This window comes from Salvelinus fontinalis, chromosome 15, assembly GCF_029448725.1.
Source record: "Salvelinus fontinalis isolate EN_2023a chromosome 15, ASM2944872v1, whole genome shotgun sequence".
Lineage (NCBI taxonomy): Eukaryota > Metazoa > Chordata > Actinopteri > Salmoniformes > Salmonidae > Salvelinus > Salvelinus fontinalis.
The window spans coordinates 13018752-13162930 of NC_074679.1; the positions used below are offsets into that span (position 1 = coordinate 13018752).

Below are 144179 nucleotides of genomic sequence, written 5' to 3' on the forward strand. Positions count from 1 at the left end.
GTCACAACACAAAGGTTGTAATTTTTCCCTGGCTTGGCTTCCCCAGTGATTTTACCCACGCATCGCTACTGCTTCTTACACTGTCATGTGAGAAAGTAATGCAATTTCTAGTTCGGTATATAATTAGCATAATCTCCTGTGGTGGAAAATATGCAAATTAGCATTCAACAACATCATTTAGAGTGGTTTGCCAGATGAACAATTGACAAGCTACTCCATGGTGTTCTTGTCACCATATCCTTCAAAGACGTTGAGTTAGGCTACACAGGCGTACTGACAGGCCTCTATCCCTGACTGTCTATATTCAAAACATGGCAATGCTAGGGAATTCATTGGATAGGTTACTTGAAAATCATGGTTTATATTAAATATGGATATCAATCCCCCTGTTGTATTAAATCATAGGCAACTCAATAAAATGTAGCTTATAGTATATGGCATTGATATGGGGACACACTGCTTTTTGACAAACTACAAGAAAAGCCTAAACTACATGCAACAAACTCAGGAGATTACAGTGCAATCTATAGAATATGGAGTTGCACTGGCGTGCATCATTTCAATGTGGGGCAGATGTTTTGTTACTCACAAATTATGCAGCCACTGTCCAATTGATCCACAATAACCGTCCCTTATGCAGTCTATGGCTGCAAGTTCCTCGGCGTACACATCACCGACGATCTGAAATGGTCCACCCACTCAGACAGTGTGGTGAAGAAGGCGCAACAGCGTCTCTTCAACCTCAGGAGGCTGAAGAAATTTGGCTTGGCCACTAAGACCCTCACAAACTTTTACAGATGCACAATTGAGAACATCCTGTCTGGCTGTATCACTGCCTGGTACGGCAACCGCACTGCCCCCCACCGCAGGGCTCTCCAGAGGATAGTGAGGTCTGCCCAACCCATCACCGGGGACACACTGCCTGCCCTCCAGGACACCTACAGCACCCGTTGTCACAGGAAGGCCAAGAAGATCATCAACGACATCAACCACCTGAGCCATGGCCTGTTCACTCCGCTATCATCCAGAAGGCGAAGTCAGTACAGGTGCATCAAGCTGGGACCGAGAGACTGAAAAACAGCTTCTATCTCAAGGCCATCAGCCTGTTAAATAGCCATCACAAGCCGGCTACCACCCGGTTACTCAACCCTGCACCTTAGAGGCTGCTGCCCTATATACATAGACATGGAATCACTGGTCACTTTAATAATGGAACGCTAGTCACTTTAATAATGTTTACATACTGCTTTACTCATTTCATATGTATATACTGTATTCTATTCTACTGTATTTTAGTCAATGCCACTGACATTGCACGTCCTAATATTTGTATATTTCTTAACTCCATTCTTTTACTTTAGATTTGTGTGTATTGTTGTGAATTGTTAGATATTACCTCACTGTTGGAGCTAGGAACACAAGCATTTCACTACACCCGCAATAACATCTGTTAAAAATGTGTATGTGACTAATAAAATTTGATTTGATGTTAGAGAGAAAGGTGTGCTACAGTGCTATCTACTGGACAAGTATAACAATTGCAGTCTTCAGAGCCAAATTTCAGCATATGCTGTAGCGCAGCCTACATTCAGAAATGTATATACGGTAGAGGCACACACGTCAATGCAGTGTTTGCACGTTTAGATACAAATAATGAATTGATTGATTCGCTAATGTAAACGAGAAGCAAAAGACATGCACATTGTTTTATTCTACTTTGAGAAAACCATGGTCAGAGATCGTAGAACGGGTGCTTTGATACAAGTGCTTTTCTTTAGTTTTCCTGACAGGTTGGCGGGCCTATGTATGGAGAGAATTGGTTCCCTTGCTATTACTTGACTCTTTCAAAAATTATAATTATATTTAGTATAGTCCCAGATTACGGTAGGAGAAAAATATCTTAATCAACATGAACAGTGATGGAACTGAACCTCCATAATTTCGTGGGATCATTTTGACGTAAATAGTTTACCTGTCCTCCAACGTGGGAGCGTCATTTCATCTCATCACAAATATGCCAAAGTATTCATTAAATTAAAATGTAGTCATATCTCGTATGGGAACATCACGCGTATTAAATTATAATAGATCACAGCGATTGGTCAAATAAAGTACTTATTTACAATTACCACCCATTTTTTCTAAATGATATGTCACTATTGATTTGGAATTCAAACTGTCAAATTTTGGATAACGCAGCCAAAGTCAAACAATTCCCTGTAAATCTCAAAATCATTAGGACTTTTTGATGTGATTTATATATCTTGCTTGACCAAATTTCCCATTCCAATGTATATATATGTAACGGATGTGAAATGGCTATCTAGTTAGCGGTGGTGCAGTTAAACTGTTACATACACTGCTCAAAAAAATAAAGGGAACACTTAAACAACACAATGTAACTCCAAGTCAATCACACTTCTGTGAAATCAAACTGTCCACTTAGGAAGCAACACTGATTGACAATAAATTTCACATGCTGTTGTGCAAATGGAATTGACAAAAGGTGGAAATTATAGGCAATTAGCAAGACACCCCCAATAAAGGAGTGATTCTGCAGGTGGTGACCACAGACCACTTCTCAGTTCCTATGCTTCCTGGCTGATGTTTTGGTCACTTTTGAATGCTGGCGGTGCTCTCACTCTAGTGGTAGCATGAGACGGAGTCTACAACCCACACAAGTGGCTCAGGTAGTGCAGTTCATCCAGGATGGCACATCAATGCGAGCTGTGGCAAAAAGGTTTGCTGTGTCTGTCAGCGTAGTGTCCAGAGCATGGAGGCGCTACCAGGAGACAGGCCAGTACATCAGGAGACGTGGAGGAGTCCGTAGGAGGGCAACAACCCAGCAGCAGGACCGCTACCTCCGCCTTTGTGCAAGGAGGTGCACTGCCAGCGCCCTGCAAAATGACCTCCAGCAAGCCACAAATGTGCATGTGTCGGCTCAAACGGTCAGAAACAGACTCCATGAGGTTGGTATGAGGGCCCGACGTCCACAGGTGGGGTTTGTGCTTACAGCCCAACACCGTGCAGGACGTTTGGCATTTGCCAGAGAACACCAAGATTGGCAAATTCGCCACTGGCACCCTGTGCTCTTCACAGATGAAAGCAGGTTCACACTGAGCACATGAGCACATGTGACAGACGTGACAGAGTCTGGAGACGCTGTGGAGAACGTTCTGCTGCCTGCAACATCCTCCAGCATGACCGGTTTGGCGATGGGTCAGTCATGGTGTGGGGTGGCATTTATTTGTGGGGCCGCACAGCCCTCCATGTGCTCGCCAGAGGTAGCCTGACTGCCAATAGGTACCGAGATGAGATCCTCAGACCCCTTGTGAGACCATATGCTGACACATGCACGTGTGGCCTGCTGGAGGTCATTTTGCAGGGCTCTGGCAGTGCACCTCCTTGCACAAAGGCGGAGGTAGCGGTCCTGCTGCTGGGTTGTTTCCCTCCTACGGCCTCCTCCACGTCTCCTGATGTACTGGCCTGTCTCCTGGTAGCGCCTCCATGCTCTGGACACTACGCTGACAGACACAGCAAACCTTTTTGCCACAGCTCGCATTGATGTGCCATTCTGGATGAACTGCACTACCTGAGCCACTTGTGTGGGTTGTAGACTCCGTCTCATGCTACCACTAGAGTGAGAGCACCGCCAGCATTCAAAAGTGACCAAAACATCAACCAGGAAGCAGTTGAACTGAGAAGTGGTCTGTGGTCACCACCTGCAGAATCACTCCTTTTTTGGGGGTGTCTTGCTAATTGCCTATAATTTCCACCTTTTGTCTATTCCATTTGCACAACAGCATGTGAAATTTATTGTCAATCAGTGTTGCTTCCTAAGTGGACAGTTTGATTTCACAGAAGTGTGATTGACTTGGAGTTACATTGTGTTGTTTAAGTGTTCCCTTTATTTTTTTGAGCAGTGTATATCAAGCATATATCCTTGGTTTAGAATCATATTCTATGAACCTTAAATAAAAGATAAACAATTCGGATGCAATTTCACACATTTTATTTTTAAATCATTTTAAAATGTTTTTAAAATGCTTATTTTACCAAATGCACTAAAACTGTCCATAAAACAGAATCACAAAATCAGTAGACATAAAACAGTGTCCATAAATCAGTCTCCATAAACCGGGTCTTCAGGTGTTGAGCGGTTAATCAGGTATTAGTCGGAGCGGTCAGAGAAGCCCGGGACATCTCTGTACTTGTCAGCGGCCTCCTGTTTGCCATCGCCTCTGGATCTCCTCCTCCAAATGGATCTGAGGAAATCCTCCAGGGAAACCATACGCTGCTCCATGCCATCCATCTTGAGCAGAACCTGCTCCTGCAACTCAAATCCCTGGCGCAGCTTCTGCATGTTGCCTTCGCACTGGAGGAATCCTCCTTTGCCCTGACAGAAATGTTGGTAGACATACATTCAAAAAACAAAAATGTGTCCTTCAAAATACAGTAACATAGAAATACATAGAGAGCAGTATGATTTTAGGACTTTTCACCAACCTGTCCCAGCAGGCACTTTGTAAGCTATCTAAGCAACGTAGGCTAGCTATGTAGTGAAGTACACAGAGGTGCATATTTCCAATGTAGACCATATGTAAAACTAGGGCAGAGATTTTATTACCACCAAAAATGATGTAACTGGATTCACAAATTGACTAAGAATAACAATTCACCAACCTGTCCAGGGCTCTTCTTCCTGCTGATCCACAGGTAAATCATGGAGATGACCAGAACGGTCATGCAGAGAGCCAAGATCATGCAGCCGACGTTGTGCAGGGACATGTCCAAGAAGGAGGTGTCATACTCCTTGCTCTCCACTACCATTCTCAGTTCATCGGGTGTGATCTCCATCCCAACCCTTGACCAGGTTGGGTGTTTGCAGTGCTCCACGCCAATACCAACACAGACCATCTTCAGATAATGAAGTAGCTCAAAAAACAGCTCTGGGTTCTTATCTTTGGAGGCCAGAGATGTGTATCCAATCGTGTCTGAGTAACAAATGAGGACCTGAGCCAGTGCAACCTCAGAATAGCTCAGCAGCCCCATTATTACATAATCTGTGCCGTGATTGCATCATGACAGCCAAGTCACAACTATACCAACTTTGGAAATGAATCATTTGTGAAAATAGCACCCTGGTGTGCTCATCAAAACAAGTGTAACAAGCACAATGCATCTTAAATAATGAATTATACCATTTTCTAATTATTCTAACCATCTAATAGTTTTCTTAAAACAAACACAGTACAGAGAGAGGTGTATCAACACACAAGGCAACATTTTGTTCAGAACTGAGTTATATTTTAGGTTCAAGAACAGAACAGGCTCCAAGTCCTGTCTCGTTGTCAGCGCTCCCGAGTGCTGGTTGTCAGCGCTCCGCGGTTCTGGTTGTCAAAGCTCCTGATTGGTTGCCCTCGTCTTCACTCTCTCCTGATGAGCAGCAACATGAGGAAGACTCCACAGCGTCACAGCGGGTCAGTTTTCGGCCCCTGTTATTTCGAGGTGCTTTTCCCCATCTCCTACGTTCCTCATCCACCACCTGGAGCTTCTTCTCCAGGGCTAGCAGCCTCACCTCCACGCCCTTCAGCTGTTGGAGATGCTCTGACAGCATGGCAGACGTGTTAAGCATTTCCGACTTCTGCAGGAAAAACACATTTCAGAGATTCTCCCCTCCTGGATTCTTCTAACTTTTTTTTAACCAACATTTTGATAAGTTAAATCCTTAGTATTCCTCAATGTTTTGGGGCAGAAATGTCTGTTTACAACCAGCTTTTTTGAGACTTAACCTGGACAAGCACCAATATAGAAGAAGCAGATTTTACATATCTAGTGATGCTTCTCAAAAAATCTAAAACGTTGCCCTGATGTGAAAGTGGATGATAATGTTACTTACCAGTAATGTCTTGATCAGCTTCCTCTTGTATATTTTGTAAAGAATATTAAAGGCAAAAAATGGCAAGAAGATCACCAGCAGGTACGGGAGTACAGGTTCTATTGCACTGAAAACTTGGCTAATCCCACTGGCACTGGGTCGGAAAAATGCAGCAAGTTCCTCTGGAGTTATATCTATTCCAACCGTTGCCCAAGCCGGAAGACTGGGGAAAATTGAATTTTTGGGGGGTGGGGGACTGGAAAATGGCCATATAGAAAAGACCATCTTTACCAGATTAAACCATACACAGTGAAGCTGAGACAGGCATCAGACATGTATAATGTATCAAACTGAGCATAGAATCTTTGGCAACATTCCGCTCAGAGCTGTAATTGTGACAATGCCATGGAACTGTGAGAGATTTCTTTGACAATCATTGATGATGCAACCTTAATTCCATATCAACTCAACAAAGGGATGGCAGAGAGCTATCAGTTCATTCCTCAAGTTGTGCATTTATTATTTCAGAGAAAACAAATTAAAATTCACCAAGGAATTTTCTAAATTCCATTACAAGAAACATACTGCAATAAAAACGTAAAAAAAAAAGAAGAGAATGTTCAGTTATGTGCAGTATATACAACCCTGAGATATATTCCCATTAGAAAAGGTTACAGCAAAACATTTCAGATACATAAATTCTGAAATTTTATCCAATAACAAATGGCAATACAATTCTATGGCTTACATGTCCTGTCTAAAAATAACAATCCCTCCACGTTTGTAAATTATCCTCTAGTTTTCAGAAATCTATAACAAACAGTATGAACAGATTGGGCTTTTCTGACCAATGTTAAAAGCTGCAGTTACCAATGTGACGTAACGCAACAAAAATACGTTTTTATGAATGGCTTTTTCATCCTAAGTTCTTAAACTATACAAGATATTCAAATGCAGCTTTTCCCAGAGTATCAAATTACATAGCTTTTAAAACTTTAAAATGTCCAACTTGACCTCACCTCTTAACTAAAACCCTTAATGAACTATGTATGCAAAGAGCCCTCTATCAACTCTCCCAGTAAATCATAATTCTCTCAACGAGATTCAATATTGGACAGAAATGGCAGTATAATCAAGTAATTTAAAGTGATTACATTTACCCAGCTAATGACTGACCTCTAAAAGGTCAGGTCAGAAACTGGACTCGAAGAACACATCCATATAAGTAACCTTCCAACAACATCCGAAAATGGAGCCCGAACATTAATCCTCCTCAGGGAACTTGAACTTGGCGTACACAATGAGCATAACCATCGACATGACAACACACAAAGATCCAACCACCAGGTAAGCGATGCCCAGGAACTGGTTCTTTCCGCCCATCCAGGACACGTTGCTGAAGACAACCTTCTTCCTCCCACCAAAGCTCAACACGGGATAGTCTGGAGGAGGAGTGTGTTAAGGTCGAACAGGACATTTGAGAGTGACCATACAAATTAGACACCATTGGTAATATTTCTATAGAAAGATTGACTCTTTCCCTAGCATATGCTTTTTTCCAAGGCCCAAAAACGACCACGTCATGGTATTATTGTCTGCCATTTTCCTCTGTTTGAAAAGCACAGTCCCACCCAACTGGTAAGACCAGTTGAGCTGAAATGCAGGTGTAAACCATTGAGCAACAAACTGTTGTAACACGAGACACTAGCCCCATGGGAGCGAAATACAACTCACTCCGAGCGGAGTAACAAAACATATTATTATTACAGTTGCTTGCATTTAGCTGGAGTAATAGCATCAACATGCAGTTTATGTTCTCATTTCCACTCACTCTGATGAATGAGTGAGTGGAAATGCCAATTGTATTAGAATTAAATAAGCGCTCATCAATTTACAGGAGTGCTCATTGAATTACGTAATATGGCATTGTAATGTTTGAATCATCTGTCATTCCATATGTAATTACAGAACTGCTCAGTTCTTCTGTCTTCAGGCAAAACAAATGCTTCATAAGGACCTAAGACTGCACCCTTTCACACATGCCCACTGACTTAGACATTTCCATAGACCTATACATTTTATAGTGAAAGATACTGTAGGCGATTTCAAGGGAGTAGTTCCCTGCAGGTAGGCCACTGGCGTAGTCACCCTCTGTGATTCGTCGATACAGCTTCCTGAAGTCTGGCAGGGCAGCCCTTCTCATCCACACCAGGAAGTCCTGGTTCACGAAGCCGTTGTTGGATGGGTCAGAGGTGTCCAGCTCATAGGCCGGCTTGGACCAAAAGGATGGCTTCACAGTACCTACGTGAGGAAAGCAAATTAAAGCCAATGTAACGTCCAACTTCTAGATCAGTGTAGAAAAAAAATGCAGGAAGGGAAGCGTTGCTAAGGTACACAATAGTCGGTTTTTGTAGACAGAAGGTGCTAAGGTACACAATAGTCGGTTTTTGTAGACAGAAGGTGCTAAGGTACACAATAGTCGGTTTTTGTAGACAGAAGGTGCTAAGGTACACAATAGTCGGTTTTTGTAGACAGAAGGTGCTAAGGTACACAATAGTCGTTTTTTGTAGACAGAAGGTGCTAAGGTACACAATAGTCGGTTTTTGTAGACAGAAGGTGCTAAGGTACACAATAGTCGGTTTTTGTAGACAGAAGGTGCTAAGGTACACAATAGTCGGTTTTTGTAGACAGAAGGTGCTAAGGTACACAATAGTCGGTTTTTGTAGACAGAAGGTGCTAAGGTACACAATAGTCGGTTTTTGTAGACAGAAGGTGCTAAGGTACACAATAGTCGGTTTTTGTAGACAGAAGGTGCTAAGGTACACAATAGTCGGTTTTTGTAGACAGAAGGTGCTAAGGTACACAATAGTCGGTTTTTGTAGACAGAAGGTGCTAAGGTACACAATAGTCGGTTTTTGTAGACAGAAGGTGCTAAGGTACACAATAGTTGGTTTTTGTAGACAGAAGGTGCTAAGGTACACAATAGTCGGTTTTTGTAGACAGAAGGTGCTAAGGTACACAATAGTCGGTTTTTGTAGACAGAAGGTGCTAAGGTACACAATAGTCGGTTTTTGTAGACAGAAGGTGCTAAGGTACACAATAGTCGGTTTTTTGTAGAAAGAATGTGCTAAGGTACACAATAGTAGATTTTGGTAGACAGAAGGTGCTCTTTGGTAAAAGGGATAAATTGGTCATCAAAAAGAAAGGAGGACCGAGGCACTCTTCATAGAATGAATTATAAATGCCTTTATTTGTATCGCATGTTCAAAGGAAACAAAGTTTAAAAACTCCTAGGTCAGTGTGTTAAGACATGTGGATGTAGGGTATTATTGATCAGGCATCTCAAGTTAGGATGTCACTGTATACATTTATGTCATGGTCTCTGCATTGAGCTCATTACCATTGAATGCGCTCTTTAGAGGCGTAACAGAGGGGTTCCTGTATTTGATGTTGTAGTCAGTCCACCATGCTATTCCTTTTCCATCAAAGGGAACAAGCTTCTTGGTACCGTTCACGATCTGATAGAGCTTAAAGGTGTCTTTAAAAAAAACAATGCAGAGATTTAATTACTGGACAACGTTGAACAGAACATTTACTCCAAGTGCAGCGTGGTAATAAAACAGTCTACCAGAGTTCTGATTAATGAATTATGAGCTTGTACCATTGAACATGCTGTTTGCTAATGATCCACAGGGCACAATTGGCTTTTGGTTGGCATCATACTGATAGGGAGAGCATGCAGAAATAGGTGTCTGCAACAAAGAGGGGAAAACAGTTGGTGATAGGTCGTCAGTCACAACATTTGAGGCTGTTCATAGATCATTTGTCACACATTCACATCTCTTCCCACCTTAAAGTACTCCAGATCCCCTGAGAGCTGGTATTCATCTTTTGAAGCCCCATATGAGCGTTGGCTCTGAAAGTAGTTGGACAGACCATAGTAGAAAAACACAGGACCCTGAAGAACAAAAAGTAAGTTAGAACCAGCTCGGTACTACATGTAATGAGCAGACCTCACATTACTGTGATAACTTAAATAAGCGAAGGGGTACGAATGTCACGTTACCTCAAACAGAATGGAGAGGGAGAAATCCAGTTTGCACGTACAGTTCTTGTCGCTGGGGTTGGAGCACTTGTAGCAGTCTGAGGTGGTCTCTACTCCGGTGTAATCTTTCTGCGTTAACATATAGCATTGCATTAAATATTGATCAGCACCTATCAACATAAAACCACAACTCACACCTCCATTATGTTGTGTGCCAGAAACCATCATCTTCATCCTGCCAACACCGAATGAGCTAGTAAACAAGCTTGAACAGATCGCAAGAGTAACATTCAAGTAGAAGATGCACACAATTACCTAAAGAGTTACAGGCAATGTCTAATTTGAACTAGTAAAAATTGAGCTACTCTGATGAAGTTCATAACTAAATTGAGAACATACAACGGGCCAATATTACATTTTATGCAAATAGACAATAAAAAGGTATCAGAAATCCTGAAACTAGGAGTCACTTTTGACCAGTTATGCCCATGTCAGTCATACTCTTACCTCCAGCACTGTGATGTTCTGTGAGGCGATGAAGAGGGCAACACCTATGCCAATGAATGCCAGGCCAATGAGCACAAACCCAGGGATTACGATACTAGCCGACAGCATGGGCTGCCAAGCAGGGAGCCTCTGCTGTGTGAAGGCTGTGTTGTCTGGCCGGTTGGCCGTTTCTAGCTCTTCTTTCATCATGATTCTGTTAGTAAAAAACAATAGGGAGGGACTTTATATTTTTAATTCAGGGAGCTGTGAACCAGCAGATCAGGGCAGGGGTCAATTCGAATTGAAGGCAATAAATTCAGGAAGTGATTTAAGTGTAATATTCAAAAACGTTTGAAATAAATACTATAGCTTCTACTCAGTTTATTGAGAAGTCATTGAAAATAGATGCAGTTCACATTTTGAATTGTTTTTGAAGTTTACTTCCTGAATTGACTGCCTTCAATTTGAATTGACCTAGCCATGAAACGTGTATGTAGGCCTATCAGAGTTTTTCCATGCAGGAATTCCTAAGGAATTAAAAAAAAATAATACTATGCAGTTTCACTGACAGGATTAGGGCCCTGTGTTTCGCGCAATCATGTGACAGATTTTTACTTTACTTCATTTATCCAACTGTCCCAGCACCATTATAATCCAATTAAGATAAACCTAACCTTTGGCAAAATAAGTAAAACTGTAAAGTTAAAAAGGTAGACTCGGCAAAATGACATTGCCAGGAGCAGCACAGCAGAGGCGCATTTGAGTGGTAAACTTAAAGTAGTCGACTGTAGACGGAAGTCGACGAGTAAAGTCAGGGGAAGTTCATATTCACCGTCAGCAAGTTTTTAACTTCTGCCGTTTCTAGGAACCGCGACTATGGCAGACATTGTAGTCGCCTTTGTTATTGCCGATGAAGTGGATGCAACCGAAATTCCACTTCTCCAACACGAAGCCGAACATGATCAACATGGTCCAAGGAATGCATATTCTGATGAGGAAATTAGATACCAGCCCAAGCTCTAACATTCACAAGACTTGTTTTGTATTTTTGTGATGGTCTTCTCAAAATATAACCAGTTAGTGAGTGCATAGGCTACTAGAATGAGAACTTAAGTGTTTTTTCAGCGTATGCTCTGTTGTTGCCATTACGCCATGCCCTTGTACCTTATTATTATTTGTGATTGTGCAACATGGAATTGTAACAGATTGTGATTAAACGGAGTCCAAAGATTCTTACTGTGTGGTAATTGATTTCATGTCAGCTTCACTACAACCTCCAGTGTATTTCTTTAATTCTCAACCTTCATGTTGTTGTCAGTAACCAGAATTTGATTCAATCACATGAAGGACAACGCACTCACTGTACAGAAAAGGATTACATGCTGACCACACAGCTCGCGTGCGTGCGCCATCGCACGCATGTTGATTTTGTCCACCCACACCAGACGCGATCAGGACACACAGACTGAAATATCAAAATTAACTCTGAACCAATTATATTCATTTGGGGACCGGTCGAAAATCATGAAACATTTTTGGGCAATTTAGCCAGCAAGCTTGCTGTTATTAGGTAATTTGTCATGGGATATAAACATTGGGTTGTTATTTTACTTGAAATGCAAGTCCTTTACTCCGACAATTAAATAGACAGATAAAAGGGTCAACTGAGTTTGTTTCTAGTAATCTCTCCTCCTTCAGGCTTCTTCTGTGGGTTATATGGCGGACTACAACCCAAAAAAAGGTGTACTGCTGCCACCAACTGGACGGGTAAAAAACCCAAAACAAGGTGAAAAGAAAATCCATATGCGATAGGGAAACTAACGTGATCCACTCAAATAGGAATAGTACCTTGACAAAACAAAACTCCCAATTCTTCCTTCTTTCAAATTTCCATATCTCTCTTCTCAGACTCTAGGGCCTGAGGGTGGTACGGCTTGTGACAATATGTCCGAGAGCCATGTTTCAGATAAGGAGATAATATTGCAGTCGAGGGTGCCGTTGGTAGCGTGATCTTAATAGCAATGGATTGGTCAGCAGAATGGAGGGAAGAGGTGGCCCGGTAATGCCTTCGCCTTAATCTCACCAGGATCTCCCCCAACCCTTGCCTCTAATGCCTGCATTTCCTCTTGAGTAGCCCGAAAATTGGGTTGGAATTACACAAGGAGCCCAGGGCAGATGGGTCGAAGTTGAAGCTGGAATTAAGGCAAGTAACTGCTGATCTGATGTTCAAAAGTTATTGTAGGTTGTAAGAAATGGAAGCAGATACATTGTGAAAATAAAGTAAAAATACACTACAAAAGAACCACAAAAATAGTAACGTTGGGTTGGCGCTTGCAAAACGGTGGCCATCCAGTATGGCGCCATCTCTGCCTTTTGCTTCCCAAAAACCCAGAAGTTGGTCTCCCACAATGCTTTGGCTACGACTTCAAGTTGCAGTTGGTGAGGAGCAACTGCAGAAAACTCTAGTCGACTGCAGTTGAAAGTTCATGACCTTTGATCACATGGTTGTTGAGGTCATGCAGTTGCAAGTCGGACCATTTTTATACCCACAATGCAAAACAAAGGCGGTGACCAACGTCTTGACAAAAGTGATCAGCTGGAACGCTCCCATTGAGATGAGCGAGATGCAAGACTTCACTCTCACGGGTTCACTTCACGCTGGTAGCCAGGGCATCAAAACGTTGGAGAAGTTGAGCCTTGTGCTTCAATGCTGTAAAAGTTCAGCTTGCACCTAGCCAAACTCCGCTAGGCGAACCCAACGAGTGAGCTCACGTACTCCCTTAAAAAGACCTTCGCTTGAAAAATAAGAAAAAAAGTTGCAATAGTACTGTGTCCACCTTGAGATGTCGTAGTCACTTCATCAAAAGTCCAAATTAATCTAAGAATCACGTTTTTGCAGAGGAGATCTTAGTTGTGTAATGTTACATCTAACTAAGATGCATGGTGCAGTATTTCCCAAGTGAAAATTTGCATGAAACTAGTCATCCTCGTTGAATGACAAACACTTCATTGAAGCATCCCTACTGTTGACTAATAAAGGGGCGTAGACTTCAGCTACGAACTTCGGCTTGCCTCGAGAAAAAGTGTTGTGTGCACAAACAGCCCTCCCAAAAACGGCCAAAACTAACAAAAAAACTGTTCAGAACTGTTTCGGATTGGGATCCAGTGGCAGCCCGCCCATTACGGGCGGTGCCCCACTTGTGATTGGTTAAAAAAAAAAATTCCATACATACATACACAGTTGAAGTCGAAAGTTTACATACAACTTAGCCAAATACATTTAAACTCAGTTTTTCACAATTCCTGACATTTAATCTTTGTAAAAAATCCCTGTCTTAGGTTAGTTAGGATCACCACTATTTTAAGAATGTGAAATGTCAGAATAATAGTAGAGAAAATTATGTATTTATTATTTCTTTCATCACATTCCCAGTGGGGCAGAAGTTTACTTACACTCAATTAGTATTTGGTAGCATTGCCGTGAAATTGTTTAACTTGGGTCAAACATTTCGGGTAGCCTTCCACAAGCTTCCCACAATAAGTTGGGGGAATTTTGGCCCATTCCTCCTGACAGAGCTGGTGTAACTCAGGTTTAGGCCTCCTTGCAGAACATCTCGAAACTTCCGGGAATGCTTGCAAAACAGACCGGGGTTTGAGAAGTCAATGAGAGAAGTGAACAATTCTTCCTTATTTAAATTTTCTCTAAAATCTAAAAAGGCACAACCTAGATTCAAGCCAATGTCTTAAGTAGTTGAACATGTTATTACTTTAACGTTGTGAAAGTGACAAACTGACTGATTTGACCGCCTGCACATGCGCAGGTTTGGCGACCGCTAGACCCAATGACAATGTTTCTGCTAATGAGCTTAGCTAACCAACGTCGCCATGACATAACCTACAAGCGTGATCTGGGATTTCTATTGGAGAAGCAGTTTATGCCCATCTTCACACTGTACCATCTTTGGTATAATCTGATCTGTTCAAAACAGTGGCCGCATGTGCAGCAGTGGTGATTCGGTGTTTGACTTGCAAAAGTGAAATAGGTGTATTTATAATGGTTGTTTAAATACACAGATCGCTTTATACATTTTAAAAGAAACTACAGGTAGTTAGAAAAATGTGCGTCATAATTCGATCATGCTGCTCCAACCACCTCTCACCCAGTGTATTCAGCCAATCAGTGGCCACCACCGATGGGAAGCCTTTAGAAATTGATGGTGCTTACAAGACAACTGCGAACAAAAAAGAAAACGAGGTCAAATCATGACGTCAGTGATCTTGAAGTTGTTAAGTCAGAGCTCTAGAAAGAGGCCCAAGTTCCCGATATGGAATTCCAAGTTGGATGACCATAAAAAAAATATTTTTCCCATTTGGAGCTCGTTTTTCTCACCCCTCCCCATTCCAATTTGTCCTGAACACACTGAAGTTGGAAATTTAAGAGTTCCCAGTTGTTTTGAATGCGGCATGAACCACGATGTTGTTTACTTTGTCCATTACGTCATATCGCTGAGGCTACCTTTAATTACCAGTACAGCTTCTTTGATATTGAGTTTTATATAATCCCAAGTATGATGATTTGCCTCAAAACAGCTGCTAGAAATAATGAGCATTGTTATGTTAATGTAAACTGTATTTTTGTTTTACTTATAGTGTGGAGAAATGGTGTATGGACAACTGAATGATTGCATTCATGAATACTAGTTGTCTTTTCAAAAGGGACAATTGAGGTAAAATGAGAGCATTTCTTATTTTGTTAACTGAAATACAGGTTAGTATTCCGAGTGTGGTATCACATTAGTGACTAGCATTTGGCAAACATGGCATTCTACACTGGCAGAATTTAAAAATCTTTTTTTATATTTCCGCATGCCTGTCGCCTACGTTTGTTCAAGAGACAATGAACACCCCCATTCTTCACTCTGATAAGTTAGAAAGTAAATCATTGCAAACTAGCTTACTTACCCGTTTAAACGAAGAAGAAAATCTTTATCTTTCTTTTCAGATTCGTTTGCGGGATATCCAAAATAGGCAGCGTAAAGTAAATAGCCAAACAGGGCGCTGCCTACCGCTAACACCTTTACCTGACTGACTGTTCCTTCTTTTTTCCTTTCTCTTCCTGCCAATGGTGTTCCTCACAGTGACGTCATTTCAAATCAAATCAAATTTTATTGGTCACATACACATGGTTAGCAGATGTTAATGCGAGTGTAGCGAAATGCTTGTGCTTTTAGTTCCGACAGTGCAGTAATATCTAACAAGCAATCTAACAATTCCCCAACTGCCTAATACACACAAATCGAAAGGGGTGAATGAGAATGTGTACATATACATATATGGATGAGCAATGGCCGAGGTGCAATAGATGGTATAAAATACAGTATATACATGTGATATGAGTAATGTAAGATATGTAAACATTATTAAAGTGGCATTATTTAAAGTGGCATTTATTAAAGTGACCAGTGATTGGGTCTCAATGTAGGCATGCGCCTCTCTGAGTTAGTGATTGCTGTTTAGCAGTCTGATGGCCTTGAGATAGAAGCTGTTTTTCAGTCTCTCGGTCCAAGCTTTGATGCACCTGTACTGACCTAACCTTCTAGATGGTAGTGGTGTGAACAGGCAGTGGCTTGGGTGGTTGTTGTCCTTTATGATCTTTTTGGTCTTGCTGTGACATCGGGTTCTGTAGTTGTCATGGAGGGCAGGTAGTTTACCGCCGGTGATACGTTGTGCAGACCGCACCACCCTCTGGAGAGCCTTGCGGTTGAGGGCGGTGCAGTTGCCGTACCAGGCGGTGATACAGCCCGACAGGATGCCCTCGGCTCTAGCTTGAGTAATGATTTCATGGAATGCTTTTGCTTGAGCAGCATAGATCAAGTGATACTAAAAGGGATGCATTTGCTCCATTGTCTATTTTTTTGTTGGTGGCCTACCCTATATATAGTGTGGGTTTCTTTCTCTTTGGAATTTACAGGGACTTCAATTAATTCATTATTTTAATTAACTCTGAAAACAAATTCACGAGTAGCCTACAGAATATGCAATTAATGTTTGTTGTCAGCGTTATTGAAAAAAATCGCCTCTTCCTTGGTAATTGACAATGTCCAAAACCAATCATTGCGTTCACGAGCTTTTAGACATTCTCATCCTTAACCAATATGATGATAGTGAGGGGCGGGTCATATCATTCAACGAGAGGACGAGTTGTCTTTGTGTTGACAAATTGCGAAGATCTAGAGGTAAAATTATCATATAATGCATATAGCTAGTTATGTTTTACTGTTCATCTCACGGCCCAGTATTGCATGAATAGTGAAATGCGACATTATTTTATAGCGTAGCTAAGTTACTAACATGTAAATGGAGTGCAATGTTTTCACGGACACGGGTAACGTTAGCTAGTTGCTAACTAGCTCATACAGAGCCAGTTCATCTGTTGAGACTCATTGTTAGCCTGCTAACGTTAGCTAACTAGTTAGTTATCTACATACATTGATTCGTGTGTGAATCCGATGAGGGTAGTACAACATACAACACGCGGAATATCTACCTTGTTAAGTCAGAGAAGCTAACGAGGTAGTAATAATGTCAGACTGGGTTTTATAAGATGGCTAGCTTGCTAACGTTAGCCATACAGATGGCTTGCTAGCCAGCTCGAATGACTGACTGGCTGCTGCTGTACGTCGACATGTTTTTTTAGTTACGAAACCATCGAAAAAGGCGATTCGTACGAACCAAGTCATTTTAGATAGCTAGCTGGCCTAACTACTAGTACCAACGGTTGTTTTTCTCTGCATGTTTAAAATACAATTACAATACCTGAAGTAGTTAGCTACCTAAAAATAGCTAGCTAGATGCATGGCTAGCTAGCTAAATTGCTAACTCCTAGCTAGCTAATACAACTGGAGATATTAATTTATTAAGGCTAAGTTAATCGTTAGCTAGAACCTTCTAAGGATGAACTTAGCCTTAAGATGCTTTTGGGGAACCGAGCCCAGGACTGATTGGCTGGCTGCCTGGCTAGGTGGATTTAGCTAACAATTTCTCAGTTGCTGTTGTTCATGACCATATTTCTGATTCTGTTTTTATTTCTTAGTGTTTGAATGGATATTACCAGGTGCCCGGAGAAATGGTTAAAACAAGACAAGGTTATTGTGGCGTCCTCTTACATTTGTCATCATGCACATCTGTCAACGCATCTAGCTAGTAGTGCAGTTCTTAGGCACGCTAACGTTACAATTCCCGTGACTAGCAGGTGCATTTAAAGCCCCAACAATACAAATTATATAAATGTATTTAGCTAGCTGTTATGGAGTTGTTCAGAACACTTTTCCATATTTTTTTCATCATGATATGGATATTATCCATGTAGAAAGTAAGAATGTGAATGCATTTAATCAGACAAAGAAAGTTATGAAATCTGGAATAAAAATGTAACATTCAGTTAGACTGTGGAATGTTAGTTGAGCTGGTAAACTACACAATTATCAAATTAAAACATTTGTGAACAGCAATTCATAGTAATTTTCATTTGCGAAATGCAGAAATGTTGCTAATATGCAACTTCATAGCCGTTTATTATTTTTGATCACACCACAATGGATCAACATTGTAAAAAAACTAAAACACTGGCCATCCTAGAGCATCACATCACCAACTGTAACTCTAGAGCACCGAATGGATTTGTCTCATGCCTATTTTTGTGGTTCCACTTTCCAGGAGAGACCTCTGTCTTCCTCCATTATGCTGTCGAGTAAGAAGTCGGATGCAGGTACCTCTTCTTCCGCATCTTCCTCCTCCTCTGCGGCAGGGGGAGCTGAACGGGCCCCTGAAGCCCAGGCTACTGCCCAGGCTGGGGCCCCTGCTTCAGCACCAGGCCCCATGGAGATCAAGAAGAAAGAGCGGGCCTCCCCGAGCGGGGAGCCTGGCGGACCCCCGCTGCCCCACCCTCCCGGCCTCGGGGGCGTGGACCCGGACACGGCCGAGGGCCGCAGGACAAGCCGTCGCAAGCGATCAAAAGTAAAAAACCTATTACTCCTGTCCCCCCTATCTTAGAGAGAAATAGAATAAGTCACTACAAGCACGTGCCTAGACCAGGAGCACAATGAATGACTTGAGAATACAGCAATCTGTGTATGGCCATCTAATTAGTGGTGAACAACACCAGAGGAACACAGGGAGCTTGACCTTTGACCTCATCTCAGGTGAGCCGGAACATGGTTTTAATGGAGCGTTTATTGTGCCCATTGTTGCAGGTGGAGTACCGCGAGATGGACGAAAGCCTGGCCAATCTGTCTGAGGACGAATACTACTCGGAGGAGGAGCGCAACGCCAAGGCAGAAAAAGAGAGAAAGCAGGTGATCCCACCGCCGGCTCCGCCTGTGGAGGAGGAGCCGGACAGTGAGCCTGAGGAGCCTTCTGGTGAGTGTGAGTCGGACTGTGCGAACGTGTGTGTCTGCGAGCGTGAATGTCACATTGGGCAGCGAAAGGTGTGTGTGTATGTGTAAGGGCAGGTGGTGAGGGTGGTGCGTGTGTGTTTGTGGTTTTTCAGGCGTGGAGGGAGCTGCGTTCCAGAGCCGCCTCCCACACGACCGCATGACCTCCCAGGAGGCCGCCTGCTTCCCGGACATCATCAGCGGGCCCCAGCAGACGCAGAAGGTGTTTCTGTACATCCGCAACCGCACGGTGAGAATTTTATTTATTTTAATTTTATTTTACCTTTATTTAACTAGGCAAGTCAGTTAAAAACAAATTCTTATTTTCAACGATGGCCTAGGAACAGTGGGTTAACTGCCTTGTTCAGGGGCAGAGCGACAGATTTTCACCTCGTTAGCTCGGGGATTTGATCTTGCAACCTTTCGGGTTACTAGTCCAACGCTCTAACCACTAGGCTACCTGCCCCCCCATATGCACACGCTTACTGCATTAACACAACTTGCTTCATTCTGGAGAATATTGTACATTTTGGGCTTTGGTCTGAAGTAGTGGCGAATTCTCCATTCTAGCTCCAACTTTGGCTCGATAACCCGAAAATCCAGCTGACCTTCGAAGCCACAGCACAGCAACTTGAAGCGCCATACAACAGTGATACAGTGCTGGTGCACAGGATACACAGTTACCTGGAGAGACATGGCCTCATCAACTTTGGCATCTACAAGAGAGTCAAGCCTTTGCCAAGTGAGTATATTAGCTTTCCACTATCTGCGTGCTACATAAACTTTATGTACAATGCCTACACTCATTTAGATATGTGCATATTAAACACACCAGTAGTACTTATAGGTATTTAGGCATGCATATACAATGTTTTCCACAAGCACATGGAGTAGCCAGACAAAATAGAAAGTAGCCAGTCAGGCTCCCCGGGTTAAGACATTTTTGCTGAACAAGCTTTATTTTGGTGTCCTCTGGTACATCTTAATGCTAGATTGTATTTTCAATCATCAAATATCAAATGTTCATACTTTTACAGTGTTATTTTCATCAGCTGTTGCACAATATGATATAAAACAAGGGAAAACTTAATTTTGACTGCACTGGGCCTTTATATAATCTTTTAAGAGTCTGCTGACTTCCACAGGCTTCACTCTTCCTTTAAAAAGGCATTTTCTCAGCTATCTGCAATACAGGGATGATTAAAGAATGAAGCAGGTGTTTAACATAGGCTTTGCTACACAGAAAGCAGCAGTTGATTACTCCATTGTCAGCACTTTGATTAAATCAGCAGACCCTGCATCAATATCTGAAAATACCATGTATGTATCATTAGGTTTTAAAACAATTCAATCTGTTTTCTTTTATAATATTTTGGACCAGAGTGAGGCTCTTTCTCCACTAGCCTACCTATTGTTTCTGCAGTAAGGAGGATTCACCATCTGCATCTAATGTTTTCATCATTTATCTGTAGATAATTGCCAAAAAGCCTACCGGTATGCAAATGAGGGAGCCAAATGAACAGCTCTCTTACAGATTCAATTCAGTAGGCTACTGACTAGTCCCTCACTTTAACGTCACTGTCTGGCAAGTCCTGATGGACTTTATATCGAAAATACAAACAAGATCTTTAGTTGTCCCAATGCGATACCGTGGATATATAACTGCGTTGTAAGATTTATGAATGGGAAGGATGTGTGAGATCGACTTCAGTCAGTTCAACACTTTTTTAAATAAACGAGTCCAGCTTGCTGTTTGTCAATCGAAGCACAGTATATAGCCTTTACGCCACCACTTCATGGCTACATATGAAACATGCCAGAATCCAATGTTAACTTTTTTTCCCTCACTGGCCTGGTCGGTCCAGTTCTGCTGGCCCAAACAGAATTTCTACAGGCCCGGACATAGTGTAGTTCTTAAATGCATTGGGATCATGCAGGGCCTATAGGTTGGCATGTTTTCTCTCTATTCAGCTATTAATAGGCTACATTTGGTTATTATGAAATGTATTTAAAAGCTGTGTAATAATTTAGCAATGCAAGTCACTAGTCTATTCATTAGAATAGCATTGTATTAATTACCTTGTTTTTGTTTGTGAAGTATGTCATTTTGAGAAGATTTGAAAATAGGACGCTGCCCCTTTAAGACAGACGTTCCAAAAGAGATGTTGACATTGTTATTTAAAAAATAAATAAATAATAAATATATTTTTTTATTACAGAAAAAACAACATATGCTACGGGGTACAACAAATTACAGATTATACAAAGACACACATTGATTGTTTTAACAGCTTTCTTATTAGAAGATTGTAGAATGGTTTTAATGTACTACTCAAATTCCTTACAGAAAACACATAATCGTTTTTTTTTTTTTGTGATTTACATTTGTGAATATTTTTGTTTTATTTCACCTTTAGGTAGGCTAGTTGAGAACAAGTTCTCATTTACAACTGTGACCTGACCAAGATAAGGCAAAGCAGTGTGACACAGACAACAACACAGACAAATTTCCATTATTGCAATTAGATTTGAGGTAAAATTGTTTTTCTTTATCCCTATTATAGTAAAGGACACCGAGCAGCACGTTCTCCCATAACAAACAAAGTCATCAAGAATATTAACAATTATAAAACTATGAATGTCTTTCCATAATTTTTTTTACATGTAGACAATGCCAAAATAAATGCAAAACTGTTTCTGGATGGGTAATATTATGGATCATTCTGAAAGAGACCTCTTTGACCTTGTTAACAAGCAGGTATTTGTGTGGTAATAACCAGACTTTTTCCCAACAGATATTATTGACAAATGTATTCCAGTAAGTTGTGACGTAAGGAATGGATAAAATATCCCTTTGAAATAAAGCACGTATAGGTCTGTTGTTCTGAGGGAGCAAGGAGAAACCCAGTTTTCCTATTGGAGAGTCAACTGGATTAAGTGAGGGTAGGTCAAGAAGGTGAGGTCTGGTTACACATCTAAACAACATGAGAGTTCCAGATGGAATAGCATCAAAGAATATAGCGAAGTCTCTAGGTGTAACAGGGATATTGTAACGAGATAAAAATTCTTCAGACTTGAGTAACAATCCTTCTGCATTAAAAAGTTGACTTACCAACAGGATATGATTATTGAACCAGTTCTTTAAAAAATAAAGACTTTCTATACAAAATATCCTTATTGTTCCAAATGAAATACCTATGTGGAGAAAATTTATGTTTATATATTAACGACCAAGTTAAGAATACTTGTCTATGAAAAGCAGATCATTTTGTAGGAATCTTATCAATGTTATAGTTACAAAGTAACATAATTGAAGCCATCAAAACGGGAGAAGATATGAGAGATGAAATTCCAAATTGATGTTGGATTCTTTAAGAAATCTTTAGCTCAAATTTATCTTAAGTAGTTTTCAAAGTAGGATAATCTAAAACATTGAGACCACCATATTCATATGTGTTCATAACGACAGAATTCCTAATATAATTAGTACGATTTTTCCAGATAAAGTTGAAAAGCATCTGGTCAACCGTTTTACCTATTCTGTTATCAAGATGTAGGGACTAGGCTTCACAAGTAAGTCTGGAGATACCTTCAGCTTTAGAAAGCAATACTCGACCTCTCAAGCATAAATCCCTCTGCAACCAATGGTTATTGTCGCAGGTACAGACAGCTAGCGCTAGCTAACGCTACCTAGCAAAAAAAAAAAAAAATGATACTTGGAGCCAAAGTATCAATATAATATCGGTCAAAAATAAAATTGCGATATGCAACTATCGATATCATCCCACATCACTATGATGTGATTGTCAACCACTCTGGTTCTCTTGTGTCCCTGCAGCGAAGAAGACGGGGAAGGTAATCATCATCGGAGGGGGTGTGTCTGGGCTGGCGGCCGCGCGGCAGCTGCAGAGCTTCGGCATGGACGTGACCGTACTGGAGGCCAGGGTGTGTCAACAGCACATTGCATGTCAACAGAGCACAATAACCGTAGAAAAACAAATCATTATTATTGGACAAGCTCAGAAAGTTTGTTTGACTCCGCCTCTGATGGATTTCTTCTGTTTTGTGCTAAATGAACATGACCTACATCTACTGAACTGACCAGTAATATATTATTTTCAGCCTTGTGTCCTGCTTTGACCTGGTGTAACAGCTAATGGTTAAGGTGTTCCTCTTCACTATGGTAGTTGTGTAATATGGTTATTGTCTCCTCAGGACCGCGTTGGGGGGAGAGTGGCCACCTTCCGGAAGGGCAACTATGTGGCTGATCTGGGTGCCATGGTGGTGACAGGACTGGGTAAGGATTACAGTTGCAAAATTCTGTTAACTCCCCAAAATACCATGTTTTCCAGAAATCCAGATTGGAAGATCCCCAGAATCAGTGGGGAATAAGCAGGAAATCCGGGAATCCTCCAACTGGGATTTTTAGAAAAATCTCCCAGAATTTCACAGGTTAACGGAGTTTTGGAACCCTAGTAAGGATGAACAAGAGACGTGCAAACATTTATAGACACAAACAATTACATACACGTACAGGTGAGGATGTAGATGATTGAAACTCACTTTAAACAGTCATTTCCAATTCGCCTCAAATTCCTCACACCTATTATCAAGGAACAATTTACTTTGAATTATCTATTGACTTCATGATGCCTCTACTTTGAATTGGTCAGTGTTCCTGTTAGGACAGCTTCTCACCAGCAGATGGTGGTGTTGACCATTTCAATGTAGTCTAATCAAATGTAGTCTGAATAAATAGGACTGGACAGGCAAAACAATATTTGTTCACCACTTTTCTCCATAGTTTCTTAAAAATTATACAAAAATGACTATTGAATATGAGGACGATGAGATTCCTAAGATGTGTTTTAATAGATAACAAGTTTGTTCGTATTCAGCTTGTTGCGTGTTCATAATATGTACACAATAGTCATCATCAAGTGAACTGCCAGGCTAGTAAACAATGGCATGCCTTGTAGTTGAAATAGATGAAATAGAGGCTATGTGATGGTTCTATGGTTGTGTAGGCCTATATCCTGATGTTCGATCTGGTGTGTTCTAGGAGGGAATCCCATGGCAGTGGTCAGTAAGCAGGTCAACATGGAGCTGGCCAAGATTAAACAGAAGTGCCCTCTGTACGAAGCGAACGGTCAAGCTGTGAGTGCTGCATCGCTAATTAACTTACTTTGCATTTTGAGGTTTAGGCCACGCCCCCCGTTGATGCCAATGAACTGCAGTTGAGTGGAATGCCTGTATGTAGATAGAACATTATACAAAAATGAATTGTCATATTAGGCCTACATTGGCGTGTTGGTGTCTCGTGCAAACGTGCTCGATTTCAGCAGTAGAAATGTCTGCTTACTCCAGATGCAACTTTTTGACATTGGAACCTATTACCATTGGAACCTACTGCTATTGGAACCTACTGCTATTGTACACATTACTATTTGGGTACATCACTATTTGGGTACATCACTATTTGGTTCTCGTTCCCCTATGTTAACTTGCTCCATTTGTTATTTACCTCTTGTGCTGAAGATGTTAAGATTTTATTCAGGACACAACTATGTGCTGTGTTAGCTCTGTCATGCAGCGGTAGGATGTATGGGGTTATTTTCAGGCCAGGGTTGTATTCATTAGGGCAAAAATATTTTGCTACAGAGAATTGAAATAAGCCTTTCTTATTAGACAAGTTGAGGTAGTCCCTCCCTTTTTCAGGCCATTTCCTTCTGTTTTGTACCCAATGAATAGGACAAAGTTCAAAGGTGGTAGACACGCGTAAGGTTGCTTCCCACACCACGTGCAACTCTTTTCCTTTCCTGCAGGGGATGCTAATTGTCATTTTCAAGTGTATGTAAATCTGTTCAATGTTAAGTTTGTGTTTTTGTTTATCTAATTTGTTATTTCTTTGACCCCTGGCCTCAATCCCTCCCTCGTTCACCTCCTGGTTCATCTCCTGGTTGACTGCTAAAGGGCGAACGATGCACAAGTGTATGTATTGTTTTGGGATTGTTTTACTACATGATAACATTGTTCACCTATTGTTAATAATTAATGTTAAATCTGCTGTCAGTTCCCAACGAAGCAACTGTGTAGTAGACCGTAATAGAACTGGGTCTGTTCTTGAGTGTGTCTATGGTTCAATTGGCTGTAGTATGTTTGTAGTCAGCTATATTTCTTCCCTTCCAATCCGATACCTTAATGGTAAACAATACTTCCTTTAAGTCAATTTCTTTTTGTAGAAAAAATAAGGATTGCTTTCTAAATTGGATTGCCCTCCCTGCTGACTTCATGTTCACGATTGACATCAAATTGTTAGTATCAAATGCTGTGTTCCTATGCTTGATTCTTAACATGTCATTGTATGACTGACTGCTCCCCCAGGTGCCCAAGGAGAAGGATGAGATGGTGGAGCAGGAGTTCAACCGTCTGCTGGAGGCCACCTCCTACCTCAGCCACCAGCTGGACTTCAACTTCCTCAACAACAAGCCTGTGTCTCTGGGACAGGCCCTGGAGGTGGTCATTCAGTAAGTGTTTGGCCCTTTGGCCAGGTCATCTCAGTTAACCCAGAAATAAAATCTAGGGCAATTTGGTGAGCTGCGTGATTTAGTTCTGGGTCCATACGTGTTAGGAATTGGAAGTTCCCTTCACTAATTTCACCACACGTGGAAGCAGTTGAAGTTTAAGCACCGCTTTCACCCAATCCTGATATACCCAAATAATCGTAGGAAACCCCAAACCCTATCCTACGCATTCCATCCCGTAGTGACAGATTCTTCGGATTATGTGCTGAATCTGCCCACTAGAGATTAACGGCCGAGCAACTTGTACAAATTCTGTGATAGTGGTTGTATTTTGTTTTTCATTTAAAAAAAGTATCCCTCCTTCTCAATGGCACATTATTATCACTGATGTGTTCGTTTGTCTGGTAACGTCCAATAGGCTGCGGTGTTCGTTTGTCTGGTAACGTCCAATAGGCTGCGGTGTTCGTTTGTCTGGTAACGTCCCAATAGGCTGAGGTGTTCGTTTGTCTGGTAACGTCCAATAGGCTGAGGTGTTCGTTTGTCTGGTTACGTCCAATAGGCTGAGGTGTTCGTTTGTCTGGTAACGTCCAATAGGCCGAGGTGTTCGTTTGTCTGGTAACGTCCAATAGGCTGAGGTGTTCGTTTGTCTGGTAACGTCCCAATAGGCTGAGGTGTTCGTTTGTCTGGTAACGTCCCAATAGGCTGAGGTGTTCGTTTGTCTGGTAACGTCCAATAGGCTGAGGTGTTCGTTTGTCTGGTAACGTCCAATAGGCTGAGGTGTTCGTTTGTCTGGTAACGTCCAATAGGCTGAGGTGTTCGTTTGTCTGGTAACGTCCCAATAGGCTGAGGTGTTTGTTTGTCTGGTAACGTCCCAATAGGCTGAGGTGTTCGTTTGTCTGGTAACGTCCCAATAGGCTGAGGTGTTCGTTTGTCTGGTAACGTCCCAATAGGCTGAGGTGTTCGTTTGTCTGGTAACGTCCAATAGGCTGAGGTGTTCGTTTGTCTGGTATCGTCCAATAGGCTAAGGTGTTCTTTTGTCTGGTATCGTCCAATAGGTTGCAGGAGAAACATGTGAAAGATGAGCAGATAGAGCACTGGAAGAAGATAGTCAAGACCCAAGAGGATCTCAAGGAGCTGTTGAACAAGGTGACCATGAGAGCCACTATCTCAGGCCAAAATAACAACAATAGTAGCTTGCTTGTAGATGTACTTTATCCCTCCTTTTAATCTGTTTTCTCCTCTTTTGTATATCTACCTTTCTCGCTTTCCCTCATTCTCTCAGATGGTGGGTACCAAGGAGAGGGTCAAAGAGCTGCATCAGCAGCACAAGGAGGCTAGCGAGGTCAAGCCCCCCAGAGACATCACCGCTGAGTTCCTGGTCAAGAGCAAGCACCGCGACCTGACCGCACTCTGCAAGGTGAGACCACAAGTCAACCACTCACATTCTCAGTCACACCACCCTACAGTAGAGGCAGAGTAGAGGTACAGAGGAAGGATAGATGGAGGTATGGATAAAAATAGATTAAGGGATGATTGATAATGGTGGTTTTTGAAGTGGATAGGAACAAAATGCGATTGAAATCCTCATCACCTCAATTGACTTGTTCCATACAAATGACTTCAAGCTGCAAGCAGTTAATGCCACATTACTTTGATTCCTTTCCTGTTTACTTATTTGTTTTTCCAAAACAAGCTAATTCCATTCCTCGGAGGTATGGTACTTTCTCCAGACTCACACACCACGTGGATAAGCTATAAATCTAACAGCTGGAGTTGTTAGCAGGAGCAATCATCTATTTCTAGGCTCTAGACACAATTTGATTCAATTAAAGGCGTTATCAACGTATGTGTTTTGAATCGCACCAATTTTAAGCCACTTTCATGTGATTCTCAGAGTATGTTTTCTGTGGACTGGAACTCCCAATAGCAGCTTGACTAGCAGAATGGCCTGCAGCTACAGTAAAGGCCTAGTCCCTCTACCACTCACTCTTGAATTACTTTCCATCAACTCATGAAGACTTTCCATTGTCATTTTTGTGGTTGTTATATAGCAAGGATCTCCTCCATTCAAGTATTTTCTTCATTTGAGTAAACTAATTTGCAAGGAGAAATATAGAGACTAATGACTATAGCCTGCTGCCTGTCACACTATGGCTGCGTTTACACCGGCAGCCTAATTCAGATCGTTTGCCCAATAGACCAATTAGTGGGAAAATAATCTGAGTTGGGCTGCCTGTTTAAACGCAGCCTAAGAGCTTTAACAGAAATAATGTTAATGTAACAAATGGAGAGATTGGATTTGGGCCATTAAGCCAAGGACAAAGAAGTGTACTTGATACCTAACTTTCACCTAAGTCCAATTTTCACTCAGCCTCCTATTGACATCAACACATGACTAAGTGAGAATTTGACTTAAATAGAATGTTAGGATTTGCGCCATAGAGACGAAAAAATGCTATAAGTCGTGAAAATGGCATTAGCTCTGAGCAAAACAGACAGTTTCAGCAGCATGTGTTTGACTGGTCTAATGCCTTGCCTGGTGTGTGTCATTAAAGGCACGGATAAAGCTTCACCTCAGACGTGTACTTTCAGGAGGCAAGTTTAAACACAGCTGCTGTCTGAACTTGTCGACTGACTCGTCGACTGCCTCCTGAAAAAGCCACTTCTAAGGCGTGACTCAGGCTGGTCTGTCTGGTTTGAAATGGTCCACACACACACACACACTGAGAGCGTGTTTGATACACATACAGGCTAGGTCATGGTCGGGAAAGCCTTGGGCAGAAGGTTGTGGGGTTTTCATTTTAGTTGGACATATTTGTTAGGCCGTGTCAGCCGGCTGGTGGCTGCAGGGGTAAGTGGGGAAACTGGGACATTTGGATAGGGTGAGTCAGCCCATTTAACTGACTAAGCTACTGTCCTTCCTACTTGACTTAGAACCTCTTTGGTTCTAAGTCAAGTATGCAGCGCAGTACATACACCCCCCTGTTTCCCTTAAATATCACACACACACACACACCTCTGTATGTTCCACAGTGTTTATACATCGCTGTCCCCTGTCTCCTTTAGGAGTATGATGAGCTGGTGGAGTCGCAGGTCAAACTGGAGGAGAAGCTCCAGGAGCTAGAGGCCAACCCACCCAGGTAAACCTTTAACCCCTGAACTCCAGCGTAAAGGCCTGTTGTGGTCCTACTTCTTAACCCCTGAACTCCAGCGTAAAGGCCTGTTGTGGTCCTACTTCTTAACCCCTGAACTCCAGCGTAAAGGCCTGTTGTGGTCCTACTTCTTAACCCCTGAACTCCAGCGTAAAGGCCTGTTGTGGTCCTACTTCTTAACCCCTGAACTCCAGCGTATTCTTAAAACCTCTTAAGGATCGGACCCGTTTTCAATTTTTTTTTGTTCCATAATTTTTGAAACGCAGAAGGCCATAATATGATATTGCAGTTCCGGCTCAATTTAGCAGCATGTGCAAAGTTTCAGATTGATCCAGTGAAGCATGGCAATACTGGACAATCAATATTTTGTATCAAGTCTGCCCAAATGTGCCGAATTGGTCAATTGATACATTTAAGTACGTAACTATAGAGAACATACAAAAATGATATGGTAATACAACATTTAAGTTTACACTTTCCCTGGAATGTCATACATGATGGATCATTAGCTTATACATTAACTATCACACATCTAGATGGTCGGGCGGGGTGGGTGTGGAGCCAGAGACAGCAGGGGTTGAAACTGAAGAACCCAGTTCCTACATTTGAATATAAAGACAGATTTGATCAAACAAACCTGTCCTACATTTTATCTCTGGGACCCTCAGGATGACAAATCAGAGCAAGATTACTGAATGCAAGTACATTATTTACCTTCAGAGGTGAATGTATCAAACCAGTTGCTGTGATACGTTTTTTGTTGTTGTGCACTCGCCTCAAACAATAGCATGGTATTTTTTAACTGTAATAGCTACTGTTAATTGGACAGCGCAGTTAGATTAACAAAAATGTAAGCTTTCTGCCCATATAAGACATGTCTATGTCCTGGAAGGTTTGCTGTTACTTACAATGTCATGCTAATCACATTAGCGCATGTTAGCTCAACCGTCCCGGTATAGCGACACCTATCCCGTAGAGGTTTAAGCGTGGGTGTGCTCTAGCCTGGGTGCCAGGCTGTTTCTGCTCTCTTGCCAGCTCTTTATGGAATTGTCATGCCAATGTTTGGCTTTACAATGACATTGGAGTAGGCTAAAGTACAGACAGATCTGGGAGCAGGCTACAGATGGGTCTGGGAGCACGCTACAGATGGGTCTGGGTGCAGGCTACAGACGGGTCTGGGTGCAGGCTGCAGACGGGTCTGGGTGCAGGCTGCAGACGGGTCTGGGTGCAGGCTGCAGACGGGTCTGGGTGCAGGCTGCAGACGGGTCTGGGAGCAGGCTGCAGACGGGTCTGGGAGCAGGCTGCAGACGGGTCTGGGAGCAGGCTGCAGACGGGTCTGGGTGGAGGCTGCAGACGGGTCTGGGTGGAGGCTGCAGACGGGTCTGGGTGGAGGCTGCAGACGGGTCTGGGTGGAGGCTGCAGACGGGTCTGGGTGGAGGCTGCAGACGGGTCTGGGTGCAGGCTGCAGACGGGTCTGGGTGGAGGCTGCAGACGGGTCTGGGTGGAGGCTGCAGACGGGTCTGGGTGGAGGCTAGATGTGTTCGCATCCATCCTTTCTTTTTCTAACCCTCTGATAATCTCTCCACAGTGACGTGTACCTGTCGTCCCGGGACAGACAGATCCTCGACTGGCACTTTGCCAACTTGGAGTTTGCCAACGCCACACCCCTCTCCACCCTCTCGCTCAAGCACTGGGACCAGGTACACTCCCACTCATACTCACTCATTAAAGGTTGACTTAGCGAGATGAGTTGCATGCTAAAAGTAAACACAATATCGGGTGAATTTTGGCAACAGCTAAGAGCGTTGAAGCTCGAGGCTAAACTTGTGAGCTCTTTTGCTCCAGTAGCTACCAGGTTGTAGCAGCGTGAAGCGCAGATACTGTGTGACTGTGTGAGAGCAAAGGATTGAATCACGCGCTTCTCATTATCTACGGTGCTGCTCATTGCAACGTCATCTGGCTGAGTCTACCTTTAAGATTTCTTCTTGCCCTTCCACTAAACCAATATGTCTTGTCCTGGCACTTCTCTCTCCTAGTAAGCACATCCACACTAGATCAGATGATGACATCAGTATGCACTTACTATAAACTGCTATTAGACACCAGGTCCAGTTGAATCTAGGCCATTATAACCACCAGACTAGTCTCCATAAACCACACAGAACTGACATTGAGTCCATTTGAATGTTTTCTAGTCCCTGTAAACCATAAATAACCCACATTTAGTTTTTTCTCCCTCTCCTGTCCAGGACGATGACTTTGAGTTCACAGGCAGCCACCTGACAGTGAGGAACGGCTACTCCTGTGTCCCCGTGGCTCTGGCCGAGGGCCTGGACATCAAACTGAACACTGCAGTACGACAGGTCCGATACACAGCCTCTGGTAAGTTTACAGGATGTGTGTGAGTAGCTGTCTTTGTTTGTCAATCTGTCTCTTTTTGTTTATGTGTGTTAAACTAGACTAACCATGTGTATATCTCCAGGCTGTGAGGTGATAGCAGTCAACACGCGCTCCACCACCCAGACGTTCATATACAAGTGTGACGCGGTGCTGTGCACCCTACCCCTGGGTGTCATGAAACAACAGCCCCCCGCCGTGCAGTTTGTTCCCCCCCTGCCCGAGTGGAAGACCGCAGCTATCCAGAGGATGGGCTTTGGAAACCTCAACAAGGTACAGAACACCCCTACAATTGGTGTTGTAACACTTTGCGTCTCTGTTTGGTGTTTGTACTGAGGTGCAAGTCCTTTGGGAGTCTTGCTGCTAAAACAAGGTACTGAAAATCCCTCACTGGGGTGATGTGACATCTTGTGTCTCTGTTGTCTTGGTGTGTCTGTTATTTTTGGTGTTTCTACCCATCTGGACTGAGATGGATGGAAGACTCATTTTGGAGTCTTGCTGCTGTGTCCTTGAAGTAGGAACTTGACCTTCAGTCAGAAGCCTGCTGCTGTAAAAATGGATGTGTGTTCAGAAAAATAGCCTCTTGGCTCACTTGATACTAAACTATCAGGAAGTGAAGTAAAATTCAGATAATCTCTCCCGCTGTCAAGACATGTATTTCACTCATTCAGTCACCCTATCAATTTACATGAGCATCTTTATTACATTGTATCAAGCATTATTCAGCCCGGGTGTTTTGGACATACATAGTGCAGAGAACAAGTTTGTGTTTATTATTATGCCCCTGCACCACTCTCCCCTGGTTGGAGGACTTGTTGAAAAATGGAAATTAATTATATACAGTGCCTTGCATGAGTATTCACCCCACCTTGGTGTTTTTCCCTATTTTGTTGCATTACAACCTGTCATTTAAATAGATTTTTGAGAATTTACAATTACATTGTCGTGAAAATTCTACACAGGGACACTCAAAGTCAATCTTAAATGAATCATTCTTTATTAACAGCATGCTGGAGAGGTCACAGTCAAATTTAGATGCATAAAGTACCTGTCTGAAGTGAGCTCCGCCGGGGCAGTCCCGTTACTTGTCAGTGTAAGCAGTATATAAGACTAGTTATATTTGCATGATTTAGCTTATTCATTATTCATAATTAATTCATCATTAATGTTTGGTTCATGCATGTGACCGACCAATACCTCACAAGGCTTCTTCTCTCCAAGCTGAGAACTCGAAACTAAAATATCCCTTTCGTTCTCAAACAATGTTCTGGGCGTATTGCCAAATTGCAGATACTGATAGTGATAATTCCTCCAGCACGATCAATCAGTCACTTGCAAGAACAGAGTCGAATTGGTTATTAGAAAGGCACAAACATAAAATGTTCCATCACAGCATGCTCCCTCAACTTAACTTCTTACGGCTGAAATCCCGCTAACGGGATCGATATGACAACAGCCAGTGGAAGTGCAAGGCGCCAAATTCAAACAACAGAAATCTCATAATTAAAATTCCTCAAACATACAAGTATTTTACAGATAAACTTATTGTTAATCCCACCACAGTGTCCGATTTCAAAAAGGCTTTACGACGAAAGCACACCAAACGATTATGTTAGGTCAGCAACTAGTCACAGAAAAACACAGCCATTTTTCCAGCCAAAGGGAGGAGTCACAAAAAGCAGAAATAGAGATAAAATGAATCACTAACCTTTGATGATTTTCATCAGATGACATTCATAGGACTTCATGTTACACAATACATGTATGTTTTGTTCGATAAAGTTAATATCCAAAAATCTCAGTTTACATTGGCGCGTTATGTTCAGTAATGTTTTGCTTCCAAAACATCCAGTGATTTTGCAGAGAGCCACATCAATTTACATAAATACTCAAAATAAATGTTAATGAAAATACAAGTGTTATACATGGAATTATAGATCCACTTCTCCTTAATGCAACCGCTGTGTCAGATTTAAAAAAAAAACTTTACGGAAAAAGCACACCATGCAATAATCTGAGTACGGCGCTCAGACACTAAAAACAAGCCTTACAGGTACCCGCCATGTTGTGGAGTCAACAGAAGTCAGAAATAGCATTATAAATATTCACTTACCTTTGATGATCTTCATCAGAATGCACTCCCAGGAATCCCAGTTCCACAATAAATGTTTGTTTTGTTCGATAAAGTCCATCATTTATGTCCAAATACCTCCTTTTTGTTTGCGCGTTTAGGTCACAAATCCAAATTCATGCGGCACGAGCACTAGGTCCAGACGAGAAGTCAAAAAGTTCCGTTACAGTTCGTAGAAACATGTCAAACGAGTATAGAATCAATCTTTAGGATGTTTTTAACATAAATCTTCAATAATGTTTCAACCGGAGAATTCCTTTGTCTTTAGAAATGCAATGGAACGCAGCTAACTCTCACGAGACGCGCGAGACTGAGCTCATGGCACTCTGCCAGACCTCATTCCCTCCTCCTTCACAGTAGAAGCCTCAAACAAGGTTCTAAAGACATCTAGTGGAAGCCTTAGGAAGTGCAATCGGGCCAAATTTCCACTGTATCTTGGATAAGCAAAGAGTTGAAAAACTACAAACCTCAGATTTCTCACTTCCTGGTTGGATGTTTTCTCAGGTTTTTGCCTGCCATATGAGTTCTATTATACTCGCAGATATCATTCAAACAGTTTTAGAAACTTCAGGGTGTTTTCTATCTAAATCGACTAATAATATGCATATCTTAGCTTCTGGGCCTGAGTAGCAGGCAGTTTACTCTGGGCACCTTATTCATCCAAGCTACTCAATACTGCCCCCGAGACATAAGAAGTTAAGACTTCTGTGGTGTTGTGTGACAAAACTGGACATTTTACTAGTCTTTTAATGTCCCCAGCAGAAGGTGCACCTACATAATGATCATGCTGTTTAATCAGCTTCTAAATAAGCCACACCTGTCAGGTGTATGAATTATCTTGGCAAAGGAGAAATTATCACTAACAGGGATGTAAACAAATTTGTGCACAAAATTTGATAGAAATGTGCATATGGAAAATCTAGGATGTTTTATTTCAGCTCATTTAACATGGGACCAATACTTTACATGTTGTGTTTATATTTTTGTTCAGTGTTTGTTCAGTGTATCAAAAAAAAATGATGATCTTAACAAAATTCAATTTTGACATTATGGGGTATTCAGACTGTAACACAACAACATGTAGAACAAGTCAAGGGATGTGAATACTTTCTGAAGGCACTGTGTATATACAGAACCAGTCAAAAGTTTGGACACACCTACTCCAGGGTTGTTCTTTATTTCTACTATTTTCTACATTGTAGAATAATAGCAAAGACAACAAAATTATGAAATAACACATATGGAATCATGTAGTAACTAAAAAAGGGCTAAACAAATCAAAATATGTTATATTTGAGATTTTTCAAAGTAGCCACCCTTTGCCTTAATGACAGCTTAGTACACTCTTGTACTCCATCACTCACCTTCTTGGTCAAATAGCCCTTACACTAAGCATAAACCAGATGGGATGGTATATCGCTGTAGAATGCTGTGGTAGCCATGCTGGTTAAGTGTGCCAGACAATGTCACCAGCAAAGCACCATCACACCACCTCCTCCATGCTTCACGGTGGGAACCACATATGTGGAGATCATCCGTTCACCTACTCTGTGTCTCACAAAGACACGGCGGTTGGAACCAAAAGTCTCACATCTGGACCCAAGCAAGTCTCTTCTTCTTATTGGTGTCCTTTTAGTAGTGGTTTCTTTGCAGCAATTCGACCACGAAGGCCTGATTCACACAGTCTCCTCTGAACAGTTGATGTTGAGATGTGTCTGTTACTTGAAATCTGAAGCATTTATTTGAGCTGCAATTTCTGAGGCTGGTAACTCCTAATGAACTTATCCTCTGCAGCAGAGAACTCTGGGTCTTCCTTTCCTGTGACCGCCCTCGTGAGAGCCAGTCATTAGCGCTTTATGTTTTTTGCCACTGCACATGAAGAAACTTTAAAAGTTTTGAAATTTCCGGATTGACTGACCTTCATGTCTTAACATAAGGATGGACTGTTTCTCTTTGCTTATTTGAGCTGTTCTTGCCATAAAATGGACTTGGTCTTTTACCAAATAGGGCTATTTTCTGTATACCACACCAACCTCGTCACAACACAACTGATTGACTCAAACACGTTAAGGAAAGAAATTCCACAAATGTACTTTTAACAAGGCACACTTGCTAATTGAAATGCATTCCAGGTGACTACCTCATGAAGCTGGTTGAGAAAATGCCAAGTGTGTGCAAAGGGTGGCTACTTTGAAGAATCTCAAATGTTATTTCATAGTTTAGGGTTTCATTATTATTTATTATTATTCTACAATGTAGAAAATAGCTAAAAAAATAAAATAAAAAATAAAATAAAAACCTGGAATGAGTAGGTGTGTCCAATCTTTTGACTGGTTGTGTGTGTATAAATATATATACCGTTTTTTTTCTTAAGTGGACTGGACTCCAAGTGTATCGGCCAATCAATGAATCACTCCAGTCTTAATTCCAACCCGTAGATGTTCAGACTGACCCATTATTCCCAGTACATTACCGTTTTACTCTGTCCTTTTGTAACACATCCTTCTATTTTACTGATGTCTTACGAGGGTCTTGAACCTCTATTTGGACCATTTCTACAGAGATTGCCATAAAAATAAACACTTTACCTAAGAGTATAATCATCTTTCCCATTGATTGATTATAGTTTTCTGGATCTCCTAACAGTACTGTTTATAGGTCCATGTGAACACAGACATTATGACTTAACAACCACTCCTTGACCTGATGCCAAAAGCAGTACCAAAAGAGATGATCTATTGTTTCTGTTCCCTCATGGCAGTCTGCACAGGGCTGACTGTCCAAAGACCCATATATTAAGCATTCCTTTTGTGGCGAGAATTTTATATAATAGTTTAAATTGAAAAGAACGGCTCGATGCGTCACTTGTAAATCAGTTCATAAACCCGTTGCCATGGTATTGGGACCTTTAGACAACTGTCATGAATTTTATGCAGCATAGTTGTCAAACCTATCGACCTTAACTGGAACTGATACATTTTATGATTTATACTAGTCATTTTAAGCCATGGATGGTTTTTCATTGGAGGCAGACAAAACCAATTCATTACTTTGAGCAATTGCCTCTTCCATTTTTGTGCCAGAGCTGCGATGAATTGGTTATACACCTTGAATTGCTGGTGTAACAGTTTTACATGTCGTTTATAAACATGATACCTCCCTTATACATTTGTATTAGTACATTGGATTTTAGCCATATTATTTGCTCTTTTATTTGTTCTACCTTTTCTGAAGGATGCAATTTGAATTGTAACCAAATCTTTATGGCTTAATTTAAAAAAAAATAAAAAAACACAAGGTTACCTCTCCCCAACACAGCTATTTATCCTGCTTTATAGCAATCCCGGGAGGGAGGAATGTGTGCGGGTGAGTGAGTGTTTTGGAAATCTGTTAGTAATCAGATAAGAGTCCTCTCCCACTCTCTCCCGCTCCTCTTTTTTTTTTTTTCCTGAGCCCTGATGTGCATCATCTACTGCAGAGTTTCAATCTGCTAATTCGGCTGCAGCAGAAAATGCGGCATTATTATGCAATGAGACCTGTTTGTGGTACCTCGTGGCCACCAGAGGGAGCTCCGTCTCTGGATCACTTGAATGAAGCAATCTGCTTCTAATGACAGCGTTTGCATATGAAAAGATTATTGTGCATGAAATGGGTCTTAAACAACTTCTCACAAATATAGAACGGGCAGTTGGAACAATAGAGATTTATATAATTCATTTATTTAATTTGCGTTTAATACTGTGGGTCAGAACGATGTTGAAATGCAGCTGCTCAGACTTCACATTTGGTCCTGTTCCAGCTTTCCCTTTGGTGTCTCCTTTATAAAACAGTTCAATTCTGATTTCTGACACTTCTGGTTTCGTTCTGATCACTAGCGTCATCAGAAAGGCCTAGAGCACAGAATTTCCCTCAATCTCTGGCTCCCTGTGCAATTTATTGATTCATTGCTCAACTCCAAACTGTGTCTGGGAAACTGTCCTGACTAGACTGGTATCTGTGGGGTGTATTGAGTCACTCATGCTGATGTGTGTTCCTCCCGTCACCAGGTGGTGCTGTGTTTTGACCGTGTGTTCTGGGACCCCAGTGTGAACTTGTTTGGCCATGTGGGCAGCACTACAGCCAGCAGGGGAGAACTCTTCCTCTTCTGGAACCTTTACAAAGGTGAGTAGGGCTGGGTGATATGGACAAAATATCATATCATGGTCAAAAAATTGTTGTTTTTAATTGTTGTTTATTAATTGTTTATTAATTGTTGTTTATTATGTTTTTATTTATTATGTTTTTAATAATAAAAGTTCACAATTTCCTGCACTCATTTGAGATCATTTCCACACTGACACGTATTGCTGCTAGATATAGGCAAACAATCTAGGCCTTATTTTTTTACCGAACTGTTGGAATCATTGAAATTTAGTTCAAATTCAAAATTTAGAATATAATAGTGGGCACTTTGAATACAGTGTTTGACTTGACAACAAATTAAAATGCCAGGGAGGAGTTATTGTGGTAGGAACCGAAGTGTTGACAAGTGTTTCCTAGGGGACTCTAATCTTTGTCTACATTGAATGTTCTCTCTGAGCAACTTCATGTAGCTAACATTCTTGCTTGACATATTCCTCTTTGATTTAGAAGATACTGTTGCACAAAAACATGCACTGGTATTATCAGGCTGTATAGCTAGTTTTATGTTTGCTCTGACTCAGTACATTTATTAGCTACCTAGCGACTAACAAGGTTTAGGCCCAACTTACTAAGAAAAGACAAACTGATAGTGTAATTATAAAACGCTAGTGGATTAATATTAAGAAGCAAAGTGAAAACAGCATCGTTGCATGTGCTGCATTGACCCATGCAGACTGAACGCAAGTGTCTCGCGCTCAAGGAAAAACAAATGTGCTCCCTGACTGTCAGGGGGAGGGGCTAAATCTATGGAAAGCAGCGACTCCAGTAGCAAAGTAAACTATTAAAAACGGACATTACCCACGGCATATCACAGTTAACAAACCAAACATTCAAATAGCATTATAGAAGGTAAAGTAAAAACTCAAACCAGTCCATGTTGTTACAGTATACCACCCAGCCCTAAAGGTGCGCACATTGAACTAGTCTTTTCTCTGTGAACTGTGATGGGCCTAATTTGACTCTTTGTTTGGATCTCCTTCATTGCACTGATCAGGTGAAAGCCAGCCTGATTTGATGATAAGCTTCTTCCACCATGTGGTTTTCAATTGCCAAGTCTTCTCCTGTGGCAGATAAAGGAGAGGATAGATTTATAAGCAACTGAGTTAGAGACCTGTTGATATTTGGATGTAGTCACACATTTTGACTTGGGACAGAATTTCCTTCTCTAAATGAATATTACATTTTCAGTGGTGGGATAATTACTCAAGTATATCTTAATAGAAAATGACTCAAGTGAAAGTCACGCATTAAAATACTACTTGAGGTAAAGTCTAAAAGTATCTGGTTTTAAATGTACTTAAGTACAGTGGTGGGAAAATTACTTAAATGTCATACTTGAGCAAAAGTAAATGCCATCCATCATATTCCTAATATTAAGCAAACCACATGGCACACTTGTCTTGCTGCTTTTTATTTACGGACAGCCAGGGGCACAATAACACTCAGACATCATTTACCAACGCAGTATTTGTGTTTAGTAAGTCTGCCATAGCGATGACATAGCGTTATATTGATAGGTTTGTGAATTGGACCATATAGCTGTCCTGCCTGAGCATTTGAAATGTAACGAGTACTTTTGGGTGTCAGGGAAAATGTATAAAGTACAGATTTTCTTTAGGAATGTAGGGGAGTAAAAGTTGTGGCAGCACGTAGCCTAATGGTTAGTGTTGGGCCAGTAACTGAAAGGTTGCTAGATCGAATCCCTGAGCTGACAAGGTAAAAATCTGTCGTTCTGTCCCTGTACAAGGCAGTTAACCCACTGTTCCTAGGCTATCATTGTAAATAAGAATTTGTTCTTAACTGACTTGCCTAGTTAAACAGTACAGATACCCCACAAAATGACTTAAGTAGTACTTTAAAGTATTTTTACGTAGTTACTTTACACAACTGCATTTTCACATATGCCTTTTTGACAGTGTTACTGTGAAATTGACCCATGTGTTTCCCCCCCTCCTCCCAGCCCCCATACTGCTGGCGCTGATGGCCGGAGAGGCGGCCGGCATCATGGAGAACATCAGCGACGACGTCATTGTCGGACGCTGCCTCGCCATCCTCAAAGGTATTTTCGGAAGCAGCGCAGTACCTCAGGTATGTGTGAATTTGCTTGTTTTGTACAGAAAACTAGAATAACACTCAATATGACCGCCACCGGTCCTCCCACCACGTAACGTAAACTTGAATCATAATATCCATTTATCCTATAGTTTGAGTCCTTTCCAACCACCAGTCAAATACATAATGAAAAAATGGTTCATATGTAGTTATTCATGTTGGTTAGCGTTGGAACTGTTTAGTGTTTCCCAACCATGTTTACTGGAATCTAATATCGGCATGGAAACTCTTTTCTTTGTTGTCATGGCAGCCCAAGGAAACGGTGGTGACGCGTTGGCGTGCCGACCCCTGGGCGCGGGGCTCCTACTCGTACGTGGCGGCCGGTTCCTCCGGTAACGACTATGATCTCATGGCCCAGCCCATCACCCCCGGCCCCGCCATCCCCGGAGCGTCACAGGTAACACATGGGACTACAAACACATATGACCACAAAGAAATATGATACATTACGAAACAGTTTCCCAGATACAAATTAAGCCTAGTCCTGGGTCAATAAGTACACTCAGTGGAAAATCTCCATTCGAAGTGCTTTCAGGTCCAGGAATAGGCTAATTCTGTGTAGTACTCTGCTTTGTGATTAAGGCTGTGAACACTACATATATAAATATAGCTGCAAGCAGCAATGCCAGGGTTCAGCTATGTGCCCACTGTGCCACGATCAGTAAAAATGTCACTTTGCCCTTGGACGAGTTACTTATGTCATGTTTACCACGCTTGCAAAATATCAGAATTCAATTTTATGTATTTTTTATCATTTTCAATGAGGTTGACTACTGTAAAAGACTTCTTATTCAGAACCACTGGACCAATCGGCACCAAATTTGGTATATTACATCTATGGATGCACATCCTCAAATGCAAGATTCTGTTGCCAGAAGAGTAGCGTTTTTCTCAAAATGGCGGACCTGAGAAATAAGTATAATAATAATGAACCAGATCAAATACGATAAGGTGTCACCATCACTGCTGAACCCCTAATAACACACTCCACTACTTATTTCTGTACTGGCATCCCACTTTTGATTCGTATAGAGTGGCAAAGGCCTGAACCCGACATTATTTTCACACATGCATGTTGTCCTAATGAATAAAGAGTGTAAAGCCCAATCTATTACATCATCAGAACCTTCATCTCGCTCTAAGCCAATGAGAACACTGGACATTAGCGCACGTTTATATTTTAAAAACATACCCGGAACCACCAGAGCATTTTTGCAAAATCTCATCTTCCTTAGCCAACCCAAGTCGTTCTGACATGGGAACACTCATATTTCTGTGTTGGCTGATGTGTTTGTCATTTACCCCCCCCCCCCCCTTCGTTCGCAGCCCGTCCCACGTCTGTTCTTCGCCGGCGAGCACACGATCCGCAACTACCCGGCCACGGTGCACGGCGCTTTGCTCAGCGGCCTGCGAGAGGCGGGACGCATCGCCGACCAGTTCCTGGGTGCCATGTACACCCTCCCTCGACAAGCCACGCCCACTGCCGCCCCTCAGCCCTCCCCCAGTGTCTAGAACCCTGCCCCTTATACCAATGTCCTTCTATGTTCAAGTGATGTCGGTGACTTCTGCTAACTAAGATGTAAAAAAAAATGTGCCTGTCATTTTGTGTTAATGTTTAACCTCCAACGATGTTACTGGACAAACAAACTGCACATTCCCAAAGGACCGAGCAAGCACCAGTCATATCTCTTATCCTGCATCGTTCCCTCTCATCCACCTCCTCATAACTCGACAGTCAATGCAGTTAAGTGGAACCTCCAATGGAACTCTCAGCTGGTTTAGTGTCCCTTCCAGTGCCGCTAGTTAACCATAGTGCTGTTTGAGCAAGCTCATGCTAGGATCTGGTTGTTGAAGGTAACGAAAGCCTCTTTGGTAGGACAGATCTGGTTCCCACTTCCCAGTCTTATTCCAGTAGGAAGACACTACACTAGGTGTCATGCTAACCCCGGTCTACTTTATCGTGGCCCAGCCCGGGACTTGAACCAGCGACGTTCCTGTTACTGGTCCACCTCCCTAACATTAAATGGATGGAGGAGGATCAGCAGCCAATGGAATCCAGAAACACAGACAATAAGTCACAAAGGACAGCCAATCACACGCTGATCCATCCCTAGCTAGCATTAACACCGTAGCACTGTTTCACTCCCATTTTAAACCTGATGTATTTTCTATAAAAAATATTCTAGCTGCTACGATGTTGTAGCCTACAAGTGCATTGTATTGATTGTTTTAAGGCTAATGTTAGTTGTATGCCTCCTACTGAATAGGACCTGTACTGTGTAGGGTATGATGCATAGAGGAGTAGTGGGGGGAAAAAATTGCAGTTTGTATTGAAATGCAAATAGATAAATACTATGATTTATGTTGAGAGAAAAAAATCCAGTTGTGAATGTTTTTGTTACTTATTGTATTTAGCAGCTTGTCTTGGTGTATTTTATTGTCGGCGTTGCATACCTTTTTGATATGTTTTCAACATTTGGGTATACAAATCTAATAAATGCATGTGTGTCCCCAAAAAATGGTTTGTTATTGAATAGGTTCAGATAGTACCTCCCTGTTTAATTTCATGCCTAGTGAACACAACCCAGGCAATTATGAGTGTAGGAGATGGTCAATGACTTGCTTCCTGACCAGTGTCCACACACAGTGTGCTTCCCAATCATCTCCTGAAGTGTACACTCTTTCACTACTCTCAAAGATGATCTATTATATTGACAAGCTAGCCGAGGTGACTGCTCTAACCATGGAAATACATGTCAATGATTGAAGGAAGGCAAGAGCAGGTGGGACCATTCTAGCCAATGAGAGGGCAGATAGTTGTGCCTGTAGTTCACACATGTAAATTGTTTGTCTCAAAGTTTCCACTTGTAACAGCCTAAAAATTTGGAAACTTCTTTTCGATCAAATAAACCTCACGTAATTTGACACTGATAGACTTCCATACAAAAAAGGGCTTATCTCAGACATTTTGGGTGGAGTAAATGTTCTCGCTTGGCTACTTCAAACAAATCTAAAAGCATTGGTTTAGTGGAGGCATGGGCTAGTGGGAGTTTCCACCATATATCTTAGACAAGCTCTCTCACGTCAGAAATAGACGTTCATCCGTGTTTCCTACTTCCAACGATGCTCACTGTTGCCCCTAGTGGTTGGTTTCCCAGACTAGATGTAACGTAGTAAACATAAATCCAGGAAAAAAATGTGTATGATATGTTACATGAAATAGGTTACTGAAGGCAAAAACATAAAGGAGGGTGGTTGGTTGTATAATGCAAACATCTAGCAACCCAAAGGTTGTGTGTTTGAATCTCATCACGGACAATTCTAGCTAATGTTAGTTTTATCCACCTAGCTAACGTTTGCCACAAATTGGAATTTAACATTTTTAACTTTTTGCAAATCCGTAACGTTCTTTTACGTACAGTTGAAGTCGGAAGTTTACATACACCTTAGCCAAATACATTTAAACTGTTTTTCACAATTCCGGACATTTAATTATAAGTGTTATTAACAATTGTTGGAAAAATTACTTGTGTCATGCACAAAGTAGATGTCCTAACCGACTTGCCAAAACTAAGGTTTGTTAACAAGAAATTTGTGTTTGAAAATTAAATTGACTCCAACCTAAGTGTTTGTAAACTTCCGACTTCAACTGTACATTCACAAATAAATACATACCGTACAAAATGTAACATACTAAATGTAGTATCTCAGATTTACATACAGAATAATACGAAATGCTCTGAGAACACGTTGGGTTTCCATGTCATCTCCCAACATCCTCAGACATGGATGGATGTTGAATCCTGATTTTATAGCAGTCATTTCCTTTCAAATCAGTAAAGGGCAGTGAACAAGTGTACACTTTGGGGAGAAAGAGAGATAATTAGGATATAGCCACACATGTCTGACCTGGGTGGCCTCTTTAAGTAGCACTGATTCTCCCAGTCCTCTGACCCTTCTGACCATTGGCCTGCTCCCTGGAGCACGTGTGTGGTGGCCGGGCAAGGATTTGGCAACCAACGACATTGTAGGGGTCTGATGGACCAAAGGAGAAATTGCACTCGGCGGTTTGGGAACATAGTTTAGTACCAGTACCGCTATATCATTAGTGAGATTTCCCCTGGGCATGAGGGCCCCTCGACCACAGTAGGGAGGTTTGACTTAACTATAGTAACTTTGGTTGGGAAATATATTAAAATAGCTCTCATCAAGGTTGGCACTGTGTTATTTCCATGTGTTGTTCAACATGGGGCTCAGTGTAGACGTTGGTGGCTAGTGGGCTTTACGTTATTACACACACACACAACAGTTTCCATTGGAGTTCTCAAATACCACTTTGCTCTCCTACTGGCAGGTGTATGTCTCCCTGCTGGTCGAGGTTAGTTACACAGGCCTGTCTGAACGCATCTCCTCCAACAGCCTTGTGACTCACACTGCAGCCTGTACAGATGTCACAGGTGGGGTGAAAATGTGTACACACACATGCACACACAAAATAAAAAGCAGATGCCAGTCACAAGATGTGACAGCAGTTCCAAGAATCAACTCGTAGACGAGGTACTCAGACCAAAGTCAGGATGACAGTAGAATTAATGGAAAATAATCTATGGGCACAAAGTGTCAAAATGCAGGCCCTAACAGGTTGCGAGTCATGTAAGCTTGTGTTCCTTATTGTTCTAGAACCACTTTGAAACATAAATCTCATCCGTCTGTAAACAGGAAGTACTGCAGACATCCACATCCTGTTTTTTTCTTTGACATTTTTGACATTTTAGTCATTTAGCAGATGCTCTTATCCAGAGCGACTTACAGTAGTGAGTGCATACATTTTCATATTTGTTCGCTGTGGGAATCGAACCCACAACCCTGGCGCTGCAAGTTCCATGCTCTACCAATTGAGTAAATATTCCTAGGTTTTTATATTAAAAAGTTGGAAGTTGAAACAGTTCTTTCTCCACCATATGAACTTGCATAGATTACAATTTTGCATAGAGGATGATTCATTTGTATTCTTGACACACACAACATTTAGGTCACCCACTCCAGATGGGACCTGCGTACCATGCTCAGTGGTTCACAGTGAAGTCCCTATCCAGCAGACGACCTGGTGATTATGATCTGATTCAACCTCCACAGTGGTTCCCCAAACCTTTTCTGCATTGTGACCAAAAACTAAAGCCATGTAGCACATTTCCAGAATTCAATTAATGGGATAATTCACACTCAGTTTGTACAACTGATGTGCCGGGTGTCTTCTTGTAAAAAACTTGTAAAAAATATGCATGCCATCACAAATATGCATGCTATCAAATGCACTTAGTTGTACAACTTGTGAACTGGGCAACTGCTGTTACTAATCCAAGTCTCCAGAACAACTGCTGTTACTAATCCAAGTCTCCAGAACAACTGTTGTTACTAATCCAAGTCTCCAGAACAACTGCTGTTACTAATCCAAGTCTCCAGAACAACTGCTGTTACTAATCCAAGTCTCCAGAACAACTGCTGTTACTAATCCAAGTCTCCAGAACAACTGCTGTTACTAATCCAAGTCTCCAGAACAACTGCTGTTACTAATCCAAGTCTCCAGAACAACTGCTGTTACTAATCCAAGTCTCCAGAACAACTGCTGTTACTAATCCAAGTCTCCAGAACAACTCTATAACCCTTTTACTAGACCTGCTGGCCGTAAGACTGTCCGGGAACAAGCCTAGCCTTCTCACTACCTGGTGGAGCTGTTTAACAGACGGTGTGTGCTGACTAGGCATTCCACAAGTTTTCCCCCGATCACCTGATGTATTTGCCTAATTTGTCTGCTAGTTTGCTTATCTTGCACACAGTCAAAAGCCTCTCTCTAGAAAAGCCTCAATTGCAGGCAGCTCGTAGACGGTACGAGAAAAAAAAAGGACTGGTATAAAGCAATGGAAGTGTTGCTCTCACCCAAACGCGCGCGCGCACACACACACACTCTCACTCTGAGGTAAGGTGCTGTCAAATCATTAAACTAAAATGAGTCGGTTGGGTTTTCCACTTTCCCATAACACAAAGTGTAGTCAAGATGGACACAAAAACATGGTTACAAACAGGTAGTTTATTTTATTGGAATACATAATCCACTGTACAGTTGTCAGCTTCGAGAGCCCTACATGCAGAACGCGGTAAGGTTAAACATGCACAAACGTATATTACCCTTGGACAGAAAAAGCATCCTGCACAGTTTGCTGCGTATCACTGACACACAGAGAGAAGCTCAGAGCAGCGACATCCACAATAACCCTTTTGATCTGATTTCATAAATGTTTCTCTCTGGTTCCCTCCAGCCGCTTTAAGAGTCATTTCTATTCATTTATAAACACACTGCAATATAAAATAGATGATTTCCAACTTGATCGTACAGAACGAAATTCCTCTGTATGTCTATGTGGGAGTGTGAGTAGGTGTGTGTGGAGAATATCCAGTTGTTCATGTTGGAGTGTGTAGGTGTGTGTGTCTCGAGGCCTGAACATCTCTTTCTTTGGCAGGACTTACATACAGCACACAAGATGAATAAACCCTGAATGCATGAGAGAGAAAACAGAGAACCTGTTAGAATGACTGATTCCTGAACCGCTAATAACAGGACGCCACATGGAGAATGACTTTAGCCTGCGTGGACGGAGCAGACACGCTCTTGATAAAACGTACATTACTTTCAATAGTCTCTGTCGGCTTGCCATCTCATGTTATAGCTCGAGATCATGACATCTCTCACATTAAAAAAACAAAAACAGGAAGTACTCTCCAGGAGTGCATTAATGAGAAAGATGCATATCTAGCAACAACAAAATCCTACATATATTTCAATAAGGCCCACTTTACAAAATTACAAGATTTTCTTAAATAAAATCTATCCGATGCAGCTTCCAAAATAAAACATCTTTTGTTTTACAAAACAGAAACAAAAAAAACATGAGTTGAAAACAGAAGAAACCATCAAATTGAATATTTCCCCTTATTTCAGCACAAATAGTTGAAGAGACAGGGTCTCCATCTTGGAAAACACTGGCGCTGTCTCAGACTGTAAACTGGAAATACTATGGAATGATTATGGCACAATTTTAGAAGGCAGAGACACACATAAGTGCCATGACTAAGGAAATCAATTGAAAAAAGGACTTTATAATAATCTGTACAATAAACGTGACCGTCGACAACTCCTCACATTATCAGACGAGTTGTTTCGCAATTGCTCCAAGCAACTTTTTCAATTTGGCCGGTGCAAAAACACACATTTAATATATATATATATATCTTTGATGACCATACATTCAGCGAAGAAAATAAATCACAAAGAGTGGAATACATTTCTCGGGGATAAACGCAAATGGAACTTTTGACAAAAGGGCGGCTAAAAGGGGGCTTACTTATGTAGGGTCTTAATTTAAGTGCTGGTTAAGTGCAGATTACCGTTTCTGATGTCCAAAGACACCATGAACCCTCGCCTTACAAAAGAGGCCTTACAGGACTAATGGCAAGTCACTCCAAAGAGCCATTTCTGCTCTCTGGTCCCGCTCCACTAACTACATTCTACGCTACCTTGTAAGAGAGGGAAAAAAACAATGGTTCGTAAATAACAGATGTTTATACACCAGAAGTTACATAATGAGGAATGTTAAGAGTTTAGTTCTCATCTCAAAAATAGTTTTTTCCTGTCTAAACCTAGTCTCCCTCTGTCAGATTAGGTATGATCGGAGAAGGTCAATCTCCCTACAGCAGCGATCACTCTTGATTATCTGAGCAGACAGGGGTGCTGGCCTTGCATCATAGGATCAATGAAATATGATAACCGACCCATGGTGATGTAGGTCTATGGGAATGACAGCCTGTGATGTTCCTGGGCTCAACTTTGACACGGACCTCTGAAATCAGGATCTCATTAAGATGGGCTGGAGTTCACTAGCCAACTGCAGACTATCAAACCCCAGTGAGTGACTCGCAACAAGAGTCTGCACAGACACTTTTATATGAGCATCACACATAAACCCTTTGGCTATGATGGACAATCAGCACGTGGATTTTGGTTTACACATCGGAGCGAGCCAGTTCTGACTGGCACTCATCAACTGCCTCCATTTCGGGTTAGTGCTGGCCGCTGCCAAATCGTTTTGCTTTCCTCACAGTATTTATAACCCCCAAAGTCCAAGGGAAAGACGCGATTAGCTCCAGCCTTGACCTTTGACCTTTCGGCTACCCGGGGGCTGTATATCAGTGTCTGCCGGCAAACTTTGGCAGACTGTAAAACGGCTCTCAGACCTAGCAATACTTATCACGGTCGTTAAGAATCAAGGCATTCTTGGAGGGGAGGGAGGAGGGGGAAGGAGGAGGAAGAGGGGAAACTGGAACCACTGTGCAGGAAAGAAGTGATGAGGTCGGAAATACAGATTTGGAATGAGTGGCCTTCTGGCGGTTGTCATCCTGGTAACCGAGGACTGGTCAACAACAGAAGCCTTCTGAAGTGGGTAAGTCATCACGTAGCCCTTGGCACATCAGCGCCGGGCTTCTGAACAACATCAAGCGGTGTGTGTGTTTGCACTGAACACATGTTCACAGGATGGGCCAGTAGCCGTGTAAGGGGCCACATGGCGACAGTAATGCTTTATGATGCCGAGCTGGAGCACTTCTGACCGGCAAATAGAAAGGTCAGAACATTTTGGGCAGCGAACATTATTTTAAAATGGGTCCTTTGAAGATTTTTTTTGGGGGAAACAAAAAACGATTAAATTCAAAAGATTGGGGGTCTTTTTACTCGTCCGTAAATTTTTCTTCAATTGAAACCACAATGGTCTTCTATAAAATATTCTCTACAAATGTGAAAATCTTTGCAAATGTGTGATGACAGCATTCATTATACTTGTCCACACAATCTTTTGACCAACCTTGACTGAAAAACTAGGGAGTAATTCACACAGCCTAGGCTCAACAGCTTAGTAATGTGTAGCCAGCAGGAGGGGAATTGCACCTCACATTTCCACAAGGTTAGAGGAATACAACGTGGTGATTTCGGGGTTAGGAGTGATTATATTTGTATTCTTTGTGTGTAATGACTTCTTCCATTTCCCATAATCAATACACTATGAAATCTAAAGGACTGTAAATGGTAGGTCCCCATCACCAAATTGCAACATTTACAATGACAAAAATAGGTATATGCATTTTGTGGTAAATAACAAATAAATATGAAAGCTAAACAGTGAAACGGCTGGTCGGCTGCTACTACACAGGCAATGCTAAATGACAATGACTGACCAGTATCAAGGGGAAACTTCCTACCAGAGTTTGTAGTTCAGAGTTTACAGAGTATTGCATGTATGAGTACATCAGGCCTCACCACCTGCCAGACTAGTTGTGTTTCTATGGCAACCCAGTGATCTCTGTTTCTGGCCAGAGTGACATAGAACCCTCCCTAATCCAACAATGAAAAGTTCAGTTTAAATATTACAACAAAATACACTTCTATAGAAACAGGGAGAAGTTGAGACGAATCGCACCGCAAACACAGTTGCGTGTATCTGGACTGATTGTTCCTTGTGGTGATTGGAGAATTCCTATGTCTGATTGGGTGTTCACAGCAGCACATTTTACTGCTAGATCCAGGGCATCAGTTACAGTTGGAGGAAAGTGCGCTGAAGCAGAGCACCATGGGAATAGTAGTCCTGTTCCAGATGACAAATACATGTCCCCCAAGCTTAAATAAGTGCATTCCATCATTCATTGAGTGCAGACAAAAGGGGATGGACCTTCCTTTCTGCTGTGTCCCAATAGACGAATTCTAGAGTCCAGGTGAGCAGGGGGAAGAGACGGTGGCTAGCAACAGGGAGCAAATTACTGAGTAACCAAATGAAGCACAATTTGAAGGTTGTTGATCAAAGTACTTGGCTATTATCTTCCTTATTGCATAGGGACGGATGTTGAAGAGGATATTGAGTTTGCAGCCTATAAGAAAATAAGAACGTGTCTATGACAGGGCCCTTGTCTTTGTTGTTCTTGAAGCAGACAACATGCTGGGAATCATGACTCCAAAATGCTCCTCGTATACATTATGTTGAAACATGCAAACTTCCTCAAAGCCATACAGTCCACCCTCTTTTAGGCCCACAGGTTAAAAATAGATATAGGTGTATGTGTACGATGTGCAAAATAAAACCCTGCAAAAACTGCTATGGTTGTCAGTATGAAGCAAACACATGAACAAAAGCACACCAAATTAAGCAAAAAATATATATATACACACACATTTCCGAGATCAGAGGACGTTTTAAAAAATCTAAGTAATTCGCTCCCTGTTTTGGTCACATCTTGATGCAGCTCGGGGGAGCTCCGCTTGGAAGTTTCAAAGTGAGGTCTTGTAACGGTCCATTCTGAAAGACAACAAATCCTTCCTTCCTGTGTCACTCCCCTCTTCTCTCGCCCCCCCCCCCCCCACACACACACACACACACATCTGTAGACCCAGTCACCCAAGTGAGCGTCTCTCCCTTGTCAAGTCGGAGCAATACAGTATAATACATCAGGTAGGAGAAGAAGCGAAGAGGTGAGGTCCACTCCATCGCGACACTGTATATGGGAATATTATAATAAAACTGAAGTGGTCTGTGCAGATCAGTGACGTTTATAAACCCTGGATTGCTGACACTGTAATGACCACTGGGAGGCTTTGAAACCACCGGTCGGCCATATTGGCACTCCCTAGAATGAGCAGTCCTCCATAGGAATGTATTCTAGAGTATTTCAATTCAATGTTTTAAGGTCAAAATTACATGTATTTAAGTATTTTGTTGTTGTAGTGGGGAGAGTAAACATTAGTACTCTACAAAAAAATACTTAAAGGGATATTTTTTCATCAAGTTTTTTTATTTTTATGTTTAGCTCACATAATATATTTTAAAAGTATTGCCAAAGGTGTCTGTAATAGAATGTCAAAAACGTATGTAGACATTAATAAATGCATTTCCATAGCTTCCAAAATCAAGATGGCTGCACGGTGGCTTCAATACAGCACCCAGTCAGTCATCCAGGGTTTATATATGGATGTTGTAGTGGAAGGTTTTACACGTGGCCATCTTCTTTTTAGACTCAGAAGCATGGGTTGTTGCTGGACAGGGACTTGGCAGGAACTTGCCTGCCACTGCTGTTGTTGGGGGGGGGGGGGGGGGAGTAGAGATGTGGGACGCAGTACATTCCTCCTTGTTGTGCAGTTTGGGGGTGATGGAGAGCTCTGGAAGAAAAGAGAGCACAAGTCGTACAATCAGAGAGGGCTGGCTGGCATTATTAGAGTAGGAGTAATTAAACTAGCACATCATTTGATTAAAGTAAGAAGTGAAGTCAAGCAGTCCAGTGGCTCAGTCTGGAATCATATTTTTATCCTCTGGCCGAGTTCTAAAAAGATTCCCACCATAAAAATACAGTAGTAGTCATGGCTATTACAGAGCTTCAGTGAGATGAGAAGATGACCCTTCCTGTTGTAATAGTCATGGCCATCAACTGACGAGACAACAGGAAGGGTCTTCATCTCATTGAAGCTCTGTAATAGCCATGACTACTACAACGTGAAGGGTCGTGGTTCGGTACTTATTGCGGTTTTGGGGTTACGGTTCGGTACATTTTGGGGTCGTGGTTCGGTACATTTTGGGGTCGTGGTTCGGTACATTTTGGGGTTTTGGGGTTACGGTTCAGTTTCGGTAGAGCAGGAAAATGAAATGCCAACAGTCACTGTAGTTAATTTGAGTTTATTTAAGAAAATCCAAAGTGTTGGTATTCCTAACTCCATATATGATCATGAGTTATATAATGCCTGATGAGAGCACCAACAGGAGTACCAACACTTAGTATTATTTGAAATGGAAAAAAACACGATTTCTCAACACTAAAATAAAGTTTAATATGCATGTGAACATGGTTCAGACACTTTATAGGTCTATGCTATTATGTTTCCTTACAAAGAGAACAATATGTGCACCGACTCTCACAAAGGGGGCATCTTTAGCAAGATTCTTCTCATTTCCTGCTCCGGGGTAATGTGATGGGCTGTCTGTAGCCCTGGAGGTCCATCCATCTGTAGTAAGTGCAACACAGGGTGCATTGGCCAATTCACTGACAACTTCAGCTGATTTAGCTTGCTTATATAGAGCGGGTACTACCTGTTTGCTGAAATGGGTGCCGATAAGGTGAAGTTCTTAACGTGTCTCGAGCACTTTCACTAGCTGCCGAAACACCCTATTCTCAACCACCGAGAATGGGCGCATATCCGCGACTATAAACATACCTATAGCTCTTGTAATTTATTTGGCCCGTCAGAATCAGCTGTGAAGGGCTGCTTGCATGCATAAGTTGTGTTTTTTTTGTGCGTTTACGTCTTGCTCCAGTCCGACGTAAACGTGTCAACATATTTGAGGTGTTGGCAGCTGCATAGGCTATTCTGGTTGAGCAGTGGAGACATACTCTCTCTGTCCATCACCGTTGTAATCTACTGGGAAGCCAAAATGTTCCCAAACTGAAGATTTAAACGATGGAGAATCTTCCTGGTTTATCGACCCCACCACTCGCCATTGTGTAGGACTAGTTCCCAGCTGCGTCTCACAAAATGACAGTCTGAAATGCGCCAATTAAGGCTGTAGTTGTTTTAACGGAAAAGCCTGTAAAAAAATTCTGCTCAGATTTACTCAAGAGGCATACAATGCAGTGTTGGCATAGCCTATAGGCCTAGTGTTTCACACACACACACACACACACACACACACACACACACACACACACACACACACACACACACACACACACACACACACACACACACACACACACACACACACACACACACACACACACACACACACAACCAGTCAAAAGAATGGACAAGGGTTTTTCATTATTTTTACTATTTTCTACATTGTAGAACACATATGGAATCATGCAGTAAGCAAAAAATTGTTAAACAAATCAAAATGTATTTTAGATTCTTCAAAGTAGCCACCCTTTGCCTTGATGACAGCTTTGCACACTTGGCATTCTCTCAACCAGCTTCATGAGGTAGTCACCTGGAATGCATTTCAATTAACAGGTGTGCCTTTGTGAGACACAGAGTAGGTGACCGGATGATCTTCGCATGTGTGGTTCCTACCGCGAAGCATGGAGGAGGTGGTGTGATGGTGTGGGGGTGCTTTGCTGGTGACACTGTCAGTAATTATTTATAATTCATGGCACACTTAACCAGCAGGCTACCATATAATTCTACAGCGATACGCCATCCCATCAGGTTTGCGCTTTGTGGGACTATAATTTGTTTTTCAACAGGACAATGACCCAACACACCTCCAGGGTGTGTAAGGGCTATTTGAACAAGGAGAGTAATGGAGTGCTGCATCAGATGACCTGGACTCCACAATCACCCGACCTCAACCCAATTGAGATGGATTGGGATGAGTTGGACCGCAGAGTGAAGGAAAAGCAGACAAGTGCTCAGCATATGTGGGAACTCCTTCAAGACTGTTGGAAAATACATTCCAGGTGAAGCTGGTTGAGGGAATGCCAAGAGTGTACAAAGCTTGTCATCAAGGCAAAGGGCGGCTACTTTGAAGAATCTCAAATACACTCAAAAGTTTGGGGTCACTTAGAAATGTCCTTGTATTTGAAAGATAAGCACATTTACAACATTAACAATGTCTACACTGTATTTCTGATCAATTTGATGTTATTTTAATGGACAAAATATTTGATGTTATTTTTAAAAAACAGGACATTTCAAAGTGACCCCAAACTTTTGAATGGTAGTGTCTGTATACATATAAACCATTAAAAAAAAGAAATGTCCTCTCACTGTTAACTGAGTTTATTTTAAGCAAACTTAATATGTGTAAATATTTGTATGAACATAAGATTCAACAACTGGGACAAACTGAACAAGATCCGCAGACATGTGACTAACAGAAATTGAATAATGGTGGTGGGGGGGGGGGTTAAAATCAAAAGTATCAGTCAGTGGCCACCAGCTGCATTAAGTACTGCAGTGCATCTCCTCCTTGTGGACTGCACCAGATTTGCCAGTTCTTGCTGTGAGATGTTACCCCACTCTTCCACCAAGGCAACTGCAAGTTCCCGGACATTTCTGGGGGGAATGGCACTAGCCCTCACCCTCCAACTGGTCCCAGACGTGCTCAATGGGATTGAGCTCCGGGCTCATCGCTGGCTATGGCAGGACACTGACATTCCTGTCTTGCAGGGAATCACACACAGAACGAAAAGTATGGCTGTTGGCATTGTCATGCTGGAGGGTCATGTCAGGATGAGCCTGCAGGAAGGGCATCACATGAGGGAGGAGGATGTCTTTCCTGTAACGCACAGTATTGAGATAGCTTGTTGTCCTTGCAGGCACAGTCCGATTATGCTGTGACACAACGCCCCAGACGGACCCTCCACCTCGATCCCGCTCCAGAGTACAGGCCTCGGTGTAACGCGCAATCCTTCGGCGATAAACGCGAATCCGACCCTCACCCCTGGTGAGACAAAAACGCCATTCGTCAGCGAAGAGCACTTTTTGCCAGTCCTGTCTGATCCAGCGACGGTGGGTTTGTGCCCATAGGTGACGTTGTTACCGGTGATGTCTGGTGAGGACCTGCCTTACAACAGGCCTACAAGCCCCTAGTCCAGCCTCTCAGCCTATTGCGGACAGTCTGAGCACTGATGGAGGGATTGTGCATTCCTGGTGTAACTCGGGCAGTTGTTGTTGCCATCCTGTACATGTGCCGCAGGTGTGATGTTCCGATGTATCGATCCTGTGCAGGTGTTGTTACACGTGGTCTACCACTGCGAGAACGATCAGCTGTTCGTCCTGTCTCCCTGTAGCGCTGTCTTAGGCATCTCACAGTACGGACATTGCAATTTATTTCCCTGGCCACATCTGCAGTTCTCGTGCCTCCTTGCAGCATTTTGAACGTGAACGTGCCTAAGGCACCCTGGGCATCTTTCTTTTGGTGTTTTTCCAGAGTCAGTAAAAAGGCCTCTTTAGTGTCCTAAGTTTTCATAACTGTGACCTTAATTGCCTACCGTCTAAGCTGTTAGTGTCTTAACAACCGTTCCACAGGTGCATGTTCATTAATTGTTTATGGTCCATTCATTAGTGTTTAAACCCTTTACAATGAAGATCTGTGAAGTTATTTTGGATTTTTACAAATTATCTTTGAAAAACAAGGGATATTTATATATATATATATATATATATATATATATATATATATATATATATATATATATATATCTCATTCATTCAGTCGGGTTCACAGTGCAGACCGAACCGAGCTCCCCATACAGAACGGTTTGGGATGAATAAGTGTATCGTTACACGCCTACTATATAAACTTTATCAGACAATATATATCAACCTCATCAGACATTAAACATACTCTTATCAATCAGCAATGCTAGACCAGACAGCCGGGTTCCTGGGACTTCTCTTTGACATATCCTACCTGGATATTATGAAGCGGAGAGACTAAGACGGTTGGCCGGTTTAGTCGTCGGTTTGACGATTGCTCCACTGTCGATTGCCGCGCCCAGTTCTTCCCTCCGCCCGGCCAGCATGACCCCTATTGGACAAGAGCGCTGGCCTGGAAGCTGTGGTCCTCATCCCTCTGCTGGACCCTACATCTGTCGTGGAGCTCCTCTCGCTCTCATAGGGATCTAAGTCACCGGGCGCCGGCCTCGTCCTCCACGACCCAGGGTTGAGGTCCGTGTCGTCAGCGGCCTAGTCACAGCAAAACAGAAACAACACTTAGATAATTAACTTAACAGCCTGTGAGAAGGGAAATCTTAGCAAGCCGAGGCGACTGTGGATATGGCCTCTAAACATGGGGAGAAAAAACAAGATACCCCAGTGATATCATTTACATGGGGCTCGACTAGCAAATGAGCCCCCTATAAAACCTACTTGCGTACTTTCACGCAACCTCAAATGACATTATTCTAGGAACGTGAGATGACAGTGCAGTTTCTAAACGTCTGAAAGCAAAGGCCTATGATTTCAGTTTAAAAAGGCTGAAGTACTGTAACTAGTAACAGTTGGCTGGAATCCCATCCTTCCTGCCGCTGCAGAACGTTGCCAATTACCCTTAATAGCCGATCTGCATTTCCCAGGGATGACGGGCAGGCAGACAGGAAGCCCACTACAACGCGAGCGGCTGCCAAACTGGCAGGGCAGGCCAAACATGGCAACTTCCTGTTCTATTCACCCCAAAGGGAGGAAATGACCAGAGTACATTCTGCATTGATTACAGCATTAGCACCGAACAGTTGGGTCCCGTTGTACTTCGAGTGTAATCATATGTAAATTAGGCTTCCTGAACACCAAATGTACACCAAACCACAGCATTATTTTCTGAGTCATCTTCACATTTCTCCTGTGGATGCGGATAGTTCACATGACTCCTTATTCTAACAAAAGTGTATGAAAAAGTTTCCGGGTTGGGTGGACCTACACTAAAGTCTAGTCTTCCAGTTCAGTGACCTAAATAAGCAATGTGTGCAAAAATACCAGAAGGAACATTCTCCAAGTTCATTCCCTCTGTGTGAGGTACTAGGGACATGACTAAATCTTAATTCCAGAGAATATTTCTGCTGGATGAATGTCACATTTTAAACGTTGTTAAGCAATTTGATCTGCCACATGAGCAGAGGAAATGTCCTAGGAACGCCAAGCGCTGAAGCCCTCACAATCCTGCTTTGTTCACGCTTCACTGAAATATCTTATGATTGGGGACTGGTATTTTTAGAAAGTAAACCAAAAAAAACAATACATCAAATCCAGACCCACTTTTTGTTTTGAGATTAAGTGAAAAAGTTTATCCTTGTTCAAATCTTTGCTAATCCCGTATGTGTTACGGAAAATAGTACATTGGTTTTCTTGAGTTAAAACAGACTTGACAAAGCCTCAATTTCACTCAGTTCTAAAAACCCCCTTTTAGGCAGTAGTCTCTCATGACAACATGTTGGTCTTAAAATACAGCACGGAATCAAAAGGCCATCATAGAAATAGTTTACCTTCGAGGACAACATAACTGGAGTGTTACATGCCTTGCAGAACAAACCATTGCTTCGACATGAAATATGTCTTGTCTTGGTTGTGTTTTATAAGTCCATGACTTGTGTTCTCTGTTAGAAGCGAACTGTGCCAAAGCTCGGCTACAAGCAGACAATGCTCATTACACCCTAGGTAATATGTTTCAGAGAAGCCTTAATTCAAGCTGGTTATTTACATGAATGTTTGAGCGCTTTGTCCAGGAAATATTTTAATAGTTTTAACATACCTTGTGGAAACCATTCCTCAAAACCTTTCTTACAGGCCATTGGCATCTCCTCTGTCTGACATTTTAACCACCTACCAGCTCTTGTCCGTGGAATAGTCCAAGTTCAACTCCAGCACAGATTGTTTTTCCAGGCTTTTAGGTTAAAGTCGGGGTCGAAAACCAACCAGAATGACCACAAGGGCCCTGCGTTTCACTTTGTTGCCACTGGGTTTGACTGACTTGCACAAAGGATGTTTTTGTATCTCGATCAGCCAGATCGACCACTGGTCCACAGCCAACCATAAGTTCACAGCCCATTCACATACCCATCTGAGGTTCCCAAGTTTTACAATGGGCTGAAAAAACAACACTGATGTTCTGTCCTGAAGGTAAGAATGGAGGGTTAGTGAGGCTGTGTGCAGCCAGTCAACATTAAAACCACAGAGACCATTATAATCTGATGCTATACTGCTGTCATGACTGACATTTCAATGGATGAAGAGATATCCCTCTACGATGAGGGGGTCAAACAAATGACAACCATATAAATTATATATGACCTCCATACTCAACTGGTGGACCGCGGTCCAGATCTGGACCCAGAACTGGATCCAAATGGGCCGCAAGTCCCAACTACCAAAAGAAAAATGGTTGGGAACTCAGTCGGGCTACCACCCATGGCATCATAAACACACAAGACATGGAACATTTTGTAGATTTGCAGGACAGGACCGTTAAAACCCCATGCAAAATGTGTAGAATTGCAGGAAATTTGCTTTATAACAGCAAAATGTTCTCTCTGCCAACAAGAGTATTGTGAACAGGTGGGGATTTATTACTATACTGATAAATGACAATATCCATCCGGACCTTTACCACCTAGGAAATGTGTGTGACCGGACCGCCTCAAATAGTACTGGAGTACACCTGTTATATGTGATGAATAGCCAATCAATAAGCTATCTACTGATAGTCGCCCTAGGTACCCAAGGACATCAAGTGCTGTGTCTTCTCTGAAGTGACTATTGATTGTGTGGGGCTAGCCTGGCTAACTTAATTTGGGTAATAACAGACAGAGGTTAAGAAGTCAAATTCAATTTCTATAATCGAAAACTGATAGAAAAATTTGGCTGATCAATGATGGGAGATAGAGGCTTCATGATATGGCAAACCTGCCATACACTGTTGTTGTCAAACACGGATCGATATGGCAAACCTGCCATACACTGTTGTTGTCAAACACGGATCGATATGGCAAACCAGCACTTTTGAAACGTTGATTAACCTGTTGAGGACAGAGGGCGCTGTTTTCACTTTGGGGGAAAATCGTGCCCAATTTAAACGGCCTAGTAACTCAATTCTTGCTCGTACAATATGCATATTATTATTACTATTGGATAGAAAACACTCTAGTTTCTAAAACCGTTTGAATTATATCTGTGAGTAAAACAGAACTCCTTTTGCAGCAAACTTCCTGACAGGAAGTGGAAAATCTGAAATCGATGCACTGTTCTAGGGCCTGCCTATTAAAGTCCTTGATATTTATTAGTTTAGATGCACTTCATACGTCTTCCACTAGATGTCGACAAGCAGTGAGAGAAGAAATTGAGTGTGTAACTTGATCTGGGCTCGAATAATAGCTCTTGGCATGACGTGTCACCAGTTTCCTGTTTTCTGGAGAGCGCGAGAAGGGACCTGGATTTGCCTTCTGATAAGCTGTTGTTATGGACGACTAATATCTCCGGCTTTGATTTTATTTGATACATGTGACAATATCATCGTAAAGTATGTTTTTTCAATATAGTTTAATCAGATTATTGAAATTTTTTCGGGAGTTTTGCCGTGTTCTGTTCTCTGAGTTTGTTGACGATGGAGAGATTCGCGCCACTTGGCAAGTGTGCTTGCTAAATCGAGAGGGAAAAAGGCCGTTCTAAATCCAAACAACGATTGTTCTGGACAAAGGACCCCTTGTACAACATTCTGATGGAAGATCAGCAAAAGTAGGACCCATTTTATGATGTTATTTCATATATCTGTCGTACATGTGAACTAGTCGTTTGCGCCCAGAGTTTGGGCACTCTCTCGCTATACCTAAGCTGGATGTCGTAATGAAGTTATTTTTTAGAATTCTAACACGGGGATTGCATTAAGAACTAGTGTATCTATCAATTCCTACACAACATGTATTTTTGTTCATGTTTATGAATAGTTATTTGGTCAGAATATGTGTGTCAGAAAAATATCCGGACGTTGTGGGAAAAAGATGCTACGTTAGCACAATGTATAACCACTGATTTCAGCTCTAAATATGCAAATTTTCGAACAAAACATAAGTGTATGTATAACCTGATGTTCTAGGACTGTCATCTGATGAAGCTTATCAAGGTTAGTCAAAAATTATATATCTTTTGCTCGTTTATTCGCTATTGCTAACGTGCCTATTGCTATCGCTAACGTGCCTTGATGAATGAATGCGGTAGTGTGGTAGGCTATTGTAGTAAGCTAATATAATCCTATATTGTGTTTTCGCTGTAAAACACTTTAAAAAAATCGGAAATATTGGCTGGATTCACAAGATGTTTGTCTTTAATTTGCTGTACACCATCGATTTTTCAGAAATGTTTTATGATGAGTATTTAGGTATTTGACGTTGGTGTCTGTAATTACTCTGGCTGCTTCGGTCCTATTTGTGACGGTAGCTGTGATGGTAGCTGCAATGTAAAACTGATTTATACCTCAAATATGCACATTTTTCGAACAAAACATAGATTTATTGTATAACATGTTATAAGACTGTCTGATGAAGTTGGTTCTTGGTTAGTTAGGTTGGCTTTGTGCATGCTACCTGTGCTGTGAAAAATGTCTGTCCTTTTTTGTATTTGGTGGTGAGCTAACATAAATATTTGTGGTGTTTTCGCTGTAAAACATTTTTAAAAAATCGGACATGTTGACTGGATTCACAAGATGTGTATCTTTCATTTGCTGTATTGGACTTGTTAATGTGTGAAAGTTAAATATTTCTCAAATATTTTTTGAATTTCGCGCTCTGCCTTTTCAGTGGAATGTGGGAGGAGTTCCGCTAGCGGAACGCCAGAGCCAGACAGGTTAAATGTGCACTGTCCCTGTAAACATTAACTCAGACTCAACCTAATAAATGAAACATCACCCTGAGACAGCAGAGCTGTGTACAGACAAACAATGAGAGAGATGTCCATGGTGCTTACTGATGCACATCTCACTAACAGTTGACCTTTGACACTGCAATCACTGTCCATGACTAATCATAAACCGTAAACGCACTACCATTTGACAATACTGTGGTATTGATGCCTCAAGCCCTTTACTAACGAATAGGAAATACACAACTGGAATAAGAGAGGATGACTACCTTTAGTGAAGTTCACAGAAAAACATCTTGGAAATAAGCTCTGTTTACTTATATTCCCATTGCCTGCAGGAGGGTGCCAAGGGCAAGGCGACAATGAGTGACTGAAACACACACAGAAAGCAAAACAAATTAGGCCGTTGATCAGAAAGGTTAGGCGTCAAGATGATATAATGAAGGTTATTTGAGCAATAAGGAACTATGAGTAACCTGGAGAGGCGGAGACTAATTGTGATATCTGAGGCTTTCTCTGCTAAACCTTGGACTGTCTATTTTAATATTTCTCTCTTTTCTGTAATTTATCACCATATGTCCTTTTTTAAATTTATTTTTAATTTAACCAATATTTAACTAGGCAAGTCAATTAAGAACAAATTCTTATTTACAATGACGGCCTACTCCGGCCAAACCAGAACGACGCTGGGCCAATTGTGCACTGCCCTATGGGACTCCCACTCACGGCCGGTTGTGATACAGCCTGGATTCAAACCAGGGTGTCTGTAGTGACGCATCTAGCACTGAGATGCAGTGCCTTAGACCGCTGAACCAGGGTGTGTGTAGTGACGCCTCTAGCACTGAGATGCAGTGTCTTAGACCGCTGAACCAGGGTGTCTGTAGTGACGCCTCTAGCACTGAGATGCAGTGTCTTAGACTGCAGTGCCCCTCGGGAGCCTTCTAAAAGCAACTTACTGGTAAGTCATCTTTCGAATCCACTCAGACACAGCTTTGAAAGCAGTAAAAGTTTACAAGGTAGGGTGTTTATTCTTGTGCTGGCTTATAAATCACTTAAGCTATAAGGCACGAGGAGGTGTGGTATATCGGGGGGGTTGTGATATATGGCCAATATACCATGGCTAAGGGCTGTGTCCAGGCACTCCGCAATGTGTCATACCTAAGAACAGCCTAGCCGTGGTATATTGGCCATATATCACAACCCCCCCCCCCTCCCGAGGATCCTAATTTCCATTATAAACTGGTTACCAACGTAATTAGAACAGTAAAAAATATATATGTTTTGTCATACCCGGGGTATACTGGCTGACATACGACGGCTTTCAGCCATTCAGCATTCAGGGCTCCAACCACATGGTTTATAATGATGGTTAGGAGGGGCTTTATAAGGCAGAATGACTGTAATTATAGATCTAAGGGCCATGTTGCCATCATGTTATTTTTTTAATGGCTCGCTTGGCTGCAGATGAAAGGCTTGGTGGAGGGCTTAGGGCTGGAGCCCTCTTTGTTTGTTCTGACTGAGTGGAGCTGGGTGTGTTGCACAGTATCAAACCGAACCCCATCGGCCAACCAGATAACCCAGAGTGACAATGACCCATCTGCAGATTTGTTAAAACAGGGAATCCTGACCCCCTTGACCCCTGACCAGGCAGGTCACTGTGGGTTTGCGACCCCTAATCCCCTCCTAATCAGCTGGACCCCAGAAAAGTACAGTTCAGAGGCTACGACAACAACAAGCATCACTGTTGTGTGATGACCCATCAGATCTACACAATCCTGCTTATTGCTTGTATTAAATAAACAGAACTTGAGTTATGAAGCAGTTACGAATGACACAAAACAGCCCAGAAAGACCATTTCAATGACAACTTCATCAATAAGCTTGTTTTTTTGCTTGTTTTTCCCCCCCTTCATAGGAAATACACCATGGAAGATTAATATGAATGTGGCTGATGGATGATAGGGGTGAGGGGCATGGGGGGGGTTGCGACTGGCAACATCAATCTTCATCTCTGGTTATGTCCAGTTTATCTGCAGGAAAACACTAGATTCCCATCCACTAGGCTAGTTTGTCAGTGTGACAAATTGAGATGTTATTGTAGCCAGTTCCCTAGGTTTGCTAGTGTTAGCGTAGCCACTTGACAAACAGCACACTATTGGACAAGTCGTTTTACTGTGAGGCAGTTGTCATTTTTACCTCATCTATTTGATGCCCTGTATAATCTTTAACACGTCTAGAGTTGTACATCTCTCCACTGTAAGTGGCTGTGGATAAGAGAGGAATGATGAGGCCCTTTTGGCTCGAGAGTATTCAGACAGTTCTAGACATGCATTTCAACTGTGTGTGAAACTAAAAGCTTGTTATTCTATGTAGTGGAGGGAGTGTGAAATGTGGACAGAGCTAACCATTGATGGGTAGACTCACGTATGCATGGTACTCAGCATGGTACATTCACATTGATTCTAAAAAGTCAGCAATGCAGTTAAATCTTCCACTTTTCTGCATTCTCAAAATTCACATAAGAATGCATATTTTTCTTCACGTCAAATACATTCTTATCTCGCTGTCCCAGTACGTGTCAGATTGACTCACTGTCTACCAGTTAGTGTGAACAAGCTCGTATCTCGTCTGTGCTTTAATAAAAGAGGTGTCAGATGAATGACCAAGCGTCCCTGTCAAAACAGCTGACACAAGGACTTCACTCACACATAAATCGACCTGACTACAAGTCATGCTTAAAATATTCATCTGAAAATCTGACACCAGAGAATTAATTGAATTCCAATGAAGAAATCTTTGAAAAACAGTCTGCAGTGCATTGTGGGAAATGGAGTCAAACGGCGTCAAATGGAGGCGAGATACATGGGAGGTGAGCCTTTGAACAATGCTCATCTTCAATTATGTCAGGAATAGGACACCGGCTTGGCAGGGCACAGTTGGTAAGCTCAGGCACAAAAAATACATGCAAGCTATTTCTTTCCCTTGAGTTTTTTTCTAACCTTTTTCCTGTTGAGGTCTTTTCATTTTCATGCTCCCTCTCTTTTTTTGTCCTACCCTTTTCTCTTTGTGCTTACTTCGGCATGAGGAATCAGGTTCAGATAACTGCTGTGCTAAGCTTAAAAATTTTAGGCCTGCGTCAGTGAAAAAAATTGCATCGGAACACTCAAAGTGGGCACACCAGAAAGCTACAGTTGGTGTTTTCTGGAGTATATTTTCCAAAGATTAGCAATGTAAGTACACATGTATATGCTGTATTGCCATTGGCAAAGTACAAGTAAAGAGAGTACTTTTAAACGTAGGTATGCACTCGGAGCCAAGACTCAAGGCCGTTTGGTGCCCAACATGTTCAGAGATTTAGTTACAGTAAAAACAGAGAAAACATCCCCCTCTTACTCCTTCGAAATAACTAAAAAATTATTGTTTGAGGCTTACAAATGATCTGTCCTCATGTCAAAGTTCCAGATGTAATGTGTCAAGACCAAGCTTAGACATCCAACTTAAACCTTATGAAAATATATGTTGAGCACAACTGCAAACATATTCTAATCATATTAATAGAGACAAATATCTCTGAACATTTCCTTGCCTAGACTCAATGACCAGATATGCAACAGGCTCAAGAGCTATTGTAAGCAAATGGTGGAAGTATAAGAACACTAGTTTTCTTAAAAACAGGTTTGTAAACAGTACAGAAGTTGTCCTCACCATGGGTTGTGTCCGCCAGGGAACAAGCTTCTGAGCGCTGACAGGCTCGTGGGGGATACTCATCCGCAGACCTCCCTCAGTGGGCGACAGGGAGCTTTTTCTCCGGCACACTGGCTCTGCGATGTCCCTGGTGGTCACCACACTGTTGTTGATTCTGCGCATATACAGCTCTGCTGGGGAAGGCTTGGCTGTCCGTGATGTAGCAGCCCTTGTGGCGTTTACCGTCTCCTCCGTGTCCAGAATGGTGGTGGCGCGGTAAGCCCTCCATGTGGTGGCCGACTCTGTCTCGTCCTCAGAGCCCATCCCGTACATCCTGGCCCCCCGGCCAGGCTCGTCCACGGATGCCGCCCCCCTGTTCTTCCAGGTGCTTCGCACCGTCACGTTTCTCATCTCTGGGAGGCTGTCGTCCTGGGAGGTGTGGTGGCCATGGTGTTGGCTCCTCCAGCTGGTGACGGTGGTAGTGCTGCTACTGCTGCTCTCGAAACCCGACTCTGTGTCGTTGTTGAAGTCGGAGGTGGTCTCCGGTGACTGAAGGCTGAAGTTGCTTCGGGGGAGTAGGTGTGTCTCTGCACAGGCCATCCCTAGCACCCCTGATTCGTCAGGGCCATCCATGGACGGCCAGGGTGTGATCTCTCTCTTGGGGATGGAGATCTCATAGGGGATGGAGATACTCCCCCTGTGCTCACTGGGGCCGATGACGATGTTGCTGGTGGACGTGTGGCGTTCCTTGACTGGTGGCTCGCTGGATACACTGCTGCTGCGGCTGCTGGTCCTGGAAGAGCTGGGATCGTTGGGGTAGATAGTGATGCTACTGGTCAGGACTGGTTTCGTGGAGATTTTGGGCTTGCCATTGGAGGAGGTCAAGGGCTCTGCCCCACCTCCGGATATCATGACTTCCTTCCTATCAATTTCCACGATGGCTGGCTTGATGACTGCCTTTGACCTCAGGGCTTCCCGTGGGCTGCAGACCCTGCGGAGCTCTATACCTGACGGGGTGTGAGTGGGCTCCAGGGATTCTCCTTCTGCAACCAACAGCATGTGCTGCTCCTCGTCAATCGAGCTCCTAGTGGAGGAGCCCTCTGACTGAGAGTCCTGTACGCGAGAGTATCTGGAGCACTTGGGAGTGGTGGAGGTTCTGCTACTCAGTGCTCTCACCTCAGGCACAGGTTCTGGTTCTGAGGGCCTGGACCCAGGTGATTCAGTCTCAGAGGCTGAGGAGTGGCCCTCAGAGCCATGATCACTGACCATTGGGGACACGTGGGACTTGTAGGCAATGTACGAGCCATTGGCTTTGGAGAGGTTTGACACTGGAAGAGCCTCTGAAACCTGGTCCACAGACTCCAGGTCAGACGCAAACGCATCCTTTTCAAGTGGGGAGACACTGTTGCTCTTGCTTGAGCTTTCAGGCACCACATCAGAATTGTTCGACTCACTGTCACTACCGACATACAATCTAGAAAACGTATCAACTTGGCTTTTTTTGCTTTCACTCTCACTTGGTTTCTGAGATACCTTCCGGTCATTAGCTGCTGGAGGGTAGCGACTAAGAACAGAGAGCTTCTTGCGGTCACTCAAAGATGTGCCGACAGGAGTATGGGCTGCTCCTCTTGTTGTTTTCTCCTCTACCCCTCTGCCTATTTCTTTCACTCCATTGTCAGAGGCAGTTGATGTTCCAGTCTTGGGTGTCCTCCTGCTCTTGTGTGCAGGACTGAGTGCCCTCCTGACAGACTTTGGAGAACTTTCCTCAGAGTTGCTCAGTTCTTTGCTCCTCAGCTTGGTCTCCATCTTGTGCTGCGGGGACAGCTCTCTGCTCTTGTACTTGGGGGTGGCTGGCTCTGCAGCAGGCCTGTACTTGGGCTTGACCTGCCTGAACCCACCCCGGACATTGATCTCCTCATTCTCTGCCTTGCCATTCTCAAGGACCTTTGCTGGACTGCTAGGTCCTCCATTGCCTTGACTGCTGCCTCCACACAGCTCCATTCTAAGCTGCTCCACCTGATCGTTGAGTGCTCGGCTACGGGATCTCTCCTGTTGGAACTTCTCCTGCAGCTCTCCATTCTTGGACTCTGTGTTCTTAAGATCCTCTTCCACCAGCTCCAGCTGCTTCAGACGGTTCTTCAGCCTCTCCACTTCCTGGGTGAGTTCCTTGACTTTGTTGTCTTCCTGGCCCTCAAGTCTGTTCTTCTCATTCTCGGACTTGTTCCTTAGCCCAAAGTCGTCGCCCAGTTTCAGGTAGTCGAGGCTCTTCTTGCGCCCCAGCTTGCCGGTCAGGCCGGATGAGAGGTCGTCTTCAATGCGTCTGGGATCTACCGGGTCAATCCTGTTATGACGCTCCAGCTTTTCTGTCAGTTTTAGTATAAGCTTCTCATCCTCCTTTTGCTTCTCCAGGAGTTTCTTCCTCTCACTCAAAAAAGTCTGAGTGATGCCCTTGAGCTTCTCCAGCTCCCCTGCCAGGAACAGCTCTGCCCGGTCCAGCCTTACCTCTGACGTGTCTACTTCCTTCACACGGTCCTTGAGGGCCTCCAGCTCTGAGGACAGCTTCCGGGTCAGGTTCTTCTCCTCGTTGAGACTGAGGCACAGCTGGCTGCAGTCCGACTTGCTCTTGCTGAAGGCCTCTTCCAGCTTCTCCAGCTCAGCCATTCTCCTCTGCAGGCACTCAATCTCAGACTTGAGGTCCTGGGTCAAGCTCTCCTCCTCCTCCAGTTTCTCTCGCACCGTACGGCAGAGGTCCTCTGCCTTGCACACTTCCTCGTCTTTGCCTTCAATCTTTAGCAGGCGCTTGCGCAGTCCCTCAACATCGCCCAGCATGGAGGAGTTGCTGCCCTCTGCCTGGATGATCTTGTCCTGCAGATCGAGCAGCTCATCTTCTGACTTCTGGAGCTTGTTGGTGGCCTCCTCAAGCTCATCCAGCCGTCGCCCCAGGCTCTGCAGCTTGTGCTGCAGGTGGCGACTCGTTATGTCTTTATTTTCAGACATCGCAGAGATTATTGTTGTTGTCCTCTTGATGCAAAGGGGAAATTATTTGAACACTTTTTGGGAGGTCCACATTTGTATGGCAGTCCTTCTCTGGTTAAAAAATGTCACAAGCTTGTAATGTTGGGTTGTCCAGTCCCTTTATCCTTTCCCCACAATGTCTTCTCCCTTTTCCTTTGGTTGGGTGTTATTCCTTCAACTCCCCTCAGGCTGATGGTCAACATAGGTGTTGATCATCTGAAAGAGAAAAAAGGAACAGAGTTATAACAGAATTCACCACAGTATCGAATTATTACTCACTGACCCCAATGTCAAAGTGATTCAGAGTATTAGCAAAACTGAAAGTAACTTGAATAACTTCCCTCAATTTCTCACATTCATTAGCAGGCATCACACACGAACATAATTAAGTCCAGTTTGCTGAGATGTAAAGAGGCCTGAGTATGGTGAAAGCATGTAGCTCAGAGAGAGGGAGAAATAGGGAGAGAGAGAGAAACAGGGAGTGCGCGAGAGACAGTGAGAGGGCTGGTTTGCCTGTAATTGATTTCACAGTTCCGCCTGATTACTGCGACACAAACCATGAGAAGAGCTGGGCCCAGGCAAATACACACCGTAACGCAAAGAGCCAGCAGATGGGTGAGAAGAGCTCAACGTAATTCTGCACATACACACATGCAGGTGCTCATATAGTCAAATGTACACAGTAACCTAGACTGAAGATTAACAAGATCACGACAACCAAACTGACAGACCATGGAAGTTAGAAATATGCTCCAACTGCAATTCTACGAGGATACATTTCACCTTGCCTTCTCTTAAGGACACTGGAGGGTAGCATTTAAAAGAACGCTACTCCCACCTTCTTGCATCCTGCTGCCTCCAATGTCCCAGCATCCTCTCTCACTGGCGTTTCTGCTGACAGCAACGGCCACAGGGCATTACTACACACCACTCCTGATTAGGACAGCGTAGATAAAAACGGTCCATATTTCAGTCAGACCAGGAAAATCAGCAGGCATCCTTTTCTATTGGATGTTCAAACTATAAAATGGGCTCATTAGTCCGCAACCTATTACCATTTACAACAGCACTGTTTATATGAAATAATCCCCACCTACACAAAGCTACTGTCCACCTGGTAACCCCCTGGTGGACTGAACAGGCACCTGATAATGGCAACCCTCTCTGATGATGGTAATGCGGGACATTAACACAAAGAACCAGCTTGTCAGGCAGCACGTTTTCTATAAATCTTATCGTTGATGCTTTCCTCCTATGCATGACTCAGGTGAATGTCTAAAACTATCTCTTCCCTCCCCCACTGGGAATATCGAACCAGGAGCGGACGGCATCTGCGCACACAATCACTTATTGACCCCACAGAACCCACATCCATACCTTTCCTTTGCGCCCCCTCCTCCCGATTCAATTAGCCTTTCTAAAAGCACAGCAGTTCCTAACAGTAAGGGAGCCAGGAGAAGGAACGTGATACATCAAAATAAGAGGGCTGAACTTGGTAGTACAGAAAAATGAATACTAGAGGGATTGAGTTTGTGAATCCCACAAGGTCAATGACGAAGACCCATGAATGCCTTTTATCCAACAAACTAGTCATCACACTACAATAACCCTTAGGAGTAACACTCTTAGGCCTAACTTGAATCCTTCCATCTGTCTTTTGAATGTTGGCCTACTGTAAAACATATTAAAAAGGCCCATTTCAACAGAGACCAATTTTTTTCTCATTTTGTATAATGCTCCACAACCACTCCGCCCACATTTCATTAAACTGCTTGTTCAACATTCCCATAGTGTAAATATGGCAATGATTATTTCATAACACATCACATTTTAAAATCAAAGCATTTCGCTACTGAGGTTTAATTATTCTCCTCTTTCATGAGGTCTGGTGGTTTTGTAATCTTTTAGGGATTGTTGGGAGTCTATAAAATTATTTTAGCTTTCAAATTGAAAATGACACAACGTATTAGCAAGGGTTCATAGAACTGCCTGTCCTGTGCAAAAACACATCAACTTCTTTGGGACAGGGGGCAGTATTGAGTAGCTTGGATAAAAAGGTGCCCAGAGTAAACTGCCTGCTACTCAGTCCTAAAAGCTAGAATATGCATATCATTAGTAGATTTGGATAGAAACCACTCTGAAGTTTCTCAAACTGTTTGAATGATGTCTGTGAGTATAACAGAACTCATATGGCGGGCAAAAAACGGAGAAAAAAACCAACCAGGAAGTTGGAAATCTGAGTTTTGTAGTTTTTCAACTCTTTGCCTATCCAAGATAGTGGAGATTTGGTCCAATTGCACTTCCTAAGGGTTCCACTAGATGTCAACAGTCTTTAGAACCTTGTTTGGTGTTTCTACTGTGAAGGGATGGGAGCTGAATGAGTCATAGGTCTGCCAGAGTGGCATGAGCTGATCCCGCGCGCTCACGTGAGAGTTAGCTGCGTTCCATCGCATTTCTACAGACAAAGGAATTCTCCGGTTGAAACATTATTAAAGATTTATGTTAAAAACACCCTAAAGATTGATTCTATACTTCGTTTGACATGTTTCTACGAACTGTAATATGACTTTGTCTGAACTTCCGCCTGGTCTTGCCCGTGCCTCGTCAGTTTGGATTGTCTACTAAACGTGCGAACAAAAAAAGGAGTTATTTGGACATAAATGGACTTTATCGAACAAATCAAACATTTGTGGAACTGAGATTCCTGGGAGTGCATTCTGATGAAGATCATCAAAGGTAAGTGAATATTTATAATGCTATTTCTGACTTCTGTTGACTCCACAACATGGCGGATATCTGACTGGCTTGTTTGTTATCTGAGCGCTGTACTCAGATTATTGCATGGTGTGCTTTTTCCGTAAAGCTTTTTTGAAATCTGACACAGCGGTTGCATTAAGGAGAAGTGGATCTAAAATTCCATGCATAACACTTGTATCTGTTAGCAATGTTTATTATGAGTGTTTCTGTAAATTGATGTGGCTCTCTGCAAAATCACCAGATGTTTTGGAACTACTGAACATAACGCGCCAATGTAAACTGAGATTTTTGGATATTAACTTTATCGAACAAAACATACATGTATTGTGTAACATGAAGTCCTAGGAGTGTCATCTGATGAAGATCAAAGGTTAGCAATTCATTTTATCTCTATTTCTGCTTTTTGTGACTCCTCTCTTTGGCTGGAAAATTGGCTGTGTTTTTCTGTGACTAGGTACTGACCTAACAATCGTTTGGTGTGCTTTCGTCGTAAACCCTTTTTGAAATCGGACACTGTGGCTGGATTTACAACAAGTTTATCTTTAAAATGGTGTAAAATACTTGTATGTTTGAGGAATTTTAATTATGAGATTTCTGTTGTTTTGAATTTGGCACCCTGCAATTTCACTGGCTGTTGAGGTGCGACGCTAGCATCCCGAATATCCCAGAGAGGTTAAGAAATAAAACTATTTACTCTCTCATGTAACATTGCCTGTTAAGTCTGGTATTCACTTATGCCATTCCCTCTTGAGCATCACTCAAAGTCAAGTCTCTCGGGCCAGGACAGATGAAAGTACTCAGATCTCGGTCCAGGCCTGGTCCAAACGGCCCCAGGGGCCAGACTCCCATCTTGGCAGGCGCGTGTGCGCCCCCCCCCCCCATCGCGGTGCCAGGTCAGTCCCTGCCTCCTCTCTTAAACACGCATGCCAACCGTGCCAGCGAAAGACTTCAGAACCAGCAGTGCGTGCAAAGCGACTCTGGCACGGCGACCTCTGCCAAGGCAATCAACATACCTGCGCTTATCGGAGCCATGGCCTCATTAGCTGCATCATGCCAGTCCAATGGAGGGGTAAAGGAATGAGTCTCTCAGGCACAACGTGAAACCACAAGACTGCACACCCCTGGGTACCCACGAGGAACGAGAGGAGCTGCACCCTTTCATATGTTGGCTTCTCTAGATGCCTATGCCAAATGCCAAGCATTCTGAATGATTGCTCGAATGTGATCACAAAATGTGTCTTCATGATCATGACACAATGCCACAGGTGTGGAGTTGTTTGGGCAAGAACAGGTTTGGAAGGAGGAGGTGGTGAGACAGGAACACGCCATTTCATTTCCGATAAAACGTTGCTTTGTTTGTCGATTATGAAAAACCTGGAAGGGGCAACGACAAATGCCTGTTTTCCTGAGCACATTCCTCACAAATGTGTCTGTTCAGAACCAACCAAAGCACTGCAGCAAGAGGGACGTGATCCTGTGAGGGACAGACAGAACGAGCATCCTTACTGTGCCGGGCGTTTGATTGACAGAGGTCCCACCACTTGAAGTAATTTCCGGTCAATGTGTCGACAAGTGCATCCATTCTCACAACCCTTGCGTTGCTTCTCTACTCTACTCTGCACCGTGAACATAGGAAAAAGTTGAAAATGGGTCACCTTAACTCAGCTACCGCTTAGGCTCCCTCCATTTTCTAAAATCTGGAGGGGAAGTGCATTACTTAACTCTAATTACTGTCATTGAGATGAATAAGGCCGCGGCATGGGAGCTAGGGGTAAGGGGGCACCGAGCAACTGCCAAAAGACCCTTCAGAGGTGGTGAAGATGGCCCAGTACATCACTAGGGCCATTTTCCAACAAATACAAGACTGTCTCAGCATCATCAAGGAACCTACACAACCCAGCCACGAGCATTTTGCTACACACGCAATAACATCTGCTAAATATGTGTGACCAAATGTTTTATTTTATTTGTTCACTCCCTTACCGGTCGGGCAGATGGTATTGGAGCATGAGGTCTGATAGATACTAACAGGCTCGGAGACCGTTTCTACAAGACTGCGGAACACTTGAACTGGACTGAGCATCTGCACTGATTCTCCACTACAAGCTCACAGTTTCACCTCAAAATTAGATGTTCATCCATGTTTCTCAAAACGTCACATTTATTCCAAATTTCAAAGTGTTTAAGTTCAGACATTAACTCTGGATGTTTAAGGTTATGTTTGGGCATTAATGCCTAACCTTAAAAATTCAGAGTTAACTCCAAAATGGTTAAGGGTTAAGGTTTGGGATAGGCTTATAACAACAAAAGGTTTGAGATAGAAAGTTGATGTTGTTGTTATAATGCCTATTGCTGGATTTGAACATGCTACCTTTTGAATCAGAGGCGGATGCTTACGCCCATGCATCCCCCCTCCACAGCGCCCTAGCAAAACCAAGGCCTACTTGACGGTAAAGGCGTTCACTGCTGTCCCTAGTAGCCGGTTTCCACGTGATCTCCCGACGTCCTCAGACATAGATGGATGTAGAATATGGACTTGTATCACGGCTGACCTGCCTACTCTCCACACCTTAGCACACAACTGCTGCTGCTTATTTACTTATGCTAATACTGCTCAAATAACAACCCCCCCCCAAGAGTGAGGGAACAGGACAAAGAGATAATAAAAGATAGAAGTGGGGAGTAGAAAACACACAAGAAACAGAAAATGGAGGAGCAGGAGAGAGTCATAAAGACCAGGAAAGGGACCGAAAGAAAAAGTGAGAGTAGTGAGAGAGAGGGGCCGCCAACGACGCCAAAGCATTTTGGAAGTGAAAGCACTCCCAGCCACCGGTGAACTAAAGTGGGCCGCTGTGCTGTACCAAGGTTACAATAATGCACCATATCATTAGGGCCTTAGCCACTCTTCCTGCCTGCAGCTCCCAGTACATTCTGTTCCCTCCATGAAAGAGGGAAGAATAGAAAGAGAGAAAAAAAAAGACAACTTTCTCCTGCACTTGACTTTACTTCGGATGTAGGGTTGCAGAATTCCGGGGAACTTTCAATAAATTCCTTGGTTTTCTAGAAATCCTGGTTGGAGGATCCAGATTCCCTGCTTATTCCCTCCTGATTCCGGGAATCCTCCAATCAGGATTTCGGGCAAACCAAACGTTTGAAAGTTCCTTGAATTTTGCAACCTTATTTGGAAGTCTAGCCTCGGGTTCTTATTCCTCGTAAACATTTGTTAATAACCGTCGGCTCGGTGTCCCTAGCCAATGACAATGGCTTCGACCTCATCTTTAGATGGTGTGTCTGTGTCTAATATTATTAGCTTAGACACTGAGGACTCAAACTGTGGGACTCTTGGCTGTCCTCAGTTGTGCTGCTGGATACTGGCAGGCCAGTGGAAGCCACAAGATGGCGGCAACCTGATGCTTGTGCTGCATTTTTTTTGTTTTTCCAAGAAAGAAAACCATCTTTTAATGTTTGGTTCTGTCGTTTCCTGTCATGTCACTTTCCTTGCTTTCTTTTTTTGTGGCAATTTTTTTTAAATAAATGAAAGGGAAGTTTGACGTTTCAATAGAGCCACGACTCAGGACTCTTAAACTGAAAGCCTGTAGTAGCAGTTCATAAAAGGGAACTGAAATTGGACGACAAACACTAAATACATGTTCTTTGCTTTCCTTCTTGAGAAATGACTGCTTAGTATGAGTAATCAAATGTGGTGTAATACCGTGTAAATAAAATATCACTCAAGAATTTTTTGATACTTAAGTAAATTTAGTCTGACCACATAGCAACTAAGCAGATGCCCCTTTCTGGGTTGACATCAATACCAACTTAGGTGTTTAATTGCACGCTTTCTGCCAAGTCTTTGTGGCTTTCTCGTACCCTATTGGAAATCCAAAATGTTTCTGTGAAATGAGCCAAACACCTCACTGTGTTTTTCTGTCCCTGGTTATATGCCAGGTTAACTAAAGGACGGACCAACAGACAGAATAAAACAAACTTGATGGACCTGAAAATCAATGACAAATCAACCATGTTTACTTCTTTACTTCCTGGTAACATCAAGACTTGATAACAGCCTGTAGGGGGGGACAAGAGTGGACACGTCCCTTAACAATATTGATTGCGCAATGTCAGCAATCGTTAAACTGCAATGTTGCAGTTAGGGCTGTAATGATTATGGAATTTTAGGTAATGATTAATTGTCATGCAAATAGCCACGGTTATTAATTGTAAAAACATGTTTTGAGCTTGTATGATAATGCATATTCGAAAACTAGCTATGACATAGCTAATGAATCCGACACACTAGTCTCAAAAATGAATGGTTTTAACCACTTGGAACTTTTGGAAATTAAGCTTCTCCTGACCATGCACGTTCTGCCCATAAAATGATTACCAAATTTACCCACTTCATATAGAAGTGAAAAACTGCTAATGGGTAAACTATATCTACTTGAATATAAAGTTCAATCCCTCTTCCTCTAAAACAAATACATTAAGAGGATTGTTTTTTAAGTTCACGGTTATAGTCCATAATGATTGTTTACGCGATTACACAATTGTGCCAGCCCTAGTTACAGTATTCGCTTTGCCTTTTCAGAAAAAAAGTACAAAATTATTTCTCCTTTCACATCGTCACAGGTCCGTCCGTGCTACGGACCAATGAATCAAAATATCGACAGTGTGTGTGCAGCGCACGTGTGCACCAGTGTGTGAAGAATCATTTGTAAAAGCAAGAAAGGGGTGACAGAGAGAGACCGAACAGGAGAGATAAACAACTTGAAGAACGTTCTGCGGTGGTCTTGTGTTGTTTGACTTGGATCTTCACAGTTCCACTCCGCAGACTCATCTGCACATCTATCACTCCAGTGTTAATTGCTAAATTGTAATTACTTTGCCACTATGGCCTATTTATTGCCTTACATCCTTACTACATTTGCACACACTGTATATAGACTTTATTGGGTTATTGACTGTACGTCTGTTTATTACATGTGTAACTCCTGTTTTTGTCGCACTGCTTTGCTTTGTCTTGGCCAGGTTGCAGTTGTAAATGAGAACTTCTCAACTGGCCTACCAGGTTAAATAAAGGTGAAATAAACAAATAAAAGGCACAAAAACAACCTGGTGAAGTCCTTACATGGTTATAATGATCGGGATGAAATGTATTTGCCCCAGGCTCATCACTCCCCTCCAAAACCTCCCCATCAAAACAGAGCCTTTTCTAGGTCCCACAGAAATCTGGGTATGCAGCCTCCCTGCTGTGTTCCATGTCTATGGCCAAGGCCCTGGCACAGATACACCCAGGCCCTGCCTCCATCTGCCAGCAGCATATCACTCACAGAGACAGTGAGTAAAAGCAGGAGAGTGAGCGACAGAGGCGGGTAAGAAATGGAGCAAGAGAGAGATGAAAACGGAGAGTATCTTCAGGGGAGCTTTGGAGAGGGGGTTTACGGGGGATTTATAGCAAGAGCCACGTCAGCTTTCATACAAGAGATTATTCTGTCCCTCCGAAATGTACGACCTGATCAAGGACATGACTTTAAACAGCACCAATATAACTCAGAGTCCCTAGCAGCACGGCTGGCAACTGAACAGAAACAATATTAGCCATCAAAAGACAGAAGCAAAACATTATCCTGTTGCTAGCTAGCCCTCTGGCAGTAGAAGACCATAGAGGAAGAAAGTGTCGTTCTCCAAGCGCCTTTTCCTCGGCTTGTTTTCATTTCAAAGTCTCAATACGCTAGTGAGAAGTCTGTGTAGCTTTCTCCCACTAAGATATGCATCTTCTCGTGATCTATTGATAGGAAAGGCACCTGTCAGTCTAAAAACTAGCAATGACAAGGAAACTGCTGGTTTGTCAGTCGACCGTCTGTCCCGCCTCCAGGTACCTATGTCATTTGTGTGTGCTGTGGTTGGCTGCAGTCAAATGTATTTTCACGGCGAAGGGAGAGCATGATGATTCTTTGTCATGTAATGTAAGTGGTAACGATGAGTTGAAATCCATATAAGTTTTGTTTTGTGGCACATTCATTTATTTTCATTCACGTGTTTCATATAGCCAGCAAATGAGTTGGGGCGCATAGTAAACAGCCTGACGATCGAACAGGAAGTGTTGACTAGTTCATAAAAGGTGTCGAAATGACGGAATAAGGTCAATCTCCTATCCCTTTGTCATTCATAAATCTTACAACGTACTTAAAAATCCATGGTATTGCGTCGGGAACAACCAAAGATCTCGTTTGTATTTTCCTAAGCTCCTGTCACGACTTGCCAGTGACCGCTAAAGTGACTCGTCATGGGTTGACCGGATCTTTGAGGTCAATGTCGGCAACTGCATCGGTGAGAGAGCAGTTAATTTGGCTCTCTAAATTTGCACACAGGTAGGCTACTGCTGGTTGTCGTCTGCTGATCAATAGGTAGTGGAGCGCCTCATTCCGCTCCAAAACGATCAAATAAAAACAGATTCAATTTTATAAAAACTAATGAAAATGTTTGCATTTCTAAAACCATTTTCCTGCAATTCTATATATAGTTTCTCAACAGGGAATCAATGTTTACTTGACAGAACACAACCTTTTTTCTTAGATTTTTGCCACAATAAACTAAATTAAAAGAGTAGACTATTTGGCTGGCTACTCAATGTCCTTAGGGGGAAACACTGGGAAGAGATATGGAGATCTGGTCAAGTGGGGAGGGGGAGGATATGAATACCACTGACATGACCACCACTCCTCCTGTTCGCACGCCAGTCACAGCAGCTTGTGAGCATCTGCGGGCGACTGCGGTCCATACGAGCCGTCATGGCTGTAGTCTTTAATGGGATGTGTTCACAGCTACCTCCAGTGACAGTGACAACAATGGCTACCGTTTCCCAGGGCCTTGCAGCTGCAATTCAAAATATTTGTCCCCCCATACTTTAACCATGTCTGAAATGACAGCCAAGGTGCTCGAAAAACTTTAACTGTCCGGTGGAATTGGGCTGAAAAACTAACAGCAACTGGAGTGAGTGACTTGAGTGTCGGCCCTTTAGTGTAATATTAACAAAGTAAACAATTAGTTAGTACGTTGGATAGGACAAATTGTACGTACCAGCGCACTTTGTCTGGGGTGCAGTAAGGGTCCGTGCTTAAATCTGAATTTACCCTAGACTTATTCACAGTACTGCAGGGTGACATGGCGTTAGTGTCTCTTGAGATATTTCCCAACTCTAGAACTCTGACACTGTCTGGGGTTGAAGGGCCAGTGAAAGACAATTTAAACACCACACAATTACTATGCCCTTGTCCTCGGGTTGGAGTTATGGACAGACACATTGACCACGTTTACATGTGCACAGTATTCTGGATAGTAGCTCGTATCCCGCTTAACGTCTTATTTCGGGAAACGATGTTTACATGCGTCTTTGATATTCCGCTCACGAGTTTCCCTGTATCCATGAAAACATAATATTCCTCATTTAAGTTGATATGGGTTAAATGGAATAGTACCTGATATATGGACACTCACTGTAGGTCTATAACCTCTCACCTTGTAGCATAATGTAATATGAACACCTGTAGAATTATGTATTTCTTGCAGTAGAATTATACAAATGTTAATTTTGTCTTGGGAACAGGAGGGGAAAAATATGATTTTTCTTTCAGCATCTCTTGAAAAAATACAAAATGTGTGTGTAATGCAGGCTTGGGTTCTATACTGTACACCGGGGTATTTGGAAATAGCCATGGGATGGTTTTTCAAAAACGTCAATAAGGTTGAAACAATTTTTTTTGAAGTTTTTCAATATATTTTTATATTTGTATCTACTTTAAGTCTATACCTGCAGTCAACTTGTGCAATACGTTAGGAGACGAAGCAGAACATGTTCCTCACTTCACATGTCACATTTTACATTATAAAACTTACTGTAGTTCCCTAAAACAACTGAGCCAGTCTCATGTTTGTTTCTAAATGGCGCAACGTGAGAAAGCGGGAGCAGGTGAGTCCAGCTGTGTATTGACTCCGGTTACATTTTATATTGAATGTCAAGTATATTGAATGTCAAGTATATTATTCAATAGTCTCAGCCTCCAGTATTTATGCTGTAGTAGTTTATGTGTCAGGGGGCTAGGGTCAGTTGGTTATACCTGGAGTACTTCTCCTGTCTTATCCAGTGTCCTGTGTGAATTTAAGTATGCTCTCTCTAATTCTCTCGTTCTCTCTTTCTCTCTGAGAACTTGAGCCCTAGGACCATACGTCAGGACTACCGGGCATGCTGACACCTTGCTGTCCCCAGTCCGCCTGGCCTTGCTGCTATTCCAGTTTCAACTGTTCTGCCTGCGGTTACGAAACCCCTACCTGTCCCAGACCTGCTGTTTTCAACTCTTAATGATCGGCTATGAAAAGCCAACTGAAATTTATTCCTGATTATTATTTGACCATGCTTGTCATTTATGAACATTTTGAAAATCTTGGCTCTCTCTAATTTTCTCCTTCTCTCTTTCTTTCTCTCGGAGGACCTGGGCCCTAGGACCATGCGTCGGGACTGCCGCCCGTGGTGACTCCTTGCTGTTCCCAGTCCGCCTGGCCTTGCTGCTATTCCAGTTTCAGCTGTTCTGCCTGCGGTTATGGAACCGCCACCTGTCCCAGACCTGTTGTTTTTCAACTCTTAATGATCAGCTATGAAAAGCCAACTGAAAATTATTCATGATTATTATTTGACCATGCTTGTCCCTTATGAACATTTTTGAACATCTTGGCATAGTTCTGTTATAATCTCCACCCGGCACAGCCAGAAGAGGACTGGCCACCCCTCATAGCTTGGTTCCTCTCTAGGTTTCTTCCTAGGTTTTGGCCTTTCTAGGGAGTTTTTCCTAGCCACCGTGCTTCAACACCTGCATTACTAGCTGTTTGGGGTTTTAGGCTGGGTTTCTGTACAGCACTTCGAGATATTAGCTGATGTACGAAGGGCTATATAAAATAAAATTGATTGAATAGAGTGATCAAGGACGTGCAAATATAGTTTTCCTACACAGAAAATACATTAGTGCAGCACATTCAGCTGAAAATAGAAGTGCAACGCTCTTTGGTGACGGGCCATTATATTAACTTTTTGCCATGTTTGAGAAGTCAAAGCTTTTTGGATGAGTTATCTGTAGGCTAAAGCCCCCCCCCCGTCCTTGAGCAAAGCAGACAGGCCTGTTGCCCTACAGAGTCTCCAGACTCCAAACAGATACAGCGTGTACATGTGCTGCTCCAGAGTCAGTACTGTTCTTCCTTAAGAGAAGCATGCGTCAAAATGTTGTTCATTTGCACAATGTCTCATTTACCTTTTGCTTGTAAATGTCCAAACTCACCAAAAATAAATGCACTGTACAGTGCATTCGGAAAGACCCCCCCCACCCCCACACACACACTGTAACACTACAGCCTTATTCTAAAATTAATTAAACTACTTTTATGTACACATGATACCCCATAATGACAAAGCGAAAACTGGTATTTTGAATTTTTGCAAATGTAACATTCTTTTTATTTTTTTACAGAAATACCTTATTTACATAAGTATTCAGACCCTTTGCTATGAGACTTGGAATTTAGTTCAGGTACATCCTGTTTCCATTGATCATCCTTGATATGTTTCTACAACTTGGAGTCCACGTGTCGTGGTACAGATCTGGGGAAGGGTACCAACAATTTCTGCAGCATTGAAGGTCCCCATCATTCTTAAATGGAAGAAGTTTGGAACCACCAAGACTCTTCCTAGAGCTGGCCGCCCAATCGGGGGAGAAGGGCCTTGGTCAGGGAGGTGACCAATAACCCAAACTGCCAGAGTTCCTCTGTGGAGATGAGAGAACCTTCTAGAAAGAAAACCATCTCTGAAGCACTCCACCAATCAGGCCTTTATGGTAGAGTGGTCAGACGGAAGCCATTACTCAGTAAAAAAGGCACAAGATAGCCCACTTGGAGTTTGTCAAAAAGGCACCTCAGACCATGAGAAACAAGATTATCTTGTCTGATGAAACCAAGATTGAACTCTGGCCTGAATGCCAAGCATCACGTCTGGAGGAAACCTGGCACCATCCCTATGGTGAAGCATGGTGGCGGCAGCATCATGCTGTGGGGATGTTTTTCAGTGGCAGGACCTGGGAGACTAGTCAGGAGAGGGAATGATGGACAGAGCAAAGTACAGAAACATCCTTGATAAAAACCTGCTCCAGAGCACTCAGGACCTCAGACTGGGGTGAAGATTAACCTTCCAACAGGACAACGACCCTAAGCACACAGCCAAGACAAAGCAGGAGTGGCTTCAGTATTCAATGTTCTTGAGTGGTCCAGTCAGAGCCCAGACTTGAACCCGATTGAACATCTCTGGAGAGACCTCAAAATACCTGTGCAAACGTGACAGAACCTGCAGAGAAGAATGGGAGAATCTCCCCAAATACAGGCGTGCCAAGCTTGTAACGTCATACCCAAGAAGACTCTAGGCTGTAATCGCTGCCTCAGGTGCTTCAACAAAGTACTGAGTAAAGGGTCTGAATACTTATGTACATTTCACAAGTATGTTTTAAAACATTTGCAAAAATTTCTAAACCCCTGTTTTTGCTTTGTCATTATGGGGTATTGGGTGTCGATTGAGGATAGGTTTAAAAATAGATCCATTTTAGAATAAGGCTGTAATGTTACAAAATGAAGAAAACGTGAAGGTGTCTGAATACTTTCCGAATGCACTGTATATACAGTACCAGTTAAAGGTTTGGACACACCGACTCATTCAAGGGTTTTTCTTTATTTTTACCATGTTCTACATTGATAATCTACAATGAAGACATCAACACATATGTTATCATGTAGTAACGAAAAAGCATTAAACAAATCAAAATATATTTTAAATGTGATATTCTTCAAAGTAGCCACCATTTATCTTGATGACAGCTTTGCACACTTGGCATTCTCTCAACCAGCTTCATGAGGTAGTCAACTGGAATGCATTTCAATTAACAGGTGTGCCTTGTTAAAAGTTAATTTGTGGAATTTCCTTCTTAATGCGTTTAAGCCAAGTCAGTTGTGTTGTAACAAGGTAGGGGTGGTATACAGAAGATAGCTCTATTTGGTAAAAGACCAAGTCCATATTATAGCAAGAACAGCTCCAATAAGCAAAGAGAAAAGACGGCATCATTACTTGTCAGACATGAAGGTCAGCCAATAAGGAACATTTCAAGAACTTTGAAAGTTTCTTCAAGTGCAGTCGCAAAAACCATCAAGCACTGTGATGATATTGGCTCTCATGAGGACCGCGACAGGAATGGAAGACCCAGTTAACTCTGCTGCAGAGGATACGTTCATTAGAGTTACCATCTTCAGAAATTGCAGCACAAATAAATGATTCACAGAGTTCAAGTAACAGACACATCAAGATCAACTGTTCAGAGGAGACAGCGTGAATTAGGCCTTCATGGTCAAATTGCTGCAAAGAAACCACTACTAAAAGGACACCAATAAGAAGAGACTTGCTTGGGCCAAGAAACACGAGCAATGGACACTAGACCGGTGGAAATCTGTCCTTTGGTCTGATGAGTCCAACAGATTTTTGGTTCCTATCGCCATGTCTTTGTGAGACACAGAGTAGGTGAACGGATGATCTCCGCATGTGTGGTTCCCACCATGAAGCATGGAGGAGGTGGTGTGATGGTGCTTTGCTGGTGACACTGTCAGTGATTTATTTCTAATTCAAGTCACACTTTCCCAGCATGGCTACCACAGCATTCTGCAGCGATACGCCATCCCATTTGATTTGCGCTTAGTGGGACTATCATTTGTTTTTTTAACAGGACAATGATCCAACACACCTCCAGGCTGTGTAAGGGCTATTTGACCAAGAAGGAGAGTGAGAGTGCTGCATCAGATGACCTGGCCTCCACAATCACCTGACCTCAACCCAATTGAGATGGTTTGGGATGAGTTGGACCACAGAGTGAAGGAAAAGCAGCCAACAAGTGTTCAGCATATGTGGGAACTGCGTCAAGACTGTTGAAAAAGCATTACAGGTGAAGCTGGTTGAGAGAATGCCAAGAGTGTGCAAAGCTGTCATCAAGGCAAAAGGGTGGCTACTTTGAATAATCAAAAATATAAGTTAGATTTTTATTTGTTTAACACTTTTTTGGTTACTACATGATTTCATGTGTGTCATTTCATAGTTTTGATGGTCTTCACTATTATTCTACAATGTAGAAAATAGTAAAATAAAGAAAAACCCTTGAATGAGTAGTTGTATCCAAACGTTTGACTGGTACTGTGTATGTATAACTTCATGAGCTGGATTTCCTGTCTTTGCAATTTGTTTATTTTCGTTTATGCATTTTAGCTAGCAGTTTCCATAAAAATGTGCTATTACTTGTGCTAATTTTGTTAGCATTCTGGTAAATCGACACACAAGGGGCTTTTCCCCCGTGTTATTTTTACGCCCCTTGTGTATTATGAAACTCTGAACACCACCCAACCCTAGAGTAATCTTTTATCTTTGACACTGACGCAAGCAGATGCTGAGCAGACAGTATTTCAACCACATAAAATATCCACCCAAGACGAAGTCGTCTTATCAGAAACGTTTCATAATTCTCAGCTTTTAATTTCCTTAAAACCAGTCAAACAGTTTTGGAGTTCGAGTTCTCTCCACGGTCTCTAAATAACACAGACAACTTGAATAGTTGTAACTACATTGCTAATTCATTCTATCAATGTAAGAAATTATTCTGGTGAGCACTACTTTATTTAGTCTTCTGGGACAACAAGTTATGACAGAAGAGAAGCTGCATGTATGTAACTATAGTTGACAAACAAGTAGCCTACCAAATGTCAGAAATTATAAGCAGAAAGTTTACAGGTGAAAGTAGCCAGTAGGCTATATGTTCCAGTATGGAGTATCAAGAAAAGAAATGATGGAACTATGGTGGATAGAACTGCGCAGGTAGCCTACTTTTTATAGTGATTTGTTTGACAATCAGATGAGAACGTCACACAACACCCATGATATGCCAAACTGAGCCTGAGCAGACCGTAAAAGACAACAGTAAACGGGATAGGATGTTTACCTGCCACAGTATCCTGTCCGTGATCAGCATATCCCAGACATCTTATCCGGATTTCTCATTACCAGGATACAAGCTTTTTCAGGTTATTGTAAACAGGACATGATGTTCACGCCTTAACTCAAACACAGAATACTTGAGTATCCTGAATAATAATGGAAAATAGGTATGCACGTAAACGTAGTCATCGATTACGAGGAGGAAGAAGTGTGATGACGATTCATATTATAGCTGATGATTCATTAGAGAAGGGCTCCTTTGTGTGTGTCGCCTTTGTAACAAATGAGGATGATCTGAGTAATAAAGAAATACCTTTTATTACTCGCCCATAGGGCCCAGCGTCGTCCGGGTTTGGCCAGGGTAGGCCGTCTTTATATATAAGAATTTGTTCTTAACTTACTTGCCTAGTTAGATAAAAGGTTAAATAAAAATAAATGGAAGTGTTGGGAATGGAGGTAGGTGTGTGTTGATCAGAGGGAAGTCCTGTTGTGAAACTAGTCTTTAGACGACATGGGCCAGCCATTGTGACCCGCCCTATCCTTTCACTAAGTAATGATGTCATCAGAAACAGGCAGCCTTGGGCAGATAAAAGGAAAGAGAAGAGCTTAGGCAACAGGCAGGTTCACTGAGTGGGAACAGATGGGCAGAGGGAGGGAGACAGAGCATGTTCCTGTCCTGCGTCACTCACATTTGGCTACTTGTCTGGGCACATTGTACAGATGCTAGGAACAGTCTGTATATAATGTACATTCTAATACACTCACATGATCGTTCGTGAACACACACACGGAGAGACACACTGTGTCCCACTCCAACATACTGTTTACTTTGGTCAGCAGCAAGCAATCGGGAGCACTTCCCCTCTCCCTCTTCTCTAGAACTACTGTATAACTCAGTCTCTGGTCTGTGAGGGGTAGAACAGACTCTCTAGAACTATGACTCAGTCTCTACCCCCACAGACTGCCCGACAACCATTAGCACACATACATGAACATGCCAAGCTCCAAGCAACAGCATGCACTGAAACTCATCCATACCATTAGGTCTCATAGAATCAGACTAGACACTAAACATATAGCTCCAAAATTACACGTCTCTTACAAGATGGAGCATAAATCCACTATAATGAAATACACAAGCATTTTCACATAAAACATTAACCCCAAACCAATTGTAAATTAAAAAAATATATACTTAATTAAGTGAGCTATAACAATACTAACTGGTACTTAGTATCCTGGACTTAATGCGAGGACTGAAATGCTGTTGCTGAATGTCCACTGTCAAATAAATACATTCCTTAAACTGAGACGGTCCATTGGTTTTCTATATCCAAGAATTATCTCTGCTCTCTCCTCTATTGACTACCATCCACTGTCAAGGTCAGAGAAAACAGGGAGGGTATGCACACTGGCACCAAGGGCCAATAGCACTCCACCAGTTCAAGGTTACGGCACAATACATGAGTCAGGGACAATACAATAGGACAGTGTGAGAGGACCATCTAACAGGGGTGGGCAACTCCAGTCCTCGGGGGCCTGATTGGTGGCACACTTTCTCCATACCTAGCAAAACACAGCTGATTAAACCGAATTCCATTCTAAACTGAAGATCATGATTATTGAAGTCAGGTGTGTTAGTTGGGGCAAAACTGGGACACCAATCAGACCTACGGGGACTGGAATTTCCCACCCCTGCTAGTAGGAGCCCAGTGAGATGGTGATTGGGACCAATGCCCAGATTGAATTCTTATGGAACATTTGTGGGGCATGTCATATGAGTGTAGTACAGTGCACAACTGTTGAGAAGGTGTGTGTGTCTCTCAAGTAGACGGTAAGTATGCATGTCAGTGAGTGAGTGTGCTCTCGTGTGTCAGCAACAGCCAGAACAGATGCCCTCGGGCACTGGTCAAAGATACTTCAAAGATTGATTCATATTTCCTCTCCCTCTCCCTCCCTCCCGTCAGTCCGTCTGGATGCCAGCCCTCTCCGGTTGGCACAGCCTGGCAGCGAGAGTGTTGGCATTAGATACCCACAGCTGCTGCAAGACGGCACTGTGGGAGCATCAGATTCACTGCGTCTCTTGTGTGAGAGGCTGACAGAGGGATGAGTAACTAAGTAGGAGAGACAGGGTATAAGAGAGACAGGGTATGAGAAAGAGAGAAAGAGGTACAAAGCGATGGGGAGTGAGCCCACAGAATGCTGAGCAGGGCTTTGCCAGACCGGAACAATGCAGCAGGAATGCAGCCCTCTCCAGCACTTATCATCATCATCATCACAGGCTAGAGACACAGAGTGGGGGAGGGAGAGAAATAAAGAGAGAAATGGAGAAAGTAAGGCAGAGGAGGGAAAAAAGAGGCAGTAGAAGTGATAAGAGAAAGAGAAACAGAGCGGGAGAAATGTAATGTTGTTTAGGATAAACAGAAGAGGTTGGGTGGTGGATGGAGGTACATCCAGCCTGCAGTCAGGGGAATAGACATCACACCGGCCGGCGTAGCTCTGTCACAGAGCAGAGACTGGTGCCTCATTCCCCCTCCCCTTTCTCTTACCTTTTAATGCAGTGGTATTTAAAAAGACACAAAGGAATAAACCCATGGAGATAAACGGAGACCAGGGGTGGAACTATACAGAGAGTGAGGAGGTGGAGGATTCATCTTACAGTGTACTGCTACTTGAGTCTACAGAGACAGAAAGACCCATAAATACATCTGGGTTGTTGATTGACTCATTAATGTCACAGAGTGACAGTAGCTGTATGTTTGGAATGGATACAGTAACTCTATCCACTACCACTGGGAGATATGATACAGCATAGCGTATTCATACTGTCTCTTCTCAAACTTCTGTATATGCAGTATTTACAACAATACAGTCTACCTCCTTTACCATGACAACGACACACATTGACCATGTTCTAATTTACACCTGAAGAAAGAATACAACCGAATGGGAAGACCAATTAATCAAGCCTCTATGGGTTTAAACAGTCTCCTTTGGATACTTGATTTTATAAACCAGGTGGGTCGAGGCCTGAATGCTGACAGCAGTGGTATATCAGACCGTAAATCACAGGTATTTTTTAATCAGTCCTAATCCATACTATATTGGCCATATACCACACCCCCTCTTGCCAAATTGCTTAAAATGTACCACTCTCCATAGATAAGTGTTCATAGATACTATCCAAAGTTATTAGCATGCTGAAGCAGACGGTGCCCGCAGCCTGAGTAGATTTGACTTGGACAGTCAGTGACACATTTTCTTTTACGGAGAGAGCACATTACTGGGAGGGTGTTATTTTGGGCATCCGTGTGAGCTGGCGCTCCGTGTGTGAGTGTCTGTGTCTGTGTGCCACTGCACCAGGGTTGCCATTTTCTACATTGTAGAATAACAGTGAAGACATCAAAACCATGAAATAACACATATGGAATCATGTAGTAAACGGAAGAAGAAAAAAAAGTTAAACAAATCAAAATCTATTTTATTTGGGAGATTCTTCAAAGTAGCCACCCTTTGACTTGACAGCTTTGCAAATGCTTGGCATTCTCTCAACCAGCTTCACCTGGAATGCTTTTCCAACAGTCTTGAAGGAGTTCCCACATATGCTGAGCACTTGTTGGCTGCTTTTCCTTCACTGTGCGGCACAACTCATCCCAAACCATCTCAATTGGGTTGAGGTTGGGTGATTGTGGAGGCCAGGTCATCTGATGCAGCACTCCAGTATTCTCCTTCTTGGTCAAATTCCCCTTACACAGCCTGGAGGTGTGTTGGGTCATTGTCCTGTTGGAAAAACAAATAACACAAATGCAGAATGCTGTGGTAGCCATGCTGGTTAAGTACTAAATTAATCAGACAGCAAAGCACCCCCACACCATCACACCTCCTCCTCCATGCTTTACGGTGGGAACCACGCATGCAGAGATCATCTGTTCACCTATTCTGCATCTCACAAAGACACGGCAGTTGGAACCAAACATCTCAAATTTGGACTCCGACCAAAAGGACAGATTTCCACCGATCTAATTTTCATTGCTCATGTTTCTTGGCCCAAGCAAGTCTTCTTATTGGTGTTGTTGAGTAGTGGTTTCTTTGCAGCAATTCACTCATGAAAGCCTGATTCATGCAGTCTCCTCTGAACAGTTGATGTGTCTGTTACTTGAACTCTGTGAAACATTTATTTGTGCTTTATTTTTGCAACTGCCTTTGAAGAAACTTACAAAGGTCTTGAAATTTTCCAGATTAAGACATGAAGGTCAGTCAAAGTAATGGACTGGCATTCCTCTGCTTATTTGAGCTGTTCTTGCCATAATATGGACTTGGTCTTTTACCAAATAGGGATATCTTCTGTGTAAGAAATTCCACAAATTAACTTTTAACAAGGAACACCTGTTAATTGAAATGCATTCCAGGTGACTACCTCATGAATCTGGTTAAGAGAATGCCAAGAGTGTGAAAAGCTGTAATCAAGGCAAATGGTGGCTGTTAAAGAATCTCACATTTAAAATATATTTTGATTTGTTTAACACTTTTTTCATTACTACACGATTCCATATGTTATTTTATAGCTTTGATGTCGTCACTATTATTCTAAAATGTAGAAAACAGTAAAACAAATTAAGAAAAAGCCTTGAAAAAAATTGTACTGTACATTTTATTAATATATAATTCAGTGACTGAAATTACATCCCCATCCTCAGTAGTCTATTCCAGCAGGCTATTGGGAAACACAAGCACTTCTTACCTGGAGATCGCCTCGCTATTCATGTGAAATAAATTAGTCTACCAATTTGAACTAAGCAAGCTGCCTAATCATTCAGCTTACCTACTACATCTTGACTAGGCTACTGTAAGCTATCTGAAATTAGATATAGGCCACTATTTTTCAGAAAAAAACATACATAGCATTAGTAGTTGTATTTTTGAAATATATAAACAAACAAAATAATATACATAGGCTACCTGCATCTAGCTAAGCCAACCATGGCAACGTTTAATTACTATCATAAACCCAGATTTAGTAGCCTATTAAAAGTCAATCTCGCAAATAGGCCATATATAGCAGTTTGTACTTTGTAGTCTTAACATCTGGCACATAACGGCAAAATTGCCACAAAATAGCCTCTTAACATTCGTTTTTTTAAGTTCGTCCAAGTGTTTCTTGCACAGAGATTGAGATCCTCCTTCCAACTTTCATCACAAACCCTCCTGTCGGATTTATCTAGAGTTCTGTACAAGGGCAAAAGGGATTTATTTATTATAGCTCGCAATAATGATTCATTTTGATGGAAAACCGAATTTTGCTTCTTAATTAGCTCGATAACGTTACGAGAAAAGGGTTGGATAAATGTTCCAACAGTTTTCAGGCCTTGTGGGTTTTGAGTGGTCTTTGTGCTATGTGTGTTTGACCTGGAAACCCTGCACTGCGTGTGTATGTGTGCCACTCCTCGCTGACCTAAGGGTATAGGGAAGGAAGCACATCGCCGGCTTTAGTGCAACACTGCCCAGGCCCGCCAGGAAACAGGCTTACAAAGGGTTCAGAGGTAAGAACCGGCCGTGGAATCCGGAACCTTCCTACCAAATTCACACTGCGTTTCCTCTTCCAACTGAGCAGCTGGACGAAAAAACTAATTGCCGCACACATATGGGCACAGGAGTGCCAATACACATAAACATTTGGGCACAGTGCACACACAGTGAGCACACGCACATACAATCTCTACAGATGTAGATCCGGTAAGGGTACGAAAGACAGTCTTGACAAACACACTGAACAAATACAGGAAGTAGGATGTAGATACTGTAATCTTAAGTGTACACAGTCTTGACAGACAATTACCTGCTGCTTATTTGGGTGCTAAGAAGCTGGTAAACAAGGCCTCTGTCTCCAGGTGGTTTCACCATGGAGCTCTATCCACAGGCCCTATAACCTGAGGGAGAACACGCACAGGGCAGACCATAATATGAGTTTCTCAGATTCTACCATAGTAATGATTCATAGCATCCTTTCACCATTGTTGTGCTTGGTAGTCAACTGACAATGGGATCAGTGTAAATAGAACCGTTCATACGAAGGCATCTTACCTGTGTTTACACGGGTAGCCCAAATTATCAGCATTGTGCCGTCTGCAAATGCAGCCATTGACTAGAGGTGGTCTGAGGACCGAGAAGTCGGGCAGATATGTGCCACATTTCGTTGCTCAGCAATTGTCTCATGCATGACCAGACAATCGTTTTTGGCTGGCCTGGCCCAACAACAGTGCTCCATTCATTCCATTCTGGCCCTACGTCGAGCACTACTTCTCCTCTCAAACATGGGTTGCCACAGAAGACCAGGAGATTTTTTTTTCTTTTCTTCTGACACATGAACCGGTTTTGTGCAGTAGCATTCCATATGTTTCATTAAGCACAAAGAATCCACCGTTAAGACTATATGTCTGGTATGGATTTTCAAGTGGGGAAGAGGAGGGGGAAACATCCCTTTAGTGACGTAGAAAAGGAAAATATGTCAGTGAGAAGAGAGGAAAGATTGAAGGAACACAAGTTCTCACAGACAGACGAAAGAGAGACTGAAATAACAGGAGGACCGCCTCTCCCCGCTACAGTACACTGGTAACTGCAGACATCCTTATTTAATGTATACCCCCACCGTGCCTGCAGTAGGACTACTCCAGTACACCCTTTGCTACAAGGATGTTGCTAATTCAAGGGTAAACCCTTAGTATTGGGCAGCTCATGGTACATTCATGAGCTCTCACACAGTAGTCATTGAATAAACAGACCGATCTGCTGAATAATGGCACGCATACTGGACATTCTGTTTAACTGTAAGGTGATGCATCAGGTCAGTTTGTCACAAGGAGCCCAGCAAACACACAAATGACCACACAGCATTGTCTCAACGTTGACTCCAAGTTGTGGGGCTCAACAGGCCTTGCTACCTTTACACTCATAAACATGGATCCTCTAGGTCAGTTGAATAGCAGGAGTACTATCATGCTGTTTACAATTTAAACTACGACCACTAGTGGAAAGACAGCTTCAGAAAGTACACCACATTTCTTAAAAATGTTTCCCTTTCTATAATTACGCAAGGGGGTAAAGTACGGCACGAAGTACAGAGCTAGAACCACCCCATTTTGGGACCTTTAATAAACAACATTGAGCCGCCTTGAAGAAATGATCAACATTTGGCCTCTGACAAGTCAAATCCAGGCTGATAAAGCACTCTACCGGTGTGTATATTTCTAAGCACCTCGTCCCACACACACACACACTTCCCCGTGCACATCAAACCAGCCAGACCCTCTGACCCACCTGGCGTGAGGCATTTGGGTAGAGATTTGACCCAAATATTGTCACGGCTGGTACCAATAACTACCAAACGTGCAAACACTGCTACCCCTACCCCCTTCAGAGCGAACTGGTTTCTAATCTCGTTGTACTGTGTTCCCGAGTACAGAGCAGCAAATCACAAAGAATTTACACGTAACAACGAATACACCTTCTCATGTAGTTTGTGGGTGGCCATTATAAAATGACCTCTCCTAGTTCGTCGGTCATCTGACACTGTACAGTTTTAGCTTAAACCAGGAGACATATTTGTTGATATCATGTGATCAAATCTTTCTGGATCAGTAACCTCTTTTTCTTACTGGTAAAGGGCAGATCTCTGGAGTCCAAAGTAAATCAGCCCATGACAGATGTAACAGAAGTTGCGTTCTACATGCCAGTCGGGGAATGTTATGGAGGGCCTCCAGCATGGAGTAATGGTAGCAGTGATAGGATACAGGATATCAGAAATGAAGAGGATTGAACTTGTGAAGCAGAGGTTTGAGCTACAATTATGAACACTGACATGGGCACTTGATCCGTAATTGCGTTGCGGAGTATGCAAACTATCCATTCAGGTTCCACAAATGACTGAAACAGCCAAGTACCAAATCACTTTATTCATTTAGAGACAAGAAATAGATGGAGAAAAAGGCTAGATCAGTCAAAACAATACGGGGGGAAAAGACCACTATGTAACGACAGAGAGAGCAAGGGAGAAAGAAAGTGAGTGGGGGGAGAGCTCATGTTCAATTTCCTTACCGCAACATTTCAGGGCATTAAAATACATGCAGGGTTCTTTCTGCACTGGAGCTAGTTTGCATGGGAGCCCATTTCCTGTGAGTGATTAGCAGGGAAGTGGATAAGGAGGGGGCTGTGGTTTGCTCTGAGAGTTCTTGAATTGTTTTGTCTGCGAGCAAAGGAAAGGAATGCCCAAATTAAACATGCTGAACAGGATGCCCAGAGAGGTACGAAACCGGGAAGGGTGGGGGGGGGGGGGGGGCGAAGGGAGGGAAGCGGAAAACAACAAAGGAAGAATATAACACCAAATAGATTTTTCAATTTCAGACAACAAACCGCAAGTGCATGCCACCCACTCGTATTCACATTCCTTCAGATAGGGATGGTGCACAGGAATGTTGTACCGTGTTGATAGAGCAGTCATATGCCCCGCCAGAAGGAGACCGCAAGATCCTTTATTTCACTCAAAACCTGAACAACTTGTAGGGACTGTAGACGGAATACAAAAGGGAAAGCCAGCCACTTCGTGGAAATTGACGCCTCACTTCCAGACAATCTAAACACCTTCTGGATGCCAGGCAAGACAGCATCCCAAGCAGTGTCCTCAGAGCATGCGCAGACTAGCTGGCTGGAGTGTTTGAGGACATATTAAAATCTCTCACTATCCCAGTCGGTTGTCCCCACTTGCATCAAGGTGTCTACCATCGTTCCTGTACCCAAGAAAGCGAAGGTTACTGAACTAAATGACCATCTCCCCATAGCATTCACTTTTGTAATCATAACGTGCTTTGAGAGGCTAATTAAGGACCATATTACCACCTTACACCCTAGACCCACTACAATTTTCATACAGCTCCAACAGATCCACGGACGACGCAATCGCCATTGCACAATCCCACCTAGACAAGAGAAATACCTATGTAAGAATGCTGTTCATTGACTACAGCTCAGCCTTCAACACCATAGTGCCCTCCAAGCTCATCACTAAGCTTAGGGCCTGAACATCTTGCTGTGCAACTGGGTCCTGGACTTCCTGATGGGACGACCCCAAGAGGAAGGTAAGCAACACCTCCCCAACGCTGATCTCAAGATGGGGGCCCCACAAGGGTCCGTGCTCAGTCCCCTCCTATACTCCCTGTTCACCCATGACTGTGGTGCCACGCACGTCTCTAACTTATTCATCAAGTTTGCTGACAACAACAGTGGTAGGCCTAATTACCAACAACGAAGACAGTCTACACGGAGGGGCGGAGTGCCTTGGCAGAGTGGTCCCAAGAAAATACCCTCTCACTCAACGTCAACAAAATGAAAGAGCTGATCGTGGACTACAGGAGACAGCATGCCCAAATCCACATCGATGGGGCCCCAGTGGAGAGGGTGAAAAGTTTCTCAGCGTGCAAATCACTGCTGACCTGAAATGGTCCCTTTACACAGACAGTGTGGTGAAAAAGGGAGCATCTTCGGAACCTACTTTGTTCAACTGTTGAATTTAGGGCCATGTTACTTGTTATTTCATTCTGTCGGTGAGTGGGTTGCATAGGGAGTTGTGTGTGCAAACGATTCCGTAACAGATTGTTGCCTGGGCTTTGCTCATCATGACACTTGTTGGCCTATGCCTCATTTTTCTTCGCCATGCATTCGTCATGCTGTATTTACATGCCTGTGTTTCAAGTGGTAGAATAAGTTGCTTGTGTTACTGCAAGTGGTTGTTATAGTTTTGCAACAGTTCAAGCACACCGCCTCACTCTGCTCGATATCACTAGGTTTAAAACCAACATAAGCCCAAACAACAGACACAGCATCTTTCTTTGGCAGTAATTGTTCTTGCATTTCTGGGACTTCATTTTCTTAATCTCAGTTAATTTCCCCCCGCTAATGAACAAAACTACTCGCAACATCACTTGGGAGAACCGCCAACAACAGGTGTGGGAAGCATGAGGTAGAACATGGCTCTGATTGGCTGCTGTAGTCTTGGTTGACTGAAACGGAAGATGAAACCCTTGTTGCGGCAAACCAGCCAGAGCCCGGAATTGAACCCAATTGAACATCTCTGGAGAGACCTGGAAATAGTTGTGCAGAGACGCTCCCCATCCAACCTGACAGAGCTTGAGAGGATCTGCAGAGAAGAATGGGAGAAACTCCCCAAATACAGGTGTGTCAAGCTTGTAGCAGCATAACCAAAAAGACTCGAGGCTGTAATTGCAGCCAAAAGGTGCAATTATGTAAAATGTGATTATATATATATATATATTTTTTTTTAAATACATGTCTAACAAAAACTGTTTTTCCATTCTCATTATGGGGTATTGCGTGTAGATTGATGAAGGGGGGGACAATTAAAAAAAATATATATAATACGGCTTTAAATGTAACAAAATGTGAAAAAAGTGGTCTGAAACCTTTCCGAATGCTCTGTATACTACATGGCTCATTCTAATATTTATACTACTGTACATTGCATTTTAGTTACGGTTAATACACATAGCATATTTATACACTGGATTAAACATAGCTCACTAATATATCTACTGCTGTACATATCATTTCAAGCATTTCTTGTGTAAATTCATCATTCTATAGCTAGAAAAACAAGCATTTCGCTGCACCCGCGATAACATCTGCAAATCTGTGTATGTATTACCATGCCACCAATAAACTGATTTGATGTATTATAATATTTTATCCCAAGATGAAAAGCAACCTTAACGTGGCACTCCAGTCTCCTTTTCACCTCATTTAACACCCGCTTTACTTTTTTTAAGTCAGTCATGACAAAGCACAAGTGGGGAGGCTTTCCTCTTCTGTTCTCATTGTTCCTCTATTCTTCCTGAAGCAAGGGGGGAGGCCGGTGACATCACGGATTCCCATTAGACCCACTCCTTGAAGTTTGCAGTTCCGCAAAACATATGCTTTTTACCTTTTAGTGTGTGTGCTTTTTTATTTTTTATTTTTTTATACTTGGGATATTGCTTTTCAAAAGTAAAAGCTCAAAAATAGCAGGAGGACATCTTTAAGGGATACTTCAGGATTGTATCTACTTCCCCAGAGTGAGATGAACTCGTGGATACCATTTAAAAATGAAAAAATCTGCATCCAGTATGGATCTCATTGCCAAAATCCTGAAGTATACCCATAAGTCATTTTTTCCTTTCTCAACCGGCATTTGTTCCGCACTGTACACCCCAGAATGGAAGGAAGAGAGTAAAAACAGCAAAACGATGTACAGTTACTAGACAACTGTCATCGTTATCACAAAAAGCAGTAATACTAAGCCTCCTACTATTGCTGCTCCTCGTCCTTTTAAAATAGTTACAGAACATTCCCCAGGCCAGCCCACACAATAAGGTGACTCACTTGGGTAAAAAAGGTATTTCTTGGACTTGAATTAATTCGTATTGCTTCCTTATAAGGTCTGCTGCCCATTCAGGGCTTTTGTGTTTGGCATGTCGGAGGGGCCAGATGCTTTAGACCTCCAGCTCGGAGGGAGAGCAGATAAAACAGGACTTTAACTGCATTCTTCATGGCCGACGCTGGGGCCCACCTATCCACACCCATCCTCAGACCAGCATGAGGGGAGGAGAAAGGGAAATGAAGGGAGATTGTGAAAAAGGGAGAATTACAATGAGTTGGTCGGTCCAAGTAGGTGGGCGAAGGATTTTCTTGGCCCTTGGCACCATCACAGTCACTGTTGTGCCCTTGTTTGACCAGGGAGGGGGAAACTTACATCTGGCACTTAGAGACATGTTTATCAAAGTCATCAAGAGCACCAACACAGTAAAATGGCTGACGTCTGTCAGTGGGGAGGGAAGGACCCGAGGATGCTGAGTGAAGCCGCATGCCAGTCAGAAAATGAGAAAACTGTGGCTCAATCAAGTAACTGAACCCAAGGTGTAGAACCATGACAGGGCATTGTTCAGTTCACAGCAAAGGGGAGGAGGGCCAGCTTAGCTAGACAAATAAATCCAGACACACGAGAAGAATAAAAAAAAAAAAACGTCAGAATGTTGGATCCTAAAAAAAAATGCAGAGTATTCCAGAACACAAATGAGCTAGTCAGGTCTAGGAGTGAAGGAGTCCTGTGGAGCAAGCTGACGCGGTAGCCAGCTCTTCCTGTAGCCTTATTACTCAGGACAAAGGAAGGCCCATGTCACCGAGGCAGGCAGGGAGGGAGGGAGAGCCAGGAACGCCAGACAAGGAAGTGCCTTACTTATCCTATTATGGCTGTATGCAGGTCCAATAAAAGGTTCAAAGTTTTATTAGTCGTACGGGACATGCATGATATACATCTAACGAAATGCTTACATAACGAGAGTAAATCACCTTGTGACAGGTTGAAAGTTGCCTACTGTTCAGGGAAAACGGTGATTGGTAAGCATTTCAAACCTACTAGCAAGACGACTGAAGAAAACACACAATCGCAACTCGATGGGATTCTCCAGTTAAATGTCCTTTTTAGTCCAGGATAAATGCTTAATCTGTATCCGGGCAACCAGCCCTATAAACAGAGATGTCACACTTAACTCTGGGTTAAGTGGGACATTGGAAGCTTAACATGGAACCTAAAACAGCATATGTGCCGTGATGTGACCTAGCGATGGGCATGGAAAAATAAGGGAAGGAAGGACGGGTATAAATGAGGCTGCACGAGGGCCTTCCAGATGGCAGGACGACGATGCCTCGCGCATGGGCCGTGTGTGTGTGTGTGTGTGTGTGTGTGTGTGTGTCTCCTCAGCAGACTCCTTCGCTAGACCAGGCCAAAGACAACACGGCATTCCAACCAGAGAGGTTAGAGAGAACGGATCAAACCGCGAGGACGACCCTATTTCTATCCCCCCCAACGCCTGGATACAGCAGTCACACGGGACCTAGCGACTTGAAACGAGGCTTCCAAATTCTTCAAACATTTCTATTTTTACAGCTATTTTGCGTCACGAGACTGCTAGCATGAGGAGTTCCAAAAGCAACCGGCTGGCTCGTGGGGGGGGGGGGGGAGACACCCAACCCACTCGTTACACACTGCCCCTTTTCAAAGAGCTGATGGAGTTTGAAAAATTACACTGACAAAACAGACATGTTAGCACATATGATTACGGAAAGTAAAATAGTAAAGTCGTCACTTTTTTGGTAGCATCAGAAGAAAATAGAGTAGACTCAGAGGGGGGAGGAAAGAGAAGCCTAGCATCTAAACATTCGTCACCCTGAGATCATGTATATTTTCTGATCACAAGAAAAATCATTTTGTTTTGGAAGCCGCCTGTTAGATCCTAGGCTTAGGACACAGGAGGAGAGCGACGGGAGAGATGGCATAGGGGAGCAGTGATTCCACATGTATGCTCTACAGTACAGTGCAGAAGGGAGATCGACAGAAATACAGGCCCATAGCAATTATCCACATAGAATTACAGAAGCACGCCCAGAGTCAACAGTAAACATAATTGACACAATCACTCAAAGCTAGTTTTAGGCCATTCACATCCAGACTAGAATAAAAAGTTGGTTTTAGAGTGGGAGTATTACAAATGACAGGGGAAGAGATGGAAGATCCTATTCAATCTTTGAAGGTGCTGCGGGCAATTCCATGGTAACGGAGTGATGCTGAGACTGATTTTTCACTTTAAAAATGTACAGTAACAGTCAAAAAGTTTGGACACCTACTCATTCAAGGGTTTTACTATGTTCTACATTGTAGAATAATAGTGAAGACATCAAAACTATGAAATAACACTTATGGAATCATGTTAAACACATCAAAATACATTTAATATTCTTCAAAGTAGCCTACTTTGCCTTGATGACAGCTTTGCACACTCTTGTTATTCTCTCGTCCAGCTTCACCTGGAATGCTTTTCCAACAGTTTAACACTTTTTTTTGGTTACTACATGATTCCATATGCAATATTTCATAGTTTTGATGTCTTCACTATAATTCTACAATGAATAAAATAATAAAAATAAAGAAAAATCCTTGAATGAGTAGGTGTGTCCAAACTTCTGACTGGTACTGTATATGTCAAACAAAAACTGATGATTGCAAAGGTAAATTTCCACCAAAGATTTTACAAAAACACATCTACTTGAAGAACAGTGCAGACGTAAAGTTTGGTGCTGTTGGTGCCGTCATTGTTACCAAACATTGCATATGCTCTGTTCAAGTAAATGTGTTTTTGTACATTTTTTTAACCATCAACGCAATTGTTTAAAATCTGGATGTTTTTATTTATTTATGAGGCATGTCTTACCGTGTTCCGACCATAGGATTGTTAAGGGGATTGTTTTATAAACACTTCCTTCCTTTTCGGTGGAAACTGTTAAAAGTGGTCCTTGTGCATAAAGTTGTATGCTTTGTTTAACTTAGGTTTTTGTCTCAGCATCACTCTGTTACCATGGAATTACCCCTGTGCTTTCTCAGTGTTATGTTACTTACTGCCCCACACTCACTTCCAGGCAACCAGCACACAGACCACAGTACCTGCGTGCAGGGCCAGACCTACACATGAGAACACCAAGGTCCAGACCTCGGTCATTTTTTAAAATGTTAATGTATTTTTAGGAACTCAGTCAGGGACTCAACTTACAGTGGAGAGTTAGAATAGCAGAATACACAAGGTGCAATTTAGAAACTTAGTTGTGAATCAGCAGAGATGTTGATACAGGTGTCTGTCATCCCTCTCTCTTTCTCACCCTCCTCCTCGTTCCCCTTCCTCTTGTTCTCTCCCTCCATCTGCGGGGGCAGACCAGAAAGGAGGCGAGCTATCTGTCATTCAGAAAGGCTAAGCAGCCATCCAGGAGCGTTCCCTCTCTTTCACACGCATGCGTTATAGTCGCCCGTCAGACACCGAGAGAGGGGGCCAGAGTGGGATGTGTAAAACATGCCGGGTGGTTGCCACAGCAATGTGAGCCAACGGGTCATAAAACTCCAACGCCCCCACTCATAGATACCAAGGCTAGACAGAGACTGTTATCTCAGGGTCCGAGTGACATCACTCAGTGAGGACTCATTCACATGTAGTCCAGCAGGTCTCTCCCTCCCCCTCTCCCTTCGGTCTGATAACAGAGAGTGGGCCAGAGGGAGAGTGGCTGTAAAATAGGGATGTGAAAAATGGACAATTTTTCATGCTGTTTAAAAACCATAAAAAAATTTAACAGTTTTTCCGTTAGAAATTCTATGTGAATTCACAATGCAGAGTATGGTCCTACTGCGTATGACCACTAAGGGGCGAATTAAGTTCTATTTACCGCAGTCATAGGCTGAATCTCATTACTGAACACCTGGCCCCTAAAGTCCTTTATCGAGTGTCCACTTGCTCTTCTGTTCGATAGTGATCACTCTAGTTTGCAAGTGTTTTGGCTAAAATTAGCATTGAGACGATGCGCACTTGACGTCCAAACTGCAGTTTATCAATATTCCAAAATTCTAGATCTATTCGCCAGCACAGTCTTCCGCGCCCCCGTCTCGTACATGACCTGCTCTATGAAACACGGCCTCCCGCGCCCCCATCTCGTACATGACCTGCTCTATGAAACACGGTCTCCCGCGCCCCCGTCTCGTACATGACCTGCTCTATGAAACACGGCCTCCCGCGCCCCCGTCTCGTACATGACCTGCTCTATGAAACCCGGTCTCCCGCGCCCCCGTCTCGTACATGACCTGCTCTATGAAACACGGTCTCCCGCGCCCCGGTCTCGTACATGACCTGCTCTATGAAACACGGTCTCCCGCGCCCCCGTCTCGTACATGACCCGCTCTATGAAACACGGTCTCCCACGCCCCCGTCTCGTACATGACTCGCTCTATGAAACACAGTCTCCCGCGCCCCCGTCTCGTACATGACCTGGTCTATGAAACACAGTCTCCCGCGCCCCCGTCTCGTACATGACCCGCTCTATGAAACCCGGTCTCCCGCGCCCCCGTCTCGTACATGACCCGCTCTATGAAACACGGTCTCCCGCGCCCCCGTCTCGTACATGACCCGCTCTATGAAACACGGTCTCCCGCGCCCCCGTCTCGTACATGACCCGCTCTATGAAACACGGTCTCCCGCGCCCCCGTCTCGTACATGACTCGCTCTATGAAACACGGTCTCCCGCGCCCCCGTCTCGTACATGACTCGCTCTATGAAACACCGTCTCCCGCGCCCCTGACTTGACTCTATGAAACACGGGCACTGGGGCAGAAATAGACAGTGAGAAATCGGTAACAAAAAAATATATACATTTCTACTTCCGCCAGGCCTCGAATTGCCATGGCCGTCGATGCCCCCTAGTGTGGACGTAATGCCCACAACAACAAAAATCCAGGCCTGAATATAATAATTATAATTCCCTACTCCAGGCTGCCAAATCGCCCTGCTCCAAAGCACCTCTCACTCACATGGCTCTCTCAGATATCGCAATTCTTATTAGCCAGTGACCGTCACGTGATTGTGCCCTTTTCACAGGAATCACAACTTGGAAGTAGGCAACTAGTGAAGACAGACATCGGGGAAGCAACAGTGCACATTGACTTCCAAGGAGCATATTGGAGATGGTAGAAGGACTGTCCACATTTACTTTGTCAGCCAACAAGATGAGTAACGAACAGCAACAGCACTAGCTTATGTCAATCTACTTTCCTCCATATTACAAAAGTTGACCTACTCTATTGGTCAGCTTGTCCTTCTGTGCCAGAAATAAATCTTCCAAAAACAGACTCCGGGACAGTTGTATTCATTTGGGATATATCGCCCCACAACGACAGTAAATTAAAACACCTTTTAAAAGCAATGAGGCTGATGCAACAGATCAGAAAGTTTAGCTTAAAATGTTGATAAACTATTAGGCTATTTCTTCACATTATAAGCACAGCAATATGCACACGGCAGTAAGGCTATAAACAGGAATGTTCCAAAATGCTAATATGACTAGGATTGTGTCTTTGGCTGCTGTAAAACAAAAGAAAGTTAAGAACACGAGAGAAATACTGGTTTCAATGGCATATGAGGAAGTGTTTATAAAACAATCCTATGGTCAGAACATGGTAAGACATGCCTCATAAATAAATAAAAACATCCAGATTTTAAACAATTGCGTTTATGGTTAAATAGTTTAAAAATATTGACCACCTCCGCTCAGATTGCAAGGTGGGTGATGTTGTGGTGCGGTTTGGCTACATTTTCTGGCGCCTCCCTCCTGTCAGCATCGGTCTGTACATGACCGACTGTAGCCAATACACACAGGCTATCACCTACACTAAAGTCAAATCAAGCTTTATTTATACAGCACATTTCAGACATGGATTGCAGCACAATGTGCTTCACAGGAAAAAAAAACATTTTAAAAAACTATGAAAATAAAAACAAACATAAGAGGAAAAAACAGAACAATAAAAAGTAAAAAGTCGGCTAATTATTTTATGTACATTTACATACACATTTTTCTTAACAGAATAGCTAGGTTTTTTGCAATTGGCTATTTTAGTTAATGGCTTGGCGCGCTGGCAGATTGGGCACCTCACCAGATTGGGACCAAATGGCCTTGCCCCTAACATCATGAAATTCCAGGCCTGACTCCTGCACAAATTATGTGCAAGTATATTGGTCGCTAGTGATTTAAAATCAGCTGATTTAGCTTGTTGTAGCCTGCGTTACTGATAAACACAGGGATGGAATTTCAACTAGCTAGTTAAGGATGTTGGGCACGGCACTGATAAACAGCGAGCCACTTGTCACTTATTAATGGTAGTTTGACAGCTTGCCTTTCAGCGCAATTTTTCAAACTTAACTACGATGAGGTGGAGTGCTTTACATCTGTGGCAAATCATTTGAGAGATCCATATCTCCTAACATTACAGCATTGTTGCGTTAGGTATTTGTTGAATTTACATTTTTCCCTTTATGATGATCAGGCCCTTTTAGTGGTAGTTTTGTGATAACTGCACTGTGATAAAAAATTTAAAAACACGTAAGAAGAAAAAATAGTTTTTCGGTTAGGGATTTTTTCTTAAGCTTAACGTCCCAATTTCGTTAAAAGATTTTACTGTTTAAAATGTTCACACTCCTAGTGTAAGATCAGGGCCTGTATTCACAAACAGTCTCAGAGTAGGAGTGCTGATCTAGGATCAGTTTAACCTATTAGATTAATAAGATTATATGGACAGATCCTAGATAAGCACTCCTGTTGAGATGCTTTGTGGATACTGGCCCAGGACAGTTAGGTTACAGTAGTCTTATGCCTGGTGCTTATGTTGGCTTACCTCAAAAATAAATTACTAGATTATACTTATGGCATAATTGGCTACAGCAGGCAGGGCTGTCACTCTCTGAACAAATGAGGTGGGTTTGGTTGCTAGGTGCTCCAGGTTGTTGCCTAGATGCCCTCTCACTGACACCAAATACGCTAATCACAGCTCCCGATCCTTCTAGAGGTCATGTTTAACAAGCAGCCTGCGGTTCCTCCCCCATACCCTCTCTTTCGCACTCAAACACTCCCTCTTTCTCTCTGGTTAAGAAGTAAAACACAAAACATAGCAGCAAGGCTAGTTACGAGTTAGAAGGAACTGCCAAGAATAGAAAATTACACATTTTACAAATGTCTCTCCCTATTCATCATCATCCATCCTCCCCTCACACACTTTGAAGTGTGAGTACGAGAGACACCTCTGGCAAAGTCTGTCAACCACACATTTGCTGTCAACGTCTTCTCATCTCAGAGTTCCTAGAACAGCAACAAGCTAGCGCTCTGGGAGACCAAATGTCAACCAGAGCCCTTGGGATGAACTCCTGTAGCTTGTGGTATGCTGGCGAGGCCAGGTTGGACCAACCGGCCATCTGCCAACCACAGGCCTAGAGAACTAAAAACAGAGGACCGTCTCGACCGAAAAAGCAACAGAAAATAAGAGGCCCATCTTAAATCCTGCGAGTGAAGAAAAATATGCTTAGGAAAATGTGTCTAGCTCAACTACCATGAAAGACCCATTACAATACTCAAAGTAGTACAACGGTCCGAGTATAAAACGGCTGTAAAATGCACGGCTGGGTTGGAGTCAGATCCATTTCAATTCAGGAAGTAGAATGAAATTCCAACTCCAATTCTCTTTCAATGCTTTTCAAAGAGGAAAATGTGGAATTGGGTTTACTTTTCTGAATTGACTGGATTTGAAATGGAATACTCAGGGGTAAAAGTTAAAGGATTTTGAGATACTTTTGACTTCAGAGATAGGCCTACTGTGCAAAGTACCAGTGAGTGTGTTACATGAAGTCATTTGAGACGATCATTCAAAAACAGGTTATGTAATGTAGACAGGTACAGTCCTGTAATAAGAATTTGCTGTGGATAGACGAGATATCCTGTGAATTAGAGTCCGATGTTCACCTTCCTCACTAGTCATTTTCCCACATGAAGAACGCACCTTGAACCAAACTGGAATGGATTCTGAAAAATGCCAAATATTTCTCCCTTTTCTGAACGTGCCCCCCCCCCCCCCCCACTCCCACTCTTTCCAGCCCACTAACCCACGACATTCCAGTGTTCTCAACACTGGTACCACACACACGATGTTAAACACAACACAAGTTTCCACCCTGACCCAGACATCCCTTTTAAGGGTAAGCACTTCAGATCTCTCATTTCATTAATTTCCAAAAATACCCCTGGAACTGGTCTGGAGAGGACCCTATGAACCCCTGGAATATATATATATAGTTAAAGTTAAAATAAGTGTTCATTCAGTATTGTTGTAATTGTCATTATTACAAATGTATGTATGTATGTATGTATGTATGTATGTATGTATGTATACACACACACATTTGTAATAATGACAATTACAACAATACTGAATGAACACTTATTTTAACTTTAATATAATACATCAATAAAATCAATTCCATCTCAAATAAATAATGAAACATGTTCAATTTGGTTTAAATAATGCAAAAACAAAGTGTTGGAGAAGAAAGTAAAAATGCAATATGTGCCATGTAAAAAAGCTACCGTTTACGTTCCTTTGCTCAGAACATGAGAACATATGAAAGCTGGTGGTTCCTTTTAACATGAGTCTTCAATATTCCCAGGTAACAAGTTTTAGGTTGTAGTTATTATAGGAATTATAGAACTATTTATCTCTATACCATTTGTATTTCATATACCTTTGACTATTGGATGTTCTTCTAGGCACTATAGTACTGCCAGCCTAATCTTGGGAGTTGATAGGCTTGAAGTCATAAACAGCACAATGCTTGAAGAGCTGCTGGCAAATGCAGGAAAGCGCTGTTTGAATGAATGCTTACGAGCCTGCTGCCGCCTACCACCGCACAGGCAGACCGCTCTATCAAATCATAGACTTAATAATAATACAATAACACAGAAATAGGAGCCTTTGGTCATTAATATGGTAAAATCCGGAAACTATAATTTCAAAAACAAAACATTTATTCTTTCAGTGAAATACAGAACCGTTCCGTATTTTATCGAACGGGCGGCAACCCTAAGTCTAAATATTGCTGTTACATTGCACAACCTTCAATGTTATGTCATAATTATGTAAAATTCTGGCAAATCAATTCGCAACAAGCCAGGCGGCCCAAACTGTTGCATATACCCTGACAGCGTGCAATGAACGCAAGAGAAATGACAGTTTCCCTAGTTAATATTGCTTGCTAACATGAATTTCTTTTAACTAAATATTCAGGTTTAAAAATATATACTTCTGTGTATTGATTTTAAGAAAGGCGTTGATGTTTATGGTTAGGTACATTCGTTCAACAATTGTGCTTTTTTGCAAATGCGCTTTTGTTAAATCACCCCCCGTTTGGCGAAGTAGACTGTGAGTCAATGATAAATTAACAGGCACCGCATTGATTATATGCAACGCAGGACAAGCTAGTTAACCTAGTAATATCACCAACCATGTATAGTTTACTAGTGATTATGTGAAGATTGATTGTTTTTTATAAGATAAGTTTAATGCTAGCTAGCCACTTACTTTGGCTCCTTGCTGCACTCACGTAACAGGTGGTCAGCCTGCCACGCAGTTCTCATGGAATGCAATGTAATCGGCGTCCAAAAATGCTGATTACCGATTGTTATGAAAACTTGAAAATCGGCCCTAATTAAATCAGCCATGCCGATTAATCGGTCGACCTCTAATCTGAAGCAATGTGTTTTAATCACCTCTGTAGCCTACTTGTGCTGCCCAAAATGGAGGACTTAATAAAGCTTGCATTACAAACCTGAATGATCTAAAAATATATATATATTTTTTAAACAGTATGAGACAAGTGAGGTAGAGACAAGAGCAAGCGACAATAGGTCTAGAGATAGTGGACCTTATGGGTAAATCATCCAGAATGGTCTTTTTAATGGTCTCTGTTCTGACCAAATGCTCATATTTTCCTACACGTCCCTTCACCGGCACACCTCCTTGCCTCTAACACTCTTTAACGGATCTGTCAAAAGCGTCCAAGCTCATAGCAATTCACAATACAAACTTGGCTGCCATGGAGAGACTTTCCCAAGTGCACTGTCTTGAGGTCTGGAAACAAAGGCTACAAAGTTCACACAAATTAAGTATTTCATGACTCAGGAATTTTGTTTCTATCTTCCCTCTCGGAAAGAGGTGTAGGTAAATTTATCAACAGCCAGCTAATGCTAAGAGTTATTTAGCTGAGCCAGCCAGCCCACTGCTCATCACCTACAAGAATATTTACTACTACAATTGGGCACAGAAAAATATAGCCTTTGAGACATTAGGTTTTTCATAATTATAAGGAAAGACAACAGTTGTCCGCCAAAGCTTGGTAACATACTGGGTTGCTTACTTGTCACTACAGTAAGAAAGAACAGTATACAAACAATTTGACTTAGTAATAGTTCTCATCCAGTAGAATTCCAGGACCAAGGACTATACATTGAGAAACGGGTTCATTGATCAAGTTGTCAGATCATCATGATCCTTGTGATGCCAGAAAGCCAACTATACTGACAGTATCCTAAAGGACGATCTGAGGCACATCCCATTGATAACATGAAGGATGCCGTCACAAAGCCACATGCTCCAACAAAGCAGACCAAGGAAACGCCACTCTTCGCTCCGATTGCCAGATCCAATCGAAGCATCCAACAATGAGCTGCCCATTTACGCCCTTTGACACTAACGAGGTCAAAACGAGACACTGGTAAAAAGGACCAAGGCAAAGCCACTCAAGACCCAATCATGTTGGACACTTCGACTGTACCCGTCATCTTCCTGCCAACACACACTATCCGCCCGCTTGTGGCATACCCAAACCAACATTTAAAGTTCAGGAGGCAAACATGAACACGCACAGACAAACACCAAGTGGAACTTAAGTTACCCCCGGGCTTTACCATACAGTGCCCTGCTCTACTGGAGACGCCCACCCATGCTTACAGCATAACAACAGTGACAGTAGAGATTTATTCAGCCATAGCTTAATTGTGTGTTCCTCAAATGACAAATTACTCCTGTGCACCTGGAGAAGGGAACAAATACCTGATAGCTGAAGTATTTTGCACGACTCTATGGACGCTCAAAATTTTGCGGATGTGGGCTAGGGTTTCAGTGCCCAAAGGCTAGTTCATTGTGTTGTAGTGGAAATGGAATTTAACATTAAAATAACACAAAACCAGGTTTGTTTGGTAACAAGAACACATAGTAAGAAAAATATTCTTCTAAATAAGTCTTGCCTTTGCCAAAGGCACCCTGCCCTACACAGGAATATACTTTTGCTCTGTACGGGATAAATATAGCCTGGTTTTGCCCTAGCTGACGTCTTTGGAGTGACAACAGATCTTCTTCAGTAGGTCAAAGGCCGTTCTTTAATGAGTGAACAGCATGAACAGCGTGAACTGGGAACGGTTTACTGATATCAGATCAGTGGTGCTGCAAGAAAGTACAGGCAGCGGACAATTGGTTTGAACTCCAGCTGAAATGACAGAGACAAGACCGTCACCCACCGCTGATAAAAGCACAGTTGGGGAAAAGGGTTGAGGACCACTAACATTTTGCAGGGTCTTAAACATAACGGCAGCATTGGGAAAAAACACCAATAAACACAACTCAAAAAGGCAAAGCTAGTGTTAGCAGACTCCATAGAAGCATTTAGAACTCTCCTATAGTACATACCGTTTGCCGGCGCTCAGGCAGCAGTGTCCATCTGACCTGCGTAGCATCAACACGAGTCACTGTCCTGGATACTCGGACCATTATTTCATTATCACAATAAATGTGGGCTGTGTGCTTCACTAAACGCAATAGTACTCATCTGCGCTATTTCAACGAGGTCCTTATTAAAGAAACCTGGAACATCATACTCTACATCGTTGACTTTGCTATCCCGGAAAACTGAAAGTATTTTCACTAAAATACAATTTTCAGACATGTATAATCTAGGGCTATAGACCATTACAGTTCTAAGAAATACACCAACACCAGAACACTTGACCTCCCCGGTAGTTTAAAAACCAACATTTTCCATTTAATCTTTAATTTTCCATTTAAATGACGACTAGTCATTTAGCCACTCTGTAATCCTCAGGTCCAGCTAGTAACTCTGATATTTACACTTATTGGACACCCATAATGATTACACTTTGGTTTCAGCCAAAGGCAGCAGATGCCATTTCATTGCATGCTTCCTTCGAGTGGAAAATTAATCATGTGTAAACTCAGGTCGTAAAAAGAGAGAGGGGGGGGATTATTACTTTGGGGCCTGAACGAACACTGCGCCTTTGCTTGCTTTCACTCTTGATCATAAAAAGTCAATTTGGAATGGCTAAGTTCACAGGCACTCCTACATTGTCTACACGATTCCAATTAGAGGCGTTCACAGATCCACCTGTACCCAGATACCCGAGATCCGATTGGGGACCGGGCAGGTCGGATCTGATATGATTGTCATGGGTATGTGTAATTTTAACTGACTTCTCTGGAAGGATCTATATACTGTAGATCCAAACATGACTGCTGCAGGGGAGAGCGAGACATTTTTACGAGAAGGGCACATGTAGCTTGTTGTTGGCATATCATAAGTCATCAAAGCGGCAATAGGCTACAGTCAAAGAGCCTCAGTGTGGGTCAAAAGTTAGGAGATATCTAATCAATGGAAGACGGAATTAAAAGTTAAACGAGAAGGATAGGGTACAACGACCGAGAGCCAAGAAGTAGATTGTTACAAACAACTTCATTCAGAATATAACGTAACTGTGTAAGACCAGAAAGAGCATGCAACCTCAATTAGCCTAGCTAGCTAGCTTCTCCCGGTTTAATGCAGTCAAGACAGGTACTAGTACTCATATTGAATGATAAATAGCCTAGCTATGGCAGATATTAGTCTACTATAGCACGAGTCGGCTTGGTTGGTTGCGGTCTCTCCCTCCCTGCTCTCTGTTCTCGTGTCACTCGCTCACAGTAGCCTACACACAAAGCACGGCCCCTGCTAGAGCGTCACCTCTTTTTACCTCCTCTCCCTCGCACTTTTTCAGCTCCGGTTAATAACGTATCTTAAAATGTTACTTTTCTACTGTTTCCCCACACACTTGGATCGGACCGGGTCTGGATCTGACCAGGTCTATAAGGAACGGGTCTAGTTGTCCTCAGGACCATTCGGAACGGGTCTCCATATAATTTATTTTTTTCATGCATATTGGTTGCGGATGGGAAAGCACCAGATCCATTTCTGAACGGGTCCAACTTTTTGAACCCGTGAAGGCTTCCAATTCCAATCCTCTGAAAATAGTCTTCAGACAACGTAATGTACACTATCAAGCAGTAAAGTGAAAGAGTGACATAACCCCAAAGGAAAAACACCAGAGACCTACCAAGTGACCAGCCAAAGTTGAAAGTAAAGTGTGCTACAGTAGACTGGCATGAAGTGACCAAATGGGAGGTGGAACAGGACAGCACTCTAGTTTTTGTACTCTCCACTGGGCCAACACGTCCACTTGGCCAATGTTCGCACAGACAGGATATGAAGGGATTGCAATTCAAGTGTGGAGCTTGCTTTGTTTGGCATTGTAACCTCTCAATGGTTTGGCACGAAGGCGTAAAATGGCCTTTTCCTTGGCTGGAAGCAGCTTGTATCGACAATATTAATGACTATGTACTTCTGAATCCTACTAAGGCAGAAATGGATAGGTTATTCCCCTGTATGCACAAATAGTGAATCTCCAATGCATGCAGCTGTGCCTATCTCACAGTCCAACTAGCTTGTACTTGTGTTTCCACCATCAGAAGGGGTGGAAGCAGTAGCAGAGTTAGTAGCTGGCTCTGGGACTTACTGGAAAGCCAGCAGTGATTTGCCGTCATGTCTGAAACAGGTCCCCTCTATCTTTCTCCCTAGTTCCATTTATATCCCACGGGCCCAACCTGACAGATTACTACTCCACACTGCTGCTGCTGCTACTGCTGGAGGAGCATTGCTCCTGTTCACCCACACACACCAACACACACCAACACAGTCATGAAGAAGGCACGACAACGCCTCTTCAGGAGGCTGAAAAGATTTGGCATGGGCTCTCAGACCCCCCCAAAAGTTCTACAGCTGCACCGTAGAGAGCATCTTGACTGGCTAGATCACCGCTTGGTATTGCAACTGCTTGGCATCCGACAGCAAGGCACTACAGAAGGTAGTGCCTATGGCTCAGTATGTCACTGGGGACGAGCTGCCTGCCATCCACGACCTCTATACCAGGCGGTTATTATCGTTCTATTTCTCTCTCTGTATTGTTGGGAAGGGCCCGTAAGTAAGCATTTCACTGTTAGTCTACACCTGTTGTTTACCAAGCATGTGACCAATAAAATGTGATGTTCAGACTCAGTGTTGCATCTCATTGCTTTGACACTTGTTATATGTGGGCTATGTATGTGGTCCATGTACACATACAGCAACAAACTGTCACAGGTACTGAGTCACACACCCCTGCCATTACACATACCTCTTACAGCCGAGATCCTTGTAACGTGTAAAATTCAGATAGCCACACTTGTGTTGCCCTCATGTTGGTGCTAGCAAGCACGTTAGGTAGTGCTAGGTATTAACAGCCAATCCAGTATGGGCTGGAAACTACAGTGAGTTTTGATTGGTCAATAACAAAGCAAAGCAATGTCAGAGTATTTGCATAAAGTTCAGCTTTCCCCAATTTTGGTTCCACCCTGTTCACTTCTCTCGCCCATGCTCACGCCCAATGGTTGTTTCGTCACCCCCAACATGATTTGTGGATCTCAGCCGTTTCACCGGAAATCCACCTAGAACATTGGGGCAATGAAACAACGGAGCCAACATCTGAAGCACAGTAGTCGGGGGACTATTGGGAGACGCAAACATGGGTGAGGGAGCGTGAACAGGGCGGGACCAAAATTGGGGAAAGCTGAACTATGCACATACTCTGACATCACGTTGCTATTGACCAAACAAAGATCACTGTAATTTGGCTGTAGATACCTAGCCTGCTTGCTCGCACCAACATGAGGGCAAATCAAGCTTGACCATCCAAATGTACTGTGTTAAAAGGATTCTCAGACATTAGGTGTTCACTTTGATGAGACCTGCAGATTTCTGTATCACTGCCCAATTCCCATATTGGTGCAGTGAAATTAAAAATAGCTATCTTTGGGGAAACTCCCTTCCCATGTCAAGTGGATCTTTGCAAAAAAATAATGCCAACAATCAAGGCAATCTCCAATTGTATCAGGCTGATCATTCCCTACTGTATTCACAATTTCAGCATTGACCTAAATGGATTTGATGATTTATCCATAGAGATCAAGTTGAAGAACATTACCCATGGCTGTGTCAACACAGACTACTTGAGAGCCAGCTAAAATAGTATCTGTCAAGTATCAATATAGAAAGGGTTTTTACTGCCATCTTGCTCAGAACATTGCAATCGTTATTTACCTTGACAGATGACCTGTTAAAAAAGCGGCCTACTTTAGGCTACTAAATATTTAAGGTGACAGTGGACTGTGTAGTTGACGAAGAAAAAAAGTGGACTTTTTCGATTTGTGTTAAGGTGGGTGGTTAATGGTGAATTAATTTCAAGAAATCGTTCGATCCGGATACATTGTTCTCGAGGAAAACATAAAATATCCTGTTCAGAAACCCCCAACATTCCATCCAGATAGCGGTAACGTTACGTCGTCACTGAACGCAACAGTAGCCTAGCTACTCGTAATATTTTGAAACAGTCAACTAGCGAGTTACGATCGAGGAAAACTTCAAACTGTTACACAATTTAACCACCTGGCCGCTCAGCAGGACACAACGTTGTAGAAAGTTCAGACAGTAATATGCAAATACCTGGCTATGGAAATATGTACCACTGAACAAACATGTGACTTGATGAATATGGAATCACGTCAGTTATATTTATTTCTGCAACATTCGACCCCGTTTTCCTACTGAACGTGGCCCAGGTTTTTACCCGCAGTCTGGTGTTTCGTGGAGGCTTCCTTTTGGCTGCGCCAGCAGAAGAGGAGCAGGGGGAGGAGGGGTCAAAACTTGCCGCAGTTCGGAGTCTGCCCGTGTCGAACTCAGGAAGTTACAGCATCCTAGCACAGTTAAATGTTTCCATGTAGTAATATGTGTAGTTTTACATTGATCAAAACAATAGCTAGTTCACGTACCTTGCGATGAGAGAATCTGCGATTGTCCCCAAATGCATTCGGTTAGTGCCGATTAGATGACTAGGTTTGAACCAAAGACACAAGTTATTTCACAGATTTCTGGTAGACCAGCGGGAGAAGGCTTTTTTTCCAACTTAACTGCGTTCGTTGTTTCTTCCCTCTATTCCCCGCCTGAGCTGTAGATCAAACCAACACATTCCACCTTGTCCCTAACAATGAAAAGGTGGGTTTTCCTTTGCGCCGGATGACCCACCCCTTGTGTGACGAGCCTGGGTCTGACCGCAGCAAGAACGCCCTTCCCTGCTGTAGAGTCCCGCCTCTCCTCAAGTCTAGCCCATGGATATAGAACGAAACATGTCGAATTCAGAGAAGAAAATGACATGAGCCTCTGAATATTACAGCGTAGGTTTCCGCACATTGCAATGACCTAAAAAAGAATGTCAGGGCAGTAAAGGGAATGTAGCCAAAGGAAGTCAGCCGTTTCAGACAAATATGCAGAAAAAATGAACTGAATTTGGCCTGTCAATTTACTGAATTTGGCCTGTCAATGGACAATATGGTATATCATATAATAAAACAATTTATTTTATGAAAGAATACCAATATTTGTATCAGGTTTTGGGGAAGAGGAATAGGCTGTTTCCATAAATAGGGTCCCTTAGGTCCCTATGTATAAAGTCCCCCTGTACTGGCTAATATCTCACAGCAAGTTGTGGCAGTACAGGGCAGCATGTAGCCTAGTATGTCAGGCCAGTAACCGGAAGGTCACTGGTTTGAATACCTGTTGATGTGCCCTTGAGCAAGGCACTTACTCCTAATTTGCTCCAGGTGCACCGTAATAATATGGCTGACCCTGTAAAACAACACATTTCACTGCACATATTTGGTGTATGTGACAATAAAACATATATATATATATATACAGTACCAGGCAAAAGTTTGGACACACCTACTCATTCAAGGGTTTTTCTTTATTTTTACTATTTTCTACATTGTACATGAGTCTAAATACAAGTTCTGGAGTGAATCTGATGTATGGTTCATGAGTTTGTGGATTGTGGATTTTGCTCAACAAGAACGTTTTTTTAAATATATATAAGGATCAATATTGTCACAGTTGCTTCTTGTTCAAATGTGATATATGGAATTGTTTTAAGATAGTTATACTATGGATAATTTCGCTATTTAGTTATCATAAAAGAAAATAGAAAGAAATATATTAGATAAAATATTAAATCTGGCCTTTACTACTATAGCCTATAGAAACGCATTGCTTATCAGCTTCATTAATGGCAAAAAAGACAGTCAAACAATAAACCATAAGGAATAAGGTTTTGAAGTGTCTGTCCTATATCTAGGAGATATAAGAAAGCTCAAGAAATATATCTTTATTTATTTATTTAGACATATTTAGGCCAAAACCACCTGCAGACTTTCATTCTATTTTTAAAACCGGTATTGGTTACCTTCAGAGGATGGCGTAACACTTGTGGGGGTTGTAGAGCAAAAACGTAGAATACCATTGTGGGGTGGCATGTAGTGGTTAGAGTGTTGGGCCAGTAACCGAAAGTTGCTAGATTGAATCCCTGAGCTGACTAGGTAAAAATCTGTCTTTCTGCCCCTGAACAAGGCAGTTAACCCACTGTTCCTAGGCCGTCATTGTAAATAAGAATTTGTTCTTAACTGACTTGCCTAGTTAGAACAAGGTGTAGCCATCTGGTGCTTTTGGTTAATAAATACCCAATCAAATGCTTGTGGTGGTCAATACTTGAGCCAAGACTATGGGCAGCGGGAGGAGTCAAATAACACTTTATGGTCATGTACATTGTGATTGGCCCTATTGTCACATGATTACTGTGAGACACAGATGTACTTTGGCCTCTGCTGTGTGATGACAGTTGATTATATAAGTCTAATGGAGATGACAGTGTTGGGGAAGATACTCTGAAAGTATAGTTTACCAAGCTACCAACTACCTCACACTGGGAGAAGTTAATGCTACACTAATCAAATTAAATCAAGCTTTATTTATACAGCAAATTTCAGACATGGAATGAACGCAATGTGCTTTACAGGAAGAAAAAAAAAAAATATATATATATATATATATATATATATAAAACAAATATTTACTTTCCAACAAACATAAGATAAAAAACAAAAGAATGACACTAAATCTACCATTAAGGAGCGTATAGTTTACTTAACTAAAGTTACTTTGAAAATGTAGTTCGCTACATCCAAGCTACTGTGTGATAAATTATCATATCTACATATGAAATGTCATAGACTACAAATTGCAAGAACACATCCCTCTGGTGTCAGATGTTAATGTAATGTGCGTCAATCTAAGTAACATATTTTTAAAAATCCTATCAAAATCTGTCGGTTTAAGCTAAAGATATTTATTTTTTTGTTGCATGGGCTGCGTCTCAATGCGCCTCTATGGTGGAAGGTGGCCGAACTACAGCATCGTTTTTCAGACCAGGAGACATCCCGAAAAATCCCTCTTCTCATGAAAATATCTGTATCGTCCACTCTATGGAAAAAGGGACATTCTCACAAACACATTTTTTTTTTATTTGTACCTTTATTTAATTAAGGTCCAGTTGTTGTGACTGTACCAGGAAATAAAGTGGATAGAGTATTTTATCTGTGGAAAGTGTCTCGCCTTCCGTCTACATTTAATATTGACTTATTTCAGCAGTACGTCCTACTTTTCAGCCAACAGGAATTATCAGTTGGATATGTAGACTAGACATGATGTATATCAAAAATTGTGTATCAGGAGTTTTTATTTCATGAGTCATTTTCATGTAAGGGCTTCAAACATAGGTTTCAAACAGGGCTTCAAACAGAGGTCAAAGCAGAGTAGGGAAGGGCACTATTTATTTTCCCCTTCTAATCGTTGTTCACCTGAACAGGAAAAAAACAAAGTCCTTCATTCTAGCTTAGTGTAATTAAAAACCAGTGGTTGGACATCATTATGATCTGTGAAACAGCGTGGGTGGAAAGAAATGAATATCCACAGTCCCCACGTATCCATGACCATGTACGAGGTTGCGGTGACTATACTGTTGTGTAATAAAAACACATCTTGATAGAATCCCACAGAGAATCCAAGCTGCATTCAACCCCGTATAAATGAGATGCTCTCGGTCGATTGTATATATTTCTGTGAGTGATCACATTGTTTAACACAAGGGAAGGTGAATGCAACAAAATAGGCACCAAATAGGTTAAAAGGCCTTGAATGAAAAATGATCAAAGAGAAATTAAATCCAATTTTAAGTCTTATAAACTGTTGGATGAGAAACACCAGGCATACCCAGACACCCATTGCAGGAAAGAATCCTCATACATTTGTGTGTGTGTATGTGTGTATGCTCGCTCATGAGTGTCTGTCTATGGTATATGAGTATAAGACTATGTGTGTGCATATGTGTGTTTATGTGCATGTGCACGTGTAGAGGGAAAGAGAGGATCCACTTAGAAAATCATCAGATAGGACGTATATCCATCAAAATCCATAGGGACTGGTGTCCTCCACATTCAGAGAGGGCTAAAGGAAGGAGGACGAGGGAGAGACAGAGAGAAAGAAAAGCAGAACAACAGTAATAGAGAGAAAGAAAATTACTGAGAGAAAAGAGAGAGAGAGAGAGGGTGACTGAGGGGGAGAGAGAGAGAGAGGGAGACTGAGGTGGAGAGAGAGAGAGAGGGAGACTGAGGTGGAGAGAGAGAGAGAGAGAGAGAGAGAGAGAGAGAGAGAGAGAGAGAGAGAGGGAGACTGAGGGGGAGAGAGAGAGAGGGTGACTGAGGGGGAGAGAGAGAGAGGGTGACTGAGGGGGAGAGAGAGAGAGGGAGACTGAGGTGGAGAGAGAGAGAGAGGGTGACTGAGGGGGAGAGAGAGAGAGGGTGACTGAGGGGGAGAGAGAAAGAGGGAGACTGAGGTGGAGAGAGAGAAAGAGGGTGACTGAAGGGGGGAGAGAGAGGGAGACTTAGGTGGAGAGAGAGAGAGAGGGTGACTGAGGGGGGAGAGAGAGAGAGGGTGACTGAGGGGAGAGAGAGAGAGAGACTGAGGGAGAGAGAGAGAGAGACTGAGGGGGAGAGAGAGAGAGAGGGAGAGAGAGAGGGAGAGAGAGAGAGAGGGAGACTGACGGGGAGAGAGAGAGAGAGGGTGACTGAGGGGGAGAGAGAAAAACTGAGGGAGAGAGAGAGAGACTGAGGGGGAGAGAGAGAGAGACTGAGGGAGAGAGAGAGAGAGGGAGACTGAGGGGGAGAGAGAGAGGGAGACTGACAGGGAGAGAGAGAGAGAGAGAGAGAGAGGGTGACTGACGGGGAGAGAGAGAGAGAGTGACTGACAGGGAGAGAGAGAGAGAGAGGGAGACTGACAGGGAGAGAGAGAGAGAGAGAGAGGGTGACTGACGGGGAGAGAGAGAGAGAGAGGGAGACTGACGGGGAGAGAGAGAGAGAGGGTGACTGACGGGGAGAGAGAGAGAGAGGGTGACTGACGGGGAGAGAGCGAGAGCGAGGGTGACTGAGGGGGAGAGAGAGAGAGGGAGACTGAGGGGGAGAGAGAGAGGGAGACTGACAGGGAGAGAGAGAGAGGGTGACTGACGGGGAGAGAGAGAGAGAGAGTGACTGACAGGGAGCGAGAGAGAGAGAGGGAGACTGACAGGGAGAGAGAGAGAGAGAGGGTGACTGATGGGGAGAGAGAGAGAGGGTGACTGACGGGGAGAGAGAGAGAGAGAGGGAGACTGACGGGGAGAGAGAGAGAGAGGGTGACTGACGGGGAGAGAGCGAGAGCGAGGGTGACTGAGGGGGAGAGAGAGAGAGAGAGTATGACTGACGGGGAGAGAGAGAGAGAGGGAGACTGACGGGGAGAGAGAGAGGGTGACTGACGGGGAGAGAGAGAGAGAGGGTGACTGACGGGGAGAGAGAGAGAGAGAGAGAGGGAGACTGACGGGGGAGAGAGAGAGAGAACCTTGGTAACAATACTGAAAGTGTCACGTTCCTGACCTGTTTTCTCTTGTTTTATATGTCTTTATTGGTCAGGGCGTGAGTGTTGGGTGGGCAGTCTATATTTTCTATTTCTATGTGGGGTTTTGTGTTCGGCCTGGTATGATTCTCAATTAGAGACAGGTGTGTATCGTTTGTCTCTGATTGAGAGTCATACTAAGGCAGCCAGGGTTTCACTGGTGTTTTGTGGGTGTTTGTTTCCTGTCTCAGTGTTTGTTCTGCACCAGATAGGACTGTCTCGGTTTTCACGGTTTGTTATTTTGTTATTTGTTAAGTGTTCATGGTTATTGTTTAATTAAACATGTTGAGCACTGGCTACGCTGCATTTTGGTCCTCTCCTTTACCCCTGGAAGAAAACCTTCACAGAAAGTCTGCCGGTATAATGCTTTATAACTTGTAATAAGCCTGAATTAGCCTTTATAATGTCTTATAATGAGGCTGTAAGATATAATATATCTCTATGTATCAAAAAGTCAACGGATTAAAAATGACTCATTAAAATACAAGTTATACAGTGCATTCAGAAAGTATTCTGACCCCTTGACCTTTTCCACATTTTTTTACTTTACAACCTTATTCTAAAATTGATTTAAAATCTACACACAATACAACATAATGACAGAGCAAAAACAGGTTTAAATACACTTGTGCAAATGAATTTTAAAAAATGAAATCACATTTGAATGAGTACTCAGACCCTTTACTCAGTACTTTGTTGAAGCACCTTTGGCAGCGATTACAGCCTCGAGTCTTCTTAGGTATGACGCTACAAGCTTGGCACACCTGTATTTAGGGAGTTTCTCCCATTCCTCTCTGCAGATCCTCTCAAGTTCTGTCAGGTTGGATGGGGAGCTTCGCTGCACAGCTATTGTCTGGTCCAGAGATGTTCGATCTGGTTCAAGTCCAGGCTCTGGCTGGGCCGCTCAAGGACATTCAGAGACATGTCCCGAAGTCACTCCTGCATTGTCTTGGCTATGTGCTTAGGGTCGTTGTCCTGTTGGAAGATGAACCCTTGCCCCAGTCTGAGGTCCTGAGCGCTCTGGAACAGGTTTTCATCAAGGATCTCTCTGTACTTTGTTCCGTTCATCTTTTCCTTGATACTGACTAGTCTCCCAGTCCCTGCCACTGAACAATATCCCCACAGCACGATGCTGCCACCCCCATGCATCACCGTAGGGATGGTGCCAGGTTTCTTCCAGACGTGACACATGGCATTGGTGGCCAAAGAGTTCAATCTTGGTTTCATCAGACCAGAGAGTTCTTCAGACCAGAGAATGTTCCTCATGGTCTGAGTCCTTTATGTGCCTTTTGGCCACCATTTAATGAGGAGTGGCTTCCATCTGGTCACTCTACCATAAAGGCCTGATTGGTGGAGAGGTTAAGAGATGGTTGTCCTTCTGGAAGTTTCTCCTATCTCTACAGAGTAACTCTGGAGCTCTGTCAGAGTGACCATAGGGTTCTTGGTCACCTCCCTGACCAAGGCCGTACTCCCCCAATTGCTCAGTTTGGTCGGGCGGCCAGCTCTAGGAAGAGTCTTGGTGGTTCCAAACTTCTTCCATTTAAAAATGATGGAGGCCACTTTGTTCTTGGGGCCCTTCAACGCTGCAGACATTTTTTGGTACACTTCCCCAGATCTGTGCCTCGACACAATCCTGCCTCGGAGCTCTACGGACAATTCCTTCGACCTCATGGCTTGATTTTTGCTCTGACATGCACTGTCAACTGTGTGTGGGACCTTATATAGATAGACAGGTGTGTGCCTTCCCAAATCATGTCCAATCAAACGAATTTACCACAGGTGGACTCCAATCAAGTTATAGAAACTTTTCAAGGATGATCAACGGAAACAGGTTGCACCTGAGCTCAATTTAGAGACCCATAGCACAGGGTCTGAATACTTATTTAAATAAGGTATTTCTGTTTTTTATTTGCAATATTTCATCATTAGGGGGTATTGTGTGTAGATTCATAAGGGAAAAATGTAATTTAATACATTTTAGAATAAGGCTGTAATGTAACACAATGTGGAAAAAGGGAAGGGGTCTGAATACTTTCCCGAATTCACTGTATATACAGTGCCATTCAAAAGTTTGGACACCTACTCATTCAAGGGTTTTTCTTTTTTTAAACTATTTTCTACAATGTAGAATAATATTGAGAACTGACTAATAATAGTCAGAACTATGAAATAGCACAAATGGAATCACGTAGTAACCAAAAAAGTGTTAAACAAATCAAAATATTTTATATTTGAGATTCTTCAAAATAGCAACCCTTTGCCTTGATGACAGGTTTTGCACACTCTTGGCATTATCTCAACCAGCTTCATTAGGAATATTTTTCCAACAGTCTTGAAGGAGTTCCTACATATGCTGAGCACTTGTTGACTGCTTTTCCTTCCCTCTGTGGTCCAACTCATCCAAAACCATTTCAATTGGGTTGAGCACGGGTGATTGTGGAGGCCAGGTCATCTGATGCAGCACCATCACTCTCCGTCTTGGTCAAATAGCCCTTACAGAGCCTGGAGGTGTGTTTTGAGTCATTGTCCTGTTGAAAAACAAATGATAGTCCTGCTAGGCGCAAACCAGATGGGATGGCATATCGCTGCAGAATGCTGTGGTAGCCATGCTGGTTAAGTGTGCTTTGAATTCTTTAATATATCACAGACAGTGTCACCAGCAAAGAAAGCACCCCTACACCATCACACCTCCTCCTCCATGCTTCATGGTGGGAACCACACATGCGGAGATCATTCATTTACCTACTCCGTGTCTCATAAAGACACGACGGTTGGAAAATCTCAAAGTTGGACTCATCAGACCAAAGGACAGATTTCCACCGGTCTAATGTCTATTGCTCGTGTTTCTTGGCCCAAGCAAGTCTCTTATTGTTATTGGTGTCTTTTAGTAGTGGTTTCTTTGCAGCAATTCGACCATGAAAGCCTGATTCAAGCAGTCTCCTGTTAACAGTTGATGTTGACATGTGCCTGTCACTTGAACTCTGTGAAGCATTTATTTGGGCTGCAATCTTAGACTGGTAACTCTTATGAATTTATCCTCTGCAGCAGAGGTAACTCTGGGTCTTTCTTTCTTGTTGTTACGCTCGATGAGGACAAAGGTAAGGAGTCAGGCGCAGAGAGCAAAGGTAACGGGAAAAACCACTTTTTAATGTCCAACCAGAAATACAACTGGTAACGTCAAAAAAAACATTGGCGTACAACTCCAACCTGAATAAAGTCCAAAACTGGAAACATAAATTCAGTCTGTGGAAAACCCCAATGAAAAATAGCAACCTCAACATACAAAACAGAGAAACAAGCCCGCACAAACATAAACGGGCTAAACGAACTTAAATAACCCCACCCTAACAACCAAACAATAAACAGGTGAAATCAATTAGACAAAAACAAACGAAAAGGAAAAAGGGATCGGTGGCAGCTAGTAGACCGGCGACGACGACCGCCGAGCGCCACCCGAACAGGAAGGAAGGCCACCTTCGGTAATACTCGTTACAGTACCCCCCTCCTGACGCGCAGCTCCCGCAGCGCGCCGACGCCGGCCTCGAGGACGACCCGGGGGCCGAGGCGCAGGGCGATCCGGATGGAGGCGATGGAACTCTCTCAGCATAGATGGATCCAATATATCCCCCACCGGGACCCAGCACCTCTCCTCCGGACCGTACCCCTCCCAGTCCACGAGGTACTGAAGGCCCCCCACCCGACGTCTGGAATCCAGAATAGACCTTATCCTGTACGCCGGGGACCCCTCTATATCCAGAGGGGGTGGAGGGACCTCCGGCACCTCACCTTCTTGCATGGGACCAGCTACCACCGGCCTGAGGAAAGACACATGAAATGAGGGGTTAATACGATAATAAGAAGGAAGTAACAATCGGTAACACACCTCATTTATTCTCCTCAGGACTTTAAATGGCCCTACACACTGCGGACCCAGCTTCCGGCAGGGCAGGCGGAGGGGCAGGTTTCGGGTCGAGAGCCAGACCCTATCCCCCGGTGCAAACACGGGGGCCTCACTGCGGTGACGGTCAGCGCTCTTCTTCTGCCGTCTACTCGCCTGACGCAGAGACTCCTGGACGGCTCTCCAAGTCTCCTTAGAGCGCTGTACCCACTCCTCCACCGCAGGAGCCTCGGTCTGACTCTGATGCCATGGTGCCAGAACCGGCTGATACCCCAACACACACTCAAATGGTGACATGTTGGTAGAGGAGTGGCTTAGTGAGTTCTGAGCAATCTCTGCCCAAGGGATGTATCTTGACCACTCCCCTGGCCGGTCCTGGCAATACGACCGCAGAAACCTACCCACCTCCTGGTTCACTCTCTCCACCTGCCCATTACTCTCCGGGTGATACCCCGATGTAAGGCTGACCGAGACCCCCAAATGCTCCATAAACGCCTTCCATACTCTGGAAGTGAACTGGGGACCCCGATCAGAAACAATATCCTCGGGCACCCCGTAATGCCGGAAGACATGGGTAAATAATGCCTCCGCAGTCTGCAGGGCCGTAGGGAGACCGGGCAACGGGATAAGACGGCAGGACTTAGAGAACCGATCCACAACGACCAGGATCGTAGTGTTCCCCTGAGATGGAGGTAAGTCAGTCAGAAAATCTACCGAAAGATGGGACCACGGCCGTTGTGGAACGGGGAGGGGTTGTAACTTCCCTCGAGGCAGGTGCCTAGGAGCCTTACTCTGAGCGCACACCGAACAGGAAGAGACATAGAATCGCACATCCTTCTCCAAGGTGGGCCACCAGTACTTCCCCCTAAGACCTCGCACTGTCCTCGAAATACCCGGGTGACCCGACGAGAGTATACCATGAGCCCATCGAATCAATTGATCACGAACAGCGAGCGGTACATACCTACGCCCCTCCGGGCACTGTGGAGGCGCAGGTTCCTCCCTTAACGCCCGCTCGATGTCCGCGTCCACCTCCCATACTATCGGTGCCACCAACTTGGCCGCCGGAATGATGGGAGTAGGATCGATGGACCGCTCCTCTGAGTCATAGAGGCGAGACAGCGCGTCGGCCTTAGTATTCAGGGAACCTGGTCGATACGAGATAGTAAAACGAAATCTGGTGAAATACATGGCCCACCTTGCCTGACGCGGATTCAGTCTCTTAGCTGATCGAATATACTCCAGGTTACGGTGGTCAGTCCAGATGAGAAAAGGGTGCTTAGCCCCCTCAAGCCAGTGTCTCCACACCTTCAAGGCCTTAACCATAGCCAACAACTCCCTATCCCCCACATCATAATTCCGCTCCGCTGGCCCAAGTTTTTTCGAAAAAAAAGCACAAGGGCGGAGTTTTGGTGGCACACCCGAGCGCTGTGAGAGCACCGCTCCAACCCCAGCCTCGGATGCGTCCACCTCTACTATAAACGCCAAAGAAGGGTCCGGATGCGCCAACACTGGCGCCTCGGTAAACAGCACCTTCAACCTACAGAAGGCCCTGTCTGCCTCTGCCGACCACTGCAAACGCACCGGCCCCACCTTCAGGAGTGAGGTAATAGGGGCTGCTACCTGACCAAAACCCCGGATAAACCTCCGGTAGTAATTGGCAAACCCTAAGAACCGCTGCACCTCTTTTACCGTGGTCGGAGTCGGCCAATTACGCACGGCTTTTACGCGGTCACCCCCTATATCCACCCCCGAGCTGGAAATGCGGTAACCCAGGAAGGAAACGGCTTGTTTAGAAAACTCACATTTCTCCGCCTTCACGTACAAGTCATGCTCCAGCAGTCGCCCAAGAACCTTGCGCACCAGAGACACATGCGCGGCGCGTGTAGCAGAGTAGATCAAAATATCGTCAATATACACCACCACACCCTGTCCGTGCAGGTCTCTGAGAATCTCGTCAACAAAGGATTGAAAGACAGCTGGAGCATTCTTTAACCCGTACGGCATGACGAGGTACTCATAATGGCCCGATGTAGTACTAAACGCGGTTTTCCACTCATCTCCCTCCCGAATACGCACCAGATTATACGCGCTCCTGAGATCCAGTTTCGTGAAGAACCGTGCTCCGTGGAATGATTCCATCGCCGTAGCGATGAGAGGTAGTGGGTAACTAAAACCCACCGTGATGGAATTGAGACCTCGATAATCAATACACGGACGCAACCCACCATCCTTTTTCTTCACAAAAAAGAAACTCGAAGAGACGGGTGACATGGAGGGCCGAATGAATCCTTGTCCCAGAGCTTCCGTGACATATGTCTCCATAGCCAACGTCTCCTCCTGGGACAAAGGATACACATGACTCCTGGGAAGTGCAGCGTTTACCTGGAGGTTTATCACGCAGTCCCCCTGTCGATGGGGAGGTAATTGGGTCGCCTTCTTTTTACTGAAGGCGATAGCCAAATCGGCATACTCAGCGGGAATGCGCACGGTGGAAACCTGGTCTGGACTCTCCACCGTTGTCGCACCGATGGAAACTCCTACACACCTGCCTGAACACTCATCAGACCACCCCTGTAGAGCTCCCTGTTTCCACGAAATAGTCGGATTGTGAATAGCCAGCCAAGGAATTCCCAGCACCACCGGAAACGCAGGTGAATCGATAAGAAACAGACTAATCCGTTCCTTATGATTCCCCTGCGTAATCATCTCCAAAGGAATTGTGGACTCCCTGACCAGGCCTGACCCTAACGGTCGACTATCTAAAGAATGTACAGAAAAAGGGGGGTCAACCTTAACTAACGGAATCCTCAACCTCTGAGCGAGTCCGCGATCTATAAAATTCCCAGCTGCGCCTGAATCGACTAGCGCCTTATGCTGGAGAGAAGGAAAAAATTTAAGGAAGCATATTAACAAAAACATGTGACCAACAGGAAGCTCTGGGAGCTGGTGCTGACTCACCTGAGGTGACCGAGGAGTGTTCTGCCTGCCCTCTCTATTCCCAGATGAACTCCTCCAGCACCGACCGGAAGTGTGCCCTCTTCGGCCACAACTGGTACAGGAGGAGCCTCCTCCGATCTCCCTAGATGCTGCCCCTCCTAGCTCCATCGGGATGGGAGCAGGAGGGTCAGGAGATGGAACGAACAGGACCCTTTCAGAACGTCCGCGAGCAGCTAGCAGATGGTCTAACCGGATAGACATGTCTATTAGTTCATCCAAACTTAGCGTAGTGTCCCGACAAGCCAGCTCTCTGCGGACGTCCTCTCTCAGGCTACACCTGTAATGGTCTATCAGGGCCCTGTCGTTCCATCCTGCTCCAGCAGCCAAGGTCCGGAAATCCAGCGCAAAGTCCTGCGCGCTCCTCGTCCCCTGTCGTAGATAGAACAGTCTCTCACCCGCCGCTCGGCCATCTGGAGGGTGATCGAACACGGCCCGAAAACGGCGGGTGAACTCCGGGTAGTGGCCCCTCGCTGAGTCGGCCCCGTTCCAAACTGCATTGGCCCACTCTAGGGCTCTACCCGTCAGGCAGGAGACGAGGACACTCACGCTCTCCTCATCCGAGGGAGCCGGTCGAACGGTGGCCAGGTACAGGTCTAATTGTAGCAGGAATCCCTGGCACCCCGCCGCCGCTCCATCGTACTGGCTAGGAGGCGTAATACGCAACGCGCTGGTACCGGGTCCCGCTGGAGGAGATGGTAATGGTGCTGGAGGGAGGGTAGGTGGGTTTGTGGTGTTTGTAGGGAGACCACTCCTCTCCCAACGATCCATCCTCTCCATCATAAGATCCATTGCTGATCCAATGCGATGAAGGATGGACGTGTGATGAAGGACTCTCTCCTCCATCGTGGGGAGAGGGGTGGTCGCTGCTCCTGCTGGCTCCATATGTAGGTGCGGGCTTCTGTTACGCTCGATGAGGACAAAGGTAAGGAGTCAGGCGCAGAGAGCAAAGGTAACGGGGAAAAACCACTTTTTAATGTCCAACCAGAAATACAACTGGTAACGTCAAAAAAAACATTGGCGTACAACTCCAACCTGAATAAAGTCCAAAACTGGAAACATAAATTCAGTCTGTGGAAAACCCCAATGAAAAATAGCAACCTCAACATACAAAACAGAGAAACAAGCCCGCACAAACATAAACGGGCTAAACGAACTTAAATAACCCCACCCTAACAACCAAACAATAAACAGGTGAAATCAATTAGACAAAAACAAACGAAAAGGAAAAAAGGATCGGTGGCAGCTAGTAGACCGGCGACGACGACCGCCGAGCGCCACTCGAACAGGAAGGAAGGCCACCTTCGGTAATACTCGTTACACTTGTGGCGATCCTCATGAGAGCCAGTTTCATCATAGCGCTGGATGGTTTTTGTGACTGCACTTGAAGAAACTTTCAAAGTTCTTGAAATGTTCCGTGTTGACTGACCTTCATGTCTTGAAATAATGATCGACTGTCATTTCTCTTTGATTTTTTGAGCTGTTCTTGCCATAATATGGACTTGGTCTTTTACCAAATCTTCTGTATACCACCCCTACCTAGTCACAATACAGCTGATTTGGTTCAAACACATTAAGAAGGAAAGAAATTCCACAAATTAACTTTTAATAAGGCACACCTATTAAATGAAATGCATTCCATCTGACTACCTCATGAAGCTGGTTGAGAGAATGCCAAGAGTTTGCAAAGCTGTCATTAAGACAAAAGCTGGCTATTTTAAGATTTTTTTTAACACCTTTTTGGTTACTACATGATTCCATATGTATTATTTCATAGTTTTGATGTCTTCACTATTATTCTAAAATGTAGATAACAGTAAAAAATAAAGAAAAACCCTTGAAAGAGTAGGTGTGCAAACTTTTGACGGGTACTGTACGTGGGTTGCACAAGTCTTACCATGTAATATACTGTAACTGCATGATGATGTGTTATTCCTGCAGGCTAGGTTAAGCGATAGCGTAGAAAGAGGACATGATTCCGTTACTCTGCTCTCTGTATGCCTGTCATCATAGAGGATTAAAAGGATTAAAATGTACTTTGCAGTCAAACCCTGTTTAATATTCAGGATTTAAATGCGCTCATGTATTTACATTACATAGGCAAAACATGCATTTGTGTTAGGAAATCTCAACATTTTTCCAACAGACACTGTAATACAGCAATAGAGTAAAATCATATCCTTACTTTAAAGCTTTGATAATTTCACATAGGCCACGAGTTGAATTGAATATTGAAGGCACGTTGATTTATCTTATTTAGTATAAAGGAGATTGGAATTCTGCTCTCCTTCTCGTATTTGGATGCTTTATGAACTCAAAGGTGGAGATAAGCAAGTGGGAGTAACCATAGAAATTGAATGAATAGAACTGTCACGATCGTCATTATGAATGGACCAAGGTGCAGCGTGGTAGGCATACATTTACCTTTATTAAATGAACACAGAACAAAAAACAACAAAATTCCAAACGAAACGTGAAGCTAATAATAGTGCTGACATGCAACTATCCATAGACAAGATCCCACAAAGCACAAAGGAATAATGGCTGCCTAAATATGATCCCCAATCAGAGACAACGATAAACAGCTGCCTCTGATTGGGAACCATAACAGGCCAACATCGACATACAAACACCTAGATGACCCACCCTAGTCACACCCCGACCCAACCAACATAGAGAATAAAAAGCGGGGAGGGGAGGGTCCGGGTGGGCATCTACCGTCGGGGGCAGCTCCGGTGCGGGGCGAAGTACCCACTCCGCTCGCAGATACGTCTTCCTCCATGGCGGCTCTGGTGTGGGGATCGTCGCCGGAAGCTCCGGGCCGTGGGTCGTCGCCGGAGGCTCTGGGCCGTGATTCGTCGCCGGAGCAACCGTACCATGAATCGTCGCCGGAGGCTCTGGACCGTGAATCGTTGCCAGAAGAACCGGACCGCAGATCGTCTCAGGAGGTTCCGGACTGTGAAACGTCGTTGGAGGTTCCGGACTGTGAAACATCGCCGGAAGCTCTGGACTGGGACCTGTCGCCAGAAGCTCTGGACTGGGACCTGTGGCCGGAAGCTCTGGACTGGAACCTGTCACCGGAAGCTCTGGACCGGGACCGGTCGCCGGAAGCTCTGGACCGGGACCTGTCGCCGGAAGCTCTGGACTGGGACCTGTCGCCGGAAGCTCTGGACTGGGACCTGTCGCCGGAAGCTTTGGACCGGGACCTGTCGCCGGAAGCTCTGGACTGGGACCTGTCGCCAGAAGCTCTGGACTGGGACCTGTCGCCGGAAGCTCTGGCCTGGGAACTGTCGCCGGCAGCTCTGGACTGTGGAGGCGCACTAGAGGCCTGATGCGTGGGACCGGTACAGGTGGCACCGGGCTGATGACACGCACCTCAGGGCGAGTGCGGGGGGGAGGCACAGGACGCACTGGACTGTGGAGGCGCACTGGAGGCCTGATGCGTGGGACCGGTACAGGTGGCACCAGGCGGATGACACGCACCTCAGGGCGAGTGCGGGGACGCATAAGACGCACCTGACTGGGGACACGCACTTCAGGGAGAGTGCGAGGAGCAGACACAGGAAGTACTGGGTTGTGGAGGCGCACTGGAGACCTGGTGCGTAGAGCTGGCACAGATGGTGCCGGAACGATGACACACCCCGCTCGGTGATTGCGGGGAACTAGCACAGGACGTACTGGGCTGTGGAGGCGCACTGGAGACCTGGTGCGTAGAACCGGCCCACATGGTACCGGACAAATGACACGCTCCTCAGGACGAGTATAGGAAGCTGGCACAGGTGGCATCAGACGGCTAACACACTCCTCAGGATGAATGCCGTGCATACTACGCCAAACCAATAGCTCTCTCGCTTCACTCTCCTCCAATTTGTTCAACAACTTCTCGGTCTCTGACTCACACCTCAACTTCGCCGACCACCCCGTATGCCCCCCACAAAAAATAGGCTGCTTCTTTGGCTTGCGTCGTGGCAAGCCAAAGAATGATCCCAATGATACCGTGGCAAGCCTAAATATGATCCCCAATCAGAGACAACGATAAACAGCTGCCTCTGATTGGGAACCATAACAGGCCAACATCGACATACAAACACCTAGATGACCCACCCTAGTCACACCCCGACCCAACCAACATAGAGAATAAAAAGCTCTCTATGGTCAGGGCTGGACAAGAACGGGCTTGGAACCTCTAACCCTGTCAATTTGACTGATAAACTCATGGTTACACTCGCAATGGCTGCCTGGTAATGTGATGCAATAATTCCCATGGTAATGTAGAATGTTGATTCAAATTATGTTAATTAACTGTGTGGCTCATGAAATGGAATGTATTGTTTGTCATGTCAGTTGAGTTGAATTCTCCATTCACAGCACACATTGATTTGTACACACTTCCTGCTTTGCTCCTACGGATACATTCGCAATGGCCGCTAGTCCACCCATTATGCCGTCATTGACTTGAATGGGGACGGCCGTTCTATTCATTCTATTTCTACGGGAGAAACAGTGGGAAGGTTGGAAGGCGGGGATCGAACTCTGACTCTGGGGTTGTACATGTGTAGGTATGTAGTCTGGCTACTTTTGAGGTATGTACAGTAAACCTCAGTGTCAGCTCCTATCTGGAGATGAAGGCACATCAGTCTTTAACAGTTTGCCCTCGCATGCCCTATCACTATTGAAGCACATTCCATTGTGGTAAATCTGTCTTGGCAACTACAGTATATAGCCTGCCAAAAACGTTTCATCCCAAGCCCAGCAGTGCTACTGCCAGGCAAAGCAAAGTACTATCCATTTATCTTCTTTTTTTTCTTCCTTCGTTTTAAGTGGGCCTGTGCTTATGTCGAGGGCCGTGGAGATACAATGTATTACTAGACATTCATGTCTTTCAGTAAGGAAAGGCTGTGGATGAAACGGCAGCGACTGTAAAAGGTGTTCACCAGGTGCCTCCAATAGCCTCCCTCTGGAATGTAACCCCAAATGTCTCCCGACCGTCTCCACGCTAGCCCATAAAACCTCTGGGCTCCTGCCAACATTCTCCCGGTGCGCTGCACACCTGGGCCCAGTTGGGGCACCCTCGACTCGTCCAAAGGGTTCGGGAGGTTGGGAGATGATAGTGAATTCCATAGGTTGACCTATGTAACAATGCATACCATCATCAGACAGAGTTGACCTCAAAGCATTAGTGTTGGTAGATAATTCTATTCCCACCTAACCACCAAAAACATTAAAGCCCTCCAAGCCCCATCTTAACTCCCTTCAAAAATGTCACTCCACACCCAATGTTCACTCTCAAGACGTAGTAAGCACTGCTCTTTCACTTGTATACAGTCTAGCTTCTGAGTATGTCTGCCTGGATAACCACAAAGTCTCTTTATCGTGTTCTCTGCAAACCTTAATAACAGCAATGTGGTTAGAGCCAATCGTTAAAGGCCCAGTGCAGTCAAAAACTTGTTTTCCTGTGTTTTATATATATTTCCACACTATGAGGTTTGAATAATAATGTGAAATTGTTAAAACTGATGATAATTCCCTTTTAGTGTAAAAGTTGTTTGAAAAGACCACCTAAAATGTCTGCCTTTAGGTGGGATGGAGTTTTGGCCTGCCTAGTAACATCACCTGGCAGTATAAATTAAGCCAATAACAGATAGTTGTCTGGTTACATATCCCTGCCATTAGGCTCGTCCAATTATGCCGATCACTCAGACCACTCCCAGACTGTCCTAGCTAAATTATTGCTTGAGAAATTGCTCTTTGCTAAGAAGCTATTTTTGACCATTTTAATTGAAAACAGTCACAGTAAGGTTCTTAATTGTTACCCATAAATGATATTGAGATAAAAATGGCTGCATTGCACCTTTAACCTTAACGCAGGAATGATGTTGTTGGCAGTTGGGCACCGCGATGCTGGGTATATTGGTACATATGGTGCCTGTGTGGACCCATGTAGTTAAACATAGACTTTGATATGAAACCAGGGGAAAGCAGTGCAAAGAGACTGACATTAGCCACAGAGAGAAATCCAGGCAGTTTTCAGGGTCATAAAACAGGACTTCACACAGCGGGACACACAGCATTTCATCAGTTCTGTTGTGACTCGGCACTACATTGTAGGCAGCAGCAGGCGCCAGGGAAGGCAGTAAGTGTAAATGGCTATCACTTAGTTTTAGGTTATCTGGCCTGCTTTTATTGTGATCTGGATGGGGAAACAATAACCCCAGTCATAAGCCTGATTCAGACTTTAGGGCCAAACGAGCCATTCAAAGCAGAGCTGTACTGGGCTGGCCTGGTTAAGCATACATCATAGTTGCTGGAACCATGTTAAAAGAGGACAAGGTGAAAAGACCGTATCTGAGCCAGCACAGTATAGTTCAGGTCGGTTCTACAGTGCCAATCGGGCAATAGTGTAGCAGGAGAAAGTTAGAGCTGTAACGGGGACTCGAACCGAACTCCTATAACGCAGAACCAAGCATCATACGGACTATCTCACAAAAGCCCAAGCCTCTGGGTAGAAGTAGTGTAACTCTCACACACACTGGTTACGTTAGTACTCACAAACTCACTCTACCATACTCTCACTCAAATATAGTTTGAGGAGAGAAAGTTAAAAAAAAGATGAAATCACAGAGCTTGTATCGAAATCTTTTGAGCCACCCTGTGGTTATACTGTGGAATGGCAGTCATTACCACAATGGACTAATTCATTAAAACGTTTGTTCAGAGAAAGACAGTTGCAAAGTGCATCTGTAGAGCCCTGAGGGACTCCTGGAATGTTAGTAATATTACTAAGGTCATAAACAAATATTAAAAGGGCAATCTGCTGAGAAGACAATTGAACTAAGCTCATTATGCATTTATAAGTTATGTTCTCTCAGAATCCATGGCTAATTATCATAAATTTTAAAGTAAAACATGTATGTACCATTCCTGGATTGCCCCTTTAAATCACCCGATGCTGCGTTCATAACCAAGTGGTAAGATGGTAATTACCAGTGAAGTTGTAAATACCAGTTGGTTGCATTCAATCTAAAAGTACAGCCATCATGCTTGTAAACAAATTATAGTGTTTAATAAATATATGAATAAATGTATTTGTAGAAATGTTTTGTTGTTGCATTTAACTGATGAATTAATTTTGTTGTCTGCGCTACAGACTGCTATATCAGTCCGGTAATACAGGATTAGTAAAGGCCCAGTGCACTACTTTTCTGGTCATTTCTTACATTCTGATTTTTCAGGTGGTGCTGCAACACCCCATCAGAACCCAAAATACACACTTGTTTTCCTTATGTCATGGACTGTTAGTCCTTGTATCTAGAGCTCTGTATATGAATTTGAGAGGGGTTACTTTTATCTGGCCCCATTATTCAGTTCAGCTGTTTACCAAAAGAAGTAGAGGGGTGTCCGTTTTGTTGTTTTTCAAATCACAGTTTGTAGCTTTAAGCAGTTGATATTTCACTGAATTATTCCCCAGAGAAGCAGAAGAGTTATAACCATTAATGACCAGTGAAACAAGTAAGCTATTTGTTCTGAAATGTGGCTTAGGGATAGGACTACACCACTCTAGTGTAGGAGTGCAGGGGGTCAGTGTCAGATGAGTGCAGTGAACAGGTAAGAGTGCAGGAGGTCAGTAGGGTATGTGGGCGCCAGTCCGTTGATTGCTTTGTAGGTGAGCATGACCTATTTGAAGATGATCCTGTATTGAAGTGGGATCCAGTGGAGTTTGATGAGGGTGGGGGTGATGTGGTCCCAAGGTCTGGTGTGTGTGAGGACTTGTGCAGCAGAATTGTTTATATGTTGTCCAGTCTGTCCAGTGTTTTGGCGGGGAGTCCGTAGAGAAGGCCGTTGAAGTAGTCCAGGTGTGATGAAACCAAGAAGTGAATGAGGGTTTCAGCAGTGGGGCCAGTGAGAGTTGGTTTCAAATGACAGAGTGTGGTCAAATGTAACACCAAGCTTCCTGACTGTTGAGTTGGAGTGGGATGGTGCAGCTGTCGATTGTCATGTTGAGTTGACCCAGTCACACTAAATCCACCAGATTAGAGGCATTAGGGATGAAACACGTTGTCATGCCCTGACCTTAGTTATATATATTTTCTGTATTATTTTGGTCAGGTCAGGGTGTGACGAGGGTGGGTATGCGTGTTTTGTGTTGTCTAGGGTTTTTTGTAGATCTATGGGTTTTTTGTGAGTCTAGGTGATTGTAGGTCTATGGGGGCCTGAATTGGTTCCCAATCAGAGGCAGCTGTTTATCGTTGTGTCATGTTTTGTCTTTGATCTTCATGTCTTGTCCCTGTGCTTCCCTCTGCTGGTCTTATTAGGTTCTTTCCCTCTTTCTATTCCTCTCTCTCTTCCTCCCTCTCTCCCTCCCCCGCTCTCTCTCTCTATCGTTCCGTTCCTGCTCCCAGCTGTTTCTCTTTCTCCTAACGACCTCATTTACTCTTTCACACCTGTCCCCTATTTTGCCCTCTGATTTGAGTCCCTATTTCTCCCTCTGTTTTCTGCTTCTGTCTTTGTCGGATTCTTGTTTGATGTTTGCTGTTCTGTGTCCTTGTTCCGCCCTATCGTGTTTTTGCCTTCATCAGATGCTGCGTGTGAGCAGGTGTCTAGTGGTCGCGTCTCCAGTCGTTCATCTCAACTGACGAGAGGATTTCAGTTTTCCTGTTTTGTTTTTACCTTAGATATATCAGGAGTATCGTTTTTTGTCTAAGACTGGAATAAAGACTCTGTTTCTATTACGTCGCTTTTGGGTCCTCCTTCATCAGCATAACAGAAGAATCCGACCAAGAATGGACCCAGCGACTACGGATTCTCTCTACACTACCGTCAAGTTCCAGGGAGCAATGCTCGGCAGACACGAGCAGGAATTGTCTGCTGCTCGTCATGCCGTTGAGACCCTGGCCGCTCAGGTTTCCGATCTCTCAGGACAGTTTCAGAGTCTTCGTCTCGTACCACAAGCTACTTCCTGGTCTTCCGAGTCTCCGGAACCCAGGGTTAATAATCCACCATGTTACTCTGGACAGCCCACTGAGTGTCGCTCCTTTCTCACCCAGTGTGATATTGTGTTCTCTCTCCAGCCCAACACATACTCTGGAGAGAGAGCTCGGATCGCTTACGTCATATCACTCCTTACTGGGCGGGCTCGGGAGTGGGGCACAGCTATCTGGGAGGCAAGGGCTGAGTGTTCTGACGTTTATCAGAACTTTAAGGAGGAGATGATACGGGTCTTTGATCGTTCAGTTTTTGGGAAGGAGGCTTCCAGGGGTCTGGCTTCCCTATGTCAAGGTGATCGATCCATAACGGATTACTCTATAGAGTTTCGTACTCTTGCTGCATCCAGTGACTGGAACGAGCCGGCGTTGCTCGCTCGTTTTCTGGAGGGACTCCACGCTGAGGTTAAGGATGAGATTCTCTCCCGGGAGGTTCCTTCCAGCGTGGACTCGTTGATTGCACTCGCCATCCGCATAGAACGACGGGTAGATCTTCGTCACCGAGCTCGGGGAAGAGAGCTCGCGTTAGCGGGGCTTCCCTTCTCCGCATCTCGACCATCTCCTTCCATCGGCTCAGAGACTGAGCCCATGCAGCTGGGAGGTGTTCACATCTCGACTAAGGAGAGGGAACGGAGAATCACCAACCGCCTTTGCTTCTATTGCGGTTCTGCTGGACATTTTGTCATGTCATGTCCAGTTAAAGGTCAGAGATCATCAGTAAGCGGAGGGCTACTGGTGAGCGCTACTACTCAGGTCTCTCCATCAAGATCCTGTACTACCTTGTCGGTCCATCTCCGCTGGACCGGGTCGGCTGCTTCCTGCAGTGCCTTGATAGACTCTGGGGCTGAGGGTTGTTTTATGGACGAAGCATGGGCTCGGAAACATGACATTCCTCTCAGAGAGTTAGGGAGGATCACACCCATGTTCGCCTTAGATGGTAGTTCTCTCCCCAGTATCAGATATGAGACACTACCTTTAACCCTCACAGTATCTGGTAACCACAGTGAGACCATTTCTTTTTTGATTTTTTGTTCACCTGTTACACCTGTTGTTTTGGGTCATCCCTGGCTAGTATGTCATAATCCTTCTATTAATTGGTCTAGTAATTCTATCCTATCCTGGAATGTTTCTTGTCATGTGAAGTGTTTAATGTCTGCTATTCCTCCTGTTTCTTCTGTCCCCTCTACTCAGGAGGAGCCTGGCGATGTGACAGGAGTGCCGGAGGAACATCATGATCTACGCACGGTCTTCAGTCGGTCCAGAGCCAACTCTCTTCCTCCTCACCGGTCGTATGATTGTTGTATTGATCTCCATCCGGGGACCACTTCTCCTCGGGGTAGATTATTCTCTCTGTCGGCTCCCGAACGTAAGGCTCTCGATGATTATCTGTCTGCTGAAGGCATTCAGATGGATCCCGCTAAGGTCCAGGATGTCAGCGATTGGCCTGTTCCTAAGTCACGTGTCGAGTTACAGCGCTTTCTCGGTTTCGCTAATTTCTATCGGCGTTTCATTCGTAATTTCGGTCAAGTGGCTGCTCCTCTCACAGCTCTGACTTCTGTCAAGTCTTGCTTTAAGTGGTCTGGTTCCGCCCAGGGAGCTTTTGATCTCCTCAAGAAGCGTGTTACATCCGCCCCTATCCTTGTTACTCCTGACGTCACTAAACAATTCATTGTCGAGGTTGACGCTTCAGAGGTGGGCGTGGGAGCCATTCTGTCCCAGCGCTTCCAGTCTGACGATAAGGTCCGTCCCTGCGCTTACTTTTCTCATCGATTGTCGCCATCGGAACCCGAGGGGATTCTCCCTGAAGGGCGTGTTGTCGGGTTGACTGTCTGGGGAATTGAGAGACAGGTAAAGCAAGCACTCACTCACACTGCGTCGCCGCGCGCTTGTCCTAGTAACCTTCTGTTCGTTCCTGTCTCTATTCGTCTGGCTGTTCTTCAGTGGGCTCATTCTGCCAAGTTAGCTGGTCACCCCGGCGTTCGGGGTACGCTTGCTTCTATTCGCCAGCGGTTTTGGTGGCCTACTCAGGAGCGGGACACGCGCCGTTTCGTGGCTGCTTGTCCGGACTGCGCGCAGACTAAGTCAGGTAACTCTCCTCATGCCGGTCGTCTTAGACCGCTTCCCATTCCTTCTCGACCATGGTCTCAGATCGCCTTAGACTTTAGTACCGGTCTGCCTTCGTCTGCGGGGAGGACTGTGAGAGCCGCCAATAAACGTAGGATTAAGAGTCCTAGGTATTGTCGCGGTCAGAGAGTGTGGCTTTCCACTCGTAACCTTTCCCTTACGACAGCTTCTCGCAAGTTGACTCCGCGGTTCATTGGTCCGTTTCGTGTCTCTCAGGTCGTTAATCCTGTCGCTGTGCGACTGCTTCTTCCGCGACATCTTCGTCGCGTCCACCCTGTCTTCCATGTCTCTTGTGTCAAGCCTTTTCTTCGCGCCCCCGTTCGTCTTCCCTCCCCCCCTCCCGTCCTTGTCGAGGGCGCACCTATTTACAAGGAACGGAGGATCATGGACATGCGTTCTCAGGGACGTGGTCAACAGTACTTAGTGGATGGGGAGGGTTTCGGTCCTGAGGAGTTGGGTTCCATCTCGGGACGTGCTGGACCGTTCGTTGATTGATGATTTCCTTCGTCGCCGCCAGGGTTCCTCCTCGAGTGCGCCAGGAGGCGCTTGGTGAGTGGGGGGGTACTGTCATGTTTTGTCTTTGATCTTCATGTCTTGTCCCTGTGCTTCCCTCTGCTGGTCTTATTAGGTTCTTTCCCTCTTTCTATTCCTCTCTCTCTTCCTCCCTCTCTCCCTCCCCCGCTCTCTCTCTCTATCGTTCCGTTCCTGCTCCCAGCTGTTTCTCTTTCTCCTAACGACCTCATTTACTCTTTCACACCTGTCCCCTATTTTGCCCTCTGATTTGAGTCCCTATTTCTCCCTCTGTTTTCTGCTTCTGTCTTTGTCGGATTCTTGTTTGATGTTTGCTGTTCTGTGTCCTTGTTCCGCCCTATCGTGTTTTTGCCTTCATCAGATGCTGCGTGTGAGCAGGTGTCTAGTGGTCGCGTCTCCAGTCGTTCATCTCAACTGACGAGAGGATTTCAGTTTTCCTGTTTTGTTTTTACCTTAGATATATCAGGAGTATCGTTTTTTGTCTAAGACTGGAATAAAGACTCTGTTTCTATTACGTCGCTTTTGGGTCCTCCTTCATCAGCATAACACGTTGTCTCTGATTGGGGATCCTATTTAGGTTGCCATTTTCCATTTAGGTTTTGTGGGTTATTGCCTATGTGTAGTTGCATGTCAGCACTCGTTGTATTAGCTTCACGTTCATTTTGTTAGTTTGTTTAGTGTTCTTCGATTATTAAAGTAGAATGTACTCATATCACGCTGTGCCTTGGTCTCCTCAATACGACGAAAGTGATACATGTTTTATTGAGAGATGTGTAAATTGGACCATATTTCTGTCCAATCTGATCATTTGAAATGTAATACTTTTGAGTACTTTTGGGTGTCAGAGAAAATGTATTGGAGAAAAAAGTGAATACATTACTTTCTTTAGAAATGTAGTGAAGTAAAAGATGTCAAAAATATAAATAGTAAAGTACCGATACCCCCAAACTATGTAAGTACTGCTTCAAGTATTTATACTTAGTTACTTTACTTCACTGACAGGAGGTCTATGCTCATGGGCTTCCCAAGTACCACCAGTGGTGCACAAGTTGACACAAGTTCACACCTCTTTGAATGGGTAGGGCAGAATATCCTGTAAGCCATTGCGTCTGTCTAGTACACACAGCCGGAGTTGTCAGACGCCGCCTCTGTGCATCATGGTGGATTACATCATTGTAGTATGTACATTCGCGCACATGTATTAGGCTAAAGAGATGTTTACGATGTAGCCTAACATATGCTGGTTTCAAGGTAACCTAATAGCTTTATCTCTAGAACACACACACACACACACACACACACACACAGAAAAACATTGAGGAAGGAGCCACGAGCACATTTCTTGCTGTTTTCTTAGAAAATGTATGTATTCATTTTTTTACAGGAAAAGTATCTAGAGTATATGCTCTACACAGACTAGGATGCGCGTTAACATTCTGATTGAGATTTCAAATATATTTAGCTTTTCTTTATTAGCCTACCTGTGAACATTTTCGTTACTTTACAAGTATTTCGTGTTTAAAAATTTTAAACAAATGTACACGTCTAACATCTTTCACTGCACTAATAATGAGTCTCTACTAGAGCCAGAGTTGACGCCAAGAAACCTAAATGATATCATACACTATTAGAAAACATTGAACAAGCCGTTCTTAAAAGGGACATCTGGGATTGGTACGTCCATGTATGGACTTTTATATGAATTACATATAGCCATTCATTCTTGAAGAATTTATAAATAACTCATGAGCTTCGTTCAACTTTCCTTCCCCATCAGAACCCAAAATATCGCCTAAACATGTTTTATTCCGTTGTTTGTATACAATGGAATAAAACACTTGTGTATTTCAAACATTTACAAATGGTTCAAATATAATTTTGATCTCATGGATGGTCAGTCCTTGCATCCATAGCTCCGTCAAGGAATTTGAGTGGTTTCATTTTTCCAGCAACAACCCTCAGCAGTTTACCAAAAAAAGTGGTGGGGTAACTGCTTTGTTGCTAATAATTAAGAACAAATTCTTATTTACAATGACGGCCTACCCGGGAACAGTGGGTTAACTGCCTTATTCAGGGGCAGAACAACAGGTTTTTATCTTGTCAGCTCAGGGATTCAATCCAGAAATCTTTTGGTTACTGGCCCAACGCCGTAACTACTAGGCTACCTGCTACCCCAGGTAGGCATAATTGGCAGAATCTTCCATACACCCCCAAAAAATGATTAGTGAAGGTGCTGAATGCTAAACTGGAAAACAGGAACATATTGTTTTACTTTTCCTATTGAAAAACTAGATTCCAAGTATAACTACAGTAAAGTACACACAGAAGGGTAAAAAATATATATGTTTTGAGCAAAATAGTGTCTTTTAGACAAAATCGTGAAATGCAGGTTATTGCCAATTCAAGGCATTGGTCTGATGTTGCGCTCTGATGTAATTGGCATCCCTCCTTCCTTTTGGGAACAATAGAGGACCAATTCAGGACAAAAGCGCAGAAAGGCCCCCTCCCCCCACTTGTGCTATGTCAGAGGAAATCAGGTGATTAAAGAGGTTCTATGGAAGCTGGAGTAGGTCTTTACTGAAGGTAATCTGAGTTTCTATTAAAGTACATTTGCATCTGACTGGAAGTGTGCAGATAGTTTGAATGAGTCAGCTAAGTATCCAGGACGAGAGACTTGAGCATAGTTCCGTGTTTACGCCTTGCGCTCTTTCACCAAGTTGTAAAATGAACAGAAACTGGCTACTCTTTAGTTGACTATTGTACAGTGGCAAGAAACAGTATGTGAACCCTTTGGAATTACGTGGATTTCTGCATAAATTTGACATAAAATTGGATCTGATCTTCATCTAAGTCACAACAATAGACACAGTGTGCTTACAATAATTTGTGTGTTATTAGTTAATTTGTCTTGTCTATATTGAATACATAATTTAAAAATTCACAGTGTAGGTTGGAAAAAGTATGTGGACCCCTAGGCTAATGACTTCCCCAAAAGCTAATTGGAGTCAGGAGTCAACCTGGAGTTGAATCAATGAGACGAGATTGGAGATTTTGGTTAGAGCTGCCCTGCCCCATAAAAAACACACACAAAATTTGAGTTATTTGAGTTTGCTATTCACAAGAAGCATTGCCTGATGTGAACCATACCTCGAACTAAATAGATGTCAGAAGACCTAAGATTAAGAATTGTTGCCTTGCATAAAGCTGGAAAGGGTTACAAAAGTATCTCTAAAAGTCAGTCCACGATAACACAAATTGTCTATAAATTGAGAAAATTCAGCATTGTTGGTACTCTCCCTAGGAGTGGCCATCCTGTAAAGATGACTGCAAGAGCACAGCGCAGAATGCTCAATGAGGTTAAGAAGAATCATAGTGTCAGCTAAAGACTTACAGAAATCTCTGGAAGATACTAAAATCTCTGACGAGTCTACAATACGTAAAACACTCAACAAGAATGGTGTTCATGAGAAGACATCATGGAAGAAGCCACTGCTGTCCAAAAATACCATTGCTGCACATCTGAAGTTCGCAAAAGAGCACCTGGATGTTCCACAGCGCTACTGGCAAAATATTGCGTGGACAGATTCAACTAAAGTTGTGTTGTTTAGAAGGAACACACAACACTATGTGTGGAGAAGAAAAGGCACAGTACACCAACATCAAAACCTCCCAACTGTAAATTATGGTGGAGGGAGCATCATGGTTTGGGGCTGCTTTGCTGCCTCAAGTCCTGGACAGCTTGCTATCGTCCACAGAAACATTTATTCTTAAGTTTATCAAGACATTTTGCAGGAGAATGTAAGGCTATCTGTTCGCCAATTGAAGCTCAACAGAAGTTAGGTGATGCAAAAGGACAACCATCCAAAAGACTGAAGTACAGTGGCTTGCGAAAGTATTCACCCCCTTTGGCATTTTTCCTATTTTGTTGCCTTACAACCTGGAATTAAAATGGATTTTGGGGGGGGTTGTATCATTTGATTTTCACAACATGCCTACCACTTTGAAAATGCTAAATATTTTTCATTGTGAAACAAACAAGAAATAACACAAAAAACATACATCTTGAGCGTGCATAACTATTCACCCCTCCCAAAGTCAATACTTTGTAGAGCCACCTTTTGCAGCAACTACAGCTGCAAGTCTCCTGGGGTATGTCTTTAAAAGCTTGGCACATCTAGCCACTGGGATGTTTGCCCATTCTTCAAGGCAAAACTGTCCAGGTCCTTCAAGTTGGATAGGTTCCGCTGGTGTACAGCAGTATTTAAGTCATACCACAGATTCTCAATTGGATTGAGGTCTGGGCTTTGACTAGGCCATTCCAAGACATTTAAATGTTTCCCCTTAAACCACTCGAGTGTTGCTTTAGCAGTATGCTTAGGGCCATTGTCCTGCTGGAAGGTGAACCTCCGTCCCAGTCTCAAATCTCTGGAAGACTGAAACAAGTTTCCCTCAAGAATTTACCTGTATTTAGCACCATCCATCATTCCTTCAATTCTGACCAATTTCCCAGTCCCTGCCAATGAAAACATCCCCACAACATGATGCTGCCACCACCATGCTTCACTGTGGGGATGGTGTTCTTGGGGTGATGAGAGGTGTTGGGTTTGCACCAGACATAGCGTTTAAGATACGTTTTTGTCTAATCTGACCAGAGTACCTTCTTCCATATGTTTGGGGAGTCTCCCACATGCCTTTTGGCGAACACCAAACGTGTTTGCTTGTTCTTTTCTTCAAAACTTCTTGTCAATAGGGGGCGCTGTTTTCACTTTGGAAAAAATCGTGCCCAAATGAAACGGCTTCGTACTCTTTTCTAGATCATACAATATGCATATTATCATTACTTTTGGATAGAAAACACTCAGAAGTTTCTAAAACTGTTTGAATTATGTCTGTGAGTAAAACAGAACTCATTTTGCAGCAAACTTCCATGCAGGAAGTGAAAATTCTGAAAACGAGGCTCTGTTTCAGGGCCTGCCTATTCAATTGCCTTATATTTATCGATATGCATGCACTTCATATGCCTTCCACTAGATGTCAACAGGCAGTGGAAGGTGGAATGGGGTGTCTAGCTTGATCTGAGGTCGAACAAGAGCTTTTGGAGTGGCAGGCCAGGAATTTCCTTTGTCTACCAAGGCGCGCGAAGCACCTCGATATTGTCTTCTGGTAAGCGTTCGGTTTACACGGCGAATATCTCCGGCTCTGATTTTATTTGATACATGTGATAATAACATCGTAAAGTAGGTTTTTTCAACCGAGTTTTATCAGATTATTCAACGTTTTTTGGGACTTTGAGTTTTCCGTTCTTTGCGTCAAGAGAAAATGGGAACGTTATCAACATTGGCTTGCATTGTGGCGCGAATTCGACAGAAGAAAAGGACATTCTAAAACCAAACAACGATTTATTCTGGACCAAGGACTCCTTGTACAAGATTCTGATGGAAGCTCAGCAAAAGTAAGAACAATGTATGATGTTATTTCGTATTTCTGTGGAAAATGTTGATTCCTATTCTCCGCCGTTTTGGCGAGCGTTGTCTCGCAATAACGCAAGCTGTTTGTTATGGTAAAGTTATTTTTAAAAATCTAACACGGCGGTTGCATTAAGAACCAGTGTATCTTTCATTTGCCATACAACAAGATTTTTATGTAAAGTTTATGATGAGTTCTTTGGTCAGATTAGGTGAGTGTCCAAAATAGCTCCGGACATTCTGGGGAAATGTTGCTACATATTCACAATGTATAACCACGGTTTGCAGCTCTAAATATGCACATTTTCGAACAAAACATAAATGTATTGTATAACCTGATGTTATAAGACTATCATCTGATGAAGTTGTTCAAGGTTAGTGATTCATTTTATATCTTTTGCTGGTTTTTGCGATAGCTACCTTTTGCGTTGAATAAATGTATTTGTGTGTTTGGCTATTGTGGTAAGCTAATATAATTCTATATTGTGTTTTCGCTGTAAAATACTTAAAAAATCGGAAATATTGGCTGGATTCACAAGATGTTTATCTTTCATTTGCTGTACACCATGTATTTTTCATAAATGTTTTATGATGAGTATTTATGTATTTCACGTTGCTCTCTGTAATTATTCTGTCTGCTTCGGTGCTATTTGTGATGGTAGCTGCAATGTAAAACTATGATTTATACCTCAATATGCACATTTTTCGAACAAAACATAAATGTATTGTATAACATGTTATAAGACTGTGATCTGATGAAGTTGTTTCTTGGTTAGTGACTAATTATATCTCTATTTGGTCAGTTTTGTGATAGCTACCTATGCGGTAGAAACATGGTGAAAATATGCGGTTGAGTCTTTGGCTATTGTTTATTTTTTATTTTTTATTTTTTTTATTTCACCTTTATTTAACCAGGTAGGCTAGTTGAGAACAAGTTCTCATTTGCAACTGCGACCTGGCCAAGATAAAGCATAGCAGTGTGAACAGACAACAAAACACAGTGTTACACATGGAGTAAACAATAAACAAGTCAATAACATGGTAGAAAAAAAGAGAATCTATATACAATGTGTGCAAAAGGCATGAGGTAGGCAATAAATCGAATAATTACAATTTAGCAGATTAACACTGGAGTGATAAATCATCAGATGATCATGTGCAAGAAGAGATACTGGTGTGCAAAAGAGCAGAAAAGTAAATAAATAAAAGCAGTATGGGGGTGAGGTAGGTATATTGGGTGGGTAGTTTACAGATGGACTATGTACAGCTGCAGAGATCGGTTAGCTGCTCGGATAGCAGATTTTTAAAGTTGTTGAGGGAGATAAAAGTCTCCAACTTCAGAGATTTTTGCAATTCGTTCCAGTCGCAGGCAGCAGAGAACTGGAAGGAAAGGCGTCCAAATGAGGTTTTGGCTTTAGGGATGATCAGTGAGATACACCTGCTGGAGCGCGTGCTACGGGTGGGTGTAGCCATCGTGACCAGTGAACTGAGATAAGGCGGCACTTTACCTAGCATAGCCTTGTAGATGACCTGGAGCCAGTGGGTCTGACGACGAACATGTAGCGAGGGCCAGCCGACTAGGGCATACAGGTCGCAGTGGTGGGTCGTATAAGGTGCTTTAGTAACAAAACGGATGGCACTGTGATAAACTGCATCCAGTTTGCTGAGTAGAGTATTGGAAGCTATTTTGTAGATGACATCGCCGAAGTCGAGGATCGGTAGGATAGTCAGTTTTACTAGGGTAAGTTTGGCGGCGTGAGTGAAGGAGGCTTCGTTCCGGAATAGAAAGCCGACTCTAGATTTGATTTTGGATTGGAGATGTTTGATATGAGTCTGGAAGGAGAGTTTGCAGTCTAGCCAGACACCTAGGTACTTATAGATGTCCACATATTCTAGGTCGGAACCGTCCAGGGTGGTGATGCTAGTCGGGCGTGCGGGTGCAGGCAGCGAACGGTTGAAAAGCATGCATTTGGTTTTACTAGCATTTAAGAGCAGTTGGAGGCCACGGAAGGAGTGTTGTATGGCATTGAAGCTCGTTTGGAGGTTAGATAGCACAGTGTCCAGGGAAGGGCCGGAAGTATACAGAATGGTGTCGTCTGCGTAGAGGTGGATCAGGGAATCGCCAGCAGCAAGAGCAACATCATTGATGTATACAGAGAAAAGAGTCGGCCTGAGAATTGAACCCTGTGGTACCCCCATAGAGACTGCCAGAGGACCAGACAACATGCCCTCCGATTTGACACACTGAACTCTGTCTGCAAAGTAGTTGGTGAACCAGGCAAGGCAGTCATTAGAATAACCGAGGCTATTGAGTCTGCCGATAAGAATATGGTGATTGACAGAGTCGAAAGCCTTGGCCAGGTCGATGAAGACGGCTGCACAGTAATGTCTTTTATCGATGGCGGTTATGATATCGTTTAGTACCTTGAGCGTGGCTGAGGTGCACCCGTGACCGGCTCGGAAACCGGATTGCACAGCGGAGAAGGTACGGTGGGATTCGAGATGGTCAGTGATCTGTTTGTTGACTTGGCTTTCGAAGACCTTAGCTAGGCAGGGCAGGATGGATATAGGTCTGTAACAGTTTGGGTCCAGGGTGTCTCCCCCTTTGAAGAGGGGGATGACAGCGGCAGCTTTCCAATCCTTGGGGATCTCAGATGATACGAAGGAGAGGTTGAACAGGCTGGTAATAGGGGGTGCGACAATGGCGGCGGACAGTTTCAGAAATAGGGGGTCCAGATTGTCAAGCCCAGCTGATTTGTATGGGTCCAGGTTTTCCAGCTCTTTCAGAACATCTGCTATCTGGATATGGGTAAAGGAGAAGCTGGGGACGCTTGGGCGAGTAGCAGCGGGCCGGGCGGGGCTGCTGGCCAAGGTTGGAGTCGCCAGGTGGAAGGCATGGCCAGCCATTGAGAAATGTTTGTTGAAGTTTTCGATTATCACGGACTTATCAGTGGTGACCGTGTTATCTAGCCTCAGTGCAGTGGGCAGCTGGGAGGAGGTGCTCTTGTTTTCCATGGACTTTACAGTATCCCAGAACTTTTTGGAGTTAGAGCTACAGGATGCAAATTTCTGCTTGAAAAAGCTGGCCTTTGCTTTCCTGACTGACTGCGTGTATTGGTTCCTGACTTCCCTGAACAGTTGCATATCGTGGGGGCTCTTCGATGCTATTGTAGTTCGCCACAGGATGTTTTTGTGCTGGTCGAGGGCAGTCAGGTCTGGAGTGAACCAAGGGCTATATCTGTTCTTGGTTCTGCATTTTTTAACGGAGCATGCTTGTCTAATATGGTGAGGAAGTAACTTTTAAAGAATGACCAGGCATCCTCAACTGACGGGATGAGGTCAATATCCTTCCAGGGTACCCGGGCCAGGTCGATTAGAAAGGCCTGCTCGCAGAAGTGTTTTAGGGAGCGTTTGACAGTGATGAGGGGTGGTCGTTTGACCGTGGACCCGTGGCGGATACAGGCAATGAGGCAGTGATCGCTGAGATCTTGATTGAAGACAGCAGAGGTGTATTTGGAGGGCAAGTTGGTCAGGATAATGTCTATTAGGGTGCCCATGTTTACGGATTTAGGGTTGTACCTGGTGGGTTCCTTGATGATTTGTGTGAGATTGAGGGCATCAAGCTTAGATTGTAGGACTGCCGGGGTGTTAAGCATATCCCAGTTTAGGTCACCTAACAGAACAAACTCTGAAGCTAGATGGGGAGCGATCAATTCACAGATGGTGTCCAGGGCACAGCTGGGAGCTGAGGGGGGTCGGTAGCAGGCGGCAACAGTGAGAGACTTATTTCTGGAGAGATTAATTTTTAAAATTAGAAGTTCGAACTGTTTGGGCATAGACTTGGAAAGTATGACAGAACTTTGCAGGCTATCTCTGCAGTAGATTGCAACTCCTCCCCCTTTGGCAGTTCTATCTTGACGGAAAGTGTTATAGTTGGGTATGGAAATCTCAGAGTTTTTGGTGGCCTTCCTAAGCCAGGATTCAGACACGGCAAGGACATCAGGGTTGGCAGAGTGTGCTAAAGCGGTGAGTAAGGCAAACTTAGGGAGGAGGCTTCTGATGTTGACATGCATGAGGCCAAGGCTTTTTCGATCACAGAAGTCAACAAATGAGGGTGACTGGGGACATGCAGGGCCTGGGTTTACCTCCACATCACCCGAGGAACAGAGGAGTAGTAGGATGAGGGTGCGGCTAAAGGCTATCAAAACTGGTCGCCTAGAGCGTTGGGGACAAGGAATAAAAGGAGCAGATTTATGGGCGTGGTAGAATAGATTCTAGGCATAATGTGCAGACCAGGGTATGGTGGGGCACGGGTACAGCGGAGGCAAGCCCAGGCACTGGGTGATGATAAGAGAGGTTGTATCTCTGGACATGTTGGTCTCAATGGGTGAGGTCACCGCATGTGTGGGGGGTGGGACAAAGGAGGTATCAGAGGTACGGAGAGTGGAACTACGGGGTCCATTGCAAACCAAAACAATGATAATTAGCCTGAACAACAGTATGCAAGGCATATTGATATTTGAGAGAGACATACAATAAGGCATAAAGTGATTGCAGGTCATGATTGGGAGAGCTAGCTAAAACAACAGGTGAGATAACAGCAGCTAGTCGGCTAACACAGCAACAGAAGGTAAAAATGGCGACGACTGGGCAGAGAGGGTCGGATTAACTACATACAGATCCTGAGTTAAGGCACAGAGCCGACAGATAAAACACAAATAAACAGAATGGAGTACCATGAATTAATGGACAGTCAAGCAGGCATCAGCTATGTAGCCAAGTGATCATAGTGTCCAGGGGGCAGCCGTAGATGGAGTAGTGAGGCCTCCACTAAGCTATCCCGCGGCGTTTAAAGTTAGTAGCCCGGGGGGGTGGTCTGCTCAGACGGAGGGGGTCTGCTCAGACGGAGGCCGGTTGAGGGCACCGGTTGAGGGCACGTCTGCAGACCAGACGTGGTCGTGTCGACAGAGAATCCAAGCCGGATAGCGATGGCGAAAGAGAGGTTGTGAATTGTAGAATTGTGTTTGCTAACTGGTGCTAGCTTCCTGGCTGCGCTAGCTGCAAGATAAGCTAGCAGTTAGCAGACCGGGGCAGGCAAGTTAGCCTTTGGGGGACGTCGCGATGGGGGGGAAGTCTGTTTTTGCCTCTTCGTGCGGTGACGTCGATAG

The 144179-nt window shown here is 43.5% G+C and overlaps 3 protein-coding genes across 9 annotated transcripts; 1 reads left to right on the top strand and 2 right to left on the bottom strand.

The window, feature by feature from the left end:
* Positions 1–6373: 6373 nt before the first annotated feature.
* On the bottom strand, positions 6374–15541 carry tmem30b (transmembrane protein 30B). Of its 3 annotated transcripts, XM_055862738.1 has the most exons (9): positions 15372–15541; positions 14570–14641; positions 10431–10623; positions 9945–10052; positions 9729–9836; positions 9540–9630; positions 9279–9416; positions 7973–8179; positions 6374–7320 (listed from the first exon to the last, which is right to left on the bottom strand). In XM_055862738.1, exons 3-9 carry the CDS (start codon positions 10617–10619, stop codon positions 7142–7144), a joined length of 1020 nt encoding a protein of 339 aa, XP_055718713.1. In that variant the 5' UTR covers positions 10620–10623; positions 14570–14641; positions 15372–15541; the 3' UTR covers positions 6374–7141. The 3 variants fall into 3 exon arrangements, with proteins under 3 accessions (XP_055718713.1, XP_055718712.1, XP_055718714.1); XM_055862737.1 differs by lacking the exon at positions 14570–14641 and having other exon boundaries at positions 15372–15540; XM_055862739.1 differs by lacking the exons at positions 14570–14641; positions 15372–15541 and adding an exon at positions 13863–14025.
* Positions 15542–16556: 1015 nt separating this feature from the next.
* LOC129811444 (lysine-specific histone demethylase 1A-like) lies at positions 16557–41858 on the top strand. 4 transcript variants are annotated; one of them, XM_055862740.1, is made up of 21 exons: positions 16557–16645; positions 17503–17554; positions 18126–18425; positions 18659–18833; positions 18958–19091; positions 19412–19583; positions 22680–22786; positions 23057–23138; positions 23904–23998; positions 24815–24832; positions 25226–25368; positions 26421–26511; positions 26648–26782; positions 28432–28505; positions 30106–30217; positions 30767–30899; positions 31000–31187; positions 37092–37206; positions 39188–39315; positions 39590–39736; positions 40666–41858. In XM_055862740.1, the coding sequence occupies exons 2-21, from the start codon at positions 17510–17512 to the stop codon at positions 40849–40851; spliced, it is 2580 nt and encodes an 859-aa protein (XP_055718715.1). In that variant the 5' UTR covers positions 16557–16645; positions 17503–17509; the 3' UTR covers positions 40852–41858. The 4 variants fall into 4 exon arrangements, with proteins under 4 accessions (XP_055718715.1, XP_055718717.1, XP_055718716.1 ...); XM_055862742.1 differs by having other exon boundaries at positions 18659–18827; XM_055862741.1 differs by having other exon boundaries at positions 18662–18833.
* Positions 41859–45407: 3549 nt separating this feature from the next.
* On the bottom strand, positions 45408–110302 carry LOC129811445 (leucine zipper protein 1-like). Of its 2 annotated transcripts, none has more exons than XM_055862745.1 (4): positions 109978–110302; positions 63473–66682; positions 54837–55111; positions 45408–50590 (listed from the first exon to the last, which is right to left on the bottom strand). In XM_055862745.1, exons 2-3 carry the CDS (start codon positions 66446–66448, stop codon positions 54878–54880), a joined length of 3210 nt encoding a protein of 1069 aa, XP_055718720.1. In that variant the 5' UTR covers positions 66449–66682; positions 109978–110302; the 3' UTR covers positions 45408–50590; positions 54837–54877. The 2 variants fall into 2 exon arrangements, with proteins under 2 accessions (XP_055718720.1, XP_055718721.1); XM_055862746.1 differs by lacking the exon at positions 109978–110302 and adding an exon at positions 109776–109927.
* Positions 110303–144179: the final 33877 nt, after the last annotated feature.

Coding starts and splice junctions, on each gene's coding strand:
- tmem30b (XM_055862738.1), bottom strand. CDS start 10,619: ATGATGAAAGAAGAGCTAGAAACGGCCAACCGGCCAGACAACACAGCC. Junction 9,837..9,944: donor CCCTCTCCATTCTGTTTGAG/GTAACGTGACAT, acceptor TTTGTTCTTCAG/GGTCCTGTGTTTTTCTACTA. Junction 7,321..7,972: donor CTCCCTTGAAATCGCCTACA/GTATCTTTCACT, acceptor CTCCTCCTCCAG/ACTATCCCGTGTTGAGCTTT.
- LOC129811445 (XM_055862745.1), bottom strand. CDS start 66,448: ATGTCTGAAAATAAAGACATAACGAGTCGCCACCTGCAGCACAAGCTG. Junction 55,112..63,472: donor CCTGGCGGACACAACCCATG/GTGAGGACAACT, acceptor TGCTGTGACTAG/GCCGCTGACGACACGGACCT.
- LOC129811444 (XM_055862740.1), top strand. CDS start 17,510: ATGGATATTACCAGGTGCCCGGAGAAATGGTTAAAACAAGACAAG. Junction 18,426..18,658: donor GCCGTCGCAAGCGATCAAAA/GTAAAAAACCTA, acceptor TGCCCATTGTTG/CAGGTGGAGTACCGCGAGAT. Junction 39,316..39,589: donor GAAGCAGCGCAGTACCTCAG/GTATGTGTGAAT, acceptor TTGTCATGGCAG/CCCAAGGAAACGGTGGTGAC.